The 141476-nt window shown below is 32.4% G+C and overlaps 8 protein-coding genes across 22 annotated transcripts in view; 4 read left to right on the forward strand and 4 right to left on the reverse strand.

The window, feature by feature from the left end:
* Positions 1-18670, reverse strand: part of LOC114393577 (transcription initiation factor TFIID subunit 5-like) — a 20412-nt gene extending 1742 nt beyond the window's left edge. For both annotated transcript variants that reach the window (XM_028354930.1, XM_028354929.1), the window contains exons 1-15: positions 18442-18670; positions 17011-17092; positions 16829-16907; positions 12765-12862; positions 12614-12670; positions 12129-12216; positions 7143-7252; positions 4987-5094; positions 4604-4755; positions 4295-4405; positions 4139-4208; positions 3981-4020; positions 2885-3049; positions 2712-2788; positions 2073-2189 (exon numbers count right to left, since the gene is read on the reverse strand). In XM_028354930.1, coding sequence (XP_028210731.1) covers positions 2073-2189; positions 2712-2788; positions 2885-3049; positions 3981-4020; positions 4139-4208; positions 4295-4405; positions 4604-4755; positions 4987-5094; positions 7143-7252; positions 12129-12216; positions 12614-12670; positions 12765-12862; positions 16829-16907; positions 17011-17092; positions 18442-18572 — 1485 coding nt within the window. In that variant the 5' untranslated portion in view covers positions 18573-18670. The remainder of the gene's footprint in view (positions 1-2072; positions 2190-2711; positions 2789-2884; positions 3050-3980; positions 4021-4138; positions 4209-4294; positions 4406-4603; positions 4756-4986; positions 5095-7142; positions 7253-12128; positions 12217-12613; positions 12671-12764; positions 12863-16828; positions 16908-17010; positions 17093-18441) is intronic.
* Positions 18671-31188: 12518 nt separating this feature from the next.
* LOC114392768 (probable WRKY transcription factor 40) lies at positions 31189-32965 on the forward strand. 2 transcript variants are annotated; one of them, XM_028353991.1, is made up of 4 exons: positions 31189-31324; positions 31489-31824; positions 31958-32074; positions 32376-32965. In XM_028353991.1, exons 1-4 carry the CDS (start codon positions 31262-31264, stop codon positions 32796-32798), a joined length of 939 nt encoding a protein of 312 aa, XP_028209792.1. In that variant the 5' UTR covers positions 31189-31261; the 3' UTR covers positions 32799-32965. The 2 variants fall into 2 exon arrangements, with proteins under 2 accessions (XP_028209792.1, XP_028209794.1); XM_028353993.1 differs by having other exon boundaries at positions 32442-32965.
* Positions 32966-37983: 5018 nt separating this feature from the next.
* On the forward strand, positions 37984-48635 carry LOC114393950 (protein ANTHESIS POMOTING FACTOR 1-like). 6 transcript variants are annotated; one of them, XR_003662630.1, is made up of 13 exons: positions 37984-38152; positions 38702-38820; positions 38901-38992; positions 39119-39219; positions 39636-39736; positions 39825-39891; positions 40010-40109; positions 40210-40323; positions 40427-40564; positions 40677-40761; positions 46482-46531; positions 47313-47518; positions 48320-48635. XR_003662630.1 is itself a non-coding variant. In XM_028355470.1 (13 exons), the coding sequence occupies exons 3-13, from the start codon at positions 38814-38816 to the stop codon at positions 47460-47462; spliced, it is 1005 nt and encodes a 334-aa protein (XP_028211271.1). In that variant the 5' UTR covers positions 37984-38152; positions 38453-38640; positions 38748-38813; the 3' UTR covers positions 47463-47910. The 6 variants fall into 6 exon arrangements, 5 of the variants coding, with proteins under 5 accessions (XP_028211271.1, XP_028211269.1, XP_028211272.1 ...); XM_028355470.1 differs by lacking the exon at positions 48320-48635 and adding an exon at positions 38453-38640 and having other exon boundaries at positions 38748-38820; positions 47313-47910; XM_028355468.1 differs by lacking the exon at positions 48320-48635 and adding an exon at positions 38453-38541 and having other exon boundaries at positions 47313-47910.
* A 9785-nt stretch (positions 48636-58420) lies between these two features.
* On the forward strand, positions 58421-60735 carry LOC114392941 (probable WRKY transcription factor 40). Its single transcript, XM_028354206.1, has 4 exons — positions 58421-58674; positions 58991-59263; positions 59374-59490; positions 60141-60735. The coding sequence occupies exons 1-4, from the start codon at positions 58630-58632 to the stop codon at positions 60540-60542; spliced, it is 837 nt and encodes a 278-aa protein (XP_028210007.1). The 5' UTR covers positions 58421-58629; the 3' UTR covers positions 60543-60735.
* A 665-nt stretch (positions 60736-61400) lies between these two features.
* On the reverse strand, positions 61401-76376 carry LOC114393863 (formin-like protein 18). 4 transcript variants are annotated; one of them, XM_028355328.1, is made up of 19 exons: positions 76183-76375; positions 75720-76071; positions 74135-74835; positions 72946-73167; positions 71509-72849; positions 70397-71388; positions 70174-70297; positions 69600-69671; positions 68033-68131; positions 67879-67920; positions 67466-67546; positions 67309-67359; positions 67130-67211; positions 66536-66630; positions 63760-63831; positions 63546-63662; positions 62997-63065; positions 62827-62893; positions 61401-62223 (listed from the first exon to the last, which is right to left on the reverse strand). In XM_028355328.1, the coding sequence occupies exons 2-19, from the start codon at positions 75790-75792 to the stop codon at positions 62036-62038; spliced, it is 4488 nt and encodes a 1495-aa protein (XP_028211129.1). In that variant the 5' UTR covers positions 75793-76071; positions 76183-76375; the 3' UTR covers positions 61401-62035. The 4 variants fall into 4 exon arrangements, 3 of the variants coding, with proteins under 3 accessions (XP_028211129.1, XP_028211128.1, XP_028211127.1); XM_028355327.1 differs by having other exon boundaries at positions 70397-72849; positions 75720-76067; XM_028355326.1 differs by having other exon boundaries at positions 70397-72849.
* Positions 76377-87867: 11491 nt separating this feature from the next.
* Positions 87868-91185, forward strand: LOC114393336 (chorismate mutase 2-like). Of its 2 annotated transcripts, none has more exons than XM_028354634.1 (6): positions 87868-88062; positions 88288-88696; positions 89500-89586; positions 89687-89830; positions 90340-90432; positions 90592-91185. In XM_028354634.1, exons 2-6 carry the CDS (start codon positions 88403-88405, stop codon positions 90823-90825), a joined length of 852 nt encoding a protein of 283 aa, XP_028210435.1. In that variant the 5' UTR covers positions 87868-88062; positions 88288-88402; the 3' UTR covers positions 90826-91185. The 2 variants fall into 2 exon arrangements, with proteins under 2 accessions (XP_028210435.1, XP_028210434.1); XM_028354633.1 differs by having other exon boundaries at positions 87870-88062; positions 88468-88696.
* Positions 91186-92255: 1070 nt separating this feature from the next.
* LOC114393335 (3-hydroxyisobutyryl-CoA hydrolase-like protein 2, mitochondrial) lies at positions 92256-101289 on the reverse strand. Of its 3 annotated transcripts, none has more exons than XR_003662544.1 (16): positions 101014-101289; positions 100851-100931; positions 100690-100758; positions 100408-100471; positions 99108-99187; positions 97911-97994; positions 97709-97793; positions 96652-96737; positions 96442-96563; positions 94465-94525; positions 93549-93647; positions 93363-93464; positions 93242-93283; positions 93000-93142; positions 92757-92848; positions 92256-92660 (listed from the first exon to the last, which is right to left on the reverse strand). XR_003662544.1 is itself a non-coding variant. In XM_028354632.1 (15 exons), the coding sequence occupies exons 1-14, from the start codon at positions 101140-101142 to the stop codon at positions 93023-93025; spliced, it is 1224 nt and encodes a 407-aa protein (XP_028210433.1). In that variant the 5' UTR covers positions 101143-101288; the 3' UTR covers positions 92256-92660; positions 93000-93022. The 3 variants fall into 3 exon arrangements, 1 of the variants encoding a protein (XP_028210433.1); XR_003662545.1 differs by having other exon boundaries at positions 92757-92915; XM_028354632.1 differs by lacking the exon at positions 92757-92848 and having other exon boundaries at positions 101014-101288.
* A 10004-nt stretch (positions 101290-111293) lies between these two features.
* Positions 111294-116804, reverse strand: LOC114394226 (BTB/POZ domain-containing protein NPY1-like). 2 transcript variants are annotated; one of them, XM_028355890.1, is made up of 5 exons: positions 115907-116804; positions 114731-114973; positions 114565-114634; positions 112678-113856; positions 111294-112221 (listed from the first exon to the last, which is right to left on the reverse strand). In XM_028355890.1, exons 2-5 carry the CDS (start codon positions 114754-114756, stop codon positions 111682-111684), a joined length of 1815 nt encoding a protein of 604 aa, XP_028211691.1. In that variant the 5' UTR covers positions 114757-114973; positions 115907-116804; the 3' UTR covers positions 111294-111681. The 2 variants fall into 2 exon arrangements, with proteins under 2 accessions (XP_028211691.1, XP_028211690.1); XM_028355889.1 differs by lacking the exon at positions 114731-114973.
* Positions 116805-141476: the final 24672 nt, after the last annotated feature.

Genomic DNA, 141476 nt, shown 5'->3' on the forward strand with positions numbered 1-141476 from the left:
TACGGAACAACATTGTGACATCATTTAATCCATGTAAATGACTCTACTAGTAGTAAAAGGCTTGGTTTTGTTGAATTAAGCATTATGTTGCCAAACAGTTCTTGGGTTATCTTCCCCCGCACTTCTCTTTTCTTTACATTTCTTGCTTTCTAATTCACTTATACTTACATTTAGAGGATTAACACAAAAATATATAAAATCCCCTGAAACTAATCATATAGTAGATGAATACTATAAAATAATTCCTTTACACCATTTTGTCACATTCTCTTGTATTTATATAAGTCTCAGGAAACCCTCAGATCTCCTTCAAAAATGAGATTACACTTTCCTCCCCTCACAATTAACCATACCAAAGAAATCCATAATTTCAGTGTAAGCAGTCAAATATTCTATGGCCACAATAGTCTTGGAACAAAGAAAAAAATCATCGATGATATCTCCCACAAGTCTATCCAGCACGCCAGACTTTCCTAAATTTACATCAACTTATATTCTGCTTAATTCTTAACTTTCAATATATTAAGATAGAGGGGGATGAAAAGAGAAGTTAACATCAATAAATTTATTACTCTACAATTTTTATGGGATAGACGTGTCTTTGAGCTTTGTTGTGACTTTCTGCTGATGGAGTCTTCAAAGGGTTTTTTAAGTTTGGAATCGCAAATGGGCTAGTTGCTCTTTATTAGAGTGCTGATTTCTTTCTCTCTCACTTCATCATCTTTGTATATGTAAGAGGATTCATTTTCAATAAATTCTTCATTTATCTAAGACAAGAGCTAGCATCCCTCTATAATTATTTTACTATCATCTAATGGTACCCTTATCATGTTAGGTTACAAGTGTGAAGTGAAGTCTCACATCAGACAAAAGTGAAAAAAAATGAACACCATATAAGTGAAGAGAAGCCCATAAACCTGAGCCTTAAGGTTTTGAGTTAAAGTGTAGTGTCAAGTTCCCTTATGTAGTGGCTCGTAGTACACCGGTGTAAATCTATCCGGTGTTTCCTCCCCTCGAATTTCCCAACAACTGGTTTTAGAGCCAAGTTCGAATTGGTGACCGGCTCAGAAGAGTAAGATGGCGGCGATGGATCTTGGCCTTGGGGATCCCTTGTATCGAAAGTTTTCCTGGCGGTGGGTCTAGGCAGCGTGTCCCGCAGATGGAGCGGCGGTGCAAGTACCGCAAGTAACTAGAGCATGAGGGCTCTAATGGCTATACTCGTGGATGATAAAGACTTCCGCTTAAGAGGGAGACTACCATGTGGAAGAGACTCACACTTGAGGGGGAGATTGTTGGGTTACAAGTGTGAGGTGAAGTCCCACATTGGACAAAAGTGAAAAAATTGAGCACCATATAAGTGAGGAGAAGACCCATAAACTTGAGCCTTAAGGTTTTGGGTTAAAGTGTGGTGTCAAGTTCCCTTATGTGGTGGCTCGTGGTACACCGGTGTAAATCTATCCGGCATTTCCTCCCCTCGAATCTCCCCAACATATCAATGACGAGAAAAATGCAGATTTAACACCTCTATTCATCACTATCAGTATTTTGATGATTATCATGGAAACTAGGGAGACCCTTACTAGGATCCAAGGAGAAAGGGATGCAGAGGCCCCATTCAACAGCAGCCACCTGATCTTAAAGGACCAAGGGAGTTGCCATGTGAATTCAGACTCGCCAAGTATTTTGATGATTATTTTATCCTATATTTCCTTGAGACACATAATAAATCGCATAATCTCTGGAACTAAAAAGTAAAAAGCAAAAAAAAATGTTTGGTGAGTTGACATACACAATCTTTATTTTGCTAATCTCTTTTATTTGTAGCTTAAGGGTCTAGGACTCAGATACAAATTTGGATGGACAAACTCAATTCACGCTTTTAGTATAGCTTCCAAGTTTGTAGATACTGCATGGAAAATTAATATAAGCATCCAGAACTAAGTTACTTGTAAAAAAATTCTGGAGGAATCAATATGCAAATTAAAAAAATTGTAATTAACTAGTAGATGATACAAAATCTGGAGAAAATTAGGACAAACACAAGAGAAAAAGGATTGAATGTTAAAACTCACATCAACATCTGACAAATGCCCTGCCATTATTCTCAAAGGTTGTATTCTGTCCATGGACCAAATCCTAGCTGTTCTATCATGTGAACAGCTAGCAAAATAATGCCCTGCAGGACTAAACTGCTCCAGAAAAATAAAAGCATAAATAATGTAGCATTCTAGAATGTAAATGCAGATAGTATTACAGTAATGACCCAAAATTAAATAGTATAACAAAGAAGGAAGAAAGAATATATCCATTGGGTAGAGAAGAAAATCTTCACAAGCTCAGCATTTGATACTTGAGAATTGAGATAACGAAGTCCCAAAGATACTCATACTTCTAAAGTATATCTTGAGCATAAAAGAAAATTGGTGAATGGGACAAGAATTATTTCTTTAACTTCCTGAGCATTAATAGATTATTACATTACAATGTCATATATTTTCATATTGTATTGTATAAAAGATTCAAGGTATCTATATTTCAAAGAGAAGCACATCATCTCTTTATCTCTCTCCTTCCCATCCACCATCTTATCCCACATCATCTCTCTTTCTTACATTATCTTTTGTACCAACACAATTTCTCTAAAAAAAATATGGCATCACCACATCAATTACATTATAGAAGTTATAAAAATTCAGATGATAGAGTTATACCTGAACATCCCAAATTGGGTAATTGTGACCCTTGTAACAAACAAGATTGGCATTAAGCTTTGTACTCCATAATCGAACTGCATTATATAAACATGAAAAATAATAAAATACATTATCAAAAGTGAAGAAACAGAATTAGGAAAGAACATTCAAATGGGATCAAATAAACATACTTGTTTTGTCTGCTGAAGAGGAAAGAATAAAATCCCCAGCAGGACTAAAAGTAGCCGCATAAACTGGCCCTGAATGACCTTGAAACAATGTGCACAGTCTTTTCCCACTATTTTGCCCAATATTTTGTTCATTTTGTGATGTGTCATTCCCTCCCTGTGAAAAAGCTGATGATAGCAACAACTGAAGTATTATAACAAGTAAAACATAGAATTCATTTGATCATATCAAGTTGCTCAAAACATGACAAACTTCCTTCAATCAATCTAAATTTTGCTAAATAAAACCTTAGTTTTGACTTTGTTCAACTCAGCATTCATATTTTTTTGTTAGACACCTTAATGTTTTAGCAACAGACAAGATATTTGAGCTCAAGAAGCCAGTTTCATATGCAAATTAACAACAAATCATATTAGTGAAGGACCAATCCCTGCAAAAAAATTACAATGACATCACTCTCAAATGAATGAAATAATATTTAAGATCCACTAGTGAACTCACTGTTTTTGGTAACCATATTATTGATACAAAGTATCCACCGGCTTTGCCGATGATTAATATTCGCCGTGAAATTTAGTCGGTCACCTTTAGTGGAGTCTTCTCTCCCAACCACGTTTTTTCTATTTACAAGGTTCAAACCCAAGACCTTGCTTATTTAAGGGAACCGAGCCCAGTTCTACTCAAACTAACGAGTTGTTGGTGAACTCATACTGTTTTACTTCACATTCTTATATGAAAAGTTTTTTCCCCCACAAATTCTAAAAATCATAAAGTCTATAAGAAAATGTACCATGAATGAGTTATAGATTACTTCCACAGCATCTGGTCTAGTATCTCCCACAAAGAGGAGAGGTATTGATCATAACTTTCTTTGTATACAAGATAAGGAAAATTTTGTGTGCTTATCAAGAGGTGATACAATCATACAAGATAAGGAATTTAACAGAGTTTTACAAGCCATATGGGGCACTGCAGCACATTATAGATAACAACCATACTCATAGTGAAACTTCTAATCATATTCATGTTTTTCAAGCAAAGAATGCAACAAATTTACTCAGCTTGGTCTAAACAAAAGGAATTTAGTTATAAACTTACAAGTGGTGGGTTGTTTTTCAAGTTTCGCCATATCCCAGACCTGCGAATACAAGCAACAATAATTAGCAGAAGTTTATATTATCTGCAATGATAAAGTTCTTAAGGGAAAGAGGGTGTTAGTTTGGAGGGGTGGAAGGAGGAGGATGACGAGAAAGAACCTTTAGTGACGAGTCAGAAAATCCTCCAGCAATCAATGATCCATCATGTGATATTGATGAACAACTTAAACTGGGTAGTTGAGCAAAAATTGAAGTGTTACCCAACAGAAAACCAAACATAAAATAAACTTGTTCTGCCAAAGCATAAGACATTACCCATTATGTGTATTTACAATTGTGTAGAAGTTAACTGAAGGGAGAGCAACACTACTCAATTGTACACGATTCCTTAAATCTTCTAGGATGGAAAGTTCTACATCAGTTGAACTGCAACAATGCAACATTACAACATTCAACAGAATAGAACTACATATCTTCAATGGAGTGCTTATGTATGACTTTAATGTTATCTGGTTTGTATTATAGATTATAGAATAGAGCTACTATCTTTGATGTCTTCTGGTTTAATCTATATCCTACAGAGTATACAAGCCAATTAAAAAAAAAATAGACTTGGGAGAATACAATGTGGGCAAGGGTAGCTCTGGTTTAATGCGAGGTGCTGCAGATACAGTGTTAGCTTCTGGTTTAGCATTTTTCCCTGTTGCACTGCCAGCCTTGTCCTTTTTTGCCTTTTTTATTGAACTACCTTGCTTTCCTCCATCAATTGACCTTTTCTAAAAGAGAAACAAGTGTAAAACAAAAAAGAAAAACAATTAACACTTTTTGGCAATCAAACAAAGAATCTGCAGTATTAAGGTGATCAAAGTACATTCAAATGGAACTCATGCTCAACTTTTTTATAGGTGCATAAATTCTGAGAAACAAATCATATCAGGTTATCTGGTAAAAGCATTCACAAAATAAAACATAAAAAGTCAGAGGTGCATTTTAAGAACAGATGTAACCTTAATCTCATCATTCTCTCCCTCTTTGCCTTCCCCTTCACCCTTTTCTGTGTCTGAAAGCAAGGACCCAGTCTTATCTACACAGTCTTCTGCAGAGTCTTTAAACATCTATTACAGAAGTAATAATGAGATTGAAACCGAACCATTATTGAACAGGTCATTAATTATTTAAATAAAAAATATTTCAATTAAAGAATTCAATAAAGAACTTTTCTGGAGTTTGGGGTGGATGATTGGCACCACATGGTTATCAAACTCTCGACTTAACTCACTAAATCTTATGAGTTTACAAGTCTACTTACCCTCTGTGAGTTGACTTGTATGCAACTCGCTTTTTAGTAGATTCTCTGTAAACTCTATGCAAACTCGGTAGACTCTCGAGTTTGCCACCAAGTCAGCACTCGTTTTGGGTTGTTTTCTGTGTGTTAAGGGTTCAACATACCTCCATTTGGTGTGTTGTTCTTGAATCAAACCCTCACCTCTAACAATATCAAACCATCAATAAGAATGTTCTACCACTACTATCACCTCTGCAAGTAATTATCTAGTAACGATGCATTGCTAGACTTGATTATTTAAGTATTGTGGAATTTAGGGTTTATTATTTTGCTTTATTATGTTGCTAAAATGTTTAATTGGTGTGTTATTTATAGGTATTTTGTTGTTATTTTTATATGAAGTAGACTCTTAAAAGTCTATGGAACTTTCACGAATCTACATAGACTCTCAAGTTTAATAACCTTGTGGCACCAGATGAGAGTCCATGGGCTTTATCAACTCGACACTACTCATGCTATTATCCTCTCCTTATCCATAGTATTGTGATTAGTATAAATGAGGGTTAGTTCTCTAGGTTTTATGAACATATGGAACACATCAATACATTGTAATACATCTCAGTTAATATAAATTAGTGTAAGATTCTCTTTCATCTCTCTGTCTCCCACTCCCCCTCTATACCTAAAACCCATAATTTTAACAATGCCAGAACTGCTGGTCCAAATTATAACCATAACAAGCGTGACACCAGTGGCTATAAATTAGAATTTAAATTAAACCTTTGTAAGCATATACCTACACTGCATGGATACTTCTAAATGGTTGTCGTACCCTTATTGAGTACATATCTGGTAATCACCTATCACTCAAAAGAAAGTCAGTCCACACAAAGCACCTTATTTTGTTACTAAATAATTTTGTTTACAATTAAATGAAACAAACTGCCACCTCACTCCCCTTCAAATACATTATAATTATAATAAAGGACAAGAAAAGTAAAGTTATGTTGTTTTAAAAATTTTGGAAGAGCCATGGCTCCCACACTCTGGACAACAAGTCTGATATGTAAATATAAATAAGAAAAGAATGTTAGTTATTAGTCAGCTACTGTTAGATAAGATTTCATAGCTGTTGGGTAGCTGCCTATAAATAAAGTAGGGCTGTTATATTTTAGACAAGCTGGAACAATAATAACAGAAGTTCAGTGCACAGTTTCTTTGATCTCTCTGTTTCTCTCCTCTTTCTATCCTCTCTATTCTGTTCTTCCCTTCTCCCCTTTATTTCTCTGTCTTTCTGTTTCTTTCTCTTTCCCATCTAAATTCTATATCACACTACTCTTAAGTCGGGCACAATCAAAGATTCTGTTCATTCAAAATTAGTATTCCACACATCAATCCAAGTAAAATGATGAAATTATGACAGGGGATGTAACAGATGTTACAGTTATATAGTAAGCTGAGTCAGAATGCTGACTCAGCACAACTGTTAGTGTTAGATAGCCAGCTGTGCTTGCTGGAGTTAGTTAGGATCTAGGTCTAGCTTACTGTGTAAGCTTCTCTCTTGTATAAATAACAGAGTCCTAGCACTCTTGCAATTTTGAATCATTTTCACAAACAGATAATGAAAACTCCTTTCTCCTTTTCTCTCTCTCTCTGTATTCTTTAAATTGACTGTTGACCAAGGCATTAAAACTGGGAATCGCAGAAAAGTTAGCATTTTTTAGTTTTGAAAGTTTCAGGTATTCAACATGTTATTAATACACTTTTTGTTACAACAAAAGCTTGCAAAGGTAAGAAACTGGGTTGCATTGATAGAAACAAAAAGAGCAAGATAGTTTATAACATTGTCTAGTTTTGCCAATATAATAAAGGACTCACTCCCCAAAGTATTTCTTTCTGGTTTATCTGGTTTGCTTCATCCTTGATGTTTCCAATGAGGGAAACGGCTTCTGGATCATCAGAAGTTGAGCTAGGTTGTCCAGCTGTAACTGCAGTGCAACAAAAATGAAGTTTATGCAAAACTGACAAATTCGAATGAACAGAATCAACACACAACTTAAAATGAGGAAAAGTGTCAATAAGATTGATAGGCAGATTATTTGCCATTATTTGTGCAGATTTATTGGCCCTTTAAATTAGCATAACTTGTATGATTGTAACTGTGTAATTATATCCTTACTTACTTAGCCCAGCTGTAGGTTACCATATATCGTTTTTTAGCAAACTTCAAGGCTAGAAATCAAATTGTATCATATTATTTAAATGAGAATTCTCCAAAGGAGAAGACACAGTTTTCATTCTAATTTCTTCGAGTTTAACATGGTATCGGTCTAGGTTTTGATCCCAACCTAGTTTTTTTTCTTCGCTGCGCTCCCAGTCTTCGAGTTCCCAGTTCACTGTTCACATCAAGGTACTGTTCATACAGTGCTGTTCACCCGGTGCTGTTCTTGATTTCTCGAGTTTCTTGTTTTTTCTCCTCCTGTGATTTTTTTTTCTCAGCATCATGTCTACTGAAAAATATAATGTCCTCTTTGTTCGTCTTAATGGAAATAACTATTCCACCTGGGCATTCTAGTTCCAGATCTTTGTCAAAGGTAAGGAGCTTTGGGCTCATGTTGACGGAACTGATTATGCTCTTGACAAAACTACGCATAAGGAGACACGTGTCAAATGGAAGGTCAAAGATACACAGGTCATGACTTGGATCATAGGCTCTGTTAAGCCTAATATCGTCCTCAATCTTAGACCCTTCACCACTGCAACAAAGATGTGGGACTACCTGAAGAAAATTTATAACCAAAACAACACTGCTCGCAGGTTCCAACTTGAACATGAAATTGTCATTTTTCAACAGGATAGTCTCTCAATTTCTGAATTTTATTCTCATTTCATGAATCTTTGGGCTAAATATACTGACATTGTCTATAAAGATTTGTCAACTGAAGGACAAATTGCAGCCCAAAATGTTCATGACACCACAAAACGAGATCAATTTCTTATGAAATTGATATTTGATTTTGAGGGCATTCGAACCAACCTAATGAATAGAGTTATTGTCCCCTCCTTGGATGAATACCTAAATAAACTACTTCGTGAAGAACAACGTCTCCTCACTCAGACAAACATGGAACAACATAAATATGCATCCTTTCCTGTGGCATATGCAGTACAAGGCAAACCTCAAGGACGAGACATGAGTACTGTCCAATGTTTCTGTTGCAAAGGCCATGGACATTTTGCTTCCCATTGTCCTAAAAAGTTCTACAATTACTGCAAAAAAGAAGGTCATATCATAAAAGAATGTCAAATCAGACCACCATGGAGAAATGCAACAGCCTTCACTGCAATTGATGGCTCTTCTACTACTCCCGTTTATGGGGATCAGAATCCACCTGCTTCTGTGCCAACTTTAACCCCTGAAATGGTTCAACAAATGGTCATTTCGGCATTTTCTGCTTTGGGTCTTTCAGGTAAAGCTTCTTTACCCAGCTCTCCTTGGTATTTTGACTTTGACGCATCCAATCATATGACCAACAATGTTGCTGCACATACCAATGACACAAATTACTCTGGTAATTTGCAAATACACACTGCAGATGGAAACAATTTACCTATCACAGCAATTGGTGATATTTCCTCATCTCTTACCAATGTTTATGTTTCTCCTGATCTCACCAGTAACCTTATTTCAATTGGTCAATTAGTTGATAATGATTGTAGAGTTGAATTATTAAAATCTGGTTGTCTTGTGCAGGATCAACACTCAGGGAAGATGATCGCGAAGGGGCCTAAAGTTGGACGTCTTTTTCCTCTTTATTCATCGTTATCACCATGTTTTTTTCTGCCTTTTATTTCTTGTAATTCTTTTTTTTTTGCTCAGCTATTTCTTGTAATTCTGCAACTGATAATTTTCAATTATGGCATAAGCGTCTTGGTCACCCAAATTCCAATGTACTTCATGAACTGATGAAATCAGAGTTCTTGACAATAAAGATTCCCTATCTTTTAGTGCTGTTCAATTTGATTGCAATTCTTGTAAACTTGGTAAAAGTAAAATTCTACCATTTCCAATTCATCAATCAAATGTAAATCAGCCTTTTGACATAATTCACAGTAATTTATGGGGAATTCCACCTGTAATATCTCATGCACATTACAGGTATTTTATCACTTTTATTGACGACTATAGTTATTTTACATGGGTCTACTTTTTGCGTTCTAAAGCTAAAGCATTCTCTGCATTCAAATTCTTTCATGCCTATGTTCAAACTCAGTTTTCATCAAAAATTAAAACTCTGCGTTCTAACAATGGGGGAAAATATACATCTCATTTGTTTCAAGAGTTCTTGCAGGAAAATGGTATATTATCTCAAAGGTCTTGTCCTTCCACACCCCAACAAAACGGGGTAGCTGAAAGAAAAAATCATCATCTTCTTGATGTTGTATGTACCTTAATGTTGGACTCCTTTGTGCCCTCCTGTTTTTAGTGTGAAGCTCTTTCAACTGTTGTCCACCTTATTAACCGGCTGCCTTCTCAAGTCTTAAGCAATAATTCCCCTTTCTTAAGGTTATTTGGTAAGCCACCCAATTATTTAACTCTCCGCACCTTTGGTTGTGTCTGTTATGTTCATCTTCAGCTACCAGAACACACCAAACTCACAGCTCAATCTGTTAAATGTGCTTTTCTTGGTTACTCAGCCCATCAAAAAGGTTTTATATGCTATGATCCTCATTTACATAGGATTCGGATTTCTAGAAATGTCATTTGTCAAGAAGATACATATTTTTTTACTACTAACCAAGACACTCACTCTTCTACATCGAAATTTGTTTTGTCATTGTTTCCTAACAGTTTTGCAGAAGAACAAGCTCGTCCTCCTTTCATGGTTTACCAAAGACGTCCGATTGTTCCACTAATTTAGCCTTCAATCCCTCCAAGGCCCTCTCCCGATCATTCTCTGGTTGCTGATTCAGCGCTTCAACTAGAACCAATCCCTTTACGTCATAGAACTCGCATTCGTAAACCACCGGAAAAGTATGGTTTTTCTTAACCTTTATCTTTGACAGCAACTTTAGCATCTGTTCCTATTCCTTCTTCATATAAATGGGCAATGGAGCATAAATGTTGGCAGGATGCTATAGAAACTGAACTTCTTGCACTAGAGGAAAATCAAACATGGAACATTGTTCCATGTCCTCCATCGATTAAACCTCTTGGCAGTAAATTTGTATTCACTATAAAGTTGCATTCAGATGAATCAATAGATCGATACAAGGCTAGATTGGTTGTTCTTGGAAATAAGCAACAATTTGGCCTAGACTATGAAGAGACCTTTGCACCGGTGGCTAAGATGACTACTGTGAGGACTATTATTGTCATTGCTGCATCTAAATCTTGGCAAATTCACCAGCTAGATGTCAAAAATGCTTTCCTTCATGGTGACCTCAAGGAAGAAGTTTACATCAAACTTCCTACTGGTATGTCCTCACCATTACCTAATAATGTCTGCAAGCTAAAACGTTCTTTGTATGGATTAAAACAGGCACCAAGAGTGTGGTTTGAAAAGTTTAGCACAACACTACTTGGCTTTTCCTTCATCCAAAGTAGCTATGATCCATCTCTCTTTCTACAAAGCACCTCAAAAGGAATTGTGATCCTCCTTGTTTATGTAGTCACTGGCTCAGATCAAGAGGCTATCACTACAATCAAACAATTGCTGCATACAACTTTCCACATGAAAGATCTTGGACAACTCACTTATTTCTTGGGATTAGAAGTACAATTCCAACAAAAAGGCATCTTTGTCACTCAACACAATTATACTCAGGATCTAATTTAGCTAGCTGGTCTCACCACTACAACTACGGTTGACACTCCCATGGAAGTTAATGTCAAGTTAAGACGAGATGAAGGTGAACTCCTACAAGACCCAACTTTATATAGAAAGTTGGTTGGAAGTCTCATCTACCAAACCATCACAAGACCTGATATCTCTTTTGTTGTCCACACAGTCAGCAAATTCATGCAAAATCCTAGACACTTGCATCTTACAGCAGTACGACGAATCATTAAATATTTGTTTGTCACTCCTAGCCATGGTCTCTTCTTTCCTGCAAGTGCACCAATACAACTTCAAGCCTACAGTGATGCTGACTGAGCTGGATGTCCCGACACAAGGAAGTCTACTACTGGTTGGTGTATGTTTTTAGGAGATGTCCTTATCTCCTGGAAATGCAAGAAACAGGAATCGGTCTCTAAATCCTCTACTGAAGCAGAATATCGGTTCATGTCTACCGCATGCTCTGAGACTATTTGTCAGAACTTGGTTATTCACAAGCAACACTAACTCCATTGTATGCTGATAATACAAGTGTCATACAGATTGCAGCAAATCCTGTATGCCATGAAAGAACAAAGCACATAGAGGTCGATTCTCATTCAATCAGGGAAGCCTATGACCGCAGAATTATCACTCTACCTCATGTCTCAACATTTGTTCAACTAGTCGACGTCCTCACCAAATCTTTGACACGTCAACGGCATAATTTCCTAGTCAGCAAATTGATGCTTGTAGATTCACCAACATCAATTTGAAGGGGGATGTCAATAAGATTGATAGGCAGATTATTTGATATTATTTGTGCAGATTTATTGGCCCTTTAAATCAGCATATCTTGTATGATTGTATAGCTGTAACTGTGTAATTATATCCTTAATTACTTAGCCCAGCTGTGGGTTACCATATATAATTTTTTAGCAAACTTCAAGGCTAAAAATCAGATTGTATCATATTATTTAAATGAGAATTCTCCAGAGGAGAGGACACAGTTTTCATCCTAATTTCTGAGTTTAACAAAAAGTACCTTGGAAGCTAATGTGCTCATTGATAATACCAATTATTGTGGTGGATTGCATACTGTGTAGATGTTGCATCAGTAGCTCATAAGAATACTGCCAGAAGCCCAAAACATTAACTACTATCAGATTTTTCAATGTATAGCTCTTTTTTTATAAAGTAAAAGTAAATGTAATGACCACAATAATGAAAATTCTGAAGAAAAAAAACTATAAATAAAGACAAGATGGTGTTTATTTATAGTTCTGATTTTCAGAAACTGCAAATTAATAGCCATGCATTCTTTCAAAAAGTAAAGCATCATCAATACTAGTAAAAAAAAAATCACAGTATGATAGTTAAACACAGAAAAGAAAGCCCAAAAGGGGCGCAATATTTCTGGAGTTCTCATGGATTGTGAAACTAATTGAACAAAATGTTTAATTTTAATAACTGCAATACAGTTCAATCAAAGCATATTGATAAACTAATCTAGGTAAATAAAGACATTACCCCACATATCTTTATGTTGAATTTACTCTGCCTAAGGGAATGAGCGAATTCCATTTCCTGAGTAAGAACAATATTATAGGTTATATAATGCTAATGATCCAACAACTTCAAGAAACATATAAGAGATATCATAATTTAGACAGCAACAAACCTTAAAATGAGTAGGAGAAAGAACTAGTTCCAACTTTTGAAGGTCTCGCGAATGCATCATTTCATGGTCTTCACGAAAGGTATTGAAAAAGTTCCAAGCTGAGAATATCCAATGGAATCATGAATCATGAATACAGAAGCATAAGACACATGTTGCGCTAATGGCCTCATTAGGAGCTATTGTGGAATCATGAATCATGAATACAGAAGCATAAGACACATGTTGCGCTAATGGCCTCATTAGGAGCTATTGGATAAAACTGAGTGATGAAGTGTTTGAGAAGGTGAGAAAGTGTTTGAGAAGATGAGAAAATTGAGAGAAAAGACTGATATTACTAGACTGAAAAGTTAATCTGAGTTGGTTACAAAGAGAGGTATATGTAGACCTCTGAACCTTTACACTAGCAGTAACAGAATCTAACCAACTAACAGTAAAGGCTAACTGAATTAACTAACAAACTAATTGTACTAACTAGGGTAAAGGTTTGGAAGGCAGACCAGATGTATGGGTTTGGAAGGCCGATTCGAGTGGAAATTACTCCACAAAATCTGCATACCGGTTGTTGATGGAAGCCACAGGGGAGTTTCCTGTAGATAGGACCTATGTGGACTTATGGAACCTCAAGATTCCAAGCAAAGCAATAGTGTTCGCATGGAGGCTTATTAAAGATCGTTTGCCAACCAGGACAAACCTCAGGGTCAGACAAGTGGAGCTAAACGACTCAAGATGTCCTTTATGTAATAGCTCGGAGGAAGATGCAGCACATCTGTTTTTCCACTGCACAAAAACAGAACCTCTATGGTGGGAAACTCAGTCATGGGTAAACTCTTTGGGTGCATTCCCACATAACTCCAAAGATCACTTTCTGCAACACGACAACAGGTCTGCTAATGGGGTAAAAGCTAGAAGATGGAAGTGCTTGTGGGTAGCACTCACATGGGTCATCTGGAAGCATCGAAATGGGGTAGTATTTCAAAACCAGTCTTTTGATGGAAGCAAGGTCATGGAGGACGCCATATTCCTAACTTGGTCATGGCTTAAGGTTGCGGAGAAGGGATTCACAGTGCCATTTAGTTTTTGGTCCTCACACCTCAAAGCAGCTTTCTAACTCTAGGGAGTGATAATATGTATAATAGGTTCAAACTGTGCAGGGCATGTATTTTCCCCTACATTTTCATTCAGATGCTTAATGCTCTGAATCTGTTATTTCCATACTAACTATATGGTCTATAGTACCTCTGGTACTCTTTTTCATATTTATATATAATTAATTTTGCTGAGCAAAAAAAAAATTGTACTAACTAACAGACTAATTGAATTAACTAACAAACTAACTGTACTAACTAACAGGCTAACTGAATTAACTAACAAACTAACTGTACTAACTAGCAAACTATCTGAACTAACTAATTATGCATGATATACCAATGTAAGGCCCAAATCAACTATGTGCCTAAGTTTCCGTTCAACCACACCATTTTGATGATGAGTGTGAGGACAAATAAGTCCATGAGAGATGCCATAAGAATTTAGAAGAGCAGTAAAAGGTCTATATTCACCACCCCAATCAGATTGAACACTTTTGATTTTAGTATTAAGTTGTAGTTCAACCATTGACTTAAAAGCTTGAAAAACACAAAGAGTTTCACCCTTAGATTTGATGGGAAATATCCAAGTGTACCTAGAAAAGGCATCAATAAAGGACACATAGTATTTATAACCAGCATATGAAGTTAAATGTGAGGGTCCCCACAAGTTTGTGAAGATAAGTTCCAAAGGAGAATAAACAGAAATAGAAGTGTGAGATGGTAATCTGTGAGACTTTCCCATACAACATGAAGAACAAAAATCTGAGAGGTTTTTATTTGATGGAGAAATATTACAATGTTTGAAAACTAGCTGCATTACATGTCTATTAAGATGACATAATCTAGTATGCCAAAGACTAGCAGTATTAGCAGAAGAAACAATAGAATTAGGGACCACACTAGAGTTTTTATTAACAATGGTATCTGTACTAAGCAAGCCATTATCTGAAATTGAAGTTGAAGTAGACAAAAGCAGAGGAGAATTGTCTTGAAGCTTGAGGTTATGGAAGGACTAAAGACCATCAGCACCAACAACTCCTTGAAGAAGGACTTTATTGATCTCCTGAGATTTCACAAGACACAAGTGAGGATGAAATTCGAAGTAAACAGAATTATCTTTAGCAAACTGACTCACACTTAATAGATTTTTTGATATTGAAGGAACATGTAATATTTTGTGAAGTTTAAAGGTTATGTGAGAATCATTAGGGGACACAAAAGAAGAAAAACCAGCACCAAAAATATTCAAACCTTCACCATTCCCTATGAAGATTTGGTCAGGTCCATCAAAATGAGTGAATTGCTTGATGTTCTGTGATTCTCCAGTTACATGAAAGCTGGCTCTTGAATCGAGAATCCAGGTTGAGTTTGCAGCACCATTCCTATGAGAGGAGGAACTAGTAAGCATAGCACTGGGTTGATTGGGAGCTGATACAGCAGGCTTAGAATTAGGATTGACCAGGTATTGGAAGATCTGATAGAACCAGAAGAGTAAGGAATTGCTTGGAGTGTGCCAGGATCAAAGAAGGTGAATGATTCATGAGGCTGAAAGCTCATGTCAGACCTAAAATGGCACACATTGGCAGTGTGACCATACTTGAGGCAGATTTGACATTGAAAGTTGGCAAATCTGCCATTACCACGTCCTCTACCGGAACCACCACCATTGCGTCCAACACCACAATCAGAAGGACCACTATGACCACTGCCACGGCCAAAAGATCCTCTAGAACCACCAAAATCACCAGATTTATAGGAATTCGAGTGTGAATAACCTTGAGTGTAGTTCAACGATGGAGAGCTTAACATTTGAGCTTCTTTATTGTAACGAAGCAGACGTGTTTCATGGCCATAAAGCAAGGCCTCAATTTCAGCTATTGATGGAGTGCGTTTCTTGCTTTCAATTACAGAGATTACCGGTGCATAATCCGACGAGAGCCCTTCAAGCAGTGCATCAACATATTCTTCGTGTCACACCAGAACTCCAACTCTAGCAAGTTCATCAACATAACTTTTGATTTTATGCAAATATTCGTCGATAAATTTGCCTTCAAGTAAAACTGCACGCATCACAATTCTCAATTGTCTAGCATGAGATTTTTGGTGTGCAAGCTGAAATACTCATGGATCTTGTCCCAAACCTAATACAAAAGATTCGAGCCCAGCACGTGCAACAAGACTGATTTTGAGATTGTGGACTGCAGCCAAACAAGAAGTGTTTGGTCCTAAACTTCCCAAGCTTCATACTCAAGATTCACATGATCTGCAATACAATCATCCTCCGTGAGATAGCGAGGCGGAACAACGGGATTGACGACAAAACCCTGCAATTTATGCACCTCGATCACTGGTTCTACATGTTGTCGCCAATGAAGGTAGTTTGAATCATCGAGCTTCTCGGCAACGGTGTTTGGGAATGACTGAGATACAGGATTAGAAGGTGTGGAAGCCATGGATACACAGATCTTATAACTACAAAGGATGGGCTCTCGATACCATATTGGATAAAACTGAGAGATAAAGTGTTTGAGAAGGTGAGAAAGTGTTTGAGAAGATGAGAAAATTAAGAGAAAAGACTAATATTATTACTAGACTGAAAAGTTAATCTGAGTTGGTTACATAGAGAGGTATATATAGACCTCTGAACTTTACATTAGCAGGTACAGAATCTAACCAACTAACAGTAGAGGCTAACTGAATTAACTAACAAACTAACTGTACTGACTAACAGACTAAATGAATTAACTAACAAACTAATTGTACTAACTAACAGACTAACTGAACTAACTAATTCTGTTATCAGATATCTAATGCTAGAGAAGTGCTGTTAGCAAAGGCTAACAGCCCTTACAAGTACACACAATTACAAACTGTTTATACAGTTTTACATAATAGGAGCTTTAAAATTCAACAAAAATAATTATGATAATAATCATCACTAAATGTGTGGGTGCATAAATATTTTATAACTCATACCTTCCTGAAGATTCCCTTTTGCCACAAGATCCATGAAGCAATGGATAAATAGTGGAAAAAGCACACGCAGCAGCTCATGCTGCAAAGAAGAAGAGGCAAACAATGTGTAATAACCACAGAACTGAAAAACAGCAATTTCACAAATGAACTGAAAACAAGACAGTAACCAAACGGCATTTTACCTTGTATGAGTCAAGTGACCTGTATGCCCATGATCTTAGTCTACCATACCCATCATGGTATCTAGCAGAACCTCTCTCCAATCTGCAAAGTAAAGGGTTTTCATTAAAAAATAAAAAATAAAAAAAAAATAAAAACACACTCTCTAGAGATAACATGCATTGAAAAAGTAATCTAATGTAGGGTCCAGGCAAACTGATGAATATGTTGTAAGAAAACATGTAAAAAAACCCTCTTCAACAGCTTGCTAGATGTTTTTGAAGGAGAACAATCCAATTCAAAACCATATTTATGCAATAGTTTTATTGTGAGACGCTCAAATGTCAAAAGCAGATACCATTGATGATTTAAAAATTAAAAGCAAACTTTTCTTAGAATATAGATTATGGGCCTAACTCAATCCTACAAAACCAACTTGTTAGGTGAGGGTTGCCCCCCACTTATATACTTTATCTCAACACAAATTTCTCCCTAATGTGGAACTTAGGTTTTTTTTCCAATAATTTCAAATAGGCCTAGCAAACTAACTGGCAGTTTCATCATCTTAATTCGAAAATATTTTATTTCCCAATTAAAAACAAAAATATTGGAAAAACCACCAAATTTTTTCTCCCTCGTTCACAAAAGTAAAACCACACACCTATCCTTCATGTCTTACAATAAAATTCAATACAAACTTCCATTGAAGTTCATCCTCTAGATTTACTTACATGAGCAAGCAAGACTGTTTACAACCAAACTAATTAGCAAGGCATGGTAGTGTGGCAGGAAAACGCTATTGATAAAAAATGCACCATCACATTACAAATTCCTATGCTTTTCTTACAGAACAGACAGATGCATCTTCGAAATATGAAATATAACTCATATATTAGGCACTAAGGTGGGCAACTGCACCCGCTGAAATTTCACAATTTCATTGACCCGTACCGATTTAAAACTAAAATTTCCACTTACATAATCTAAGTGTTATTGGGTGAACCCAAGGTATCCCCCCTCAGAAGTCAAAGACTAATCAGTAATCCCTCGACATACTGAGATCTATTATTAAGGAGCTTACCTCTCTCAAGTCTCAACAAAGCCTAGAATTCGAACTCCTAATCACAGGCTTAAAGGGCAAGCATATCTGTCAATCATGCCATACAATTCCTCCACCTTGCATAGTTTAAGTTTTTACTACAGTTACACCCAAATTTTTTTCTTTTACAGGACTTAAAACACAAGCAATCACACACCTACATATATATAAAATAAAAGTAATTTCATCTACGACAATAGTTCCATTATTTCGCGAATGACACTAACGCTATGGTATTTTGTGTCTAATTTATATTATCCATTAAAATACATAGTAATTTTCATAGGCAAAAGGGTTAAAATTAAAGAAACGAAATTGCACGAAAATTGAAACGAAATAGAGAAAGAGAAAGTACTGGGCGCGATTGAGAGTGTCGGGTTGAAGAGATGAATCGGTGTTGGTGAGTTGAAGTTGGTCATCGTTTTGCGTAAACCCTTTCTGCTTGAGGTACCCACTCACACAACCTTCTATTTGATCTTCATCCATGGCCAAAACCACACCACAGAAACAACAACAATAACACTCTAAGCTTCGTTTCGTTTGTGATTGAAGAAGACTTTCACTTTCTTCTATTTCAATAATTTTCTCTCTATTTCCCGCATTACTTCACAATTTCACAAATAATAAAAAAATATATAAAATTGTGCGTAAATCATTTCAGATTATTATTATTTTTTCATTTGTTTTGTTTGTTTACAGTTTACTGTTTATCCCTTTTGTAATTATTTGTATATTTTATTTTTAAATGAAATTTCAATCATTTTAAAAAAAAACTAATAATTATATACCTATTTATGTTCAATTTTAATTATATATAATAATTTATATAGTTAAAATACTATAAATTTTAACTATATAAAAAATCACCTCATAAATATTTTGAATGTGTATATTTTAACTCCATATCAATTTTTGATATAAAATTAATTGAATTATCAAATTAAATATGTGAAAATGTATTTAAAATTAATTTTAAATTGAGAATCAATTCTTGATAGTGAGATAAACATCCATGGATTTTATTTTGTTTTTTGTTTTTTATTCAAAATCATAGTGTGATTTTTTTTTGTTTGGTTAGTTCAGTTTTTTGTACTTGGGATGGGGATTGGGTTGAAAGGAAAGCCCTTTTTCTCTTTTGGGTTAGCTTGCCAAGAAAGAGGGTGTTGCTAGGTGTACTAGTTTTATTGTTTGTGCATCTAGCATTTTTTGTTAATTTCAAAACTATCCTCTGTTGAAGGTATGCGAGTTAGTGGTTGATCCGTATGTTTAAATTAAACTTACGGATTACATGATTCGTATAAAATATATGAATCATGTAATCCGTAAATATAATTTAAACATACGAATCAAGTTGATCCGTATGATTTGTACGGATGAACTTGATCCATATAAGTCATACGAATCAACTTGAGGGAAGGGCATTTTCGTCCATTCACTTAAAATGCTGGGTGCACCAACAATAATGCTAGGTGCACCTAGCATCACCCCAAGAAAGAACTTTAAGTTAAAACCCAAAACATATGAATACTTGTAGTGTCTAACATACATTAGATTTTGTAAATGAGATAGTACAAATTGAAAACATGTTTTCCTTATGTTATAGAGTAAAATGAAAATAACAATTTTCCATTGGTACATGGATATCTACAAATTGGAAACATCTTATTTACAAAATGGAAACTAATTTCCATTGTTTTGTGTTCTATAACACAATGAAAATAAGTTTTCAAAAATAGAGGTTGTGACTTCCAGTTACAACTTACAAGATTAAGAAGAGGGAGCTTGAGAGGAGAGACAAATGTTTACGGAAGAGAGGAGATTGATGGAAAAGGAAAAGAGCTTAGAGGGAGATAACTTTAGAGGTTGAGGAAGAGTGAGAGGAGAAAGAGGTAATTTGCCAAGGTTGGAGGTGCTAGGAGCAAATAAATGGGGTGCCAATATCAAACCCCTTCAAATATACTAAAAAATGCAAGAAGCTTAGCCCAACTTTGTAAGAAAAACAAAACTCAGAAGCATTTCCCCTACTTCTTTCTCATCCCCATTCAGCCCTAAACAAGCACGAAGTAGCAAGAATTTTTCACCCAAAAAGTACAAATAAAATAAAAAAATTACTCAAATAATACATCCCAAAAATTATTTACACCAATAATATAAAATATTGTTTATGGTAAGAAATGAGTTCCCCAAACCAATTTCTAACCTTCTTTTTTTTCCTTAAGGAAGTGATTCTTACCTAGTTTATATTTTTTGTAACACGTTAAGAGATTAATTTCTGAGAAACTAATTTCTTAACGTGCCTTTTTTTCAAAAAGAGTTTTTTTTAAAATATTAATTGATTTTTTTATACTTTAATTTGTTTTGAATTTTTTTATTTTATTAATTTATATATATTAATTTATGAAAAATAAAATATTTTTTTGGCATATGTTGCAAATTAATTTCATATTAATTTTTTGTTTAAAATTCTTTCAAAACCTTTCTTTTAAATTAATTTATTTTAAAGAAAATACTTGTAATCCATTTTTATCAAATAGTATTTTAAAAAAATAATTAATCCTTAAATGAAATATTTAGAATAGGTGGCATAATTTGAAACTCAACGTAGCTAAAATAACATATGAATCCAAGTTTATCTAGATTGAAGAAGTAAAAAAAAAAACTTAGATAAATAAAAAAAGTTTATCCAAAATAAGTGACTTTTTATGCTAGACTGAAGAAGACGGAAAAAGATAAACAATTATTCATATTTATGATATTTTTATCGATCAAATGTTAGTATAATTCCTAAATATAAATTGTGGGTTAAATACAAATTTTATTAACAATAAATAAATTTTAATTTTTTTATAGAAAGATTAAAATATTTTTTAAAGAAACTGGAAATGAAAATAAAATGGAAAAAATAATATAGTTTTAATAGTTTTATTTTTTTCATTTAAACATAATTATGGATGTAGTGTTATTTTGTATGATTGAAGAAGGGAAAAAAACTTAGGTAAACATCATAATTCTGTAGGACTAACATAATTAAAAAAGATTTTAATAATAAAAAAAATTTAACTCTTCAAAATATGACAAAACAAAATATACGCAAAAAAGTTAACAACATATACAAAATATAAATATAGAAAATTAAAAAGGAAAATAAATAGATAAAAGACATGAAAAAAACAAATAAAAACACAACAAAATTAAAGGAAATAACAAAAAACATAAAAAAACAAAAAAAGAAAAACAGTTATGAAATCATTTCCTGGCTGGTTTCTAAAAATAAAAAATAAAAAGGAAGTATAGAAATCGGTTTCCCATATTTCTACACATCAAAAAAAAAATAGTTAAGTGAGAAATCGGCTCAAAGGAACCAATTTCTTACTTTGCTAATATTTTGTATTATCTATGTAAATGATTTAGTGGATGTATTATTTGGGTAATTTTTTTTATTAAATATGTAAATAAACCTCACCTTTTGGATGATTAATATATGAGTTTTCACTAAGTGATTTTGCATGTTTTTATTGAAGCTTGTGAGATTCTCCATGTTGAGGAAATTTATAAAAGGAAAAAAAACTTAATTTGTTTAATTAAGAAAGGGGGATTTTACTTAACAGAGGAGGAGAAAAAAAGTCAGGAGAAAATAAAATCTTATTTAGTTTGGTTAAAAGAGAGGAGAAAAATTCATATCTAGTTTTAAAAAATTTGGTGCCATAGGTAAATTGAGAGAATAATGTCTTCGTAATGGTTTTTTTTTTTTTAAAGTCATCATAATCATTTGAATATTATTTTTCTTTTATTTTTTTGTTACAAAATCATAAATAATCCGATCATAATCAAGATTCTTTAAAAAAAAAATTGAACAGAAATTAAAGTAGCACTATTTAATTTATCTTGTGATATAATAGGTGGCAAATAAGATTTTAACAACTTCAATTTCATATTGTAAAAAAATGATTTAAATTTCAAAAACTTCTTTCAAAAAACTTCTTTTAAGAGAGAGTATTGCCTGTACTCCTCTTATGTATAATTGCATGGTCACATGTTTATTTTCTTCACATTATTAGTTTTCTTTTTCTAAAATAAGGTAAATTTTAGTTTAGAAGTGGAAACATCACTCATTAGTAATGAGTTCACGACTAATGATCAATGATTGTTTTATTTTATTAATAATTTTTTATTTTAATATTTATCAAATTACATAAAAAATTGATGTTTCTCTAAAAATGGAATCCTATGCTGTCGTCCACCTCACCTGTCCTCGGCCTCTGATAGGATTCATTGTCTTTTTTTTTTTTTTTTTGTATTTGGTGAGTTTCTTTCTTAGAAAATAATTGTTTAAAATTAAACTCTCTTAAGACTTACTAAAATCTATTTTTTTAAAGATAAACAAATTAGAAGTATACCTATTTACTCTTTTTTCTTAATTTTTCTTATGAATAAAATCTTTGCTGGAAAATGGATAATCATTTTTAGGAATTTTTTATTTACAAAACTTAAATTACAAAATTCAACTCAATTCTATTTGAAGTGAAGTAACGTATATACACGTATTTTACTTTAAAAGTAATAATTAATTAGTATGACTACAAAAGATATACAATGTTTTTTTTACACAGTTGTAATGTTTTTTTTTTTTTACAGATATACAAATACACAGTTGCAATAATGTTAATAGCAACAAAAATATATACCAACATATAGCAATCGGAATCGCGGTGGGATGAAAAAAAAATTAAAGAATTTAGAAATAAAAGAGTCGCTATCAGTATTTATTAAGGAAAACACTAAAAACGAACCTTTTTTTGAAAAAAAAAATACTCTTTCAAATCGAAGTTGAGTTTGAGAGTTGAGCATATGAAAAGTATTAACATCTTGCCATGTTGGTCATAAAAATGATTATCTTTAATTAAATGTGTAAAATTATTATAACTTTAAATTTATTTATTTTATCCCTCAAAACAAAACAAGCATATTTTATTTATTGTTATTTTTAACAAGAAATCTTTTATTATTAAGAAGAATACGATTGTTATTGTATTTTTTTACCTTTTAAAATTATTTTTTTTATCTTTTTAGCCGGAGTGATCTTCTATTCCATGTATCTCCAAGCACAGTAAAGAGTTAGAGTTATGTAATTCTTTGATAGAAAATATTTTTGTGCTGATATTTTTTTATTGTTTCAATCCTTTTTATTTTAAAAAAAACTTTCACGATAATCAAATTAGAAGTACCATCGCCCAAGGGACTAACAACATATGCCAAAAAAATATTTTATTTTTTTATAAATTAATATATATATATATATATATAATTAATAAAATAAAAAAATTTAAAACAAATAAAAAAACCAGTTAAAAAAATTTAAAAAAACTTTCTTTTGAAGAAAAAAAACACGTTAAGAAATTGATTTCTTTGGAGAAATTAATTTCTCACAGTAATTTGTATAATTGGTGTAAATAATTTTTTAGATATATTATATTATTTGAGTAATTTTTTATTTTATTTGTATTTTTTGGATGAAAAAATCCCAAAAAGGGTTCCCTTTCACGTTACACAGATAAGAATCATCCAAAAACAATAAGCCAAAGGTAGCGTGACATTATATATATATATCGTGGTGCTCGTTGTTTGTCCTTGCATTTCCGAAATTAAATAAACTAACTTGTCACAAAATTGACCTATCTAAAAATCTTTTGTGGATCATATATGAGGTTTTTTTTCGTAAATATATCTTTTTTTTTTTTAATCTATACTACTTTATAATTTAATTTTGAATATATACTAATTGAGACTTTCTCAATATTATTGTTTTTTTAATTTAAAATATTATAAAATATAAATATTATATTATATAATTTTTTTAATTAGTTTTAAAATTACTTATTTATTAAATTAAATTTTATAATTTTATTTTTTATTTTTTTAAAGACCACAAAGCAAGGCAATAACACTATAGTGTCTATTACATTATCACCGAACTAAATGACATCGATTTGTAAATATAATTATAGAATAACAAAGTAACGAGGACTACCTACATTTAACAAAACTCTCTTAAATTTCCCACTAAATTTACAATAAAAGAGGATCATCATGCATTACATCATGAGGATGATGTTTATATAAAAGTATATATAGTGACCTCACACATTTATTTTCACACCTCTCTAATTTGTTTTACATTTCAGAAGTTTATAAGTAATGTATAATCTGTTTTAATAAATAAATAAATAAAATATATATTTACAACTAGCCTTATCTGGACTCGGTTAAATGAACAATTAAAAGTACTATATAATTTAATAGACTATATTCTTTACTTCTTTTATTAAAATCATGTCATATGTGAGTTTCGTCTGGACCATTTGCGGCCAAATATTTTATCATATAAGCATAATTTACTAAAAGAGATTATGAAATTTCATGTCATGTAAGTTTCATCTTGTTTGCCATCAAATATTATATAAAAATGAAATCATGGCGAGTGAAGTAGAATAGATTAGGATTGTTAGGTTGCACTATTTTTAATCTCTGAGTCTAACTATAATTAAGTTCGTTAGGGTATTAATTAAGTATTCTTTCAAAGATTTTATCTTTGATGAGACTATTTAGTTTATAAAAATAATATTTTATTAAGCTGATTTATCCAATTTTTTTATTTGGGTCTTTTTAATCATTTTTAAATTATAAATGTCCTTTAATATAGGGGGTTTTATACAATTTAATATTTGCACATCTAATATTAGATTTTTTTTTCTTCGGACAGTAACTCAATTTAACTTAGGGGTAATCCACCTTGGACGAATTCTTTAGATTCATTTTATCAAGGATAGCTCCTTTTTTAAAAATAAAAAAAAAAAATCAATTTGGTGTTTTAACTTAATTGGTGTTGATGCTACTCCTTGGTACCCTATGATAAAATATCCTCAATTTTTTAGGAGTATTTTAATCTCTTTTTTTCTGCATTTCTTTAAATGCTTTGGATTTCATAAAAACGTAGAAACGTCATCTGAACATGTCATCACGATGATCACATATTTGTACCCCACAGATATGTAAGAAAAATGAGAATTATAGTTGGCTTGACTTGACTTGCCTTGATTTGAGAGATTCTTTTCTGCCCAGGTTATTTTGATTGACCTCTGTATTAGAAATTTATGGCTTCCACGCATGTTCCTAATTTTTATTATTTAAATATCAAATATTGATATTACATATGTATATAATTTATATTTTTAATTTTTCATGTGTATAAATATATATTTTAAAGACTAAATATCTAATTTGACCATTGAATCTGTAAGAGGCTGACATTTGCATCCTTAAAAAATGAAAAAAAATAAAATTTTGTGCATGCATATTAAAAAAGTATGACAAATTCGTTACATTGTTAATCGTTTTCATTAATTTAAGAAAAAAAATTATCTAATCCAAAATTTAATTAAGAGATAAATAAAATCTAATAAAAAATTATTTAATTCATAGTAATACCTTACCAATTCGATTTTAATTTCGGTACATTAAGTACACATCCTTTTTATAACCAAGTTTAACCTTTAATTCATGCACGGCCCTTGGGTGTATTATAGGAATCTTCATAACACGTTCTATGCCATTAATTTTGATGTTTTTAAAAATTAAATCCGATATATTTTGATGATGAATTTGAATTTTAAAATACCCTCAATTTGGTGTGATATTTATATTCGTTCATAAAGTATGTATTTAAATATTTGTATATTAATAATAAAAAATTTAATTTAATAAATAATATTTTATGTAACATCATATCATATAACGATATTAATATTATTTTTTTTTATTCATAGAAATCAAACATCAACACCAAAAAATTTATAACTCTCACACACTTTCTTTAACTAAATAAAATATACTTCAAGTTGGAGAGCCGACATGATTATAAGGTATGAGATTGGGTGTTTATACCTTGCAGGTTAGGTACCCTTGCTACCTTGTATCCTCTCATCTTTTTTATTAATGGTAATTAGTTGTTCTATAAATAATAATTAAGCTAGACTCCCATAATCTATTTTGAAATATATATTATAAAATATATCATAATTATAATTTTTATTTATTTATTTATTTTATTTAACTAGCTAACACAAGGTTAAAATTAATATTTTATATAAATAAATTTAATCCATTCAATCTTATATATTATGGTAACTTAATTAAATTGAATTCAAATTTAAAAAAGTTACTTCATCACAATTTCAGATAAGATAAAATATACCCATTCTTACCCATTTTTCCAACACCTAAGTGTGCTAGCAGGAATGTGAGCAACTTAACAGTTTAATTAATAAGTGAAAAGATGGTAAAGTTTAATTAACAAAAGGTTGTTGACTGGAAGCAAGTACACCCCCACTTCAATTTTCACCAACGATATGGAATTTCATGCACACAAGACTGTTCTTTGATTTGGAACACCCATCATTATATTGTATGGGAGGATTAAAATAAACGTCGAAGAAATATTGTTCGTCTAAAATCAAAAGAGATGATGGAGCAATTTCCTTTCAGATGGGAAAATAGGAAAACGACAGAGATGTTGCGGAAAGAAAAAGAAAGAAAATTCAACTTTTCAAAGTGGAGAAATTGAATCATGTGGAAAAAATCCAGAAATTAAAGAACGTGACGTGCGATGGGTGACGTGTGGAGGTAAACGATGGAATGAGGTATCATCCATGACTATATATATATATATAAATTTCAAATTATGATATTAATAACACATATTGCTTTCGGTTTTGGATCATAGGATTCAAAAACCATGGTGGTTGTGGTTGGATCAATAATATGTAATGAATTTCATCTTAAAAAAGATAAAATAGATCGGATTGTACACAAGTGAATTTAGGTTTGGTGTGTTATCTATTTAATTTTGTTATATATAAGATTAACTTGATTATAAATGATCAAAGAAAGAAATGGCAGATCATCCTTGTTAATAAAAACTAACAAAATAATATTAAACATTTGACTATAGAAAAAAATGAATTTTGTTGATATTTTTTTAAGAAAAAAAATTATATTTAAGTTAGGTAAGACTACTTATACAACAAAGTTTTCCTTAAAGTATATAAGATAGTTGCATATATGATATTTAGAATTGAGACAGTTGGTTAAACTAAATTCGTGCATGTTAATTTACGTACTCAACTGTTATATAAAATCATTTACATAAAATAGAATCTCAAATACTATAAAAAAAACGTTAAACTGTTAATTTAATCTGTTCTTTTTTATTTGTTTTAGTAATTTCATGGGACTAACCAAGTTAATTCTAGTATTATTATTTTTTATAATGATTGCATTCAAATTTGAACTTACAATTTCATATATATTATTCCAATCTCACCACACTAAGCCGATTCATGCACTAATATTATTTTGACAACGTGTGAACCTGATCTATCAGATTAAAATTCCGTTAATTATATCTACCAAACTAAGATTATTGCATATATATATATATATATATATATATATATATATATATATATATATATATAATAGTTATTATATAAATTGAGAAATGACAAATTAAATTGAACTAGCATGCTTAATAATTTCATATTGTTGCCTACTCGGGTTAAATTAAACATCTGGCTCAAGAATTTACAAGTTCAAATTTCATCTTACGATTTTTTTGTCCATCCCCAAAGACCTCTTAGTGGATACCTATGACTATGAGTGGTAAAGCTAACACATATATTTTTTTAAAGGCATAACAAGCACATGATAGTTTGGGTTGAATTGCTTATTTAATTTAATTAGGTCCATTGGCTGTATAAACACAAAAAATTAAACCCCTTAATTTGCTCATATTCTATTTTGGTAGTGATGTAATATATGTGTTCGTATTCATGTTCAATGAAGTAACACATAATCAATAATTTTAGAATATATTACTAGCTACTACTAGATATTTAAAGTTAGGATTCTCATTATCGAAAATAATACTTTTTTTTTAATAAAAAATAATACTTTCTATGTATCCATATAATAAAAAAAAAAGACTTAAATATCTTTTTTGTCATTATAATTTAGTATTTTTTATTTTTATTTATGCAATTCTTTTCGATTTAGTTATTATAAAATATGTTTATTTTCTTTTTTGTTTTTAAAATATTTTAAATAATATTTTTATTATTATTTAAAGTTCTTTAAAGATAAAAAATAAAATAAATACATTTTATAAGAACTAAAATAAATAAATTATAGAAATAAAAATAAAAATACGCTAAATTAGTGAAGGTGTTGAAGTTAATTAGTTCAAATAGTGAAATATTAAAAATAATTAATATTCCGATTAATTAAAGATGATCAAAGTTCATTGATCTGGTCCAATTTACCCCATGCTAATAAATCAAATTGTACTTAATTTTTTTCGGAGAACAAATTGTACTTAATTAATTTAGTTAAATATTATGAACTCATAAGTTAGTTCAAATTAACCATTGAGCATTCCTACCACAACCTCAACCACGTGTTTTTTGGCCACTCCTCAAAATTTTGAAAAGTGAATTAGCTGACAATTGTATGACATGAGATTCATATAAACAAAATCCTTTATTTTATATAACACCTAACTTAAAACACACGTGTTGCATTCTGTAAAAAAACACGCGATGCATGAAATAATTTAAGAGATTGATTTGCTCAAATATACACATAACGATAGTATAAATTAAAATTTGAAAGCTACATGATTAATTATATTCTTATATTCATTATTAACTAAGGACTTGACACATTTTAAAATTCTAGCAAACCAAATTTCAAATTCAAACAAATAATAATATTGCAACAACGAACCAACAACAAAAGATTTAAACAACCACAACATAATAAGGTTTAAAGCTCGTAAAAAAAGTAGTAATAAATTAAATAGAAAAAAACATTAAATGCATATAACTTGTTCAAACAACACACAATTTTTTTCATATATTCGAAGACATAATATTTATCACGAAAACTGAAAAGCCAGCATTAATTATATTTTTTTTCTGAAGAATCATTAATTGTATTTTATATAATAATATATATTAGGTTTAATTAATTAGTCCTTATATATAGTTGCATAAATTTAACATCCTTATAGTTAAAAATTATTCATTTTAATTTATACGCATACCATTTTAATTTCTTTTAGTTCCTATATATATATATTATTTTTAATCTCTTTTAACTCTTATCATTTAAACTTATAGAAACTAAAATAGATTAAACATAATATGTATAAGGATGAAAAGAGATAATTTTTAAATATAATGACTAAAAAATAAAATTTGTACAACTATAAGGATCAATGATCAAATGAGTAGTTAATTAAACCTATATGGTATTTGGGTTGTGGCAAAAATTAGAACCAAACGATGAAATTCACAAAAATAAAGCCTAGATAAATTAGCTTCCCAACAGATAGCATTTAAAAAGCTCAACAAATTAAGAAGAAAAATAAGAAAAACACTTGCTTTGTCATCAAATTATAATAAACATTATCAGACACATAAAAACATTTAAAAGTTAACTTGTAATATTGTATATAATTATTTTTATCTTTTTTATATATACAGATTAAATATATACTATCAAATCAGAAAAAAGGACAATTTTTTGTTGTTTCAATTTTGTGTTCACACATGGAAATATGATGTACTTTTCTTAATTTTTAATAGAAATTATATAACTTTGTTTTTGAAAGGCCTGAAATTGTATAACTTTTGTCCGTGAGTTTTTAACTTTTTAAATTTAAAGTACATAACGGAGGAATGAAAAGAAGAAGATAAATATAAAAGTGGTAGAAAAAAGGATAACGGAAAGATATCACAGACTATATAAAAAAAGTAAAGTTATTAAAGAAAGTTATAAATCCAAACATGATAATATATTATATTTGCTAAAAAATAAAAAATACAAAAAAAAAGAACACCTTAATCAATATTTTAGAAAGACTCTCTCAGTTTCTTGGCATTGAAGAATGGATTAATGCTTATGTGACAAAGTCAATGAGATAGTAGTATTTTAATTTATTGCTGATAGAAAAATATGTCCAACTTCAACGTCAACTTAATTTATCGAAATAAGCTTAACCACTTGGTGAAATTATTGTTCAGGCCCTCCTGGAAGAGCAAAACATCAATGTCATCATTTTCCACATTTTTTTAAAATGTCACAATGCGTTAATTAATTGTTTTTTTAGGCAATGCGTTAATCAATTTATGAATAGCTTGATTTAATTGTTTTCATAAAACATATACACATGTAAGTTTATGAAGAGTGCTTTTATTAATATTGTGTACTCGTAAATATATAATATAAAATCAGTAAATATATCTCATTAAACTTTAAGTAGAGACAGATGTACGTAAAAAACATTTAAAGAAATGTAATGGAAGTTAAGTGTATCAATATTTTTTTAATGGTATTATTGATGCAAAATATTCAGTTGCTTTGTCAATATAACTAATATTTATTGAAAAATCAATTAATTACTTTATTGTTTAAGAGACAAATCGGTTCTATTCAAACTAACATCTTGTTATTTTAATGTATGAATATAATAAAAATGATAAATAATTAAATTCGTCCATAAAAATATGAGAGATAACAAATTAATATCTTAAAAAGATAAAATTTAAATTTAATTTCTAAATATGCAAGGTCACAAATTAATTCATCAGACAATTTTATAACATATCAAATTGATCATTAAAAAATATAATTTATTATCAAATTGATTCTTGAACAATTCAATCTAATGACAAATTGATCTCACAAATTTAATAATAAAATTAATCTATTATATTTTATATATTTTTTATTTCTCAAGATTAATTTGTTACCTCATCCCATTTTTTTTTTAATTTCACTATTTATCCATATAATAACTAAAAAATTGTTAATAATAATATAAAAAAAACTAAAAGATTTGTTTATTTCCAACACGCGTGTATGCCTCATCAAAAAGCACTGAATTCTAGATAGACAAGCAATGACGATAAACAAGATGACGCGGGTTGAGAAGGTCGTTTTTTCACTCATTTCCTGCAACCTTCCTTCCTTCCCCTCACTATTATATATCTTATCCCTCACTTTAACCCCACAAAAACATTTCATTTTCTCTCACACAAGAATATTAATCTTCAAATATGGAACCAACATGCGGGGATACTTCACTCGATCTTAACGTTGATCCTTCTACTATGCACATGGTTCGTATATAATATAATAAACACATAAATAACATATATAATGTATAATATATAGTCTTCTTTTTGTTTCTAACTCAGTTACTCAGTTAAGTTTCTGATGTTTAATTCTTAAGGATAAAAATAAGTTGTTTATTTCTTTCTAACACGGGAAATTTGGTGGCCAGGATGGGGCTTTGGTAGAAGAGTTGCGTCGTCTAAGTTGTGAGAACAAGAGGTTGACCCACTTGTGTGAGAACTACATGGCTCTGCAAAAGCAACTGAGCCAATTGATCAACACGAATTTTGATCAGCAATTAGACTACCCAATTGAATCTTCACGCAAGAGAAAAGCTGCCGAGAGTGATCAATGTTGTACCAACAAATTTGTTGGTGTTAGTAATAATAATGCTGAGTGCAGCTCCATCATCACTGAGGATTCATTCAAAAAGTACAAGGACTTCAACTCCTCGCCTAAGGTTTCCAAGTTTCTTGTCAAGACTGAAGCATCTAACAATAGCTTAGTAAGTTCCTAAAATTTATTGTTGTTTCCTGATAACTTGTATTATAGTTTTGTGTATATATTGTGAGGTTTAATCAACTCCAAGTACTATCTGGGAATCCTGAATTTGTTTTTTTTATTTTGTGTAACTAAAGTATGTGATGGACGGATATCAATGGAGGAAATATGGTCAGAAAGTCACTAGGGATAACCCTTCTCCTAGAGCTTACTTCAGGTGCTCCTTTGCCCCAAGCTGCCCCGTGAAAAAAAAGGTATATAATTTTTCATAATTTGATTTAGCTATATATCACCGTCCATAAAGATTATAAGAATAAAATATGTTTTTTTTTGTTTCTATATTTTAAAAATAATAATTTTGAACTGAAAGTTTGTTATAGCCAAAAGAGTTAATCTCTTAAAAGTCTGTCAGATCGAAGAAGTATTTAGTATTTGATTATGTCTCAAATAGAATCATTTCTAAACCCGAGCGGAAATAGGTTAATTAATAAAATGAAAAAAACTAAAGCTTATTTTACGGAAGATTTTAATTAATTGGCACCCATTTGAATTCAGTCTTCACAAAACAAGATCAAGTTATCAAATTTTTCTAATGTATCTCATCACCGAATGATCATTTGGGTGCAAAGGAGTTTAGAGGACCCTACAATACTTGTTACAACGTATGAAGGAGAGCATAACCATGGTCATCAAAGAGCTGAAATATCACTTGTCTCAAACCAAAGTGAAGCCCTTCCTCCTCTTAAAGGGTCAAGTCCTGTTTCCTCACCTAATACAGCGACAATTCGAAGTGCTGTTTGCCCCACCGTAACGCTTGATTTGGTCAAGTCAGGATTGGTTGAATTTGAAAGTGCCCAAAAGTCCTCTATCCAGCAATTTTTGGTTCAACAAATGGCTACTTCTTTGACAAGGGATCCCAATTTCACAACAGAACTTGCCACTGCCATTTCAGGAAAAATTCTAGAGGCCCAATGGTGAATTATTAACCTAGGTGTAACTTAATTCATAATATATACTGAATTTGTGGGAGATATCCCCAAAATACAATTTTAGAGAAATGTGATAAATTTTAAATGTAATTAAATCTCGGACTAAGAGATTATAGTTGTTGTTAATAAAAAACACACATCATTATTATGAACAAATTATCAATTTTAAAAAATAATCTCTCTCTTTTTTAATTATCAGAAAGATTATAAAAAAAATTATTTTCTTAAAATAAGTTCAATCATGTATATACTCACTGCACTGAGGAGAAGGGATTGTATTAGTTTGCTTGCTTCTTTTTAGAGGGGCTGAAGAGACAAATAGTTGGAATGTATATAGAAAATTAAAGTGACAAAAGAAAAATCAGATTTCCTCTTATGAAATAAATTTGTACACCGTTTCTTTTCTTTTCCCCCCCTGCGAACTTAATTCCATTTCTATCTATCTATACATGTAACTATACTGTATATTTGAAAACAGTACAAGACGGAAATGATCGACTAGGCCTAACTAGTTTGAGGGTGCTTGCTTGCATTAAATATGTGTAAAATATTAGTACAATACAACAAAAGTTTCTCCATGAAGGATTTAGGTGAGACTTCCAATGTATCGTGAATCAAGATCTATAAAGATAAATCAAAGAAATTTCTTGATTGACCTAAGTTAAACTATAGGTATGTAAACAACATATTGAAAATGTTTCATATTCAAGAACCCAATAAAGGATTTGTGTTTAGGGTACATGGTGTAAGCTTGTCCTAGGCCCCATATCCTTCAACATATAAAAGGTGAAAGAGACTTCACGATCGGATTTCGTATTTTGACAATTGGAATGGATCTATTGTAATATCTCTTTTTTTTTAAACCAATTTAAAAAGGATTGTTATTTATAAATAAATAGATATTTTATTTATTCATTTGATAGAAAATAAAATAGAGTTTGTTTTTATAAAATAATAAAAATAAATAAATAGAATAAATGATAGATTGTGAGTACCTATCTATAAATAGAGACATCTTAGGTTAGTTTTTCCCTCACAAAATCCTCTTTTTTTCCCACATACCACCAAAGCTGTCTCAGAAAAAATAACAATCTTGGACTCACTCACCGTTGGATCATGGTGAAATTTGAGCCCTAGGTTTGGAACTCATTTACAAACATTTTCACCATTGGAAATTACGAAAACATGTCGGAGCTAAGAGAAATACCCTTTGCATCGTAGCTTTTTCTTTTCCCGCAGAAACCCAAAATTGTCTCAGTAAAATTACGATCTCGGACTCGTTTAGCGTTTGATTGTCATAAAATTTTGATATGTGGTTCGTGATTCATTTCCACACATTTTACCGTTGGCATTTGCAAAATAATTTCTGTGGAGGGAGAAATACTCATCGCACGTAGATAGTGAAATGAAGGCTTCAATTCTTTCTCCTTCTCTCTAACGTTTGAAAATCCTATCAGAACAGTCAGAGGAAAAACTTGAGAAATCTTAGGAAATTACTAGAGATGTCACTATTGCTGTCACAATACACATGTGAGCCCGCTTAGAGGTAAGGGATGAGTTTACCGCAATTGGGGATTAGAATAAACACGTGTAGGGATCTTTAGAGGATTAAATTGGGTTTATTTTAGGATGTTTATTGAATTTTTTATTTATGATTATAAATACAATATTGATGTCCTGGTGTGAATTGGTTGATAAAATTGAGTGAGTTCTCTTGATGTTTTTCGTTTTTCATACCTATGATTTTGATTAATTGATTTTGATATAATTATGCGAAATTATTTGAAGGGTTTTACTTCTCATGTTGTGATAAACCTTTTGTATAAATAGATATATTGGGATTACGAAATTATGATTGAAATTGTATATAAGTGATAAATTGAATATATGATGAATTGTAGAATAATATATTACTTTGAGATTATAATATTATTTTGGAGATTAACTATAAGTGCAATGTTGAATGTGTTAAATTGCGAGATACACGTAAACATGAGATAGTTGATGGTGACATTATGAAATGTGAAGTTGTGAACATGAGTTTTAGTTGTGAATAACTGTGTTTAACACTTGATGTGACAATAATTATGTTGTGAGCTGTGAATTATACAATAACCCGACCAATGTTTATATTGAGAAAAGTGTTTATGCACAATGTTAAAGAAAAAGTGTAGGTTCCTATTTAGGAACCAGTGTTAAATTATAGTGCAATGTATTAAACGTGTTTGAAACATAAGTGTAAAGTCATGGGTATTGTATAATTCATGAGCAGTGTCTGCTTATAATATTGTTGTTGAAATTGAGTATAAGTACAAAGTTAAACATGTGTTAATTTGTGAGATACATGTAAATCAGTGATGATTGATTGTGACATTATGAGATGTTAAATTGTGGGTATGATATTTGATTGTGAATAAATGTGTGCGTTTAACACTTGATGTGACAATAATTGTGTTATGAGCTGTGAATTATACAATAACCCGATCAGTGTTTATATTAAGAAAAATGTTTATGCGCAGTGTTAAAGAGAAAGTGTAGGTTCCTAGTGAGGAACCAAAGTTAAATTGTGGCGCAATGTGTTAAACGTGTTTGAAATACGAGTGTGAGGTCATGGGTATTGTATAATTCATGAACAGTGTCTGCTTGCAAAAAAATATTTTAGGGGTTGGACCTAAATCAGGAGGGAGAGGCCCTGACGAACTCTTTGGAGTGTAGACCTTGGGGGTAAATACACCCGGTTTGAGTGCCCCTTTAAGCATGTGCCGATCCCACATGGTTGAAGCATTCTCACAAAATAGCGTGACCCTAACTGATCTACCTATGATTTTACTTAGTGAGAGTGACCTAACATACCTATTTTATGGAGTGTCTTATTATGTACTCCTAAGCGCCCCAGGGTGGTTTTTCACTGACATGGTACCACATTGCATATAGGCTTGAGTCTTATCATAACTGTTGCATAACGCTTGCTAATTGTTTATTATAAAATTGATGAGTGTTATTATGTCTTGATCGAAGTGTGTGATTCATGTGAAATGTGATTGATGATTGAAAATTAAATTTTAAATGACAAAGTGGTGGAATCACATGAGTTATGTTTAAGTAAGTTGTATCTCATCTATATGATATGTATATTTAGTTGTCTTGTTTCTCTATTAGTTAGGCATGTGATAACTCACTCCTTGTGTGTTGTTTGTGTTTGGGTCCTGTGATAATCTCGAACTTTGTGTTCGGGGGAGCAGATGATTAAGTGGATGACTATGAAGAGCCTCATGTTAGAGCACACGGGAACACAATACTCTGATAGGATATGACATTGGGGTATAGGTTTCTATATTAATTGCATGAAGTCTTGGATGACCTTGTTTTGAGCCGAGATGATTTATTATTTATTTGGACAAGTTTTATTATGATGTTAGAAAAGTGAATATGAGCTTTTTATCCTTTTGATAGGCTTGTATTTAAATGTGTTTTAAATTTTTTTAATTAATTTTGATTTCTTACTTATTTTATTATTAGTACATATATGTGAGGGGTAGAGGGCATCACATCTATCACATATGTCATATTATGCATTCCCCTTTATGTTTTGTATGCTTTAAACATGTTGAGTAAATATTAGTTAGATCCCAAAGAAAGTAGTTGGATTGTTGTGGAAAAACCCTTAACCCATCATTTGGTTGTGAGGAGAGAAAATGAAGGAATAAAAGAAAATAGATGAGAAAAGAAAAGAAGATGAATAAGTAAGAAATAAGATGAAAATAGAGGTGGTTTGATTCAAGACAAATAAAAGAGAATATAAGGAAAATATTTAAATTAAAGTGATAAATTACATTTTCAACCTTGTTATTAATATTTATTTACAATTCACTATATCACGAGGGTTCCATGTCTACAATTTATTTTTCTTGTTAACCAACCGAAACAATTTTGCTAATTTTGTTGGATAAGTGACCTCAATAACTTAAGAGGAGAGAGTGAATTAAGTCTCATTAACAAACTTTTAACCCTCTTCTAAATGATAGGCTCAGAATGTAGAAGAAAAAATAACAATCAATTTAATAATGTTCTTTAAACATGCAAGAAAAAATTGATTGCAATAACATAAATGAGATAAAGGAAGAGAGAAATGCAAACTCAATTTATACTGGTTCGGCCACTTCCTGTGCCTACGTCCAATCCTCAAGCAATCTCACTTGAGATTTTCACTATCTTGTAAAATACCTTTTACAAAGTCTGAACCACACAGGGACAATCCTTCCCTTGTGTTCAGAAATCCTTACAACTTAAGAGACCCTCAGTCTCTTAATCAATCTCTTTGAATAAGAAGAAGAAGAAGTTTCTCTCTTTATGAGAAGGATATTACAATTAAAGATTAATCAAGATTCCTTATTGAATATGCAACTATTTGACAAATGAATCTTTTTTAGAGGATAAGACATTTTAGTTCAGAAAAACTCTCTTAGGAATTTCGTTACCCAAGTCACCTATTTATAGGCCTTTGATGACCATTCAAAAATCTCTTGAACAAATGTGACTCTTGAGAGTTATTTTCTGAGAGTTGTGACTCTTGAGAGTTATTTTCTGAAAGAGTTATTTTTTGAAGAGTTGTGACTCTTGGGAGTTATTTTCTGAAGAGTTGTGACTTTTGGATCAAACTTGAGAAACACTTATCTTTGATATCATCAAAACTTTATATCATATATGCTTTTACAAATTTTTGTCGATATAGACACAGTTGGTATCCAGTGACCACCACTTCGCTATATCGGGATGGATGGTAAAGCTCCGGTACTTCGACTTGATCTCTGTATGTGACGAATCTTATCTTTTCAAGTAACACTTTATGCAGGTATTGTTTTCTCTTCAAATTTGTTCATCTCAACAAAAAAGATTATGTTAATACGATTCCTACTTTTAAAAAAAAAAATATTTTGATCTTGTTTCATAGCATTCCAAACAGCACATTTTCCAAAATCATCCCAAATTATGACACACATTCTTTATAAATGGTGGACAAGAAGAACCAATGAGATGACTTTAGAGCGTAGATAATTTTGAAGGGCTTTGGACAAATAGATTGAAGACACCTCATTTAATGAGGCCACGTGCGTACGAATTTTAAGTTTTTGTAGTTAAGTCCTTGCTTAAAGTTTCTATTATTTCATTAGAGTCCTGACCAGCGCATCTATTTCTTAATTTCATTCCCTCTTCCACACCCTCTTTGCTCTCACTCTCACTCCGTCTCCGGTGGCCTCAAACCGCTCCCTCACAATTCCAAACACCGCGTGCGCTGCCCACATCTCCGTTCGCATCTCCTCCTTGACCAGCTCGAAGTTTCTCGTAATGTCTCTCGCTCTTTCTCTTTCTATTTATCTAAAATTTGTCGATTTTGATTCCATGATTGGTAACAACGAAATCTCTTAATCGATTTGTGATTTTTAAGAGAAATAGAAGTTTCTGACTTTTTCAATATACAAAATTAATTTGTTTTTATCGATAATAATATGACCTAGATGATCTCAGACCGAGGAATGTTTTGTATGTATGTATGGATGTATTGGTGCGCTTGTAAGACTGTTTAAGGCTTTTCCTAGTTTTAGGTTAATTTTAATTGTTTTCATTCTGTTGTGTTGACTGAAGGTGTAGTCCAGTGTTGCTTTGTGAGAAGTCGTTCTTGCTTGAAGTGGCTTTTCATTCACAAGCTCTTTGAGACTTTCTTGGAGAAGAGAGTAGAAATTCTCAGGATCAATAGAGACTTATTTAAATTTCTTTGGCATTGTGTTTTGAATTGGAAATCAGGAAGAAGCAATTTAAATTTAATTTCTTTGGTATTATTTTAATTATTTTCTTTTCTCCTTATTTCGTTTCATGCAACATCGAAAAACACAGTGTAGGAGTTGGACTAAGGTTTCTTCCAATTTTCAATTGGGCACAGCCACAATCTTATTCTACTTAACCTTCCTCACCTTTTCGGATACCTAAGGCGAAGTATAGCTAAAAAATGGGAGGTATTTCAAAATTGTTAACGATTTTTGCTCTGTTTTATTTGCTTTTTCCCTAGGTTTTCTTACGTTTTGAGTGTTTGTAGGGACACAAGTGGAGAGAGAAGAGAAGGTGTCTTTGGAACTCAGCGAAGAAATTCTTCAGAGTATGGAAGTGGGAATGTCCTTCAAAGACTATGTGAGCATTTCCGCCATTACATTTTCTGTTCAGTGTTTCTAATGTTTGAGGATTCAGCAACCTGAAATTGCTTTTTCAATGCATTTATTTTTCTTTTTTCTTTAATCTTTGTGTGCATACTTTCAGAACGGTAGAATTAGTTCGTTGGATTTTCACAGGGCATCCAGTTATCTAGTGACCGCTAGTGATGATGAATCCATTCGTCTGTATGATGTTACTGGTGGAACGTAAGCCCCCATTTTATTTATTGCTTCAATTATATAGACAATTGAATGAATAGTTGAATACAATCTTTTTTAATCCTCAAATTTGTTGAAATTGTTGCATTTTTGTGATTCTTGTTTTTGGCCCCTCTTCTTTTATTTCAGCAAAACGGTTGATGCCTATAGTATGATTTAAAAGGTTGTATCATGATTTGATTTGATGTGGCAAATTCTGGTAACAGATTGGTTTTATTAACTACAAAACATTTGGAGCTAAATAGTTACATTACATGGATTGTGGAAATAAAGCACAATTAAGAAATATTTTTATATTATTTGTCATGTTATTAGATTCTTTGAAATTTCTTGCCAATCTTTTGTTTTTTAACTGATCTACAAGTATGCATCTAGAAATTTTGAGATTTCTTAGTTGTCACCAGATGTTTGAAGACAATTAATAGCAAGAAGTATGGAGTTGACCTGGTTTGCTTCACATCTCATCCTACAACTGTCATTTACTCTTCAAAAAATGGTTGGGATGGTATGTTTATTATTTATTTCATCTTCAACGATCTTGTACAGTCAGTGAATTTCTGTATACCCATTTTAAAAATTTTCAATCAATCCAGAATCTTTGCGGCTTCTATCGTTGCATGATAACAAGTATTTGAGATATTTCAAAGGTCACCATGACAGGTTTGGTATTTGGCATTATGTAATGTATACCTTTAAATCTCATAATTATATAAAACATTACTTGTCCATTTCATTTTGTTATTATAAAAAATATCATTTCTTTTTCTCATTTTCCTAGGGTTGTGTCTCTAAGCTTATGCTCTCGAAAAGACTGCTTTATATCTGGATCTCTAGATCGAACTGTTTTACTGTGGGATCAAAGGGCTGAGAAGTGCCAGGTAGTGGCACATGCATGCAATTTCTTGTTTATTCAATATCCTTTTGTTTATTATACTTAATATGAATTTTTTACGGGCTTCTTACTTTAAAAATAAATAGGGACTTTTACATGTACAAGGAAGACCTGCTATATCATATGATGATCCAGGGCTTGTCTTTGCAATTGCCTTTGGAGGATACATAAGAATGTTTGATGCCCGCAAGTATGAAAAGGTTTGCAAATTCAACATGAGCATATGTATAAAACTTGGTTTTTGTTGTCTGTTAATTATGACGTACACTGATAATCTAATATGGTAAAACTCACTCGCTACAGGGTCCCTTTGAGATATTTTCTGTTGGGGGAGATATTTCTGATGCAAATGTTGTGAAATTTAGTAATGATGGGAGACTAATGCTTTTAACAACGGCAGATGGGCATATTCATGTGCTTGACACATTTCGTGGCACACTTGTCAGTATCTTTCGTTGTTAACCCAGTCCAGTTTTACTTCTTGGTTCTGTCTCTTGATTTATGTGAGCTTTGAGAGGCTTTCTGTGTGATTGTTTTCATTATTTTTACATAGTTATCCACATATAATGTCACACCTGTCTCATGCAACTCCACATTAGAAGCTTCTTTCAGCCCTGAGGGAATGTTCATAATATCTGGTAAGTATTTTCAGATCACTCAAAAAAGTTCCTGAATTCATTTGGTAAATTCATTGTTTGCACACATTATTTTTGGCACATTGAACTTTTATTACCCTGTTATTTCTTGCCTGGAATTGTGTTTTGGAAGAAAGCTTTCATGAATATGATTATTATAAAAGATGCATGCATCATGCCTTTATTTTTCTTTCTCTTATATTTTCAATCCTCACCTATTTATGTGATCCTGTTGTGTTAGGAACCAATGTAATAAAACAGTAATGTTATAAGGGATTGTGAATAAGAATGTATGAGAGCTTTGTTCTATTCTGAAATGAAGAGGATTACAAGGGAAATACAACCAGAGCTCAGCTCCGTAGGCCAGGTTACACCTGCCTAATCATTTCTAACCAACTTCTAATGATTCCCCGATAACATTCCCTAGTACACTAGCCTCCTTTTATTGAGGAAAAACGTGAGTAGCTCTTGCATTCAGCCAATCTCTGCTCTCCACGTCAGTTTGGCTCTAACTGTCATTTGGATTGGCAACATTCTTCTTCCTTCTAGAATAAATGTACCACACCTTTGGGCCCATAGTGGAATGGTGATGGGCTAAGGCTTCACTAGGGCCCTCCTCTTGAGTACGGGATCTATCAATACTCCCTCCAGAAAATATTGTCTTGTCCTCAAGACAAAATGTTGGGAATTGACTCTTCATAGCAATCTTGTCCTCCCAAGTAGCCTCATCTACCATCTGCCCTCTCCACCTTATGAGTACTTGATTCACTCTTTCTCCTTGTACTTGAACAGTCCTGCTAGCAAGTACCTCTTCTGGTTCAATCAATACCCCACCTTCCCCCTCTAACTCGGGTAAAGCTTCCTCCTCATGGTAGTTACCCACAGCCTTCTTCAATAAAGACACATGAAAAACCGGGTGCACTCTAGACCCATCAGGTAGTTTGAGCCTGTAGGCCACTGCTCCTATACGAGCTATGATAGGATAAGGACCAAAATACCTTGCTGCCAGTTTGGCATGTATCCTGCTCACCACAGATTGCTGACGGTGGGCTCTCAATTTGACAAAGACCCACTCTCCTATTTCAAAACTCCTATCACACCTTTTCTTGTCCGCCAGCTGTTTCATTCTATCTTGTGCCTTTAGTAGCTGTTCCCTAAGCTGCTTTAACGCCTCATCACGATCAATTAACTCCCTTTGTACTGCTTCTACCCTTACCTCTCCTTGTACCCAACGTGTAATAGAAGGAGGGGCCCTTCCATATACCACTTCATAAGGAGTTCTGCCCGTACTAGCATTAAAGCTAGTATTAAACCAATACTCTGCCCAAGCCATCCACACACTCCATGTTTTTGGCTGATCAGCAATGAAACACCTCAAATACGTTTCTAAGCAACGATTGATCACCTCAGTTTGTCCATCTGTCTCTGGATGGTAAGCAGTACTGACCTTCAGCTTAGTTCCTTGGAGCTTGAACAATTCTTGCCAGAAATTACTCATAAATATAGGATCTCTGTCACTTACAATGGTTAAAGGAATCCCATGCAGTCTAACTACCTCCTTGATGAATGCCTCTGCTATTACTCTTGCTGTATAAGGATGCTTTAATGGGACAAAATGAGCATACTTAGACAACCTGTCAACCACCACCAAAATGGCCTCATACCCTTTGGATTTTGGCAGCCCTGTTATGAAATCCATGGACAAATCTTCCCAAATACGATCTGGAATTGGTAAGGGTTGAAGCAGCCCCCCTGGAGAGCTTGCCATGTATTTCTGCCTCTGACAAGTATCACATCCCTTCACAAAATCTTGGACAGTGTTTTTCATACCTACCCAATATAAGTTCGCTGCTAACCTCCTGTATGTTCTATAAAATCCCGAGTGGCCACCCTGTGGAGTGGTATGAAACTCCTCTAACATTCTAGGAATTAATGTAGAATGTTTTGATAATACTAACCTCCCTTCATACAACAACACTCCTTGTTTCCATTCATATCCAGGCCTAGACGTTTCATCCTCCTGTAAGTCTTTGATTATCTGTTGGAGATGTTGATCTGCTGCTATCTCTTGCTTCACTAACTCCTCTTCCTCCCATTGAACCCTTGTATGTATCTGACACAGCCCTCCATCCTCGTTCACCCTTGACAAGGCATCTGCTCCTCTATTAAGGCTCCCAGGTTTATACACAATTTCAAAATCATAGCCCAATAATTTTGCAGCCCAATTTTGCTGTTCAGCAGTCACCACCCTTTGTTGCAGCAATTGTTTCAGACTTTTTTGATCCGTAGAGACAATAAATTTCCTTCCCAACAAATAAGGTCTCCAGTGCTGTATGGCTAACACCACAGCCATCAACTCCTTCTCATATGCTGATTTGGTGAGGTTTCTAACTCCCAAGGCTTTACTGAAATAAGCTATGGGTCTCCTTTCTTGCATAAGAATAGCTCCAATTCCCTGTCCTGAAGCATCACATTCAATCACAAAATCCTTGTCAAAATTTGGGAGTGCTAATACTGGGGCAGAGGTAAGACAAGTCTTTAGTTTATCCATGGCTAGTTGTGCTTCTTTACTCCAAACAAAAGCATCTTTCTTGGTAAGCTCAGTCAAAGGTTTGGCTATTTTGCCATAATCCTTTATGAACTTTCTGTAGTATCCTGTCAGTCCCAAGAAGCCTCTTACACCCTTCACATTCTTTGGGGTAGGCCATTGTGTCACACTCACTACCTTGCTGGGGTCCACAGCTACTCCTTCTCCAGAAATCAAATGGCCTAAATATTCTACTGTACTTTGACCAAACAAGCACTTCCTTTTGTTAGCCACCAAACCATGTTGCTGCAGTAGTTTCAACACCTCTTCTAAGTGTTGTAAGTGAGTTGGCCAGTCACCACTATAGACCAATATATCATCAAAAAAGACTAAAACGAATTTTCTCAACCATGGCCTAAAAACTTCATTCATTAAACTTTGAAAGGTTGATGGGGCATTCATCAACCCAAATGGCATCACCATGAACTCATAATGGCCCTCATGAGTACGAAAAGCTGTCTTGTGTATATCTTCCTCCTTGACCCTCACCTGGTGGTAGCCAGATTTAAGGTCCAGCTTTGAAAAGAATTTAGCGCCATGCAGCTCATCCAACAACTCCTCTATGACTGGTATTGGGAACTTGTCAGGTACAGTGGCTTTGTTTAGAGCTCTATAATCTACGCACATTCTCCAAGATCCATCTTTCTTTTTCACAAGTATAACTGGGCTGGAAAAAGAACTAGTGCTTGGCCGTATGATACCCATCTCTAGCATCTCTTTAACTTGTCTTTCAATCTCATTTTTGTGGTGATGTGGGTACCTGTAAGGTCTCACATTGACTGGCCCTTCCCTTTCCTTCAAGGTAATCACGTGCTCTTTCTTCCTTTTGGGTGGCAATCCTTTAGGCTCTTGAAACACATCTGCACACAAATTCAACAAGTGTTCCAATTTCCTTGACTGCTCCACCTCTAAGGCATGAAGATAGACACCATCTACCTTAATCCCAACCTCTCTCCCCCAAACCTCCTGACTTCTTTTTGGTTTGCTAATGACACTAAGCAAAGTCTCCATCCCCTTCATATTACCATCTACTCCTTGCAAAGTAACCCACCTCTTTTCAAACCAAAAACTCATGGTGTGTTGCTTCCAATTGATGATCATATCACCAAGTGTACGCAGCCACTCTATCCCCAGTACTACATCCATTCCTCCTAGCTCAAATAATTGAACATCAACCCTTATCTGCAATCCTTCTAAATCAACCTCCAAATTTTCACACACCCCCATCGTTCTGGACAAGGACCCATCACCTAACCTGATGTTGAGAGGTGAAGTGTTGGTGGTAACTAAATTCATCTTTTGGGCTAATTGTTGTGAGATGAAGTTATGGGTAGCTCCACTGTCAATTAAAATCACCACTGGTACCTCATGGATAGTACCCTTCAGCTTAATTGATTGGGGCTTGGCTTGTTGCGTCTGATTGAGTTGGTGGAAACTCATCAAGCTCATCTCTCCTTCGACCTCTTCATCTCCTTCTTCCACTTCCACCGCTAGCAGCTCACTCTCCTCGCCTCCTCCATCTTCGGTGATTAGCAATCGCAAGTTTTTGTCAGGACATTGGTGTGTTGAACTGAACGGACCGGCGCATTTGAAACACTGATTTTTCCTTCGCCTCTCCATGATCTCGCTGTAAGAAAGCTGGGTAAATCCCCTATCTCTTGGCCCATTTCTTCTTTCGGGTTGACCCGGCCTTTCACCACGGGGCCCAGGTCCATTTGTTCTGGGTGTTGCTTCCTTACTCCCCTTCACTAACACCCAATCAGAAATCCCTCCCTTATTGGGCCCAGACGACCCAAATCGGTTTGACCCATAGCCCAATTTGTTAGATCTGGACGAACTTGACCCATCACGCGTCGTCTCTCGTTCCACCGCCCTTGCCACCTGTAAAAGCTTCGCACGGGACAAATTTCCCATGACTGACATACTCCGTACTTTCCCTTTTATCTCTTCTTTCAACCCATGCAAAAAATACCCTTGGAACTGCTTTTCTGGTAATCTAGGAATTTGAGCTGTGAGATACTCAAATTCAGTGATATAATCATCAACACTACCCTTCTGCCTTAACTCTGTCAATTGTTCATAAATGTCCCCATCACCGTGCCCTCCATACCTCTCCAACAACGCCTCCTTCAACTGCTCCCATGTCAATTCCTCCTCATCATTGATTAACGAGTTGAAAAAATGAATGGTTGCTCCTTCCATACAGAGTTGAGCTAGACAAACCTTCACCTCCGGTCTTGTCCCTTGAACGCGAAAGTACACCTCCGCGCGAGAAATCCATCCTGCAGGGTCATCACCGTCGAACATGGGTAGCTCGACCTTCTTCACAGCTTGACGAAACTCCAACAAGGCTTCGTCGTTGCTCGGTCCCGTTTTTGAGGCTTCAGTATGAGGTTTCGATCCTGGCCCAGATCCCGTCTCCGGCGTTTCTTCATCAACCATGACTCCTCCCTCCTTCCTCTTGCCTAAACTCTTTTCGAACATGGCTATGAGCGTAGCTTGGCCCTGTTCTAACGACGACAAGGAAGCCTTTACTCCGGCCATCTCTCCTTCTAGAGCTGCGATTCTTTCGTCCATCCGTCGTATCAAGGTAATTTGATTTGGTTTAGGTGGCATTCACTGGTTTTCCGTCTCGTCGATCCGGTAGGTCGGACCAAATTGTTAGGAACCAATGTAATAAAACAGTAATGTTATAAGGGATTGTGAATAAGAATGTAAGAGAGCTTTGTTCTATTCTGAAATGAAGAGGATTACAAGGGAAATACAACCAGAGCTCAGCTCCGTAGGCCAGGTTACACCTGCCTAATCATTTCTAACCAACTTCTAATGATTCCCCGATAATATTCCCTAGTACACTAGCCTCCTTTTATTGAGGAAAAACGTGAGTAGCTCTTGCATTCAGCCAATCTCTGCTCTCCACGTCAGTTTGGCTCTAACTGTCATTTGGATTGGCAACATTCTTCTTCCTTCTAGAATAAACGTACCACACCTTTGGGCCCATAGTGGAATGGTGATGGGCTAAGGCTTCACTAGGGCCCTCCTCTTGAGTACGGGATCTATCATGTTGGTTGCTGCTCACTGCCTGTGCTGGTTTGTAATGCTAAACTTATAGTTTTTTATTTGGATTCTTTGACAGGTTCTGGAGAAGGCAGCATCTACGCATGGAGTGTTCGAAGTGGCAAAGAAGTACGATAAGCTAAATTCTTTCTTTTCTGAATTTCATAACTATTTTTTTATATATTTTTGTTTGGATTTGTAATTTACTAAATGTTAATATAGTTATTCTCCAGTCAGGATGACATGCTTTCAACTTTATAAGCATTTTTTTTTCTTTTTTCTTTTTCACTGAGAAATTTCCAAGAATGTCCTACCCTGTGAATACAGTAATTTATTTCCTAAATGTAAATTGTTAATAATTGACTGAAACTAGACTTGACATAAAATTAAGCAGAAGAAAACACTCAATATCTGTTGTTATAGCAGCTTTTAATAAATTATTTATTACTTGTCAATGACTATGTTTTCTTTTTCCTTCATGTGTGCCTACAGTATACATTGAGGCATCACATTTGATGGTATAGGAGCCTGTTATAATTGTTAATGATTCTTTTGGATTTGTCTATTTTTCTCTCCTGAATTTGTTTTATTACCTAGAAAGAACAGAAGATATACTTTTCTGAAGCCTGTGAAGTTGTGTGAAATTTTAATTTTTGTCTATAGTGAAGCATAATTTTTGTAACCTTTCCAATGTAAATGGATGTGTATGCTTGAAGAAAAAATTATAGCTTGTGGTTGGGCTTCAAAAACTACTTTGGGTAACAGCTAAGAGCATGTTTGGAACTGCTTCGAAAACTCCAAATATGTTCTCTGGAAGTGTGTTTCCAAACACGTATTTAGTATAACTTTCCCTTTGTGGAATTTGTGTGATAGTACTTACCATTCATTGTTTTCTTTTTGTCTTGTCTAGGTTGCAAGTTGGAGGAGTGCAACTTCTGATACTGGACCTCCTGTAATAAAGTGGGCTCCTGGAAGTCTTATGTTTGCTACAGGATCATCTGAGTTGTCATTCTGGGTTCCTGATTTGTCTAAGTTGGGATCCTATGTTGGAAGAAAGTAGAAACAAATCAAACAATGCATGATAAAACTATTGTTTGCCTATTAACCCACTGAAAGGTAATTTTTTTTATTAATACTACACAAATTTAACTGTGCCGAATGGCGTCGTGTGATCCATGTAGCCGACCTCACCTAGTGGGATAAAACTTTGTTGTTGTTGCACTACACAAAGTGACAGATTTTGCCATGTTTTTGTAAATATTCTTCACCGAAGAGCAATGGATATTTCAATGATCCTCCTAATCTGTACAAGTTGAAATATCTAAATCTGTATATCTTCCTTCTCCCAATGTACTTGCTGTAGATGTTCATTTGGTTATAATTGGTTCATATACTCCTCCGGATCATTAGTTACAGCGCCAAAGGCACTAGTTTGCTGTTTGATGTGATCATAAGTTTTGGTCCATGGATTTGCCATTATTTATCTCACATCTAGTTTTTATAGTTTAGTGTTTTCTATTTTGGCTTGTGTCTTCTCATCTGCGGCGCCTCTGTTAATCAGGATTTTAGCCTGTCTCAGAAAAGCTTATGACAAAAAATTGTCCTGTTGAATTCAAGTGTTGTTTGGATCTGATGCTTAAGATAATAAATCTCTAAATTTGAAATCATGTGGACATATTTTTGAGCTACGGAATCAACCATTTGAGTTTTTTTCTTGCAGAATTGAAGCCATTACTCTGTATGGTTATTGTTGATTGTTGCCATGTCATGTTCATGATGCCTTTCCTCTTTCAAAAATATTTTGACCAATTTTGATGGGGGGGCTTCACCCAAAAATTAGTTATTGTAGAACAGTACAAGGTTTGCTTTCCTCTGCTGGCAGCACTCAGTAACTGAGGGGTTGTTTGTGTTTTGCAGAGATGAGAGAATGGTGGAATGGGGATCTTCTTTGTTCTTGTTACCTAAAGAAAATATAAACTGCTTGATTATATAATTATAAATTGGATGTTTATTAAGTGTGGTGCCAGTCTGTTAAACCATTCTACTTGGTAACCCCTTAGATGAGATCAGATTTGAGGCAGAACAAATGGCATGGCCGTAAATCCCCTTCACAGGACATCACACAAAATATAGTTGAAAAAGTAGTGAATATGGCTTTTGTTGATGATAAAGGACATAATGTACTTAAGGACACAGTTTAAAAGATGACTTAATCACTCATTTAATTCTTATAGTTACAACTTTTTTATCTTTTAGTCTCTACTTAACATATCATTTTAATCTATAAACATTCTATTTTTAATCTCTTTTGATGTTCATTGTAGGAACTAAAAAGATTAAAAATGATATGTGTAGGAACTAAAAAATTATGTGTAGGACTAAAATGAGATGTGTTGAAGTATAGAGATTTAAAGGTAAAGTTTTTGTAACTATAAAAACTAAATAAGTATTTAAATCTTAAGATCTTGACTTAGTAACTGAATTTATCTTTTATCAACTTGAAAAAAAAAGCATCCTTATTGGGTTTTTTATATTCTGGATGGCATTTACATTGGGAGTTATTGAAATAAAAATAGTAAATTTAAAAAGTGCTTAATTATGTACTAAAAATAGGCTGTAACTCGTAATTTTCATTTTTTAGTGCCATAATTTTCATTTATTCACGTGAAAATTGGCATCCTTCAATTTCTAGTTAAGTAATAAAAAAAGCTAACTCAGATTACAACTATAATTATAATGTCGAAACCTACAAATCAACTCTACAAAACAATGACAAACATGAGTTAATCCAGAAATGGAAAAGGAAAGAGGAACTGATTTGAGCAAATTAATAGTTAACTAAAAGGTTTCAACGTCTCCACCTTTAAAGATATGTTTTCATGCTAAAATATGCTTAAGTGAAACAGGGTTCCAGAAAAACGGTTTAGGTAGGAGAAAAGTAAGGAAGAAAGACAAATAGAAAAAAAGAAAAAATAATATACAGAAAAAGATGAAGAAATAAGGAAACAAAGTGAAAAAAAAAAGAACCAAAAGAAAAGAAAAAGAGATGGAACTGGGTATAAGCTGGAAAAAAGAAAAGGTAAAAAAAATCTTGGAGCGTACTTCTTAAACTCGTTCACCTTTGTTTTCTTCATCTCTTTGGTTTGATTCACTGTCAACCTTTTCTACCTAATGCCTTGATCCGATTATAACCACAGGGAAAACCATCATGATATGTGCGGCATGGGCATGAATGGTGAAGATTGAGAATATAGTCAAGTCTATGGCGGTGTTGTTCGAAGTGAGTGATATTTGAGAGAAAAGATAAGTCTAAACACTTTATTAGATTAGAGTGTTGGAAGTGTAGTTCATTCTTTCCCAAATGAGGGTCCTGGTTGCCATTATTAGAGTTACAAGGATAAATTTTAAGAATGCTCGGTGCTCTTCACAAATGTTTTAATCTTTACTCCTTGTTTGATTCAATTGTTAAAGATACATAGATGATTAGTGTCTAGGAAGCTCCAACACCTTTGTAGAATGATGTATAGGTGTGTCAAACACCTTTTAAACACAACATTTTTTCTGACATGTTTTCGACACATGTCAGACACCTTTCAACTGTATGCTAATTAATGATATTTTTTTAGTTTAGACATTTCTTTGACATATTTAGGACATGAAAAAAGAGAATAAATCGACACTTATTTTTGGATAAATATTTCTATCATAAAAAATATAAATAAATAAAAAAAGTTAAGAATCTTGCTATTCAGTTCCCTTGGGACAATCGTTAAAGAATTAAACTAAAAATTTTTTATTGTAAAAATTATAAGAGAATGCAAAAAAAAGTCATGGATAACACAATTTAACGCATCTCAATAAAAATATTTTTCCTTTTAATTTCTTAATCAATATCTTAAGGATACTTGTTAACATTTATCTAAAGTTAATTAGGACCATTATTTTGTAAATCTAAACAACAATGTGGATTTTGTAAATATTAATTCTCAATTTATATATATAAGTCATGTTGTGATGTTCTATATTTTGAACATTAATTGTGTTTCGGTTCATGTCGTGTTTGATATATGTCTTTTAGTTGTTGCTTCATAGATAAGCACAAAGTGAAAAGTGGAAACTAGAAAGATATATGTATACCTTGATTAAATATATTCCTAAAACATTTAGTTGTAATATGATTAGATTAGATTGATTTTAATTTTTTTCTTCAGGAGAAGAAAAGTTTTAAATTTGGGATTATAATAAATCTACTTCACATATGAATTTAAAGGGTAAATAAAACTTAATCTCAATTCTTTATTCTTTCTTAATTATATAAGATTTGTTTTGTTAAATTTATCCAGAAGTAATTTTAGAATAAAAAATAAGAAATAAAATAAAATAAGCTTATTCATAAACTAAATTAATTTATACATTAATTAATTTATAAAAATTCTCTCACATAATTTCTAAAAAAATTATGAAAAAAATCATTTTATTTTTTATTTTTTATTTTTTTTTCTTGAAATATTTTAAAAAAGTTTATCCAAACAAACTCTTATTCAAACGTACCTTTTAAGTATTGAATGCAACTAAAAATATCCGCTAGAATTTGATAGTACTAATTAATTTAGAACAACTACATGATTTATCTATCTCAAAAAGTTACATGATTTATCCACGCACTTGTTGAAACAAAAATCTTTTACATTTGTGTCTATTTCACAATGTATATTCAATCAAAATGCATTTCATATATTAAATTTTTTGAGCAATCTGTGTCAAAAGGAGAAAAAGATAAAAAGAAAAACCTATGTAATGTTTTTCCTTTCTAGAAAGTTCCGTACATTAGTCCATGATATCAACCGTGATTTGGAATCGAAATAAATATGTGGCTCAACATTTTTGGAAAACGTGGCATAAGCACAACTATCAATTTATTATGATTGAAACTAGTGATGAAATGGGTCGGGTCTACTAGGCTAACCCATTGACCCACTAGACCGGGTCAAATTGAAAAAAGTGACTCAAATAAAATCAGATAAATATGGACTGACCCGATGGGTCTGTTGAACTAAATTAAACTCAAAAAACATGGATCTAAACTCAAACACATTGACTTAGGCACATTATTTTTTTTTTTAAAAAAAAGTCATTTTAGATTTATATAAACACAGACTTAAAAAAGAAAAATGGATCAATATGCATTGATCTGATGTGCCATAAGACCTAATTGGGCAAGAAAAGCACAAATAAAATTTGGATTAGTCCAACTTGATTTATTTTTAACGAATGGGCTAAAATGAGCTGAAATAGCTGACCCATTTTTGCCATTTTTAATTTAAATTCATAATAAATAAATATTTTTTAACATATAAATTATATTTTAAATTCACAATGAATAATTAAATTGTTTTATAAAATTATTTTTAACTGTTCACAAATTTTTCTTAAAAAATAGGCCGCAAACAAGTTGTTGGTGGCATCAATTCGAGTCATGCTACTGACTCTAAGTTTGGTTACATTCTATGCGAGAAAAAACTCTCTTATTAATAACTTGTTATAAGTTTTATGCTTTCACAAGGGTGTCTAGATTTCATGTTATTAGTTCCCATTATTTTGAGCATACTTTAAATTGTATTATACCTTTATCTTGAATGAAATTATATAAGTATTTTGCAATAAAAAAAAACTATTGACAAATTTTTCTTAGAAAATATTAAAATTAAATTTAGAAATAAAGATAAAAGTGGATAGATTGAAACGGATAGACCACCGTTAAGAAGTACATAAAAAAAATAAAATATCAGGTAAATGGAGAGGAAATTTTTTGGCTAGTTACTTGTGGGGGTAGTGTGTCAAATGTACTTTCGAAAAAAAGAGAATATAAAAAATATTCAATAGAGAAAACGAGGAAAGTGAAAATCTTACCCTCCAAATTATATATATATATATATATATATATATATATATATATATATATATATATATATATATATATACTTATTGGTGAATATATAATTTTAATTAATAGGCAAGTTACACAATTCTTATATTTATTTCATATGTGAGAGAGATCCATACTCAATCAGAATATATAGTATTTAATGGTGGCTCAAATTTAAAATATTTTTTTCTTACAAAACACATATATCCTCCTTGAATCATATAAGACTATTATATTTGATAAGGTTTTTTCTTTATATATTTATGTTAAAATAATTTCACATTAATTTAAACTTAAAAGATTTTAATGGGGATTATGTCTTTTTTAGAGGAGTGGGGGATTATGTTATTCAATCATTTATATAAAAAAAAGAGTCAAGTATAATCATATTTTCCACATTAAAATCATATATTCACGTGACCCAAAAGAAAATGAATAATTGTCTATGAGTGACTCACATCCACACCAGATGGCGTACGTATTCTAATTAATTGAAAGCACTAAATTAGTCACAGGATTCACATCATGCACTTCAAGATCGATCGATCTTTGTCACTATAGAGTGAGGGGAGTGTACTTATAAGAGTCAAAAGTAAGTTTTTGTTCACATTGTACTATACATGTAATTAAGACTATATCGTGTGAGTATATAAACAGTATAGAATTTTGATTGTGGAAATCTTTTTTTCTTTTTTTTTTGAAGAATTTGTGGAAATCTCATAAACTATACAATTATTATCTCGTAATAATTTTTACACTGATTATATAGTAGTATAAAGTGCCATTATTTTATATATGTTCATTATAAATTTCTTCACTCTTGGTCGACAATGAAACGAAGAATCAAGTTATATTCTCATCTTATTTTCTAAATTTCAAACAAGTCCTATCCAATTATAAATACCACAATGGATGGTAGTGAGGATAATTAACAAAGTTCAAGTCAAGATGAGTTACGTGCATGGATTGCATTCCACTTTAGTGTAGTAATTACGATTACGACTTGTCGTTTATACATATATAGCACGATGCCTCCGTGTGTGACACTCTCTATCCCCACATATATATATATAAATAAATAAAATATATAAAAATATTGGTAAACAAATTCACGTGAGTAAAAAGTTCACATTCACTTCACTATTATCAAATAAAATTTATTAAAAATATATTCGACTCTAAATAAGACCGTCAAAATTTACAAAAAATATTTTGTTAAATCAGTGAGTAAAATAAAATAGATTAACATCATGCAATTAATATAGAATTTATGCCTCAATATTACATCCTGTCAGAGCATTGTGTCCCAATGTCCTTCAGCACAAAGTTCTTTAAAGCAATTCACCTAGTCATCTGCTCCCCTAAACACAAAGTTCAAGATCATCACAAAATTCAAACACAAACAACACACAGGGGATGGGTTATCACATTCCTAACTAATAGAGAAACAAGACAACTAAATATACATATCATATAAATGAGATACAATTTACTTAAACATAACTCGCGTAATTCCATCACTTTGTCATTTAAAATTCACTTTTCAATCATCAATCACATTACACATGAATCACACACTCCGATCAATACATAATAACACATCAATTTCATGATAAACAATTAGTAAGCGTATGCAACAATTATGCTAAGACTCACTTCTATATGCAATATGGTACCATGTTAGTGAAAAACCATCATGGGCGCTTAGGAGTACATAACAAAACACACCACACAATGGGTATGTCAGGTTACTCTCATTAAGTAAAATCATGGGGAGAGCAGTCAGGGTCACGTTGTTTTGCGAGAATGCTCCAACCATGTGGGATCGACACAGACTTAAAGGAGCACTTAAACCGGATGACCCCCAAGCCCTACACTCTGAAGAGTCCGTCAGGGCCTCTCACTCCTAATTCAGGTCCAACCCCTAAAATAATTTTTGCATGCAGACACTGCTAATGAATTATGCAATACTCACGACCTCACACTCGTGTTTTAAACACGTTTAACACAATTGCACTACAATTTAACACTGGTTCCTAAATAGGAAATTTACATTTTCTCTTTAACACTGATTCCTAACTAGAAAACCTACACTTTCTCTGTAACACCGCACATCAACACTTTTCTCAAGATAACATTGGTCGGGTTATTGTACAATTCACAGCTTACAACACAAGTAATGTCACATCAAGTGTTAACCATACACTTATTCACAACCAAAACTCATTTACAATTTCACATTTCATAATGTCACAATCCACCATCACATGTTTACACGTATATCACAAATTAACACATGTTCAACTTTGCACTTATACTTAATATCAATAACAATACTATAATCGCAAAGCAACATGTTATTCCACAATTTATCACATATTTCATTCATAGACACTGCTCATGAATTATACAATATCCACGACCTCACACTCGTGTTTTAAACATGTTCAATACATTACGCTACAATTTAACATTGGTTCCTAAATAGGAAACCTACACTTTCTCTTAACACTGCGCATAAACATTTTCTCAATATCAACACTGGTCGGGTTATTGTATAATTCACAACTCATAACATAATTATTGTCACATAAGTGTTAAACACACACTTATTCACAACCAAATATCATGTCCACAATTTAGCATCTCATAATGTCACAATCAATCATCTCATGTTTACATGTATATTGCAAATTGACACATTTCACTTTGTACTACTCAATCTCCATAATAACACACACACACACACACACAAAAGAGTTTTAACAATTAATTTAATATTACATCAAAAATAATTTCCACTAGGCATTAACCTTACAAATTTCTTTAATTTATTATTTTAGTATTACAATAAATATATATACATAACATGTTGATCGTCGTCGTAGAAAAATTAGAACAATATAATAATTAGTATAAAATAAGTCATTGAATATTATTATTTAAAATATAATTCACGTTAACAAAAATAACTCAATTTTTTAAGGGTTCACACTCAACACATCAATTTCTCATTAGGACATCAACTGGTTCATCAAACATATATAATTTACAGTTATAATTATAAGGATAAAATAAAAAATTGCAAAAACATCTCAATACTCATTCCAATTCCAATTGATACTCTAAGGATCCCTACAGATGTTCTCACTAATCCCTAATTGTGAATAATTCATCCCTTATCTCGATGTAGTCGCTCAAGCGTTCTCTGTTATCAATTGTGGCGATTCTAGTGCTCTCTAGAGCTCCTCCTCCAGTTGCTCTGTTAGGGTTTCCAAACATTAGAGAGAAGGAGAAGAGATTGAAACCTCCATTTTTTACTGTCTTCGTGTGATTCAGTTTTCTCTCTCCACTAATATTATTTCGCAAATCCCAGCGGTGAAGGTGTGCGGAATTAAATCGTGAACCACATATCAAAATTTCACGACAATCCAATGGTTAACGAGTTCGGGATCGTATTTTTACTGAGACAATTTTGAATTTCTGCGGGAAAAGAAAAAGTTGCGATAAAAAGAGTTTTTCTCTAAGCTCTGAAATCTTTTTGTAATTTCTAACGGTGAGAATGTTTAAAAATGAGTTACGACCATGGTGCTCAAATTTCACGATGATCCAACAATGAATGAGTCTAAGATCATCATTTTTTTGAGATAGGTTTGGTGGTATACGGGCAAAAGAGAGGGTTTTAGGAGGAGGAGAGGGAAAAATGAATTTGAGAGAAAGAGGAGGCAGTGTGAAAACTAAACTAACACGTCTCTATTAATAGTTAGGATACTTATAACTTATCATTTACTCTATTTATTTATTTTTATCATTTTATAAAAATAAATTCTATTTGATTTTCTATCAAATGAATAAATAAAATACTCTTTTTATTTTCTCTCAAATTATTATTTTAATTAATAAAATTATTTTTATTTATTTATTTGATTATAAAAAAACTTATCATTTTTCTAAAATTCTATTTATTTACAAATAACTTTGTTAAATTAATTTTAAAAAAATGAGATGTTACACCGTCGGTTTTGGAGAAATGACTTTAAACTAATGAAAATGTTCAGTGTAAACAAAGAAATTTTGCTTTTGACTCTTACGCGCCGGCATGAAAATATTGTGCCCCACTATAGTACTGGGGATTCCAAAGTTCTCATCTCTATGGATATTATTATTATTGCTATGCATCTATATAGCTACATGAAAGTGTAAAATCTTCTTAATGATATATAAACGGAATTTTTGCAGTCCATAGCATCTCTAGAATAACCCTTAAGATCGATGTGGCACAAGTTAGTAGAATTTTGGATCATTTAGGATGAGTTTATTTGTGAGGTGAGCAAAGGAGAGAATGAGAGAGAATAGATAAAAGAAAAGAAGAAAAATAGGTGAGAAATAGAATAAAATGAGAGTGATTTGATTTAAAAGAAATGAAAGAAAAATATTTAAATTAAAATGATTTGATTAGTATAAAAAAAGGAGAAATTCTTCCCAAATCTTCTCAAAAGAAGAAATTTTTTAACATGGGCCCACCAATTTTTTTAAAAAATTTCTCCCTAATCTCTCATACCAAATTATCAAGCTTTTAAAAATTATTTTCTCTTTGCTCCTTTCTCTCCATCATACCAAATCGTCCCTTGGATTTGTTTGGTAGGAAAAGAAGAAATAGACGAAGAGAAAGTAGGAAGGTGAGAAAAGAAAAGAAAAAAAAAAAGGGATAGAAATAGGATGAAATGTAAGATGGTTTGATAGAAAAAAAAAGTAAAATAAAAAAATATTTGAATTAAAATGATTTGCTAAGTAAGTAAAAAAAGAGAAAAAACTAGATTATTACTCAAAATATCATTTTGTCCTTATATATGATAAAAAGTACGGATAAGAAATGACACATTAGTAAAATAGTGTAATTTCATCGCAGATCTTTGCACAAGAGAGGAAGTTCAAAGACGCAGGTTCTACATGATTATTTTTTTTTTAAATTTCCCTACTCTTGTGTGCTTCCAAACCGTGCAAGGTTTCCAAAATTGTTGTATTTTGTTTTATTCTACAAAGACATTAGTTTCATGATTTTCGATAATAGTTAGAAATACCTCCATATCTAGTTTCAGATATATAAAAAAATAGAATTTTTACTTCATTAACTTGTATCAGTGGATCGATCTATACGTTTACTAGTAAAAGTCAGATATATTGTATATATAATTTATTAATCAAGAAAATGATTATATAATTCAATCCTTTGATTAACCTCATCAGTTTGGACATAATCAAATTGAAAAAAAAAATAAAGAAATTGGAGGAATTAATAAAAGAAGAAAAAATACCCTCCCATAAGAAGAACGGGTTTAGTTTATATTTTGATGGATGATAATAGTTTGTGTTCTGTTCTTCAATAAATAATTAAATTATGTTGCAAAAAAAAAAATGTAAACCAACCATATAAGCAATAAAATATTCTTTGCTGAGCTGTCTATCTATCTTCATGACATAACTATTAAATTAAAATGAGAACGAGTCCATACAAAGGGTATATGTTTTTTTAGGGTAAATGTGGGCCATGTTCATATTCAGTAGCGGTTGCCTTGGATTAATTTTGTTCACATTCTAAGCCAATTCTATATATATATGACTATGTCACTAGTCTTGAGTGGTCAAATTCATAGACCATGCCACGTACACACTGGAATCTAGATACTATTTTTATACCCTTTACATATTAATGTTTGCGAAATTATTCTCACAAAATTATAAAATTTGTCATGAAATAATTGAATAAAACAAGGTGAATTTTTTTCGTTCATACTGCGTATAAAGTGTGTACTGAAATATGACTAATAATCAAAGAGTTGTTGGACTTATCTTTGTACCTTAGAAACACGTTGGAGACATACATGATGATGAAAGGAAAACCAAACTTCCTTTCCTAACGTAATGGGTTATGCTTATGTCATCGTGCATGCATCATACTACATACGTAATAGTTACTAGCAAATATGGCGAATCGTGAAAGTACTGTTCAAAGCAATTATTCTTGTTAATATATATTCCATATCACTCTAGATTTTTTTTTCCAACATATGGAGTTGATTTGAACAATTTACTCAGAACTAAGACCCTACTTGGCTACCTTTCTTTTCATATAAAGAAAGTAAGGGACCAAAGATTTAATGGCCCATATAAATGAATTAATAGATTTTCTTTCATTTCACTCATCATTCTTCTCAACTACCCCTCTTCAATATTCTATGTTAATTTACTTGCTATTGTTTGCTTATCATCCTTTCAATTAAGTTATATGTAGTTGTGCTTGATGGTCGTTCAACTCTTCAACACAGAAATCATAATGGATGAAAAGGTAAACTTATTAATCTGGTTAATTAGTTCCTCCTTTTTCTTTCGGTGTGTGTGTTGTATTCTCAGCAAAAAAGATTTTTTTTTTCACTGTTTAGTTTATTTTTGGGTTCTTCTAGTTTGCTTTTTGGGTGCCCTTAACCTTTCAGAAACATATTAAAGAGAGGTTTAGTTCAGTTGATTGAATATAGTATAAGTTGTTGTAAATCTTTTGATACCTGCTTTTGATTCCTATGGATAAACAAAACCTTTCAGAAACATATATTGAACATGAATCTCCTCTTGTGAACATTTTACAACACTCTTGATTTGATGATTAGGTGGAAACTATTAAAGCTGAGTTAAAACGAGTGAGAGAGGAGAACAACACTCTAAGAATGATGCTTGAAGTTCTAAGCAGCAAGTACACAAAGCTTGAGACCCATCTTCAAGAAATAAACAAGACACAACACAAGGGCATGAGTTCAAATCAAATAGGGTCAGTAACAGTACCACCTATGTTTCAGACAAACAAGAGACCGAGACTAGAGTTTCCCACAGCAAAAAAGCCATTACAAATCTTTGTCAAAACACACCCCAAGGATGATAGTTTGGTATGTGATATGCCCTAATTTGGTTGTGTATCAATAAAATGACTTCAATTAATGTTCAAATTATATCATGAAGTATGTATGTTTATGCAATTTTTCCTTTGGGAATATAGATAGTAAAAGATGGCTATCAATGGAGGAAGTATGGGCAGAAGGTCACCAAAGACAATGCTTCACCAAGGGCTTATTTCAGGTGCTACATGGCTCCCATTTGCCCAGCAAAAAAGAAGGTACTATATAAACATATCCTAAATTCATTTGGTACTTTTTTCGACCATTAAGCAATAAAAAATTAATTTAATAGATGATTAATTTTTATTGAAAAATCTGACTGATCATCTTTAATCAAATTTTTTTCATTCATAAAATTATAATTTGAAATCTTGTTTAAGAGAATCAAGTCCAGTATCACTCATTAACAACTTAAAATATTAATTTTTTTATGTGTATAATAATAGTAATGAAGTTTGAGCACCTTGTGCATAATGCTCAAATCCCTTCACTAGGTCAATCCTATCTAATGGGTTAATGGAGGCAGATGTTATATAACAACACTTATATGTACAACTTGGAAATTTAGAATATTAATTGGGTCGTTTGATTGTTTGTTAAACATAGTTCCCTAGTCAGCAAAAATTGACATACGGTTACTCAATTAGGGATAAAGGAATTGGTCAATGAATATATAGCACAAGTTTTGTAATTAATTAGTTTAGTTAGGTGTAAAGTCCATTTCATTTCTTCATGGTGGTTAACTAACTATATTATATTTATTTCATGTGCATATATGACTTCAAGAAATCTTATTATTGATGTTTTGCCTTATCATATGGTTACTTTTTTAATGTGTTCTTTTTGCGTTTTGCCATAATCCTTTTAGGTGCAAAGATGTTTACATGATAAGTCAATCCTTGTTGCAATTTATGATGGAGAGCACAGCCATGGACCCCTTGATGAGTCCTCTTCGTCCACACCTAAAGGCTCATCACCAGTGGCTAATAATAAGTTACCTCTGATGACAAGCGTACCAAATGACAAAGAAGCCATGAACATTGACTTGGCTCTTTCAGGGTGGTCTCAAACAGATAGAAGACATTGTGAAGATGTCATGCAACAGAATAATAACAATGGTGGTAGCAACATCAAAATTGAAGAATATGTAAGTTCTCTAATCAAGGATCCAGACTTCACCATGTCATTAGCTGAAGCAGTTGCCCGCACCATCACTGGCCAGCAGAAGCAACAAGATCTAAACCTCAATTTGGAGCTTCCTGAAGAGTGAAATCAATCATTTTTTTCCCACAAAAGCCATAATGCAAGTGTAAAGATGAATTTTAGTTCAGTGAATTGTAGTCCAGTAGCACTGAAAAAGCGAGGAAAACTTCTTTAGAATGGTTTACTTTAAGAAAACATTATAGGTTGTTTTCATTTTCCGTTTCCACTTTAATTGCAAAATATTACTTTGTTTTACTTTATTTTCTGCTTTCCAAAAGAGTTTGTATAGGAACTAGTAAAAACATTTTTTTTTATTGTTTTCTGTTTTCACTATTTCTTATACAAATTTTTAAAAACATAAAATAGAAAAATGATAACAGAAAGTGTTTTCCCAAATTAAACAGCCTCTTAATTTTCCATACGAAATGTACTAATGTGAGATTGGAATATAAGTGTAAGTTTACAATTTTTTCTTAGTACCCTTGCCTTCAATTTCATTTGATCATTTTACAAGATAAAATAATATAGCTCAAATGAGATAGATATAATTAGTCATTACTCATTAACCACTAAGGAGGTCTAATTCAGTTGGTATTAGTCATTAACCTCAATGGTCTGCTTGATATATATGGTGGATAGAGTAAACTTTTGAAATTTGAATTGAAAAGAAAGTGAAAAGGATCAAATTAAATTTTCTCCTAGAAGTAAACATCTTTTTCTTTTCCATCTTTTTCTTTTCCACTTTCTCTCAAACCAAAAAAAAAAAAAAACATTATTATTCACATTTTCTTTTCTTCTACCCGAACGTACCATAAGTATTCTTCCAAGGGCTATTTGATCGAGGGGATGATGAGATTTGATGCACATTAAAATAAAGCAGTTGTCAAATGAGAACTTGAACTTCAATTCCAAATATATGGATGACTTAGTTAAATGAATAACATGTATTCTAACAAATAGTTCAATATTTACAACAAAGCATTTGCCTTCATCAATGTACGTATAGAGCATAAGGGCATTAAATGAAAACTCTCAGTATAGGTGCCTCTAAGAACTCAAGTTTTTAAGCAAAACTTAAATACTACTCTATCTTATTAGGGAGGAAAAATATACCACTGGATCAACAACATTTACATCGCTAATGTGAGTACACAATTTTGGACTGGCAGAGGAAAAACTAAATCAAATACTTTGTACACTGAAATAGTTCACTTCTCACAGAAGTGAACACCATAAAAAACTGCTTTTCTGCTGGACATGGAACAAATTGACAGTTAAATGAAGTTTAATTAAAAAACTCAGTGACTATGCCGTGTAAAGATCTCGACATAAAACGAGCTTTGAGAAGAATTACTACTTAACATGAATATAATCCTCAGCCATACGCCATGGGCATCAAATTTCTTGCATTAGAGAACTTCAGTTATTAGGTAATCATCAGTGTAAATGCAGTGAGGAACAAGATGACTTTGCACTTGTGCAAAGGGTTCTCTTCATCCAATCAGATGGCAACTTTATCACTGTGGAGCAACACTTATTTTGAGGCCTTAAAAGATCTTATCATTTAATATTCCCACTCTTTATGGTGGTCCCTAACATCTGTTCAGACTCCTTTTTAGCAGCAGCTAGCTTCGACTTCTCACTTTCAGCTTCCTTATCTGCTCTCTTTTTTTCTAATTCAATCTGCTTGCAATTTTCTTCATGCGCTTTTATGAACATTCTCACAAAGTTGAGGAGAGTAGATACAACTAAAGATAAAAAAAGAATCAAATCCAAAAAAAGGTCACCATGGAGTTTAATGTGAAACAATGATTTTCTGTTTATCATTAATTCATAATCAAATTGTTTCAAGTATTTCCGTATTGACACTCACTTTTGGTTTTAAAAATTGTTTAGTCAAATAATTCCATGTTACTGCAATCAATTTTTCATCCAAAATCTATTAAGTTTCGAAGAAAGGTGCTTTAAAACCTAAGAAACAGAAAAAACTGAGATGTTTTCTCATCCTCTTCTTTTTAATGGTCCTATCTCAATGGTGTGGGTCATTTGGAGCCGTTCTGCATGTGATGAGGCATGAGCTTGGTGGGAGTGTCTGTTTTCTTTGTTTTTTGAGAAAACTAAAAACAGTTTTTGAAAATAGAAATCAAATACACCCTATGTTTGCAGTGTTTTTTTTTTCTTTTGTCCTTCCCTAACTCCTCTTTACAACTAAACACAACATAAAGGGAGTCCCTAAATATAACAATCACAATGATGCCTAATTGAGATCCACAACCAATTCTTAAACATATAGTTCTTGAAAGAGAACATGGGAAAATGATAATGTAGACTAATTAAAAATAGCTAGTTACCTTGTTCAAATGGGACACGTGCTGGATCTTCACCAAAGTACAAAGCCAATGCATCTGCATTTCTACCCTGGTACATCCAAATTCAGAATATCAGATACATCCCTTTTGTATCTGCAATTCATCATTTAAGCAAAAAGCTATCCTCAAAAGGAAAGAATTAAAATCCATACCACATTGGCATATAGTTGAGCCAAAGACCTCACTTCAGCCTCAGCATAAGAAAGAAATTCCTTCAAAATCTGAACAGTACCAAATGGGGAACAAAAAAATCATTTAAGGAAATGCTAAACACTTGATCACTGTTAAAATTGTATGGAAAAATCAATATATCAGATGAATTGCGCATAACCGTAACAGAACGGTAACTATGTCTATGCGCCTGAGATACTTCACATCACTGTTAATCACTTCATCCTATGGATGATGCTGCATAACTGACCCAGATTTGCATTAATCTGTTGCAATTGTAGCTATGCAGTTCTGTTGTCATAATATTAAGGCCAACATAAATTAAATATATTTATCGTCATATTCTCATTAAGGAAAATGCACCCTGTGCTCATAGCATGTTAATATTCAGCATGCCAAGATTTACATTGATGTTTGTAGCATGCATAGCCTAGGCCAAGCTTCTACAATGTATATTGATCCAAATTCATTAGAATTCAGAATCAGTTTATTCTGACTGAACCATTTAGGTGACCTGCTATATATCATACCTGGCAGAAATTTTCTGACACAGGTCCATCATTCTCTGATGCAGTCAATTCCTGAACTACTTTCTCCAGTCCTTTACTAACAGCTTGCATTTCCTCTGCCAAATATTTTAATTGTATCTGTATGAAATACATGCTTATAACTCAGCTTACACCAAAATCCAAACAGAAAGAACTGAAACCACCTGATATAACAGTAGAATAAAGAAGAAGAAACCTTGGTTGCAGCCTCCAAACTCCCTAGGTCTTTGTGGAAATCTAGAAGTTCTGGAAGCTTTTCAGCAAGCACCTACAACTCAAAAAATCATCAAAACAATTAATATCTAGCTTATTTCACAGGAAGGCACAAAGCAAAAATATACATTGAACAACACAGCTGGACTAGACAATTCGCTGGCAGACTTATGGTGCAATAACCAATAAGCACAATGCAGGAAATTCTGTACTTCGTAGAAAGAACATACATTTGCAGTTGAATCTCAAAGAAAATCATGATAAAATAAGGAAATATGATGATCATTCCTAAGAGGTAATGAGGAAATAGAAAAACTGATCCTAAGAGAGAATCTAAGATATCCTAAAAGATGAAATATTCTAACAAATGTCAATATGCATTGCAATTATGTTACACTATATTTGTAGAGTGAACCTATTTTTTTCTCCATAAGTTCATGTTTCTATTTCGTTACTGAAAATAATGTAGAAGGAAAAAGATTCTAGTACCCTAGCTTCATAGTTTCTCTTGAAAATATTTACTTAACCATTTCACATGTAGACACCTGTCTTATTTTTCAAAATGGCTCAAATAGGGCGTCATATCATTACAACAGTCTAGAACCACGAGGGAAGGCTTTGAACAATGCAGATTTTAGTCTTTTTCCATATTTTTTCCCAATGTATAAAATCCTTGGTGGAAAACAATAGTTAGTACTTAGTAGTAATTCAATCTTTATATAGAGAAAGTAAATCATCTATTTTTCTCACTATCTCAAACCATTGAGTCAAATTCCCAAAGGAAGAAACATAAATTCTTCTTAACAAGCCGAGAGGGATGGATATTTCAATATTGGAGAAGCAAATGATATCTTTCTCAATATGAATCAGGACTTTCCAGTGTATCGTATTGTTTTCTATCTATTTGTTTTCATCCATCCTTGAATACTCTTGATCCTGTTATAATCTGAGTCAATTTATATTTCTTCTTTGAAGAGAAAAGCTCAAGGAATATAGAAATCACATTAGGTTATTGCAATTTGGGAATTGTTAATATCCCTTTTGGTTGGGTATACCACCAAAGTATTCCTTATAGGGAATTGTGCATTCCTCTTACCTCGAACTAGTTTTTGGGAATCAATTAGTGCATGTTTGGATTAAAGTTTGCAAACTTAAGTTGAGTTAAATTAAGTTTGCAAACTGAGTTTACAAAAGTAACCCAAGTCTTCCTTTTGTAAAACTGGGTTTCAAGACAAAATTTTCATTGCAAACACACTTTTGGGGGTAACCAAACATGTTACCAAAATGAGTTAACTCTCCAAAAGTATGTTCAACATCCAAAAGTATTTCTTCAATTGATAACCAAACATAGCCTTAGGCATGGTCTGTTACTCTAGTCCTTGGACCACCTATAGATGTTCATTCTTGCAAACTTCACATTCCAATGTCTAGTTTGGGCACAAAGGTGATGTTAAGATCCCACATTGGCTGTATTGTATATAAGGCCAAAGTACTCCTAGTAATGACTTAGGCAATCCTTTCCCCTTGAGTTAGCATTGGAGGTTCAGTTATGTCCATATTTTAATAAGAAAGGTTAAACGTCACTTTTGGTCCATTATGTTTTAGTGTTTTTCATTTTTGGTACATTAAGTTTTAAAAGTTTCATTTTGGTACATTAAATTTTAAAAGTTTCATGTTGTTCCTTTATGTTCTTGAAAGTTTTATTTTGATTATTTCTTTTGTTTTCTATTAAAAACGTTAGTGCTCCATCAATGTTTTAAATTTTAAGGGAGTACTAAATATAAGTAAAATAATGGCAGCTAAAATTATTAATTATTTCAAAATTTAAAACATTGACGGAGCACTAACGTTTTTCACGGAAAACGAAAGAAAGGACCAAAATGAAACTTTTGAAAACATAAAAGAATGAAATTTTTAAAACTTAATGTACTAAAGTGAAAAAACACTAAAACATAATGGACTGTAAAATGAGAGAAAATATAGAGGAATGATAGAGTGAAAACCATGTCAGAGTATATAGCGGATGCTTGTTTATATTGACAGGTAGTATTGATTACACATAATTAGAGGATATTCAATTTCCTCTAAATTAGATCCTATAAATTAGATCCTCTAAATTAGATATCACATCCTATCAAATCATTATACAATAAACTCCTAATTCTCAACAAGGACCAATAGTGACACTTAGGCAATAAGAAGCATCAGCTCACTACCTAAATATACTGGCTGCAGACCCTCAATTATTCCATACATACAAATCATGGCTTTCTTTCATGCTTCTTGGGATTTCCTTCTTATAAGCTCTGCTGGAAATGTATGATGCTCCCTCAAGTTTATAGTAAGTTTCTGACAGTTAACTTTCATGTCATGAGGAATATCTTATATTTTATATTGATTGCCAACATGGCAACATCTACAGTCCTATTTTCTCGTTCTTATTTTCAAAGGCAAAAGGGCATCACTTAAAAATTTAATCAGCAGAAAACAGACAAATTCAATATATATTTGTGTGTGTGTGTGATTGGGTGTGTCAAAATATAGAACATAAACAGACAAACAATATGCCAAACTATAAATTACTCTCTCAACCTTATTACATGCCGCATTTCCCCAATCAGTGCATCAATATATACTAAGAAATGAAGATGTTTTCAGAAAACAGTATCATTTTACTTACAATTTGTACACAAAGGAGGAACTAAACTCCTTGTACAGAAACAATTAATATTGAAATTTAAGGAGACCAGGTCGTTTACCTTACAAAGATAATGCATAAGAGTCATCTTGTTGTTTCTGGCACGTGTATCAGTGAGTTTAAGGAGACTATCCAATCGAAACCCCACAGCCGAACCTACAATAATCATATAAATTAACAAGAAAGCAATCAAGACTACAGTGGTTCTATTTCCAATAAAATTTAATTTATGAAGACCGAGAATAAATGTTAAACACAAACTATAGAATGCACATAAATTATATGACTCAGGGTCTGTTTGGGTAAGCTTATCCAGAAGCACTTCTAGAAGAAGAAAATAATGAAATGAGCTTCTCCATAAGCTAAAATTAGCTTATGCATAAGCTAAAACTAGTAGAAGCTCTCTCATATAGCTTCTCTAAAGGATGATTTTTTAACTTATGCATAAGCTAATTTTAGCTTATCGAAAAAATCATTTCATTTTTTCTTCTTATTTTCTTCTCTTAGGATTTAGAAGTGCTTCTGGATAAGCTTACTCAAACAGACCCTTAAGAGTATCTGAGAAGTCCAAGTTTGATTATAAACTTTTCTACATTATTTGTCCACAAACATGATTTCTGATGGTGAAATGGTGAATGCTAAAGCTTTAACTCACCTCTTGCAGTTCCATGGTTCAAAGCATTACCCAGAGAAAGAATGGTCTGCATGATTCTTTTCAACTTGACTGAATTCCTTATCTGATACACATAACAATGGAAGCTGAAGAGAAAAAGGATATTGACTAAGGAAATAGAGTATTCAAAAGAAAAGAAAAAAAAGAAATGCATGACTTACCTGTTCAGATGCATCATTTACAATATTCAAGTCCCTTTTAAGCTCTGAAACCTACATGAATATTACATGGCAAGGTGCATCAGAACAGCTAAATTTTTAATGGCAGGAAAACAGAATTATTTAATAACTAAAAAGCACTGTGTGGTTGTCTTCTGACCTGGGTTAAGAATTGCATCTTAAAAGCGAAAACTCTTAGCTTGTTTTCCACTCTTGGCACTTTCATTAATTCTAAGAAGAACTATCACAAAATGCAACAGCAAATAAGAATGAAATGAAAAAAAATAAAAATAAAAGCGATCTTGAAGATGATTTGCATTGCAAAAATTATATATGGCATGTTAGATATATTAGCGACCTTAAATGATATCTCTATTTGCAAAAAAAATTAACACTGGTCATAAATGTATGCACAGGTTTACATAAAAACAAAGAGATTGATGGGTCTAGTTATATTGTTCACTACTGATTATAATTTTATTGTTCCATTAATGCTAGACAAGTCATCCTAACAAAAGTTGCTTTAAGTGGGAAAAATGAGTTAAAAGCAACAAATGGTAAAACTCCACTCACCTGTTCACACTTTCCCAAGTTGTCCTTATCCCCATTATAGTTCTGCATATAAAGTAAGGCTATAACTTAAATAAACATAGATTGCATCAAAGTTGCTGATGTTCCTCTTATGACGTAAAGTTCTGGTAAAAGAAACAAGGAAAGGGCATGATACCTTCAGCATTTCCATCTCTTCTTTGGTTGGAGAGAATTTTATGAGGTTCTCAACTTGATCAACATCCAATACTGAATCATCCAATGCAAGCACAGCACACTGAAAGACAATGATTAGCACATGAGAATACAATTATAAATTGGCATGTTTCTCTGCGATTGGAGACATTCCTTTCTGACTAATTGAATGGTTTAAAATTTGGGATTTTCAATTAAAACTTCAAAGTTCAAACAAAATAAGGGCATTCAATAGTCAAGAAGGAAATTATGTGATTAGAAATAACATTACAAGGAGCATTAAATGACAACTACTAAATTAAGTTTTAAGGCAAAGGGAATGTAAGATGACCATGATAGGTATTTTTATTAAATGCTTCAAGAAAGAAATGGGCATATCTTAAAACTGTTGCAGGTTTTAAGTGTTAAAATATGACCAATTATTGAATTCAAAGTTGAATATAATAATAAAATAGTAACAACGGATGCAAGTTCTTAATTAAAGCAAGATTATAGCTTATGCAACCTTCAAAATGTCATAAATTCATTATTGGTTGTTAATATAATCACCAGCTGTTCAGGTGTAAGTGTATAACCATATAACCCAACCACGTGGTAACTGCCCAGGCTAACTATATTGAATACCTAATGGCCAGAATACTTGAGAAATACATTTTGTTTTCTCAATTAGGTGAATTGAAAGAGTAAATTGAGTTTGGTTTAGAATCTTCCAAGACACTAAAATACTAAATTGAATAAATCAGGTTTGTTGAAACTAGCTACGGAGATTTAGAGGAAGATAAAACACTTTAGTGTTTCGTAATATAATATTTTACAGTGGAACCAAAGGCCTAACATTCCTCATACCACTGAAGGAAGTCAGTGAAAAGGCTGGTGGTGGTTGCTGAGGATCAGTGGCATGTGCAATGTGATTAAAAAAGGCCGGAGAAAAAGGAGGCGGTGCAATTTGTGCAGCATTATCTGAGTGGAGAGGTTGACTATGAAGAGCATAGCATCCTGGCTATATCTCCTCCTTCGTTCCATATCTTATAATCTCAACAAGGACTATTCATGAATTTTCGGTCTGTATACATCTCTGCCAATAGGTTTTTTTAGATAAAAACTAAAATAAAATTGTGTCAAGAAGGACAAGAGCCTCATCTGAATAGAAGAGAAAGTATTCTACCAATCTTATTGAATTTATATATTTCAAGGAAAAATATAAAATCAAGCCAAATATTTAAGTTAGTGAAGTCATAGAAGCAAAGCATGTGCATACTGCTTTAAAGCCATAATAGATATCCACATAATTTGAACCAGGCTTTTCAACTTGCATTTAAACATCAAGAAAGCCCAAATCTTGATCCACATATGAGAAAGACTACTTGCTAGGTGAAAAAAAAACCCATTTGAAACGATGAATTCTTCCATATCATCTATTCCTTAAAGCAGATATGAGTTACAAAGGTTTAAAACAATGACTGAGAATGAATGTTCTCTTGGACATAAATTCAAATAAAAATTTCATAGCAATTATGTGTTAATAAATATCATAATGGATAGTATCTCACCATCAGATCAGGCAAAGGGATTTTGACTTTTGTAAGCATGATCTCACAGTTATATGCCCGCCTGAGCTCAATCTGCAAGGTAACATGAATCTTTTATCAAGAACTCAAATTCTATAAAATGTCTTGACTCTTGAATCTTGACAAGAATTAAATGAAGAACTTAAGCCTTAATGAATGGCATGAGACACGAAGCCAGGAGACTAAACAAAACCTACACAGATAGATCACAACTAATTCACTAGTAAAAAAGAAAATGAAATTATCATCCAGTTCCTATAATGAAAAACATCACACATACATGTGCACAGTCAAGAGAAAATGGAGGAATAGAAGCACTTATTTAAAAATGTCAATTTCTAACAATTTTGTTTTTAAATTTTAGACCTAATATTTTAATGAGTTCATTAAACAAGTATGAGAATAGATAAAGGGCTTTTTTTGAGACCTTTCGGGATGAAAAATGGAGATGAAAAGCTACTTGTCTGTTGTCTTTACCAACAGTGGAGAGTAGTTAATATCTGAACTAATTAGACTGGACAGGTATTAACTATTAATGAAAAGGCATATGGCATACCAATTGAACTTTGTCAACTTTAAGTGAGGAGCGGCGAGTCATCTTTCCTCCTTTTCCATCATTAGAATTTGGTGCAGCTGCAGAGAACAAACTCTCAAGTTCTGACATGTCAAACTCTGGAGCCCTAACACCAAAAAGGTTTTAAAATAAGAATAAACAGTAAACACAATTCATATAAGTTCAGATTTTTATAACTACAAAGTTAGAAAGACTTAATTCATACCTACAAAATTCATCTAGTTTCTGTGTCTCAGCCCATAAGCTTCCTTGCATTGCCCTCGTTAATTTTAACCAATGGTAAGGTTTCAGATTGCTCCTTTTAGTCTGAGACTGACCTTTTGGATTAGCACGCAACAGGCTGCCACGTCCCTTTGCACCGAATGGAGCAGAAGGTGGTCCGGGAACAGCAGGTTTTGACAACCCATTGGCAGCAAGAGGAGGTGGGGGAGGTGGAACATTTGCGGAGTTCTTAGACAAAGAATTCTGGGATGCAGAAGCTGGAGGAGGGGGTGGTGGTGGCGCTAATGGTGATGGAGTAGAACTAGAATGGCTAGGAGGTGGAGGTGGGGGAGGAGGGCCAGGCGTACCAACAGACTTGCTCATACTCGATGAAGAAGAAAGAGGGTGGGAGGCTGAAGAAGGAAACCCAGACAGTGGAGGAGGAGGAGGTATCGAGGATGACGAAGCCTGATTAGTTGAAGATGGAGGTGTAGGTGGAGGCGGTGGTGGAGGAGGACCTTTAAATGAATCTTTGGCAGTGGCAAGTGATGTTCCAGGAAGGGAAGGGGCTGGAGGATGGGATAAAGACTTGGTTGGAGGAGCTGGCATTGAAAGGGGCGGAGGAGGAGGAGGACTAACCAATGATTTCTTACCTTCATCATGCGTTGCATTTTCAGGGTACTGTGTAGCATTAGATTGCATCAATTTTGAAGTATGCTCGCTCTGAGGAGGAGGTGGTGGTGGTGGTGGTGGTGGAGGAGGAGTGACAGCTGCAGGAGCAATGGATCCAAAAGTCTTTTCCATGGCAGTAAGAGCATCAACTGAAGTTTTTAATGGTAAAGATGGAAGCAATGGTGGTGATGATGTTGGAGGAACAATTGTAGAACTAGGCTCTAAAGAATTTGGCACCTTGGAGTCTAAAGGAGGCAAAGTAGAAGGCGGAGGAGATACTTTCACTGCATGAGTGACTTCTTTGATATCCATTGGTGCATGATCCTGCAACACAGATGTTATTCCAAGAGATGATGGTGCACTATGATACCTTGAGATAGCTACAGGTGAACCTTGCAAGGAGTTAAAAAAAGAAGCTGAAGCAGATCGAACAGCTGAACGCACCCGTGGTGAAATTATTTTAGATTGAGTGGGAAGCTGAAGTGCAACCTGCAATTCTTGAGGTTCAATCTTCTTTTTAATTAGGTTTGCATCAACAGGTGGCTCAAGTAAGGGACCATATTGTTTCCTCTGAACTGTGGATGTGACACTCTTGACATCATTTTCCGGCAATACCATTTGTTCTAATTGTCCCATCTTTTTCACTGAATTTGCATCAGTCGATGGTTGAATTAAGGGAAAAGATTGTTTCCCATGAGCCATAGATGGAGGATAGTTGGTATCATTTTCCAACAATGACTTGGATTCTAATGATTCGGTATCCTTTTCCTTTGAATCTAATCGTTCCATCTTTTGTTTCATTGAATTTGCATCTTTTGATGGTTCAATTAAGGGCATAGACTGCTCCCCATGAGCCATGGATGTAGGAACCTTGGTATTGTTTTCCACCAATGCCTTTGATGCTAATGACTTAATATCCTTCTCCTTGGATTCTAATGATCCACTCTTCTTTTTTATTAAGTTTGAATCCATTGATGGCTCACTTAAGGGGATGGATCGATTCTCGTGAGCCGTAGATGCAGTAAACTTGGTATCATTTTCTAATGATTGTTTTGTTTCTAATGATTCAACCTCCTTTTTAATAGAATCTGAATCTGTTGAGGGCCCAAATGAGGGAATAGGTTGGTTCCCCTGACCTATACATTCAAGACTCTCAATGTTATTTCCTGACAATGCCTTTGATTGTAATGATTCTGTCTTATTTTCCATAGGAACATCCACTGATGATCCCAAGGAGGATGTGGAAACTTTCTCCTGAACTGTTGAAGTCAGATTCTTTGAATCATTTCGTGCCTTTTTAGTAGAATCTGAATCTGTTGAGGGCCCAAATGAGGGAATAGGTTGGTCCCCCTGACCTAAACATTCAAGACTCTCAACGTTATTTCCTGACAATGCCTTTAATTGTAATAGTTCTGTCTTATTTTCCATAGGAACATCAACTGATGATCCCAAGGAGGACGTAGAATGTTTCTCCTGAACTGTTGAAGTCAGATTCTTTGAGTCACTGTGTTCCTTCGAATCAAGTTTAGATTTTCCAGATGACTCCTTTTGCAAGCCACTTGTTGAAGCAGAAATCCCACTGTCCAGTCTTTCAAGAAAGATATTTGATGCTGTGATCTGTTGGAGCACACTTGCTACCTCTGCCTTTGAATCTAGCCAGTCCACATTGCTGAAAATTTCCTTGACCTTAGCAAATGCTTCAACGGGTAGGCCTTCTTTCTCCTCAACATGAGGCAGATCAATTGAAATAACAGAAGACGAAGCATCCATATCTGAGAAAAGAACCTTCAACCAGAAATACAGCATATACCCGACAAACATCAAGTTGGTTTTATTGCTAATCATTTATTAAAAACAGGAGAGAAAGATAGAGATTAATACCTCCACTCTAAAGTTTTTAGGAAAGTAGTCTTTAGCATTCCATAATATGTCAAGCTCATCACGGTTAAGCATCAAAATATTTGATCTTATGAATGCTGTATTAAACATCACCCGAAACATCATTTCTTCATGCTCTAAATCACTGTTCAGATGAATACACTCAAAAACGACATCACCTTGAACATGACAATGGATGTCAATCTTAACTAGTTCACAATCAGCCTGTAACAAAAATAAATAAATAAAGGGAAATGGGGAAAACAATAATTCCTTATTTAAGAACCCTGTGTAAGTAGAATTTAAATAGAGGAAAATGAAGAAATAATAATACTTCATTTTGATTTTAACTTAGTTCATCTGTGTCAACTGATAGAATCCTGTGTAGTATTAAGTAGAAACAAAATATCCAAACTGCAATTAAATTTAATATAAATCTATGTTGATTTTTACAAACTGTATCTACACAAATCATAAGAGCACCCCTAGATCAATTAATGCAAATTTTGCTAACTTTGAGAGCAAAATTTATTTTAACCCATACAATGAAATGACATGATGAATCATCATTGCAAAACAATTGGCATACTCTCAGTTCTAGTTTAGATTGGCAACCCATGGACGATAATATTTCCATACAGATATTCTCCTTTAAAGCTCTACAGGTTTTCTTCCATTCTGTTCATGAGAAAAGATGGTCCATTTCCTGCTCAAACCATCCCTCCTCAGATCGCATCAAAGCCACCAGCCCCACCACCATTTTGCAACAAAACCCCTCCCCAATTTACAGAGAACATAAAACATTTAGAAAGATCCTGCTTAAAATGAATTAACATAGTTCCAATTTTATCTAAATAATTTTGGTAATCACTGACTTCAGCTAGCACCGTAACTTTGAATAAAAATTGTCATATTTTAAGAAGAAAAAGAAAAGAAGTGATGTTCAGTTGGATTACCATATGTCTTTGCATATGTTGTCTTCCTGTCTGTATGTATACAGTAATTCAATAAAGGAATTCCACAGCATTGCTTATGATTAAAATTGATATAATTAAACATAATCATATAATGGAAGGAACACGTCAGCATAAATAGTAAGAACAAAACTACGAACAGTAGGTTCGTTATCTTGAATCATGACCCGGCTTGAATTGTAAAAAAGCATATTAAAGTAAAGGGACTTAGGTACCACCTGCTTGTAATAGCGGACAAGTTTGCTCCTTTTTGGAGTTGAAAAGAGAACTTTGGGAGTTCGATCTGCAGGAATAAAAGGGTCCTGTCCATATATCCTAAATATAGGACGGCAGCCACCCTCTCCACCCATATTAGGAACGAGTCTTATAATTACACAGTCCAAAGTAAGTGCCCTATCAAGAGGAGGCCATTCTGAGCCAACATTTCTTCTTGATATGTACTGAAGATACCTCAATTGTGAAGGTAAAGGATTCAGCGGTGACATCAACTGCAAAAGTTCCCGAGGAGCTTGCTTGTATATCATATCTAGTGTTTTCTGCTCCCCTGTAAACATCTTTCTATAAATCAAGAGTGCAGCTAGCATAAACGCTAATAATGGCCAACCACCTCGTTCGCAGTGCATCAAGACAACATTTTGTTGCCCAAGTTGAAGCCAGTTTTCACCTGATCTCAAGAAATGGTGGATCATCTCCATGGTAAGTAACGGGCAACCTTCATACTGTCGAGGATAGTCTATCACAGTCATATCATAGTCACACAAAATGTTTGAAATCTGGCTTTGGCTATCTCCCTCCCGCATGTTGAACACCATAAATGAAGCATCGGGGAAGTGACCACGAAGTTGCCCAATTATTCCTCCTATATACACTCTATATTCATCTTCTTCCATAACATCCGTGGTAAAGCAGTAATCAAAGACTACGCATGAAACAACAAAATAATCACAATCAGACATATGTATGACATAAAGATTCTTTATGATAAAGAAACATATGTACCAAATACCAATTAAAATATGACATGCCACACATATAAGCAAAGTAGCAAGTATCTAAAATCAAAAGGCCAAAATTCTGAGAGATTATAAAGTCGTCAAGCAAGTATAGTGCAAGTTTTCAGTCACCAGTCCCCAACAATCATCAATGGACAATATGTCACTATTTATTAATACTGACTGCACAAAGAAAAAAAAATAGCAGAGTATTTCATGTCAACTCTATCGAGGTTCTTCCCATTACCTCCATTCCTCCCACAAGTAATATGTATGCCTAGGCGATAAAACATCAATTCAGCTAAGTCTCAAACAAAGATGTCAACATCCTATTGAGCATACGGTCAAATGAAAATTTAGAAAAGTTATACAATCCCCATTGTTCCCTATAAATCTGCGATATAAGCCCCACACATACCACACCCAACTAACACAAAATGCATAAAAATGAAATGTTTGCACTCAACAGAAGCTAATATTGTTCACACTATTCTATTCCCATTGTTAACTTTAAACTTTAAATCTTCAAAGCAAGCCTTACATACCACAAGTCACAACCCTCCCCCCAACACAAAATTGCATAAAGATGAAATATTTGCACTCAACAGAAGCCAACATTGTTCACATTATACTATTTTTTCCATTATCCACTTTGAATCTACAAAGCAAGCCTTACATACCACAACCCCCCACCAAGACAATATGCATAAGGAATGATGAAATGTTTGCACTGAGAAGAAAGCCAACACTGTTGTTCAGTTCCACCAGAACCAATGTGTTTACAGAAAAATGAGGCAACAGAAAAGCGTACCATAAACTCTTTCAGTGATTTCTAGAAGCCCATCTGGGGGCTTCTTATAGAAGAATTTGCGGAACAATGCCATTTTTGTGTAGAAGATCCAAGAGGGTCACTCACTCTGACATGTAGGACACCTATAACTGCCTTAATCCAACCCACATTGCATCATCCAAGCTCAAATTTTTAAGATCCCCCCACCAAACAGAAACAAATTGCAATCGTAATCATCAAGATGGTATTGGTGTGTTGGCATTGAAGGGAGGGTGTGTATTCAGGAATCAGAGGCATGGATTTTTGCTGGGTTATTAAGAAACACTTTTTCATCTGGGAAATGTCATTGTCTTCACATGCACACTATATCTATCTAATGGAAAGAGAAAGGAAAAAAGAAGGGAAACTTAGCTTTCAATCAAAAAAGACAAAAAAGAGTTTATATCATAGGAAGGGAATAGAAAGTGGGTGGTGAGAATCTAACCTCACAATCCAAAGTTGCATAATATATCATATCATATTCAAAGGGAAGAAAGAGTTAGACAATAGATACGGTTAGTTGTTGTTAGAATAATAAGAACTTTAGAAGAACAACTTGGATCCGAGGTTTCTCTCTCTCTAACGCAATCTGTGTTTCTGTGTCCCTATCTTAAATATTTTGTTTTGTGAGAATGAACACATGTGTAAGTTGGTCAATTGAGATGATAATGTGCCCATGTATGTTTTTATTTTTATTTTTTACTCTTTTTTATTTTCTCACTTATTCCCTTCTAAAAAAAAATACAGGATAAGATCCGTACTAGGTTTGGGGTCATTTGGGCTTTTCCCCCTTCAAATATAAAACATTACCTCTCTTGTTATATATATAATATCCAAATTTTAATTGATATTTATTTTTATAAGATTTAATTTATAATATTTTTTGAATTAATTAATTTTAGGAAAGAGAAAATATATGGATAAATAATAAGAACATAGAAGAGTATTAATGATAAAAATAAATTTATTGTTATCAACTAAATTAATCACTTTTTTAATCTTAATAAGTTAGTTAATAGAGTCTTATGTTTCATCTCTTCCTATATTAATACCCAAATTATCTAATTTTTCAACATTAAGAAAAATGATTATTTAGTTTATGACAATAAATTTGTCTTAAATTTATTTTTTTTTCAAAATTATCCTTATCATTAATATTTCTCACTCTTTTAGTGGTTTGTAAATATATTCTTTTCTTCTTTTAATGAGAAGTATTTCTAGTCTAAAATAATTAATCTAAGAAACATTATATATTGAGTCTTATAAAAAAGAACAAACATTATTTCAAACTTAGGTCTTATAAATAACAACAAATGGAGTATTGGCACGAGACAATCAACCATGTTTATTGTTATTAACAATTACTTCTACCGTCTCTAATTATAAGACTATTTCAATTAAAGGACTAAAGTGAATCAATTTTAAAAATTAGAGAATCAAATTGAACATAAATAATAAATTAGAGGATTAAAAAACTAATTTAACCAAAATATTAATAATAAAAAAATAGAATAATAAATTTATATTTGCTTGATTTTCTTACAAGGTCATCCCAAGGATAAAACAACCAAAGATTAATAAAAAAATTATCATTAGTTTTATAAAACAAAAAATGTCACATATTTTAATAAAAAGATCACTTATATTTATATAAAAAAAAGACCTAACATATAACTCTTTCATTTAAAGAAAAAAATTTCCTTTGGTTTCATTCAAAGTTGAGTTGGCCCTTTCTTTATAGTAATGGATCATATTTCTAGTTTTACACAAAATTAATAATAAATATTTTTATGAAACTCATTATTTATTAAAACTTAAATATTTAAATTAATGTGCAAAAAATAAATTCATCCCCCTTTGATACATCCCTAGATCCATCCGTTTAATATATAACCAATATGAAAAGGAGCTTTTAGATCGTTCCATTGATATAAAAACATTGACTTTATTTACAGAAATATCACCACATATAAAAAAACAATGCTTTTGTAAATGTTCTCAAAGATGTTCGAAAAGTACTTTTTGCACTACTGATATTTTTTCCTTTTTTATATTAGTAATGTTTTTTGTTTGTATCATTTGATTTTTTTTAAAATACATTTTTATCTTGACTACCAATTTCTGTTTTTTTGTATATTCTCTTTGAGGAATGCTAGCGAGACACTCTTTTTTGGTCCTCGATTAAAGATTACGCTGATGGTACATGACTATTATTGACCTAAGAAAATTTTGTAAACAATGAAAATTTTGCATTTTGATATATATAAAAAAATTATAATTTACATTTATTTTAATTATAATTTATGAAACTTTAGAGATATCCTGTGCATACATATAAGATTTTGATTATCAATATAAATCATAATGATATAACTTTATTGAGATTGAGAAAAGTTATCAAGATCAAAGAAATAAAAATTATGAAAATTAAGATTTGGATCCTCTCCCATTAAAAATAAATAGAGAATCTTCAATTTGAGTAAGAAAACCTGAATCAAATGGGCAGTTGAAATTTGTTTAGTTAAACTCATTGTTTCACTAAAGTATATCCTGTTAGAGTTTGTGGTCTTAGTTCCTTTGTCCCACATCGCTTGATCTGTGGCCTTAGTCCCACATCACTTGGTTTATAAAAACTTGTGTCTCATTAGTGTTATATATAGAGACACCTTGTAAGCTTTTATGTGTGCAAGTAATAAAAAGTTCTCCTAGTGTAGTCGTGGACGTAGGCACAAACATTGTGTGTTGAACCACATTAAACTTTGTGTCTTTTCTCTCTTCCATTTATTTCTTTCTCTTCTTTTATTGCTTAACTTGTATCAAGAGCTTTTGGTTACTCCACGGGATTTCCTTAGTTTAAAAGAATTAGTGGATGGGAGTCTTCTCAGTTTAGAGGAGGCAGTGGGAGCAATGGCATTAGAAGAGGGGAAGGTGAAGATCGAGAAGTTCGATGACAGAGATTTCAGCTTTTGGAAGATGCAGATAGAGGATTATCTATATTAGAAGAAGTTGTATCAGCCCTTATCAGGGGTTAAGCCATACGACATGAAGCAAGAAGAATGGAACTTGCTGGATCAATAGGCTCTTGGCGTGATCAGATTGACATTAGCCAAGAACGTCACGTTCAACATTGTAAATGAGAAGACTACTGCAGGCTTAATGAAGATGTTATCAGATATGTATGAGAAGTCGTCGGAAGCCAACAAAGTATACTTGATGCGCCGATTGTTCAACCTCAAGATGGGAGAAGGTATCTCTGTAACTGATCATATTAATGAATTTAATACTATTCTTGCCCAGTTGGAATCAATGCAGATTAAATTTGAGGATGAGGTGAAGGCATTGATTCTATTGTCATCACTACCGGATAGTTGGACTGCAACTGTTACTGCAGTTAGTAGTTCTACAAGGGAGAACACATTAAAGCTTAGTGACATCCGTGACTTGATCTTAAGTGAAGATGTTCGCAAGAGAGATTCAGGAGAATCTTCTAGTCATGTTTCCAATTCAGCATTGAATACTGAAGGCAGGGGAAGGACTACCCAGAAGGGTCAGAATGGTTGAGGCAGATCAAAGTCAAGAGGGAAAGGTCAGAGAAAATTTCAAAGTGATGTTACTTGCTAGAATTGTGACAAGAGAGGTCACTTTAGCAATCAGTGCAAGGCACCAAAGACGAACAAGTCGCACAAAAACAAGAAGCGCGATGATGATGAATCCGCAAATGCAGCAACTGATGAACTTGATGATGCATTAATTTGCAGTTTGGATAGTCCTGTTGATTCATGGATCATGGACTCAGGTGCGTTGTTCCACATTACTCCCTCTAAAGATTTATTGTCTAACTATATTTCTGGAAGATTTGGGAAATTTTACCTTGCAGATAGAAAATCTCTTGACATTGTTGGAAAAGGTGATATCAACATCAAAACCTCCAGTGGATCCTTATGGACATTGCACAATGTCAGACATATTCTCGCCTTAAAGAGAAATTTAATATCTATAGGGCAGTTGGATGATGAGGGACATCACACCAGTTTTGGAGATGGAGCTTGGAAGGTAACAAAAGGCAATCTCGTTGTGGCTCGTGAAAAGAAGCAAGGATCTCTTTACATGATTGCAGATGAGGATATGGTAGCAGTTACTGAGGTTGTCAATAATTCAACCATGTGGCATCAAAGACTTGGACACATGAGTGAAAAAGGAATGAAGCTTATGGCGGCAAAGGGTAAGCTATCAAGCCCCAAGCATGTTGATGTTGGTGCTTGTGAACATTGTATCCTTGGAAAGCAAAAAAAGGTCAGCTTCTCAAGGGCAGGGAAGACTCTTAAAGTTGAAAAGCTAGAATTAGTGCACACAAATGTTTGGGGGCCAGCCCCAGTGAAATATGTTGGAAACTCACGCTATTATGTCACCTTTATCGACGACTTTACCAAAAAGGTATGGGTTTATTTTTTTAAAAATAAATCTGACATAAGTTGAAAATTAGACAGGTCTAAAGGTTAAAAGTCTAAAATCTGACAATGGCGGGGAGTATGATAGTCAGAAGTTTAAAGACTTCTGTTCAGAACATGGGATCAGAATGATCAAGACAATACCAGGAACACCTGAGCAAAACGGTGTTGCAAAAAGGATGAATAGAACCTTGAACGAGAGAGCGAGGTGTATGCAGATCCAATCTGACTTGCCTAAAGCATTCTGAGCAGAAGCAATAAACACAGCAGCATATCTCATCAATAGAGGACCATCAGTTCCTTTGAATTATCAGTTGCCCGAAGAAGTAAGGTTTGGAAAGGAGGTAAAACTTTCACATTTGAGAATTTTTGGTTATGTTTCATATATACTGACAGACTCTAATAGTAGAGATAAATTGGATTCGAAGGCGAGGAAGTGTTATTTTATTGGTTATAGATCTGACATGTATGGCTACAGGTTTTGGGATGACCAAACCAAGAAAGTTATCAAAAGCATAAATGTTACCTTTAATGAGAAATTATTTTATAAGGACAAATTTTCTACAAAATCTACATGTGCAGGTAAACTGTCAGAAATTTCTGAGAAAGCAATACTTAAAGAAATTTCAGAAAGTGATATAGCCAACAGAAACCAGAGTACAGACGTAGAGGTTGAGTCAGAACCAAAACCATCAACTCCTCCAAGAAAATCTAGCAGAATTTCAGTACCACCAGATAGGTATTCCCCTTCATTGCATTATTTGTTGTTAACTGATGCTGGTGAGTGATAACTGCTAAATATGAGTTATTTCATAATAAAAATATATTGAAAATATCTTTAAAAATATTTATTTAGCAGTTATTTTTTTCTTAAATGATAAGAATTGATACTTTTATTATTTATGGCTTGCAGATATAAAAAGATAAGATTACAAGATCTAAAAGATATTGATAACTGCTAAATATGAGCTAATTTGAAAATTTCTTTAAAGATATTTATTTAGTAGTTAATTTTGACTTAAAAGATATGAATTGATATTTTTCTTATCTATGACTTGCAGATATAGGAAAGATAAGATTTACAAGATCCAAAAGATATCAAAAAGATAGATAAGGAAGATTTTTTTGAATCAAGCCCAAGTCCACTTCATCAACTATAAATAGAGAGTCAGGCCAAGGAGAAAAACACCAAGTCTCAGAGCACTCTCACTACTACTCAAAGCCTGAGAATTTTTACTCTCTTCCTTCTTTTTATCATCTTTCTTTCACCCCCTTCTCATTGTAAAGCCCTCAATGGCCATGAGTGGCTAAACTCCTAGTTAGGGTCTGGTAGGCCTAAAAAGCCAAAGAGATGTATGATGTACTTCATATTTATCAATGCAACAGGATTATTTTCCAGGTTTTTCTATTATATTATCTTTTCTGCTTTTATCTTGCATTATTCATCTTTATATTCTTTTAGGGGTTAGACACTCGGGAGAGGGTAACTTCTAAACAAGATTTAAAGAATGTATGCATGCATTAGTTTTAGGGGTTAGACACTCGGAAGATGGTAACTTCTAACAAAACAAAAAGAAAGGATTTCATAAGAAAGTCATTCCTAGGAATAGAATGATAATTTTATGCCCATGCATTCTTGCAAACATCTAGAATTCATACTTCATGCATTTTATTTGTTGAGTCTTTACAAAGGAATTTGGGAGATAAATGAATAAAATAGGCTTGTCATCGTGAGGAATCGGGGGCAAGTAAATGAACAGATGTGGGTAGAATAGAATCACCTAAATTGATAAAGAAAAATCATAAACTCATACATCCTAGGCAAACAAGGCATGCTAGGTCCTAACATTCGCATTCCATTGAATTCTCTCTTTAATTATTCTGCTTTTAATTCTTTTGCTTTCTATTTATAATTTACTATTATTGCCTTCTACTTTTTCTTTTAATTCCTTATAAATTGAAAAGTATCCAAGATAAGTACAACACAAAATCCCTGTGGATTCGACACTCGGACTTCCGAGTACTTTACTACTTGTGACAAATTTGGTACACTTGCCAACGAGTTAACAGTGAGCTAGAATGTTTTAGTGAGGCTACGCAGGGGAATGACACTATTGAGTGGGAGCTAGCGATGAAAGATGAGATGACATTCCTTCAGAAGAATAAGACGTGGTCTTTAACTAAATTGTCAGAAGGAAAGAAAGCGTTATAGAATAGGTGGGTCTATAGGCTAAAGGAAGAATCTGACGGTAGAAGAAGATAAAAGGCGAGACTTGTGGTGAAAGGGTTTCAGTAGAAACAAGAAATTGATTTCACAGAGATCCTCTCTCCATTTGTAAAGATGACTACCATCAGAGTTATTCTGAGTATAGTAGCTGCAGAGAATCTTCACTTGGAGCAGTTAGATGTTAAAACTGCATTCTTGCATGGGGATTTAAAGGAAGACATCTATATGACCCAACCAGAAGGTTTTGAAGTGCCAGGCAAGGAGAATCTTGTGTGCAAGCTTCACAAAAGTTTATATGGCTTGAAACAAGCACTGAGGCAGTGGTACAAGAAGTTTAATGAGTTTATGAGCAACTCAGGATTCAACAGATGTGACATGGACCATTGTTGCTATGTTAAGAAATATACTAATAGTTATGTTATCCTTGTCATGTATGTTGATGACATGTTGATTGCAGGATCTAGTATGACAGAAATTAACAGGTTGAAGTAGCAGTTGGCAGAAAAATTTGAAATGAAGGATCTTGGTCCAGCTAAACAAATCCTTGGTATGAGAATTCTTAGAAACAGATCAGAAGGAATTTTGAAGTTGTCTCAGGAGAAATATATACCCAAGTTGCTTGACAGGTTTTACCTTAAAGATTCTAAGACCAAGAATACCCCTTTGGGATCTCATTTGAAGTTTTCAAAGAAGCAATCTTTGTAGACAGATGAAGAAAAATGTTACATGTCAAGAGTACCATATGCATCAGCAGTTGGGAGTTTGATGTATGCTATGGTGTGTACCAGACCTGACATAGCACATGCAGTAGGAGTTGTCAGTAGGTTCCTATCAAATCCAGCAAAGGAGCATTGGGAAGGCGTAAAGTGGATACTCAGATATCTAAAGGGTACTTCAAAGATGTGTTTGTGCTTCAGAAAAGGCAATCTCACTTTACAAGGATTTTCATATGCAGATTTGGGAGGAGATTTTGATACCAAGAAAAACACCACAGGCTACATTTTTACTTTGGGAGGTACTGTTGTGAGTTGGAAGTCTAAACTTCAAGATAAAGTTGCTCTCTCAACCACGAAAGCCGAGTACATAACTATCTCAGAAGCAGCTAAGGAGATGATTTGGCTAAAGAATTTTCTCAATGAATTAGGAAAAGAACAAGATAATGCTCCAATGTTTAGTGACAGTCAAAGTGCTATAAGTCTTGCTAAGAATCCAGTCTTCCATTCTAGATGCAAGCATATTCAATTAAGATACTATTTTATCAGGGAGTTGATAAATGATGGAGACTTATCTTTATTGAAGATCTTAGGATCAAAGAATCCAACAGATATGTTGACTAAAGCTGTTACAACTGACAAACTGAGGTTTTGCATTGCCTCAGTTGACCTTCAAGGATAATTGAAGACGAAGGCGCTACACTAGGTAAAGAGTCGATGAACTCATTGCTTACAAGGAGCTGCTAGAGTTTGAAACTTAGACCCCAAGTGGGAGAATTGTTAAAGTTTGTGGTCTTAGTTCCTTTGTCCCACATCGCTTGGTCTGTAAAACTTGTGTGGTCTTAGTCCCATATAACTTGGTTTATAAAAAATTGTGTCTCATTAGTATTATATATAGAGACACCTTGTAAGTTTTTATGTGTGCAAGTAATAAAAAAGTTCTCTTAGTATAACCGTAGACGTAGGCACATACATTGTGTATGTGCTAAACCACGTTTTGTGTCTTTTCTCTCTTTTCTTTATTTCTTTCTCTTCTTTTATTGCTCTATACTAATATCCAACGCGATTATTTTTCATGTCTTCCACATTGGAAAAAGATATTTAGACAGTTAGATTTTTATTTTTTAGATTGACAATCAATAATTATCTTTTATCTTTTCTTTTTCTTTTTCCTATTGCACCCATTTCTTCTTTCTCCCTACTTTGCTTTCCCCTTTCGTCTTCCTCTTTCTTACATCCACGAGACCACAATCATAAACCATTGTTGTCTTGCGCAGTTGCTGGTGGCGAATTTGTTTTTTTCGATGACTTTCTTTCTTTCTTCCGGCTCCAACTTCAACAATTGTTTTTTGAGGTGATCAATAGTATATTGTTTTCATTATCACCCAGTTTTAAGCTATTGTTATAAACTTATAATCCGTCACCAACATTTCATTACTTGTTTGCTGTAAAAAAAAAACATTTCATTACGTGTATTTTTTACTATTAGATAAAATAAATGATGGTTATATAAATTTTACAATTCATGATACATTAATACCTTTCTCAATATGTTGATTATTTTTATAATTGTCAATATTGTTTAATTAAGTTGCATGACCTCAATTTGCTAGTATTCATCTTTTTGCTTATATACGAAGATGATATATGAAAGCAACAGCTTGCATGCATATCAAGGAAAATGGGGTATAAATTATTACGAAGAGATAAGAAAAAAAAAGGTATCCACGACAAGCAAAGGGAAAACAAAAGGGCAAAAGATTAACGACGATCCCTTTTTTTAATAAATAATAATAATAATAATAATTTTCATTAGCATCCGCTCTTTAAATGTTTTTACACTGTTAATCAGAGATCATTATTAAAATGACTTTAAAAAATCATTATAAAACTCAATGAACTTAAACAGGTTGTGATTAGATTATAACATAATTTTTTTATATTATTAGTGCAGTTAAATTAGATTTTAACAAAAGTATATTGAAAACTCTTTAAAATAATAAGAAAGGAAAGAGAATAACGTCTGAGAAAAGGCATACCAAACTAATCAACAAGAAATCTTATTTTGTTTTTTTTTTTCTTTTAATGCCAACAATCAACAAAAAAAAAAAGACAATATAATGCAGAAATACTTTCAGTTGAGTGCACACATAACATGATCAATTGATAACAAGCAAAAGGCAACTATATGATACACGAAATTTGATAAATTATTATATATGCACCTTAATCTATCTGCTACATATTTGGTTACTACGTGATTCGCGCACCACAAATTAAGCAAAGTAGCAAATTAACCATAAAATTATCAACAAGAATTCACACGTTTCCTTGAACTTGAAGAGATTTCCATGGTAATGACATTTTTGTCAACTTTTTAATGTCAACGTCTCTATGAATTGTAAAGTGAGACAAAGATGATGCAAACTGTGATGACAATACAAATTAACAAAGGCTAAGGTGGGAACGGAATATTGGCCTCCTTTCTGGGTCGACATATTGACTTTCTAATAGTAGAAAGTAGTAACTGCCAAGTGCCAACAACTTTAATTGGTTAAGGGAATTCATATAACAGTATTTAATAAATAAATTGTAGTATTTAAATATCAATGAACAATGTGAATGAGTCTTTAGAATATGAAGATTATCAATTTTTTCTATACATTGAATAAGAATCATCAAATATCTATTTCATTGAATACTCTTGAGTGTTATAAATTATTTGATATCGTCTTGATTTTTACATATAAAAAAGAATTATTAAATATACAGTATTAAATATTTTTGTTACATAAGAATAAATATTAATTAGTAACTTTTAACTTTTGTATTTTTTTATATAGTAAATATACTTCTTTTTCAATTCTTTATTTTTATTCTCTTAACTTTGTTGCATAAGATTAAAAAAGAAGAAGAAGAAAGAGTACAGACCAAGATTCAATTGATGTCATAATAATTTAAACTTTATTACTTCTTTGTTCCATAGCTGTGTTATAACATATCTTTGAAAAATAATATGAACACTCTTTTAAATACATACTTTCTTTTAAATATTTTCTTGACAATTCACATTGATTTTAACATATTTATGATGATCTATTTAAGAGCAACTCCAATAGAATTGCTTATCTCAATTTCTTAAAGTTAAGCAATAATGCTTAACTAGGTTTAACATTGGAGCAAGTGAGTTGGCATTGCTTATTTTGAGGAAGGTTACTTATTTAAGCATCAATATGTAGTTTTTCTTAACAATAAATAATTTCTATTGGACCAATTTAAGCAATTCATTATTGTAGATGAAAAAAGTATATAAAAAAATCTTAAGTGTGGTTTAGTATATACAAGACAAAAAAAACTCACTTAAACAACTCAATAAACAACTTAGCGTTGTTGTTGCTCGAACATCTATCTATATATATATATATATGAGAGGATGCTTGTGCATATATGCACCTACATGCGTGTAAGGACGACTCTGTTTTTTATAACAAAATTAAAATTATGCTTTTTCTTGGTTAAAAGGAAAAGGTAGATTTTGTATATATAAAAAAAAAGGAAAAGGCAGATTAATAGTATATATTTAATTGGAGTGATGTTTCTTTTTCTTTCATAATTGGAGTAATATATATTTCTTGAAAAAAAATGGAGTAATATATCTGTCTTATTTATTAAAAAAAATGTTGACTTTCTTTCTTTTTAATGGTATATGTTCATTTATAAAAAAAAATTATGGTGTATGCTCATTTAACTAAATTTTTAATGTTTTGTTGACTTTCTTTTTCTTTTTGTATGACAGGTGCACATCACTAAGTTTGAATTTGGAATACGAAATATACTGTTAATAATTAATTTATAATTTCTTGCTCTATTAATAAATTATATATCATTAAAAAAAATTAGCATATCCCAAAAATCGCAATGGAAGTAAGTTGTATCCTTAGACAAAGTTTACTTCATTAGTCTCAGATATAACAAGGGGTTTAGTTTTGAAATATTGTCCATGTAATTTTTCTTACATTATCCATCAATAAAAAAAATCTTTCACTTAACTTTCAATTACTATATAAGTATAATGTATACAAATTAAATTCTATAACAAAAGCACATTATATGAATTTTTCTTGAAATAATTTTTTTAGTTTTTATAGGTATCTACTTTTAAAAATAATGTTGTTTGAAATATAATGCGTGTTTAGATATTGAATTGATTTGGAAATGATATGATTTATATTTAAATATTTTTATTATAAAATCAAATTAGAAGTAAAATTTAAAATAAAACTTTGAATCTAAAATAAAAAATATTTAAAATTATTTCAATTTAAATTCATAATTAATTATAAATTCTTTGTCAACTTAAAACCAAATATGCTTACTCCTATCTCTCACAAGTTCTCCAAACACTTTTTACCTTAAAATATATCAAACACAAACCATTTTTAAAAGTCTATATACACTTACAAAAGAAGTCAACATATTAAAATCCATTCAATTTTAACTACCCAACACTTTAAAAACCATTCAATTTTAACTACCAGTCCAATTTTTAGAGTTCTAGAAATACCCTTCAATGAAGCCAATAAAAAAGCAGATGGCTTGGTTAGTGGGTCCAAGATAAATGCCGAAATTTCTTAAGAGTTAAGAAGGAAACATGAGTGTGGGACCCACACGTTTGTCTTAGGCCATGGCAACAACTACCTACCCCATAAGTCTGCACCAATCCACGCAATGCAATAGCACTTCCCACTTTCCCCCCACTAAGTTTTGTGTCAATTTATTAACCCTTTCTCTTCTTCTTTCATTTCATTTATGTGTGTATATCTATATAGTCCCTTCTTTATAAACAACAAAAATAAGTCTCCAATTAAAAGCAATCCAACCCCCCACAAACCGCATTTCAGTTCAAGGCTTCAAATTGCGTGCACCTTAATTTCAAGGTACGTTTTCTCTTTTTCCTTCATTTGACTTTGTCTTTAATGCACAATCTCTTTTCAGTTTGGGGATGTCAAACATGTACATAGACATTATCTATCTCATATTGCTACACTATATAATATGAAATTTTGAATCATATGATTAAATGGGTGGCGCTGAATTTGACTTGAACAATTTATTATTACTTATATTGATAATCTCCTTGTGTTATATAATAATGTCATCAGCACCATCATCATTCATATCATAATAGTCAGAATCAGAATCAAAATCCTAGTGTGATCTTTTTTTGGGTGCTGCAATTGTGCTGCAATTTCAATTTCAACCACTTGGGTTGATAGCATGATGATGATTCGATTTCCATTGGTGGTGGTTCTTGTGTTGATGATTTGTGCCATGAGATGCAGAATGGCCAAAGCAGCAGAACAAAGTCCTGATTCTGGGAATGTGTACACGCTAGCTTCAGTGAGGGAGGATTTGGTTAGGCAAGAGGATACCATCATTTATGGTCTCATTGAGAGAGCCAAGTTCCCTAGCAATCCTCACACCTATGATGAAGAGTATGCTCAAATCCAGGGTTTTTGTGGCTCATTGGTAGAATTTGTTGTTAAGAATACAGAGGCCATTCAAGCTAAGGTACTGTCTGTTATTAATTTACCCTATTCTTTGCTTGTTTTGATTTCTTGTCTTGTTTTGTGTTGGGATGTCAGATTGTCATTATAATGGTGTTGTGACATTGAATGTGCATCTGAATGGATGGCATGTGCTTTGCTTTCAATGAATTTGGCAGATTCTTAAGATAGTAGGTGTGCAAATGGATGTTAAAAGAATGTCATTAAAATATGCTTGGTGATAAGTTTTATAGGAACCAACAACCTTGCATCATACAGTGGATTGAATACTCAACTTAGCACACCAACATTCTCTAACAAAGCATTGCAGTTAATTACATTATCACTTTTGGGACAAGGGGTTTAGTTCAGTTGGTTGAGCGGGCGCATGAGGTGCTGTAAATCCCCTGATACTTGTCTTTGATTCCTAAGGATTAAAAAAAAAAAAAGATTATCAATTTTGGGGTCCTAATTTTAATTTGCTATTTTTTTCTCCTTCCTTGAAAGAAAGAGGAGGATGGAGGGATAAGTTGATTTTCTATGTCAAATTGTCAATGCAAAATCCACAATCAGTTCTGCTCTTATCTTTGGTGCTGAATATGATGGGCATCTTTGATGATGTGATGATGCACTTGTACTGCTCTTTTTAACAAAATGGAACCTTTCTAGAGTTTTTTCAAGGTCTAGTTCATAATTTTTTGCTTCTGTTATTACCATCATAAGTGTACTGAATCTCTGATAGTTACCATGAGTGATTCTTATTTGCTGTGTATTCTGTTATTTGCATTTGAAAGAATGTTAAGCCTAAAATAATACGGTAAATTACAGGCTGGAAGATACAAAAACCCTGAAGAAAACGCCTTCTTCCCAGAAAATTTACCACCATCAATTGTACCATCTTACTCCTTCAAACAGGTAATTCACTAATGTGGTACTGGTGCCATTTTCCAATTTCCGTAGTTCATGAAACTTAGAAGATAAAAGGATTTCTCTATTAACTTAACTCCTTCTTCAGTTTTTGCATCCTGGAGCTGCTTCAATTAACATTAACAAGTCCATCTGGAAAATGTATTTCCAAGAGTTACTTCCATTGCTTGCTACTTCGGGTGATGATGGAAACTATGCACAAACTGCAGCTAATGATCTTTCATTATTGCAGGTAAGATATTCTCTGGATGTTCTTTTACGAGTATGTCCATGGATGAATTTATGTATAGCAATCTTACAGTTTAACTTTGGTCGACTATAATTTTGTGAATGTATTTTAGTCTGTGTTTGGATAAATTTTTCATTAAGTATTTATACGAGAAGAAAATGAAAAATAAAATGAATCAAACTTCTTTCTCCAGTTGTTTGATAACACATTTGTTATTGGTGGACAGAAGCTACAAAGAGTAGCTTCTGCGTCTTTTGCTGCGATGGATGTTAAAACAGGAAGATATATGAGTTAGAAAGGCATACGCAAACACACAATTATACACCAATCAGTTTTTGGAGAAATTAGATGAAAGACCTTCTATAAAAGTTATTATATATACACAAGTTGATTTTAACTTAGAATTACTTATAGGCAAGTTTATCCAAACAGGGCCTTAGTCCAACTCAAGATTTTGCTAGTCTCCTAAACTAGTATTGATCCTGACTGATCATTCTATAAAATATTTGCAGGCCATCTCTAGAAGGATTCACTATGGAAAGTTTGTAGCTGAGGTGAAATTCAGGGATGCTCCTCAAGACTACGAGCCTTTAATTCGAGCTAAGGTATATTTATTGGTGTAGATCGCTAAGTGTTGGCATGGCTCATTTAGTTCCATGACTTCTATCATATGGTCACTTCATAAGTGTTATATTACATACAATCTTTTTGTTTTTCATGCTGCTTTGGTTTTTATTTAAAATATACACCCTTGGTTTTTGCAGGATAAAGAAGGATTGATGAAATTGTTGACATTTACAAGCGTTGAAGAGACGGTGAGGAAGAGGGTTGAAAAGAAGGCCGCAGTGTTTGGGCAGGAAGTGAGTCTTGACAATGAGGACGATGATGAGGAAAACCATAAGTTTGATCCATCAGTGGCTTCTAGCTTGTACAAAAATTGGGTGATACCCTTTACCAAGGAGGTTCAGGTTGAGTACCTATTGCGGCGTCTAGACTGAAGGCATTATAATGCAGTTAGAAATTTACAAGAATGGAAGTGAATATGATGTTGTTGTTCAAATGATTAAGCTCTTAAGTGATCCTTTATTGCCAACTTCATGGAGCTGTTGATTAAAAAATATTAAATTGTAGCTTTAGATTGTTACTTTTATCTTCATCGGCTTTATTAGAAGAAAAAAAAAGGATTAGATCATGAACTTCAACATGTGTCGTGAGAAAACACATTTTCGAACTAGAATCTCAGCCCTTTTCCTGGCCTAGTTTATCAAGGGATTAGATTCCTTTCCCATGATGGGAAACATGCCTTGTTCTCCCATGCTAGCCAAATCCTCAAATCTAAGCCTTTGATAGTGGTTTCACTTGGTGTCTTCTTAATAAAAAATTATCTCTAACTATTGGTTAATATCACCACCATTATATAAAATAAAATAAAAATCACACGCACACACACATAAGAATTTAAGAAAAAAACATTAATTATTAGATCTTCAATAAAATTGTGACTTTTTTTAAAAGCCTGTGTAATTTTTTGAAGTGGTCATAACTTCAGTACAATTTTATACCCACACGTTTGAGTAATAAAACCAAACATCTTTTTCCCTCAATTTTGGCGGAAATCATTCTGCATAATTGGACTGCCCACTCTTTAACTTTTGGCTATTATTGACTTGCATCCTAACTCTATGATGAATTGCCTTTTCCTCACATTCATCTGATACTCTTACTTCTCTCTTGAACGTGTAAATACGTCAAACACTATTAATCGCTAATGAATTTTGACAAACATAACTTCTGCAATAATGTCATCCATGATGCTTTTACTCTATCTATCATTTAATGCTCTTTCCTCTCTATGATAATGTAATGAGATCGTTCATTTGATAAAGACAACTTATCCATAATGAGAATCAAAGACGACTTATGCTTATCACGATGCACAACATCTTGAGCCGAGGAGCGCCAAGAAGCACATGCATTGTTTACCAAAAACAAAAGTATAATTATTAGAGGAAATGGAAAAGGTGTGAACATTTTTTTAGAAAATACACTATGTAACTACTCAAGTATGACTACAATTTACAAAGCCCTTAGCAGTTAGCACTGCTGCAGCCCAACAATTGTGTTCAGATTATTTTACCCCTTTTTGCATCCCAATAAACATGATGTATATAGTCTTATTCTTATAGGAATTTTTATTATTGTTATCTATAAAAGATCACAGTACCAAGAGGCACTAAACATATGTTGTGCCTCACTCAAACGCCTTTGAATGATGAATCTTGATTGCAATGATTTAATGTAATGGAGATCTGTTTGAAATAGTATACCAAAAAACAAATTTGTTGTGGGAAAAAAATGATTTTAAGACAACTATTCCTTGTTTTTCCAGGGGCATTTTATAAAGGACAAGAACTCAGCATGTGTTGTATTCTACAAACAGATTTTTAATGTTAACATGTGTTGTATTCTACAAATAACATAATCAGACAACATAAAAGCACGAAAAATAAGATATAAAAATAGGCATCACTGCAGCACGTCTATTAGAAAAGCATCTCATGCCAATGTGAGCAATCAAAGCATAAACAATGAAAGAAGCAGATATGGTCCTTTCACTTATATTTATGGGGCCAACATTAGACTACACACATTCAAGAACAAAGATAATTCCGAACATTGGAAAGTTCATTCGGTAATCCGACAGATAGTCAGACAGGAACCGTTGGTGGTGGAAGTTTTGTCAAAGGCAGGTGAATGCGATAGTTCATGGATTGTGCCATCTTCCAACTGCATCAACGCCTCTTTACACGGAATTTATTTTTTTAATCAAAATCTACAGTAGATAAATAAATTGTTATTTGACTTGCAAAAAGATGTAAAAATAAATTAATTGTATTTAATTTTATGAACATGCTTAGAAACCACCTACGCGATATATAAAAATTCTTCCTCCTATTGACTCCTTGTACTCTAGGGATGGCTAACGAATTGACATTGTGATGAGTGAGAAAATTGGATGATCTACATTTTCATGAAAGACTGATAATTCAATCACCTCTCCCCACCAGAAATACAAGTTGTGTGACTTCTACATTTTTATGCCAATGCAACAAACATATTTTAAAAACTTCCAATGAAGTTTGAGAAAAAGATTAGAACTTAGTTGTCTTACCCTTTCTAAGAGGTATGCTGGTTTCACATGTAAGGTTCTCGCAAAGCTGTTGGCAGCACTAATTCAGATTGAACTTCACTTAAAGGAGAGAAATAGTATTCAACCATGTCCTCTGATATATCTTTTAATCTAGGTGGGTCCCACTGCAATTTTGGAAATAAAATGCTTCAGGTAACTCCTAACAAAAAAATGGTGTTAACTGGATTCATAAATGTACAGATTCTTGGACAAAATAGATATGCCTTTGGTGCAAAATCTCTATCAACCATTCGTGCCCGAACACCCTGCATAAAGAATAAGTCAAGTAAAATAATAAAAATAAATTGAAGTTATTTTACTGAAAAGATACAGAAATATCATTACCTCAAAGAAATCAGAGGAGACATGCTTTGAAATACCACGTAGGGACATGCGATACTCACGTACAAGACATTTATCAAGTGTTTCAAATCTACCTTCACGTATCTAGATTAAGTAGAATAGGTTAATGCAGACGGCGAGCACCTTCAAAGGGAAATAAATAAACATGCAAGGGAAATGTAAACTCACAGATTGTAAAGTAACTTTCAAACTCAACGGGGAGGCTTCTCTTATTCTCCTTAGAGTAGTCGAGTACCATTCGTCATTAGACTCAGCAGCCTCTTTCTCCTGACAGAATAACATTTTATTTTGAAAAGAAAAGGCAAACTATCAAAATGCAGTGTAATTAGGCACCAGATGATAGAAAACATTAACAATATTCATCACTTGTTTTTTCTAACAAAATCTGAAATGTTCAGTTAACTGCCTACTTTTGTGCCTATATTGTTTTATTTTTATTTTGGATAAGGAGGCCCATTAGTATTACTTTCTAAAGAAGTTCGAAGGGGGTTCCTTGTACAAAAATGCCTATTTTCAGTTTTTTTGGTGGCAGAGAGGGGGAAGATGAAAACACATATACCATGGATTGTGGATCAAGATATCATCAATATTGAGATGTCATTTTTTAACAAAACCCAAAATGCTTAGTAATTGGCTTGGTGTTCTCAGTAACTCCCTCAACTGGAGACAGAAACATAGCAATTAACCTAATTCTTCTATTTTGGATGATACTATGATGAATTCAGGTGGCCAAAGACTTGGCTACCGAAAAGTTATGACACTCAGTAGGAAGAACCTAAAGAAGTCACAACTTCTATAGATGATACAAGCTTTAATATTTGATAATTTACCAATAATTTTGAATACGGTTCTACATACAAAATGCCTACTTTCACGAAATTTTACTTGCTGACAAAAAAAGACACAGACAAAAAGAATAACAGGTAGGCAGTAGTTAGTCAATGAATTTCACAAAATCAAGTAATTGTAGACTTGTAGTTCATTGCGGATCAGGATCAAAATGTTTTTTTTATTTATTTATATTTAACTCCATCCAGAGTCTGGACTCACCAAAGATCATGTACAGATTTAATACAATGCTTACCAAAGCTTCAATAATTTCCTCCACAGTTTCGTGACTGAAACATCTATCAATAGTATCAATCCTGCATCAGGAAAAAAAAACTCAAGCAGCAAATTAGGGCAATCAGACTGACTAACATGTCTGAAGAAATTGGTTCAGATTAAAATGTTTAGAATTCTGGGTTCATTATTATTATTATTATTAGTAGTAGTAGTAGTATAGTACCTAGATTCCTTTCTATTTTCTAGATTCATATATCACTCATTTCTGTACATATGCATTGTAATATTAAGTATAAATAAGATACCAGTTCAGTGCATTGTTCCCTAGAGAACCCCTCTACTATATATTACCCGTTGTGTTGTCAGTTGTACATGTTTTGTTAATGATAATGATCTTTGTCCAGGTCACGGTATGATGTCTGCCCGAGCCCATGCTATTAAGTGTGCCTTCTTGGGCTACTCTCATTTTAAAAAGAGGTATTGTTGTCACTCTTATCATACTCATTGGTTCATTGGTTCTATACCTCTTTGTAACATTTGGTTTCCTTGGTTCCTTATTTCTTTAATTCCCTAGAGCCAACTTATATTTGTAAGTTTTTATTTATTTTGAATAAGAGGAATACATTTCAGATTATTCTCCCTTTTTTTCAACTCTTCAACACCTCCACGACTCACTTGATCACTTCAAGCATTCACCTATCTTCAAATGAATAGGAAAATAAAATAAAGACTAGCAAGAACTAACAGATAAGGATAGAATATAGAAAGACAAGTGAGACCCAAGAGTGAGAAGGAAAGGCAAGAGAAAAGGGAGAAAGTTAGAATACTTCAGAAAGTTTAGGCATAGATAGTTATAACTTATAAAAATAAAAACTTAATTAATACATTTATTAATGGATAGAATCATCAGAATATCATAACATGATAACAATGACATAGACATAAAATTAGTAACTAATGGTAATTATTATGTTGATAATAAATTAATTTTAAGGTGGCAAAAAACTCAATAAAATATTTTTAATAACATTTATCATTTAATAACTTAAATTAACAATTGGTTAATCTATTAAAGGTATAGAATGTCATGTTATTTAGGGGTCTTAAGAGTTTGGGGCTTTAGGTGATTGTCTAACTGCCTTACATAGCCCTAATGCAAGGTGGAAGCAGAAGGACAAGGAGACAACATTTCCAAACAAGCATAAAGTAATCCACACAAAACCAACAAGATAATAGTGACCAGACAAGCATCCATTAAATTGCTTAACGAAACAATATCTCATTTCTTCTTAGCATACCAGCAGTAAATAGTGAAACCATCTATTAGCACATCGGGAAGTACAAAGCTAATAATTGATAAAGTTATATTTGTCCCCAATAAAAGAAACAAATTCATCAAAGTGGCCTTATGTTGTTGAGGTATTTTTTGCCATTGAAAACTTTAAAGATAACCTCATGTCACCAGCTGAATAATCAAAATAACCAAAAAAAGATTAAAAATTCATCATACATATTTTAAGAAGAAATATAACCACTATCCAGTGTTTATTCACTCTGTTGCAATTTATTTTTTCAGAATATTAATTGTTTCAGTTCCATCACAGTAACAAATTAGTAATACAATCTAGAGATCCTGGTAATGATTAATGAATGCCCAAAGGATACAGACTAAGATAGCATTAAATACACCCTATTAAATTCTTTTGATTACTTAAAAAGCTAGCTTTAAATGACTTCTATGTTTCTTATATAATAAATGATTTTTTTCGACAAAAAATTCTACATTTATTTATTTAAGGGCATTAGTTAGCATTTGCCCAAAATTTAAGATAGTAGATTTTAGCAGTTATTTGAAGATATGTTTCTGGACACATAGGCCAAGACTCAGCTATAGTCAAACAAATCCATGATCCCCACCCCCAAAAATAAACAAATTACACTTGAGATCATACACCAAAAAAGAAACAAGGACATGCACATGCTGTTGTAACACTACCTGTGAAGGACACTGCTCCTATCTGGATAAACAAGATCACCATACTGTGCGAGGGATGACTCCACAACAGAAGGTTCGTCTGTGATTAGTTTACCAAGACGTTCTTCAAGCAAAGAGAGCCTCTGTCAGGAGAAGCCAAATAGTGTCAGTGAAGGAAAAGTAGGCCAGAAAGACAGAACAAAGAGGCACAAGAACAAAGCGAAAACATACTGCATTTAGTGAATAATGAGTAGCAAGGCGGCAGGCAATCATTTCAACACCATTAAGCTTATCTCCTGTAAGGGCCAAGTATTCCCCTGTATAACATAATATAAAATAAATAAATTTCTGCGGATCATTTTCTGGTTTACTACAAAGACTATTAGAAGTTTAAAACAATAGTTAAATCATGAATATTCCACTGCTCTGGGAAGTAAATGGTTGTATAAATATTCAGTAGAAAATGTTTTTTGTAAAGGCCCAAAGATCAATACAGAGCTATGCAGGGGGTTGGGTTTCTGAGGGTAATAGAATCTCAACTCGATGCACTCTAGAGAAGATTTGATTCTCATATATAAAATATTTGCAACAAAAAAATCAGTTAGCTTTGATAAGAAAAATAGTGTGATCAATAGCCTAAAACAGTAAAAATAATATCAGAAATAAAGAATATTAAAACAATAATATTTTTTCCATAACACAGATAAGTACATGTGCCGTATCAAATACTCTTCCTTATGAAAAATAATAGGTGTGCATAGTCATCTAAAATAAGAATAATATATTTTATCATGAAACTTGAACTCTTCCTCAAAATATAATATTTTAGTATTGGTAATATTATATAAATATAAATTCAAAACAAAAGGAATCAATTTAGGGCACTGATTCTGTATCCCATGGATACTAATCAGGGCAGTTCTTCAGCAATAAAATTTATCACTTCATCCAATAATCCAATTTCTGGACCATTTATAAACCAAAGGACGTTGATAGCAAAATCCTTTTTAGGAATTAAAAGTTTGGCAACTGTTTTCAAGAAACGAATCGGGCTCTTTAGATAAAAATTAAAATTATCTTCTTCAGTAAATATTTTCTACAAATATTGCTCTTCAACTTTGTGTAGTTTTCTTATTGAGGATTAGATCGTGATTTCTGTTCCAAGTTTTTTAAAAAAATGAAACCTTTTTAATACATTTAAAATAATTAGACCTTTCAGTAAAAAGAGTATCAAAGGTGTTGTGCAGGACAAGTCCAGCTTTTAAGTAGCATGCAAAATGTATATTACCTAAGTAGCCAGGTAGACGAGACAAAACATAAGAAGCTCCTGCATCTGGGTGGAAACCTATTTGAGCTTCTGGGTGAGAAAAAACCTGCAAAGTTTAAACAGAAAAGGTTTAGTTGCCTGTGTTTATTGCACGTAGAAAACAATTTATTGAGTGAAGAAGCATAAATAATAAATTCAATGAGCTTAAGAACAAATCACATACAGTTTTATCAGTTACCACACGGAACATTCCTGGTAGAGAAATTCCAGATCCACATCCCATTGTTATTCCATCCAAAATGGCAACCTGCATAAATGCCCATAAAATCTTCATACAGGTCCTGAATGAAGAATCTCTCAAAGTTCAGAAAAACACAAAAAAGTCATCAAATACAGAAGAGAGCTATTGTAACTCATTATGCTGCGATAATATTCATAAATTACAGTATGTTACTCTATTCACATAAATAGTGTGTGTATGAGAAACTTACTGGCCTAATCATCTGGCTAGTTGCTTTAAATACTACACAAATGGGTTTTAAGTATTTAAGGTTTCATCTTATTTTAAATTTGCATAAAGAAATTTTCAACTTTGACTCTTATTATATCTTCTCTTTTTCATACTCTCTTATTTTCAAAAATAGAAGATTTCATTTGTGCCATTGCTATAGAAGATTACTCTTGTCTATGCAGGTACCATCAATCTAATGAAAAAATCTTTCCAGGTGGAAACAGATCTCTTTTACATCATTCTATTTCCTTCCTGAATATAGGGTAAATTAATTTGTTTATCTCTACATCTACAATATTTGGAAATTTTCAATAGGTCTCTGCATTTTAAAAGTTTGTAATTTGGTAAAGGAAGGCTGGTTCAGTAAGCTTCACAAATGAATCAAGGGACTCAGGGAGAGACTGACAGGAATGGCAAGAAATGTGCAGGAAGAAAATTGTTGATCGTGCGATGTGTAAGAGCTGAGAACAGAAAGCGTTAGACCCTGGTTTCACCACTTCAAGTGGCAGGAAAGGTGTAAGAGAGGACGTGAGAGTGCTGAGATCTAAAAGTAAAATCCTAATCATGCAAGAGACCAGCACAGATCAATGTCATTTTGCTCTAAAATGGCTACGGAAGTGGACTCGCCAACTTGGCTTTGAATGATTGCACCTGAGTTTACCTGAGTTCACCAATACACTATTCCACAACAGATTCAACTCAATTTATAGGTGCCAACTTGTAAACTCATAACTTGACGAGTTTACGAGTTAAAACTGGAATTTAACAGCCATGCTTAGCAGGACCATTATTGTTCTACTGGAAAATGAAGAACATAAGTAAAATTAATTATGTTAGGTATATATCAATTCTCCAACCCAAAGTACTCAATATCTCAAATAAAACACTTAGCAATGATTCAATACTTACATGTGGTTTAAGATATGTCCCTTGAAGATATACAAATGAATATAATGTTTTGAAAAACTGTTCAGCTTCGTCAGTATTTCCTGCTCATTGTAAACATAAAAATGCCATCACTCACAAATGTAAAATGGGACTTCGATGAAGAAGCAACTGAAAAATAAAATTGAACAAAACTAATTACAGATCATGATCCTAACATGACTGCCATAATCTGCTACCCTTATGATCATAATTCATTACTATAACTCCATTAAGAGTATCTTACAGTAATATTTTTAGGGTCCAATCAATAAAAGAACAATAACCTCCCATCACCACCTTGCAGTGGGATTCAGTCGGAATGTGATTCAGGAATCCAATGTTGACTTTATACTTTTGTTTTTCAATAAACAGCAAGTTTATCAAAACGGAAATTAATAACAGAAAGGAGGATGAGAAACACTCCAAGCAGTAAGTGAAAATGAAAAGACTCAAGATACAGAGGGCATTAGCATAGAAGTGTGATCCCTCTGCATCATCTAACAAAACACACACACACAGAGGTAGAGCATGTTGATATTAAAGGAAAATAACATCCTGACTTAGATGAAGTCGAGAAGTAACAAGCAATCCCTAATATTATTTCACACAAGGAATTGGCAGATAAATATAAAAACAGACATTGCACCTCCACTCCCAAAAAATAACCAACTCAATTTAGACTTTAGAAAGCCATTAAAGCTCTGTTTGGATAGGCTTGTCAATAAGCACTTATAGGAGAAAAAAATAAGAGAAAAACGAATTAAGCTTCTCCTATAAGCTCAACTTAGCTTATGCATAAGGTAATTTGTAGAAACTTTCTCATTTTAACTTCTTCAAAAAAGTGCATATTTGGATTAAAGTTGGGATAGCTCAAAAGTACTTTTTCTCTGGAAGCAACAAATCTTTCATTCTCAATTCATGCATTGGAACGCGCAATTTTGTATTGAAATTTGCAAAAGTACTTTTGCAACTTTGAACCAAGCATAGGTTGATTTTAACTTGTGCAAAAGCTGATTTTAGCTTCTGCGAGAAGTTTAATTCATTTTTCCTTCTTATTTTCTTCCCCAATAAGTGTTTATGAAGAAGTTTAGAAGCTGACACATACAAATTAAAAACAGAACACACATGTCAGTAAAATTATGGTCTGTAAAAGACAATAAAAGTTACAAACAGTACTGAGATAAATCACTCGAAACTTATTTGCTTAAAGTTGATGTTGTATCCACTTGAAGGATTGAAATTAACATGAAAATGTAATTATTAATATTAAAATACAACTCACCTTCATTGAGTGAGTGATACAGCCTAACAACATCTGCACCAGAACAGAAAGCTCTGCCACTACCCTTCAAAACATTCAAGATTGCAATTTGCAACTTATACCCAACACAATGACCAATATTTATAAGCATAATAAAAAAACATAAAACTACAATATATTAAAAAGAAACTAAATTAAGTATACATAATAAAATTAATAATATCACTAGGTCGCTTAGTTCAATAGCAACTTATTGCTTATAAAAAAAATGGCAACTCATTGGCGTGAAAACGACTGTGATACCTTCATCAAAACAAAGCCAATATCAGAGTTTTCTTCCCAGGAATCATACAGCCTCTTCAACCGAGCAACCTAAGAAATGAAAACGACTTGGCGTTTACTTCACCTCCGAGGAACGAACGAACTCAATGCGAAATGGAAAAAAAGGAGGAACGGCACCATACCATTGAAGCATTGAGCGAGTTCAGCGAAGACGGCCTGTTGAGAATAGCTGCTCGTGATTTCGCTCTTCCTTCGACTAAAATCTGGAATCAAACAACGACGTCGGAAATTGAAAACTATAATTCAATAAAATAAAATAAAAAAAGCGCACGCGAGAAATGTGACCTGTTCCTGAGAATCGTCGTCGTGGTGCTTTGCGTAATTCGGTTGAGCGGAGAAAGCTCGACGGTGAGAACAGAGAGTGCGAAGTGAGGACCTAGTTTGTTGAGGTAGCAGAGCTTTGAATCTCTGCATCTTTGGTTCTAGTTCTTTTCGCGGTTTTTGCGTGCAGAGAAGGTGTTTGATGTTTGTACTCTGTAGTGTTACTCTGAGTCAGAAATGAAGCTCGAGCGATGAAATTGAAGAACGTCTTTCCCTCGGGAACTAACTTTTGGGTCCGAGTGATTTTTAAAGGCCCACAAATATGACCCGAATTTGGGCTTATGCTTTGTGCATCCAGTGGCAAAAATGTCCTTTACTTCAAATTTCAAAAAACACTCCCTCTCACTCTCTTCCTCGCCACACCGCTCAGTCATATTCTCCATCCTCTGTGCCCCTTCTGTAATTTCAAGCTTCCGTGTCTCCTCTGTGTGATAGTAATTTGTTGAACAATAAAATAGTGATTTGTTAGAAATAAAAATCAAAATTATAATTACATTTTGGTCATTAATTTAAGTTTACTAAAATTAGTGTTGTCAACTCTATATATTTGAAAAATGAATTTGTATATGCATTTATGAATATATTAAAGTAATAAAAAAATTATTTAAAAAATAATAAATATTTTATTTATAAATTATTAAATAGTAATTTATTGAAGTATTGTTCGAACACTTACATAAATTATTATGACTACTTTAATGTGCAAATTATGGTTAGAATCATAGGTTTGGGTCGAACTTTAGTCAGGATTATAAGAAGAATCTTAGGAAGAGAAGTAAGTCATGATGCGGATGAAGCCCCCAGCAACGAAGGCCCACAACATCTGCATGTAGGCAAGGGAAAGCTACACCTATTGCTGAGGATGTTTAGCATGTGGATCATGCAGATGACAAGGTCCATGAATAGCCTAAAGAAGTAGTTGTTAATGATGTAGTTATTGATGCCGAGGGTTTTCTAGGCGAGCCCCACAACACATTAGTTTTGATTAACTATGTTTATCATGTGGTAGCAACTGTTTTGAGAGGTATTTATATTTTTAAATAAATATTTTTTTAAGTATTTGTTATTATTGTTGAAATGATTTAAATTATGATTTTCAGGAACGTCCTGAGCTGAAGTTATCCTCACATGAAAGGAATATTAAGAAATTTGGCAGGCCTACTCCAGAGATTCAAGGCTTAGTGGCTACCACATGATTAAGTCATTTGATCACATGTTCCTTGGACACTAGTGATTGGGGACTTATATCAACTTTTGCGGAGAGGTGCATAAGGAAACTTGTAGTTTCCATCTTCTTGTAGGAGAGGTGACTATCACTCTCGATAATGTGGCATTGTTGTTACATCTTCCCATTACAGGGGCCTTCCACAACTTTGAGGTTCTTCATGTGGACAAAGTTGTCTGCTTGTTAGTTGAATTGCTTGAAGTTAGTTCAGAAGAAGCAAAAGTTGAGACAATACAATGCCATGAGACATACGTACAACTATCCTGGCTATGAGACATTTATCGTAGCAAATGTGACGCAACACAGTGGATTGTAGTAGCTCGAGCATATCTCTTGCATTTGGTAGGTTGTAAACTTTTTGCTAACAAGAGTGTCACACACGTGCATGCGATATTCTTGGATGCATTTTTGTGGCCTCACCCAAATTAGAAGCTACGCATGGGGAGTTGTTGCACTAGTCCATATGTATGAGAATTTGAATGATGGATCAAAGAGTAGTGCCAGACAACTTGTAGGATATATCACACTATTACAGGTATTTATAATTTATTTTTTAGTTTTGTAGTTTATATTGAGAATTTTTTTAATTTTTTTGTTTTTAAAATACGTGTAGTGTTGGATCTATGAGCATTTTCCTTATGTTTCTTCTTCTATTGCTGCCAAAGATTATCATGAAAGCAAATCACATGCCTGCCGTTGGAAGTCTGGGAAGACATTACCAATGTCAACATATCGTAAGTGTTTGGATAGATTGGCGTCTGATGTTGTGTGCTGGATTCCATGTGATGATCACTGTGTATTCAGAGAGTTTGAGCTTATCTCTTCATTTTCCACACATATTAGATGTGGTCCATCTATTATCATACTCTGGCCAAAGAGGGTTGTACGACAGTATGTATAGAGTATTGAACGCATAAGAACAATCAACATGTTCTTCATCCACACTAGCTTCGTTTTCATTTTGTTCATTCATATCAACTTCTTCATGCATTGTATTGTCATGCATCCATTGATCTTCGTCCATCTTAACAAAACATTGAAAAATTTCAATGACAAACAAAAAACCCCTAACCACACCATAATTATACTATCACATAATTTTCACATTTTTATTGCATTTAATAATATAATACTTAAAATTAAAAATCACAAAAAAAATTATGTTAAAACAACTAAACTAAATTATAAGTATAAATTCTTTTAACATTAATATCACTTTCAAACTATACAAATTACAAGTGTTGGATGAATATTGAAATTATATGTATTTAAAAGATTTTTAATTAATAATTCTAATTTTATCTAATTAAACAATAAAAAAAATTATAAATTTTTTTTAAAAAAATGAGCTTAGGATTGACAATCCATAAGTAACATATGGATTGGCAATCTGTACGGTTCTTATGAATTGGTAATCTGTAAGAACCTTACGGAATACCAATCTATATGGTACTTACGTATACAAATTGTCAATCCGTAAGTTTCTTACAAATTACCAATTCGTAAGTTATATAGAACTTACAAATTATTAATCCGTAAATTTTATATAACTTAAAGATTATCAATCTGTAAATTTTATATAACTTACAGATTATCAATCCGTAAGTTTTACACCAAAAAAACCAGATCGAAGACCTTACCTTCACTATTAATGGCCAAACCAACCACCATCACAACCACCACTTGCTGACAAACCACCGTAAATAATGCACCTCCACCAAAGAGGACACAACAACGTATGAGAAACTCTCACGAGAATGAAAGTTAAGGCAAACAAATAAAATTTCGCATGAAGAAGGAAAACGTAGAAGAAGTTATAAGGAAGGGGTATTATTGGAATTTAAAAAATATGCTAGGTGTACTAGCAATTCTGCTAATGCCCAAAGCAACACCCCCAAATTTGTCGTTAGTGTTTATTGGGTCTCCGAGGCTTAGTTTATTTGGCCCAAAAATAAATTGTATCACACCCTTTGTTTTTATTAGGGTAAATACTAAATACTTGTTTTTATCCCTCAAAGGTTGAAAGTGTGAATAATAATAAATTAGTTTTTGAAAGATGAAAAATTCAAATCCAATTCTTAAATTTGTGAGATTATCTTGTCATTAAGTTGTAATATTTAATGATCAACTTAACAAATAAAATGTGTTTTTATGACCAATTTGACATTAAGTTACAAAGTTTAATAATCAATGTCATTAAATTATTTGCACAACCAATTTGTCACACTTTTTACATTCAAGAAATAAATTTGAATTTTTTATCTTTTAAGGATCAATCAATCTATCCTTGCCTCACACTTTTAGGGAACAAAATGGGTATTTATTTTTTTTATTTGTAAAAATTAAAATACTATAATGTGTGTTTGAATGACTTTTTGTAAAATTATTTTGGTTAAAATTAATTTTATAAACGAAGACAGAGAGTGCAAATTGATTTTGTAAATTGATTGGTACATTGTTTTTAACCATTGATTATTTTTTAAAATTATTAAAATTTAATTTTGAAATGAAAATGATACATTAAAAAGAAATAAAAAAAAACTCTTAAGAATGTTTCTATTGAAGAAAAATCCCAAAATAATAGCTAATGTTAACACTTAGGCAATATCTTTCGCTTACTGCTAATGACAAAAGTTAGCAATTAAATAAAACAGAGAAAAAACGTTGTTGAAGCGTCAGCTGTTGAAGTAGAATAGTCAATGAAAGATCAATTGAATATGAATGAAATCAATTGGGAAGGGAAGAGGAGATGATCTTGATTTTGGGGGTTTCTTATGAGTAGAAGTTGCTAAGACTAATGGAATGTGATGCTTCTTTTAAAAATAGAAGAAAATTGTAAATTCTTTTAAGACGGTACTGATGATGAGCATTGAAGGAAAATAGTGTGCTGAAAAGAAGGATCATGACTATATTTTGGGAGGACATTGATCTAGTATAATTGTTAGTCTTGTTTGAAATAGTCATCAAGTTATTAAAAAAACGTGGTAGATATGGATAGTTCAATGTTTAACCTTTTCAAGGACACAATCAAACAATTCCTATTATCACCCAATAAAGCACTTATTTTTTGTTGCTTTCTTTAATCTTCACGCAACTTTAATTATTTTTCAATCTTCAAAACTAAACTCTCTTTAGAGTAATCTAAGAATTTACAAAAGTCTTTTTGTGTGTGTGTGTGTGCCAATCAACTGATTCTTTGAGAATCATTTTGAACTATTAGCTTAACATTCAGCCGCTGATATTTCTAGGCAACGACAACTTCTAAGAAGACTCTCATTTAACATAGTTATTATTCTCCATTCAAGATAGTTTATTTAATTTATAGAGAGAAGATTTGATTTATGACCCATCTTGACAATCAATGTGAAGTATTTACTATTTTACAAAATGACTATGTAATTAAAATAAAATATGAATCATTTTATTAATTTAATTTTATTGAACAAAAGAACATTCTTATTTACAATGAACGACATATGTAATATATGTTTTTAAGATTATTAGGATATGTCATTAATCTAATGACAATAATATTTTATAGGAGCAATTAAACTACCAATACGTCATTAATCCAGGTAGTTTAAGTTTTGTAAATAAAAAATTATAATTGAAAAAAAAGATTTCATTGAAAATAAATCAGATTTTTTGATAAAATAGTTGAATAATGAATATATAACACAAAAAATAGATTCAATTGTACTAACCACCAACCCATTTACCCACTAAAAACAGAACAAATTATGAATCATCATAGGAAAGTGCTTACACCAAGGAGATTTAACTCAATTGGTTGGACAAAATATGTTAACATTATAAATCATTGATACTGTATGTTAGCACATATGCCTCTAACCACGATGAACGTCACCCTCACCCTCCTGCCGCCACGACGAGGCCCACTCGCACGATAACTAAACCCAGTTATCTGCGAGACTATACAAGCTAGCTTTGTATTCGTTCATTGTAAACCCATGAGTAACACGTGCAACTTAGTCACAATAAGACACGTGCCTATTAGTTTGTTATAGTAGTTATGCATTCCGTTATGGCAGTTAGGAGCCTCGTGCTTGTACTCTTGCAATATATAATTGCTAGTTCTTACCATTTGGAATATATGAGAATAAACACCACTTCTAGATCTCAGGAGGAGCTCATCCTCGAATTCAGGTATCTACTTCTTCCCTTCCCCTCACTTGCACCACCACCACACCACCGCGCGACCTAACAACTGGTCCGACCTACCGCCGTGGTCATCGCCATGGCTGATCACGGAACCAGGAAGACAACCACAAGCCGTCTGGAAGAAGCAATCGCACGCCTCTCTAACAGCCAAGCAAACCTCACAGAACGTTACACGGACCTCTCCGGTAGGGTGGATTCGATCTTGGACCACCTCAGGATGCGTGATGCACACCAGAACCAACCTTCCTCAAACAGCTCGAGCAACCACCGTAACTCCGTTAAGCTCGATATCCCGCGCTTTGACGGTCGCGATCCTCTTGGATGGATCTTCAAAATTAACCAACTCTTTCAAATCAGAACACGTAAGAGGAAGAGAGAATCACCGTAGCCTCACTTTACCTTGACGACGACGCCCTCAGCTGGTACCAGTGGATGTTCAGCAATGGCTTCATAACATCATGGCAAGGGTTTCTTCAAGCCTTGGAATCGCGGTTTGCTCCAACATTCTATGACGATCCCAAGGGAGCTCTATTCAAGCTTGTGCAACGCGGTTCTGTTAATGACTACTTAACAGAATTCGAGAGATTGGCTAACCGTGTGGTAGGACTCCCTCCACCATTTTTGTTAAGCTTTTTCATCTCTGGATTAAATCTCGAACTCCGACGCGAGGTGCACGCCTCACCATCCTCATAGACAGTGGGAGTACCCACAACTTCCTTCAACCACGGGTTGCGCAATTCCTTCACCTTCCCGTCAAAACCACACGACCTTTAAGGGTCCTCGTCGGGAACGGGTATGTCCTGGACTGCAACCAACGTTGCCCTGATACACAGCTTTCGATCCAGGGCCACTCCTTTCCGGTCACCTTCCACTTACTTCAGATCAGTGGGGCAGACACAATGCTTGGCATAGATTGGTTAAAACAATTTGGGCCCATCACGACTGACTACACCTCCTTCATCATGAGGTTCACCCATTTGGGCCAGGAGATATCCTTGCACGTCGACGTAGTTCTCGGATCTGAGCCTGCTTCAGCAGCCCAAGTGAAGCGCCTAATCCATACAGGTTCGACTTCAGCTTTATTTCACTTATGCGTTTTTTCTGCTGATACCACAGCTTCCTCCGTAAGTCATCTTCCTCCTGTGGCTGCACCCGTGGCAAGGCTCCTCCGTCGATATGAGAAGCTCTTCCAGCCCCCGATGCATCTACCTCCTTCACGCGAGGTGAACCACCGTATCACCCTACTTCCTTCCACCGCGCCGGTAAATGTACGACCATGCCGTTATCCTCACTTCTAGAAGTCAGAGATCGAGAAGCAAGTCTCTGAATTGCTGTCTGCGGGTCTGGTAAGGCCGAGTACGAGCCCATACTCTTCTCCAGTCCTTCTGGTGAAGAAGAAGGACGGCACATGGCGAATGTGCGTAAACTATATATCCCTCAACGCCATTACGGTTCGTGATCACTTCCTCATCCCTACTATAGATGAGTTGTTGGATGAGCTAGGCCACGCATCATGGTTTTCCAAGCTCGATCTCCGGCAAGGTTTCCATCAAATACTCATGAACAAAGCTGACATAGAGAAGACAACCTTTCGCACACACCATGGGCACTACGAATACCTCGTCATGCCCTTCGGCTTGTGTAACGCACCTTCAACCTTCCAAGCAGCCATGAATCACCTCCTTGCGCCGTTCCAGCGTCGTATTGCAACAGTGTTCTTTGACGACATACTCGTCTACAGCGATTCATTATCCTCCCATGTTCAACACCTCAACATAATCTTCTAGGCTCTTTTACGAGGTCTGTACTACTTAAAGCAAACGAAGTGTCTATTTGCTCAAACACAGCTAGAATGCCTTGGGCACGTCATCTCCGGCAAAGGTGTAGCTCCCGAGCCGTCCAAGATTCAGGCCATCGTCCAATGGCCCACTCCAACATCAGCCAAGGATCTTCGAGCATTTCTTGGGCTCACGGGGTTTTATTGGAAATTCATTCAGCAGTATGCAACTATCGCAACCCCACTCACCCATCTGCTATGCAAGGATGCATTCGAGTGGTCACAAGAGTCGCAAAATGCCTTTGACAAACTCAAAACCGCCATAACCAGTGCGCTGGTGTTGGCTCTCCCTAACTTCAATGAGCCTTTTACGGTGGAAACAGATGCGTCTGGTACCACCATGAGGGCTATGCTCATGCAGCAAGGACACCCATTAGTGTTTTTTAGCAAGAATTTCAGCCCACGTTTGTCACACGCTTCCACATACGTGAAGGAGCTTCATGCTATCATCGCGGCGGTGCGCAAATGGCGGTAGTACCTACTTGGTCGTCCATTCACTATCCTCACCGATCACAAGAGCCTTCATAAGCTCATGTCGCAAGTGATCCAGACCCCGAAGCAACATTACTACCTCTCCAAATTGCTTGGCTTCGACTATACTATACAGTATAAGGCTGGTGCAGCTAACGTTGTCGTGGATGCACTCTCGCGACGGCCACCTGCTTCAGTTCAACTGCTTCTCCTCTCTGTGCCGTAACTGGATTTCATGCGTGATATTCAACAAACACTTGAGAATGATCCCAGTTTTCAGGAGTTGGTACGTAACATCAACGCGAATCCTTCAGTATATCCTTAGTTCAGCCTCAGTAAGGGTTATTTGTTGTTCAACGGTCGAATTTGGTTGAATAAAACCAACCCCTAAATTCCTTCTTTATTACTGGAATTCCACGCCCCACCCCTCGGTGGCCATCTAGGAATAGCTAAGACCACACATCGTCTCGAATCAAGCTTCTTCTAGCAAGGAATGAAACAAGATGTTAAGCAGTTCATTCGAGAGTGCAAGGTTTGTCAGTAGAACAAGGCCAGTACCAGGCGCATGGCAGGTCTACTGCAACCTCTACCAGCTCCGACAGGGGTGTGGGAAGACATCTCCATGGATTTCGTCACCCATCTGCCTCCCTCTAACGGCTTCACTATTATCTTGGTCGTGGTCGACAGGTTCTCCAAGGGGGTGCATCTCGGAGCTTTACCCACAGGGTTCTCAGCCTTCAAAGTTGCCACGGTATTCCTCGATATCATCTGCAAGCACCATGGTTTCCCTAGAAGCATCATTTCTGATAGGGATCCCGTATTTTTTAGTGCCTTCTGGAGAGAATTGTTTCGACTCTGCGGCACTCGTCTTCGGCTCAGCACGACGTATCATCCACAATCAGACAGCCAGACTGAGGTGATGAATCGCGTCCTCAAACAGTACCTCAAATGCTTCGTTCACTCTCAGTCGTCAACGTGGTTCTGTTATTTGTCTCTCGCATAGTGGTGCTACAACACTTCTCTACATTCCAGCTCGGGGCTTACTCTATTTGAGGTCATGTATGGCAAACCTCCACCAACAATCCCCCATTACATTCCTAGCTTAACCAACAATGAAGTTGTTGAGTCCCTAGTTGCAACTCGTCAGGTTATGCATGATAAGTTGCAGAAGAGACTGAAAAAGGCTCAAGACTCCATGAAGAAATATGCAGATGCTCGACGCGAAGACGTAACCTTTTTTGTGGGTCAATGGGTCTACGTAAAGCTCCGCCCAACCCGCCAGCGCTCGGTTGCTGGAGTCAACCATTCGAAACTATCAAAATGTTACTTCGGACCCTTCAAGATCCTGGCTCGAATAGGGGAGGTCGCGTACCGATTGGAACTTCCGGCGGGAGCACGCATTCACCCTGTTTTCCACTGCTCCTTATTGCGCCAGTATCACGGAGCTCCGCCCTCAACAACGGAGCCTAGGCCTCTGGAAATCATAGGCCATAAGCCCTTGCAACGCCCCCTTTGCATCTTGGATAGCAAGCTTGATTCTTCTACATCCCCTCCAACTCAACTGGTCCTAACCCAATGGGCCGAGCAACCTCCCGAAGACACCTCCTAGGAGCCATGGCCTGAGTTACGAGACGCCTACCACCTTGAGGACAAGGTGGTGTTCGAGGGGGGAGGTATTGTTAGCACACATGCCTCTAACCATGATGAACGTCACCCTCGATCTCCTACCGCCACAACGAGGCCCACTCGCACGATAACTAAACCTAGTTATCTGCGAGACTATACAAGCTAGCTTTGTATTCGTTCATTGTAAACCCGTGAGTAACACGTGCAACTTAGTCACAATAAGACACATGCCTTTAGTTTGTTATAGTAGTTACGCATTCTGTTATGGCAGCTAGGAGCCTCGTGCTTGTACTCTTGTAGTATATAACTGCTAGTTCTTACCATTTGGAATATATGAGAATAAACACCACTTCTAGATCTCAGGAGGAGTCTGTTCTCGAATTCGGGTATCTACTTCTTCCCTTCCCCTCACTTGCACCCCCACCACACCACCGCGCGATCTAACACTGTATTTAATTCCTATAAATAAAAAAAATACTAAAGCACACTTACAACACGCTAACATAATTTATATAATTAGGAACTGTTTGGTTCAAATGAGAGGAGCGAAAGGGAGAAATTAGGGAGAAATTTTAATAGAGGGAAGGGAAAGGAAGAAGATGAATTTTGATTAGACAATTTATTTGGTTTAAGAGGAGACAAAGGGAGGGAATTAAATTAAGGAGAGGGGAGGTAACCCTTAGTTAATATATATTAAATTAGGAGGAGACAAAGGGAGCGATTTTAATTAAGGGGAGGGAAGGTAACCCTTAGTTAACATATATTAAATGCTATGCGATTATAAATGAGACTTGTTAGATAAAAAGTGACATTCTAAACTTTTATAATTTTGAACTAATTTCAGTGTGTTAAGTAACATTTGTCATGACATCTACAAACCATACAGTTGAATTAGGACACGACTTACGAAAGCCTTTATATCTCTATTAACGTGAATCAAACAATTAACATAATAAAAACGGAAATCCACAAACCAGCACTTGGAATGTAATTAAGGATCGTGATTCTATACAAAAGGGTAGTAGTAGTAGTTGAATAAAACCTAAAGATCCCTACCCCAATGAAGATTTCTGAAGGACCCAAGACAAATAATACATTAGCCAGAATGATACACATTAAGACACAATATAGTATTGTCACCACATTTTTTTTTTTGCAATTCTAATAGTGAGACCTTTTTCCTGATTCTGTGCATATGCATATTAAATAACACAAGATTTAACATCCTAACACTTTTTACACTTCACAGCAACTTAACTCTCCTTGCACAAGTTTAAATTATGAAAATTCCCTAAGAGATAGAATGCCTCCTGTGTCTCAATGATGAGCCAGATGATTTGGTATCTCCAGGGACTACAGAAGTAGGGCTATTGGAACTCCCTGAGGTCTCTGAGCTTCTATTTTCTCCTTGTCCCTTACCAACAATCCATAGCTTGTCAAAGATTCTCCTTGACCTAGATGGCAGCAACTGCATGCCACTTCTGCTGTTCTTGCTACTCTTCTTGTTCAACTTCCCATTCTTTTGCAACTGTTCATCTCTAATCTTCATGTGACACATCTGGTTGTCGAGGGATTGGCAGCTTTCTCCCCCCGATTTCGCACACTCCTCGTCTCCGTTGACATGAGTGTTTGTAGAATTGTGTGGACTGTTGCCGAGTGCACGAGCATTGGAAGCAGCTCTGACCTGCTCAAAATAGAGAACCTGCACCACAACTCGAAGAGGAAGGCGTTCATTCTGTGCAGCATGCATCGATGCTTCTACTGTCAATTTCTTGACATCCATTAGTCCACATATGTTCTTCCTTTCAGATTTTGTCAAACTTGGGTGCTCCTGAAGATTAAAGACTTAAGAGTGAATACTAAAAATGCCATTAGATAGTTAAGGCTTAATCATTTCACCATTGTCCTTTCTTAGTCATTAAAAAATATACACATTAGTAGTAGTATTAAGCAGCACCAATTAGTTTATTGCAACAGTAGAAAACTGCTGGAGTTTAGATATGTAACTTGCTAAGCAATGCTCCAGCATAACAAGCTTCATTATACAAGATTTTAAATATTGGTTAAATAATTATTTTATTAATAATTAATGATAAACACAACAAAATAATATGACAGAATCATGTTACTCAATATATGGGATATGTTATGAGGGGAATCAATCAAATAATTAAAATAATTTTCTCCATGGCCACAAGGATAGAAGCAATACAACTGACCGTCAGTCAAGTCATGCTAATTTTTTTATCATAGGATGATTTTATGCTTCATGTTTACAAAATCTTACCTTCAAGTATACGTCTATAGCTCTGTACAGACCATCATGATTTGGTCTAGCAAACTCTGGAATTGACTGTGATAGAGCAACAAAGCTAGAGAGGCTGAGATTTGGATCATGTGCAATTTCTCCAAGATAACCATCAACCAACTTGCCAACATTCAACAAAGACCTCTGTCCTAAAATTGACTCATCATTTGCTCTATCTTTCTTCTCCTCAACCACCACATCACGGCTTCCCTTTATGTTAGTCATGTATAGATTCAAAAGATCTTGCACCAAATCAACATCATATTTGGTATTCTGGGGGAACCTTGCTGGAATCAGTAAATCTTTGACAGAAGCTTCATGAAATTTTAGACCAATGCTCTTCATCAATTGTCCCCTAGAAGACTCATCAGCTTCAACTAATATGGCCACTTTCAGTAGCTTCAGCAAGAAACTACACGAACAACCCATGCCATTATCACACGGCAACAAACAGACAATTGTTTCTACAAGAGATTTGTTCCTCCAGGCATGAGCATCAGAAACCAATGCATCAACAGAATCAGGCAACCATCTTACAGCATAGATTTTTAGTGCCTCGCCAATCACAACTCCGTCCATTCTTCCCTTTGACTTGACAGTAATCATTACACGTTTATAAAGATCAATGTCCAGCTCACATATATCTTCAACCCACCAATCCTTAGGAACAGGCTCAATTTTCTCTTGTGGTGTTATCTTGTCCTCAACGATTTTATCAAGCTCCGATAATTTACGGTTATAAGTGTAAGACCAAGTGATGTTTGCAGGATCCACAGAAGTTTTAGAAGCTATGGAATCTATACATCTCCCAACAATCTTTAAGTCCTCAGCCCACGGTAGAAGAGATTTAGTAGTTTGGAGAACAATTATAGAATCCTTCCAGCTGCGAAAGATACTCGAGGTAAGAAACACCTCAATTTTGAAAATCAAGTTTCCTCTATCAATATCCTCAGTCATCTCAAGGTACTCAGCGGCGCAACGAGCAGCCACAACATTGTAAGCATTAAGAGTAACAGTCATTCCATAGCAGAACTTTGCACATATTTCAAAGGCCTTGGGACCACCAGGAAAATCATCCAATTGAATTTCATCAGCATTCTCTTCATTAGCCTTTGACAGCAACTTTTGTAAACTATTACTCTTGGACAGTAGAGGGAACTACAATTCAAGAAAAAGTCATCATCAATAAACAAAAAAAGGAAGAATCAAAAGCTAGTTGTGTCTCCATAAAATCCACAAATTATAAAAAGGAAATGCAAACTCAATGCATAAAGTAAAATACAAACTGGAGTGGTCTTATAGTCAAATTCAGACTTTCAAGAATCTTTCAATTCAGTCCAATAGAAAACAGTAAAACATTAGTCAGTAAATTGTAAAAGATGATGTTGAAATAACAAAATATTTCCAAAATAACTGTAAGTTGCTAGTGTTACAATGGACACCTAAAAATATTTGCTATGGCTAATATAGTACCAGTAGCTGATTAATTAAAATTAATGTGATAATTATACTTACCTCCCCTAAGGTTAGACTCACTACACTTGAAACCTTTATTCTTTGAAAAATTACACTTGCCTCATTACATTATTTACAGTTCTCTCATTTTGACACCCTTTTTGTTTAAAGAGTTACACCTATGACATACCAACCGTACTCATAAGTAGGGACCATACACAAAGTCCCATTAAAAATAACAAGACAAGGGAGGTAAGTGTAATATTCCAAACAAAACAAGATGTCAGTGCTATTATCACTAATAATATCAGGGGTGGTCATTGTAAATATCCCTTATTAAAATAATTAAAATAATGTTTTATTTATTTATTTAAGAGGGTAATAAAACAAAGATGCTGACAAAGTACATACCTTGTGCAGGTGAAACTTAACTTCACCAACAGTTATGATAATATCTGTAGCCAATTCAGATGATATATACCTGCATAAATTGGAAATGAGTTAGTTAGCTTATAAAGAAGGGCAAATTATTCAAGTGACAAAAAACATGACAAGGAGGGAATCAATGAACCCTCACCCCCATAATATAATGAAGTCACACATGCAAGGTATGCATGCAGGATCATGTCATGTCACATCATCACAAAATTATGACAGAAGAAAATAAATTCAGGAAGTCAAAAACTAGCAACCAGAAGTATTAAACAAAGATGCAAGCTGTTCACCACAATGTGACAAAGAATTAGTTAAATTTTACATCTTGATAACAATCAAATAGCTCCAAAATCCAAAAAGGCTTGTCACAACTCACCCCACCCCCCTGAAAAAGAAAAACTAAATACATGATTTGCCAGAAGTTATAATATCTGAAATCTATGCTCTTGAGGGATTCGTAAAATTCAATTTTATTTATCCCAAGTACAAATAAATTTCTATATACAGAGCAGAAAATTCAACTCATTAAAAATCCCGAGAAAAAATAACAAACTGGAGAGGAGCACATCCAAATTAATATCACTGCCCAAACGTTTTTCTCACTTTTTCAGTTAAATACATGCATACATACATACACCACATGCATGACAGATGACACTTCGTTGTCGCATACGGTTTTAATAACAGGCTGAAAATCCATCCACAACTGAAAATTCTCAAACCTTATCTCCACACACACACGAGATGGTAACCATAATCTAAGTACACTTACTGAAGTCACATGCATAAATATATATATATATATATATATATATATATATACCAATTAGTATCGTTTTATATAGGTATGCATTTTGCCATGATTTAACATGCAGGGAACTGCATACACTTTACCAATATTTGGACCACAAACTAATAAAATAAAATAACTTCACAATTCCAAAACAGAACCACCTCCGATTCATTAGCACTCTCTCACTCTCTCTCTTCTTTTCCAGTTAGCAGCAATATAGAATATTAACATTACTTCAGGGGTTATTCTTATGCAGACAAAAAAATAATGGCTTTCTTTTGAATGCATATTCAGTAATGAAACTCTAACTAGAAGTGCCTCAAGTGCATCAATGACCAACAACAACATCTCAGTTCATATTGTGCCAGATAACAGTTACACGCATTAACTTCATTCCTGACACCAAAAAGCCATAAAAAAAAAGAACATAACAAAACACCCAAGAACACAGAAAGCACAACAAACATAAAAACTTAAAAAAAACAACAACCAAAAGGAGGAAAAAAAAAAAGAAGGGCACACTACCTGATAGATTTTCCATCGCTTTGAAGAGCATCAGGCTTCGAACCCAACTTCATAAACTTCATTTTTTTCTCTTTCTAATTTTTCTCTCCTTCAAACCAAACCAAAAAAGCCACCACACACACACAAAAAAAAACTATTTTTTTATTAAAAAACCAAAAACACACACACACACAAACGTTCTTAGAATGAGTTTGAGAGAAAAAGACAAGGCAGTCCACCGTTTGGTTCGTTTCCTCCTATGTCAACAAAACAAAAACAACCTCACCAACAAAACGCGCGTGCGAGCGTGCGTGTGTAAATAGAGTAGTTCAACTTTTACTATGTATAAACCTTCACAACGATCTTTTGAGTCTCCACCAGAAAAAAAAAAAAAAAAAAAACTTGTTCAAAGAAGCATTTACGAAGGAACAAGGAAGGAAGGTTGTAGAAGAAGAAAAAGAAGGGGGTGGAAAGTGAGAACTAGGAGAGGAAGCGTGTTACGCAATGGAATGAATTGAATGCGGTGAAAAAGAAGAAGTATTCTTTTCTTTTTTTGACGGTAAAATTTAGTAATTTGGGAGAGTGGTGCACAGAGAAAAATGGCGTCAGAAATAGGAAATAAATGGTCGCCGCCTTTGGTATAAATGAAGGAGATTCGGTGAAGATATTGGTTGGGAGGACGCGAATCACGAGAGAAGAGAAGAAGGAGGTTGGGTTTCTATGTTCCTTGTTTGTTTGGTTCTTCTTCTTCTTCTTCTTCTGCTGTGAATAATGAGCGTTTTGACGCGCTTGTCTTCAACGAGCTTGGTTGCTGGATAAAGAGAGTGGGAAAGTTAGAGAGAGAAAGGATGTGTTTGGGGTAATGTAATGTAAATGTGTGTAATAAGTACTGTACTACTGTTGTTGTTGTTGTTATAACAAGACAGTGGGTTTGTGTAGGGAGTAGGGGACTATGTTGACAGGGTGGCTCAGAGGTTACTTTATGAGTTTATGTTTTTGTCCAGAAAGCACGCCTTCTTTTCTTATTGACGCTTTTCTCCCTTCTCTTCCCTTTTATTCTCCACTGTCTCCTTTTTTTTCCTCTTTCCCTCCTCATGCATCTCTAATGGGGTTTGTTGAATAATGAAAATAATTCTTCATTGGAATAAATCTATCTACCCATGTGATATCAAAAGTTTTTACATATAAGACTTATATGTTATGTAAGAAATTATTTTTTAATAATTAAAAATAATATTTATTTAATACATATTAATATCATATTTAAATAAAAATATAAAATATAAAAATATAAATTCTTTTACTATTTGTATAAGATTATATATAAATTACTTATATAATATTTTAAGAATCATAAAAATTAACTCCACTTCTCTCATCAACCCGTTATTGTACTCCTTCGTGTAATTCCTTCATTCACTTTGTTTCATCTTTATTACTTTCCTCCGCTTCATTGTTACGAGGTGTAGAATAGAATGAGATGAATTTTATTCAAATGTATTAATAGTGAAAATGTTTTTTTTTTATATTATTTGCTAATTATAGAGTGTATCATGTACAGTCAAATTCTTAAAATCCATAATAAGAGATTGAATTTCATATATTATCGTTGTAAAGATATTTTCATATTGTTAATTAATGAAGAATCAATTTGGTTTCATGCCGGGAAGGTCGACCATGGAAGCGATTTATTTATTACGGCAGGTGATGGAGCAATATCGCATGACCCAACAAGACTTGCACTTGATTTTTATTGACTTGGAGAAAGCGTATGATAGAGTGCCTAGAGAGATTTTGTGGAAAGTTCTAGAGAAGAAAGGGGTTAGGGTTGCATATATTCGAGCTATCCAAGATATGTATGATAGGGTATCGACTAGTGTTAGGACACAGGGTGGAGAGTCAGACGATTTTCCCATCACAATTGGTTTACATCAAGGGTCAACCCTTAGCCCCTACCTTTTTACCTTAATTCTGGATGTCCTCACGGAACAAATCCAAGAGATAGCGCCGAGATGCATGCTTTTTGCAGATGACATAGTCCTCCTTGGAGAGTCGAGGGAGGAGTTGAATGAGAGGTTGGAAACTTGGAGACGAGCTCTAGAAACACATGGCTTTCGCCTAAGCAGAAGTAAATCGGAGTATATGGAATGTAAGTTCAACAAAAGAAGGAGGGTTTCTAAATCAGAGGTGAAAATAGGAGACCATATTATCCCTCAAGTCACACGGTTTAAATATCTTGGGTCTGTAATACAGGATGATGGGGAAATTGAAGGGGATGTGAATCATCGCATTCAAGCAGGATGGATGAAATGGAGAAAAGCATCGGGGGTGTTATGTGATGCAAAGGTACCGATCAAGCTAAAGGGAAAGTTTTATCGGACTGCGGTAAGACCGGCGATTTTGTACGGAACAGAATGTTGGGCGGTCAAGAGCCAACATGAGAATAAAGTAGGTGTAGCGGAGATGAGGATGTTGCGGTGGATGTGTGGTAAGACTCGACAGGATAAAATCAGAAACGAAGCTATTAGAGAGAGGGTTGGAGTAGCGCCTATTGTAGAGAAGATGGTGGAAAATAGACTTAGGTGGTTTGGGCATGTAGAGAGAAGACCGGTAGACTCTGTAGTGAGGAGAGTAGACCAGATGGAGAGAAGACAAACTATTCGAGGCAGAGGAAGACCCAAAAAGACTATAAGAGATGTTATCAAAAAGGATCTCGAACTTAATGATTTGGATAGAAGTATGGTACTTGATAGAACATTATGGCGGAAGTTGATCCATGTAGCCGACCCCACCTAGTGGGATAAGGCGTTGTTGTTGTTGTTGTTGGTTAATTAATGAAGAATAATCTCAAGTGTCATTTTCCCGGTTATTATAATTTATAAAAGCAAATAAATTTACACAATATTTTATTAAATATAATAGTGTAAAAAAAGTATACTGTCCTTTCAAAAATTTAAGATAATTGGTTCTAGTCAAATTCTTATAATAATTAATTTAATGATTTTAGTATTTATCCGCTGTTAATAAAAAAAAGTTATACAATCAATTAATTAATTAAAAATTATAATAAATATGATTTTTAAAATAAATTTTATAAAAATTGACAAACTTATCATATATAGCAATTCAATACATGTATTATTTGCTGATAATTATTTTTAAATTAGTTTGATATGAATACACTATCAATATTAAGATTTTTACACCATTAATTAATAAGAAATAATTATTTATACTATAGAATTTTTAAGATAATTATTTTAAAAAATTTAAAAACTGGTTATAAGTAGTATGATATCACAGTTTGATGACAATATACTCTATTTTTACTTATTTATTCATTTTGAAAATCATGTCGGGACAGTATGTCAAAATCAAACTTTAAAAACACCAACATTGTCAATCATTTACAGTAAGAATCACTATTAGAATAATAATTTGAAAAACACTATACACTACACACTATTTACTCATCTCAAAATGTTCATGAACATGTCCCTTGTCAGTTTTTTATAATTTAACTAGGGAAAGTATGTCTTCTTCGTTGTTGTGTTGATTCCAAAAAGATGGTTTATGTAACACTCGTATACCATGCACCATGTTAGTATGTCTTTGTTATTATTATTCTCCTCTAATACCAATGAGAAAAAGTGTGGCTCTAGCTTTTGGCATGGAGAGAACTTACGTACTTTCCTTTTCGTGATTAAGATACCAGAATATTGATATCATAATAGATGCTCATGCTTCTGCCATCGTCACCGGTTGTGAAAAGGAGTGTAGTGTTGTTCTTATGGTGGTTCAACACAACCATACCCTAGAAGGATGTTTGCGATGTTACGCCATGTCTCACCAACTTGCCCTGCTAGCTCCTCCTGGTTTTCAAACAGAAATTTCGAACCATGAAAAAACAAAAGTTTCGCCAGCTTTTTTTTTTGTTTTCTTGTGATTTTCATAATAAATATTTGGCTTAATTGTATTTTTTATTTCAATATTTTAATTTTTGACAAACTTTATCTCAACTTTCTAATTTATTATATTTTATTCTTCATTTTTAAGAAACTTATAAATTTTACTTTAGTCATTTTTTTATTGATAAGCACAAAAAATGAGAGTAAAATTTTTCAAAAAAAAAAAAAATTAGGGATAAAAAGTATAATTATGTTATAAGTAAAATAATAGAGGGTAAAATCCAAGTTTCATAAAAGTTGAGATAAAATAAGTCAAATAAATTTGTTGGGATAAAATTTACTACAAAATTAAAAAATTGAGAGTAAAAAATACAATTAAGGTCAAATATTTTATTTTTTTAATTATGTAGCAAATGCCCGAGGACACTTAGTAAGACCAACAAATATTCATAAATATAGAAGTATCACATATGATATAAATGAAAAAATTAAACACCAAGTGAAAAGAGACCCACAAATCTAATGCTTTAGATTTTTTTATTGAAATATGATAACAAATTCATTTATGTAATATGCTTGAAATTAATTGGTAAAAATCTCACCAATATTTATCCCCTCAATTACACAATACATCCAAATTGGAAAAAAAATACTTATGAAATTTTATGTATATATAAATTATGGAATAAATATTTGTATTACTAATACGCGAAACATTACATATAATTAAGCATATTATCATTAATGTAAAAAAAATATTTTTTTAGTTTACACCACCGTAAGCATATATTTATATTTATATTATAGAAAAATAAATTATAATTTTTAACAATTATTTCATTCTAGATGCTATTATTTCCTTATCATCATTATATTTATTTTTAAACGTATACATTTATTCCAATTTGGGTTATCAAGTTTATTAAAAATATAAGAACATTAAAATTTACAAAAATTTCAATCTATGATAACATTATATAACTCGACTTAAATTAATAACATATCTAGATTAATGTTCAGATATCTTGAACAAAATAATTACAAGACTGTTAATTGTAGAAACAAAAAATTTCCATCCCCAGCCACCTCCGTTAAGCCTTTAGCATACAGAAAAGGTAAGTTTTATTCATTTGAGTATTACTTTCTTTGTGCAATACAAAACGTTATCAGCAAGATGGTTAGTTGCCCGGCTCATTTATTTCCAATAACTTCATAGAAACTTTCTCCAACTACCATCAAATGCTAATATAATTATTATTTTTTTTTACAGAAATTCGAATTATATATATTTTATTATTTTGAAAGAAAATACTATTTTCTATGAGTTTTAACTTTTAATTTCGGTCATCTCTTCAAACTATTCTTATAAGTCACAAGAAAAACTGAAATTAAAAAAAATTAATTAATAAACCTTAATAAGAAAATAGTATTTTTATTATTATTTTATTAACTTTTGTAAAACTTAAATGAATAATAGTTATCTATGTTTTATCTCATAAAATTTATTTGAGTTTAATAAATATAATTGTTTTTTATGCCGCAATGAATATAATTGTTAGTGTAAAGGTTTTTACACTTTTAATTAATTAAAATTTATTATTAATATAATTTTTAAAATAATTATTGTAAAAAATTATCTATTTATAATTTATAACTGAATTACAATATAAAATCTTTTAAAATATTATCAATAATGTGAGTGTGAGAGAAAATAATGTAATTAACAAAAATGGTAATCTTGTATATGCTTGGGATAAGCTTATGCTTCTGATGTGCTTATTTACTGAAGGCATAGGTACATATCAAAATCTCACTGTCTTATTCTTATTTAATTTATTCGTACGATGCATCCCATCGCTGTCTTTACAACTTGTATATTGAAACTTGAAAGGGAAGGAGGAAGTGATGCACGATATTTATCCAAAGGCATTTGGCAATTAATTAAATGTTCTAATTGCCTGTGAACATAAACACACGAAAGCAATGCCTCTATTAATTCCATCATATTCATCCAACTAATTAAAAAACATTGCTCGCAATCAAAGAGGAAAGAAAAGCAAGAAGAAGAAAAAAATCCATCGTCCAAAACGAAACTTAATTGCATCATATCATATTTGGTAAAATTGTATTTTTGATCTCTCAGTTTATCTCGGGATTTGGTCCTCCATAATTGAATTCACTCACGAATTAAGTCATTATATTTTGTAAAATCATGCAATGTTGGTCCCCCAAATCAAGATTGAACGTTGACCGTTAACAAATGATGTTGACGGCATATGACGTTGTTATTGGATAATGACTGTCACGTATCATATCTGATTGATCAATGAAAATAATAATACATTTTATTTTTTATGAAGTTGACATCCAATCTCAGAACATGACACATGACAAACATCATCCAATAAGAACGTGATACGTGGCAGCTAACATTACTTATTAACGGTCAACGTCCAATTGTGACTTAAAGGACTAATATTACACGATTTTACAAAATAAAAAAATGTAATTCGTGAATTAAATTAATGGTAAACAAAAAATACAATTTTACCAATTTATTTACACATGCATGTATATTTTCCTCTAGAAAAGTGATGTATGGCTAGATTTTCTCAAAACACATGCAATGGCAGAGAGACATCAGAGAACTTTTTAATTTGAACATCCATATAGATAGATCTCTAAATAATAATATAAAATACCTAAAATAAAGTTCAAGGTCTATAAATTCATCACACCTCTTCGGCCAAATACTATAGTTTATGTGTTCAAACTGACAATACAATGGTCCACACGGTGACCACTGACATCAACTGCCATCTGTCACATTAATTACACATGTGTTCTCAATTTTTGGGCACATAATAATACCTCAACGCAATTTGGTTTTTAAGTGAGTATATATAAGAAGCACATAAAAACCCTAAAAACCTAAAGAGCACCGGAAAAAAAAAACCTTAATCATATTGATGAAGAAGCTTGTTGGAATGTTTGAAAAAAAAACTAAAATGCATCAAACTCTTTTAATTGTATTCTACTAGACTAGATGTTTTTGAATGATTCACTAAAAATGAACAAAACATAAATACATTTTTAGTATTTTCATACTATTTTTCATCTTAAAATTAAATTTTTACTCCAGGAATTCGTATGGTAATTAACCTAACATCCTATCACGTACGTCGACTGGTTGAAATTGAACCTAAATTTTATTCGTATAGTTTTGACTTGTTGATTGTGCCAATAATAACCCTGTGTTTAAGTATGAGCGTTACCACTCACCAGAAATAAACGTGCTTGGTAACTTTAAACCCTCACGAAAACTAATGTAACCCTAGTGTATGGTTATTATTCCACTTTTTCATCCTTCCAAATTATAGTTTTGTTATTTTCCCAATAACCCTTTTGGCTTTTGTGTAGTTAGATGGAATCAAGGTGAATATTTTCGTGTGAATCCGAAGCTAGCAAGTGCGTGCTCTTTTCAATTCTTTCAATTTCACACAGCATATTGAGGTTTCAATCAGCACATTCCTTCCCTTGTCATGGTCACAATCCCGAAACGTCATATCTCAATCACCAAGCTAAGATTGATGAACATCGCGGGAAGCTTCATAATAATTAAGTTGTATTCCAAGGACAGAAGGATAGGGATGCTCTTTAGCTTGTCCAAATATGTAAACTAGGCCAAGCGATTAAATGGGAGTAGGAGTAAATTTTAAATTAATAAACAAAAATAAATAAATTATACAATATCTTACGATTTGTGAGTACAAAAACATAAACTAATTTATGACTTTTGTTTCTTTTTTCTACTGGAATCATATGATTTCTGATTTTTTAATTACGATTTTGAACTCATAATTATTTTATTTTTTTATGTTTTTATTAGAAGTCATAAATTATATTTAACTTTCAAAGTCGTAACTAATTTCATTTAAATTAATTATTAAGAAATTTATGTTTATTTTCAATTTTATTTTTATCTAATATTTTCTACATTTTTGAGTATGATTTTTTATTTACTATTTTGTATATTTTTATATTTAATATATTTCTGTATTTTCTATATTTTTATATTTAATATTTTGTATTTTTCTTATTGTTAAAGATTATTACATGTCTTGTAAAATAGAAAAATAATGTAAAATAATTAAATTTAAATAAAAATATAAAAATGTACTACAAATATTCATTTAAGAAAATATTAAAATGTTTTGTTATTAATATCAACAAATAATATTAATTTAAAATTTATCAAATATTATTAATTTTAAAAAAATAATTAATTTTTTCAGTTACCGTTAAGTAAATTAAATTTTTTGTACAATATTATTAATTACTTATATTTGATAAATTATTTTAATATTTACAACATACAATAATTTAATAATAAAAGTAATTGTTAAAATAAAAACAACATAGTACATTAATATAAAAATAAACAATACAAATTAAACACAAGTATAAAATTAAAAAGTAGAAACAATGTTAGCCCTCAACTTGCTTGTATGAACCATTACTAAAATTATGTCCTTCCATTTTATATAATGAAATTTTTTTAAGTCTATTTAAAATTGGTTCGTCCATCTTTATATAACTAGTGATTAACTTTTCCGTTGTGTCTCGTCACTTCCAAGGAACATACATAAAATATAAACTCAAATATTAAGATTATTTATCTTCATTTCTAAGAGAATGAAATTGATACCCATAAATTTTGTAAATGTTTTTAAACTTGTATATAGAATCAACAAAGTAGTAATTAAAAAATTAAAAGTTATAAACTTTTTTACGACTTTAGTAAAAAGAAAAAAAAATAACAAAAATCATAAATTAATTTACAAGTACTCATAACTCATGAAATATCCTACTATTTAATCATTTTTTGATATTAATTTAAAATTTACTTCCATTTGATAATTTAAAAAAAGAATTACCCTCATTTCATCCTTTCGCCATGTAAACTAACTACCCTTACATCCAAACAAAAAGATAACAACAAAAAGATAGTGATCCAAAATGCAATTGTAGCCATGCCAATCCGTTTCAGCTAAAAACTAGACTAATTATTTTATTTATTGAAAAATGATAAAACTATAAGACACTTCTAATAATATCGGGCAAGACGCAAATGATACAGGCCTAAATTGCTACTTACAACTATTTAGTCGTTGAATTTTAAGGAATCTCCTTAGAAAGGTTTGTCCACCAAATAAAGAAAATGGTGTAAGAAGATTCCAACCTATACTTATGAAGAAAGTAAGAGTTTTTACTAAATTCTTGATCATTTGTGTAAACTTGCATGGACTAAAAATAATAATACTACTAATATATAATTTTGTACCGAATGAAATAATGATTGGACTAATAGGAAGTATTAGATTTCAGTAATTATTTTTCACTTTGTAGAAAATAAATATTAGCTCATTTTTTTATATTCTGATATAATGTTTTCTATTTTAATTAATATTTTAAGAATATTAACATTAGCGAAAAGTTGTTATCGTGGATTTTCTTTCTTATAGTGTTTGGTTATGCTGGTCAAGCAATTTTATTTATTTTTTATTAGTTAAAAAGTTTGTTTAACTATTTAATAGACAAGTTTTTTTCAGCAATTTCTATTACCCTAATTAACATAATAAAAATATAATATAATGTCTACTTAATTGTATTATTTACTTTATTTTAAAATTGATTAAAAATATTTTAAGATATAGTATAAAATTAATAATAAAATACATAATATGAAAAAGTATTAATTGAAACTAAAAATATAATTAAAATAATTTATCTATAAAAAATTACAAGAGATTAAAATTAATCAAAAAATAAGATTATATCTCCTCAAAAAATATTTGCATCCATAAAATAAAATTAAAATTTATATTAAAATATCAATTAAATATGTTGGTTTATATTATTTTACATTTTTTAATTGCTTCAACATCATTTTATTAAATACTTATGATTTAAAAAATTAGTTTAACAACTTTTAACTACTAATTAATTTTTAGTTAACTTTTAAACTGATTTTGTCAAACATAATCCGTAAATTTTTATTATAAAGTGAATAGTAACAATTTTTTGTAAAAAAAAAAACAATATAACAATTTTCTCCTTCCTATTGTCTTATTATTTCCTTTTTGCCACTTATGCTTTTTTTTTTTTTATCACTTACTACTTGAAATTCTTACTACTAGAATTTGATCAACCTCAAAACTAAACCATGAGATTAAAATAGTTACAATTCAATGATAGTTCTTTTAAAAGGCAAACATAAATATTGAATAAATAAAGATACCAATCCCGACACAAGTCCCGGTTGATTGGTTACAAAAGGAACAATTCAATAATAAATTAATTAAGTCATCTCCAAATAGATGAAGGCTATAAATTTCCTAATCAAGGCATCATTACGACATATATTCTTTTTAAAAGCAATGCATTAAAAATTCTAAATGATCAACATTTGTAAATACCAATGGGAATAGCATTCCTTAATCTACCGTACATAATAGATCAATATATATGCTGCACTACAAGAAATCAAATACGAATGAAATCAATACTATATACCTAGAATTAAAGAAGTTTTGAATTAGAAGATGCCCTTATCGATCATCAAAAGACTTAGTTATTGAAATGAGCACGGAATGACCATAAAAAAATCCATTGAAAGGAATTGAAGAAGAAGGAAAAGGACAATAAACAAATGTTAATCGAAGATAGAAGAGGAAAAGACAAGGGATATTCAGAATAAATAAAAAGCCAAGGGATATTGCAAGTAAGAAACGAAAATATTTATTGAAACAAAAATAATAAAAAACTACCAAGAGACCAATCGAATTAAGATGTCATATATGATGGAGGACAGAGTCATAGTGGGAGAAACAATAAGGATGAAAGCAAGACAGTGATATTTACAAATTTGAGTGAGTTCTTTTTTCTTTTCCCTCAAATTATGACACATATATACTTGCCCTGATTTCTTTAAATAGTTTATTTTGGTGATCATCATTGAAAATTTTCACAATATTTCTGTTGAAAAGTTTCTCCTGCAAAGTTTATTCCAGGTTTCAGTAGAAGCATGCATGGCCATTAATTGACTGACACCTTGGTGACTAATGAACCTTTCCAATGAAAAAAAAAGTTTCTGGAAAGTCACCTTCACATGCAATTAGTTTTTTAAATTTGATAGATTTGTTGTTGATAATTGAAATTTTTAAATTAATTTTGGTGGATATCTTGGTAAAATAATTGTCTTTCTATTTTAAGAAAAAGTTATCTACCTTCTATTTCGTTCCAGTGAATTAATCGATCTGTTAGAAAATTTACAAATATTTATTTTATATAAATTACAAATTTTTTATAAAAAAAGTGCAAATAATGGAAAAAACTACAAAAATATCCTAAACTTGCCTGAAAAAAACCTACAATGAATAAAAAGTTTCTTAATAATGTCTTTGTCTGACAAAAAAATATTAATTTTATCATTTAGTTTTTAGCTTATGAATATTTGACCTATAAGGCAGGCTATAGCAAATAACAATTAATAATATAAGATGAGGTTATAAGGACCACAATCAAAGCAAAATGGTCCTCTACAGCACATGCATTTGATCAAGACTAACTAAATGCATGATCATTTTAACAAAATATCGATGTACAACAGAGGACTAAAGGATAAAAGTAAGATAAATATGATTATATAATGAGTATTAATTTAATATAATTACAATTTATATCTATAATCTTATTTATATTGTTGTAAAATAATATCAATGCCTTTTTTATACCAAGATTCAGTGTTCATTTATTTTAAAATGGAGTAAAATTAATTTTAAACCGTTAAACATAATTGGGATAGACACTTAAATTAAAATTAATCATATCACATGGTACGTGAATGAATTAATATGGGGATATTTTTCCTTAATCACTAGTAATTTTGATTTTGAGTTTTGAATATATATTGTATTAAAATTTTAAAAGATTATTATTATTCATAATGAACGATTATCCAATCTAACTTAAGCAGAATTATCTTTCCTAAAAAATACATATGATCTATTAACATGACGTAATATAATTGATAAATAATTGTATTTGTTAAACATATGATTAAGAGTCAATCCTTAATTCATGTATATAAAAAAAAATCTGTTAAAAAAGACTAATTCTCTAAATAAATCTCAATACCTCAAAAAATTAGTGATTAGTTCTCGATTCAGAATTTTGGTTCAAAAAGAAACATACGTATAATTTAATTTCGAGAAAGAAAAAAGTAATATCAATTGTATATGTTAACATTTATAATGTATTCTATGATGATATGAAAGGAGCTTATTATGAGTGATAAACAAAGGCACTGTATATGCACACATAGAGAAAGTTGTCCTTTTTATTGCGCCATGCCCAACCTGTGACCCTGTTTGGTCCAGATACCTAATGATTCAATTTTGTGTACATGCTCTCTTTCTCTAGAGCACCACATAATTTGTCATGTAACCATTTGGACAATTGCTTGATAGAGAATTGACCCTAAAAAGAAAATGGTTCAGTCGTTCATTAGAGTCCAAATGGGTTCTAGATGGCTGAGACGACCATTTCCAACGTATCATGAAGCATGCCAGTGATGATGATCCCTTAGGTGGTGACACTTTTCTCAACCCACTAAAGTATGCATGGTCCCGCAGTTACATTTGTGTCATTGTGTGGCTACTGTCACATTTAGGGGACTATGAATTTAATTGATCCAATTCAATGCAAGCATTTACATTTTACATGTATACCCCAATAAAATCAAAGGTGTGGTTGAACTAGTTAATCAACACTCTTCAATATATGTATCCATATTCAGAGAACCTAAATGAACCCATCCTCACCTTCAATACTCCACTCCACTCCGATCCACCTTGTTATATAGCTATTTTTTTCCTTGGGGTTAGAGATTACAAGTATTTTTTAATTTACTAGAGTTTAATTGGACTCAGGTGCGTGGTTGTCATTTCTTTTAGCCAATATATATATATATATAAAAGTTGGGTACTAGAAGTACCAAATCCAAGTACTTGAAATCCAATTTGCTCACACCAACATCAGGCTGTTATTATCTATTTATGATGACAGTAGCATAAATAGTTTATAACCTTATCCACACCATTAGCTATATACCTCAAAGTGCTCACATTTAGTATAGAGAATTCCACATGGAGTTAGTAACTATTTGACAACCAACTAATTTTAATCAAAATTTATACATGTGTGATTGTGGTTGATTCAAAGATAATTTCACATTCAGGATGAATTAAATACAAATATTTTTGTTAAATAGATATTTTCTCATATTTTCAATTCATAATATTATATTCTAAGCAAAAAGGAAATTTATCATTTTATTTTCTCAAACCCCCTTTTCCTTATAGCTACTTTAATTTAACAAGCACACGGCATACATCAATTAAGTAATTAAGAGCAAAACCTGCAAATTGTTTATGGAACACTGCATGACCAGGGGCCAAGGCGTGCTTTTTGTGTATGGTTTTCTCAGCCACATTGCTGCCACAAATAGCTTCAAATAAAGTAGTAGATTCCCTGGTTATAAAATAAGTACTAGATAATATCCTGATAGAATGGAAAAAAAAGCATTGGATTTTGTATTTCATGATAAAAGAAATGCTGCTAATACATTTTTTAACGCACCTATGTCATTGTATATAGGAATATTTTGAGAAATATGCTAGTAGAAGACCTTTTTCAAAACACTCTTTGAATATATATTTTTTATAATTGATAAAAATTTATTGAATAAAACAAAATTTAATAGATCTCACTTCTTATTTGATAAGCTTCACTCGTGATTTTATACTTTGAATAAATTTTAACCAAAAATATGTTAAAATATGTGTATTACTGACACTCCACGTGATACAAGTAAGAATTTAATTTTAATACACTATGATTCAAGTAGATAAACATTTCAAGTATGACATTTAAAATCATTATTACCTAAGTCAATAATTATTTGTTTGTCTATTTTTGTAATGTTCATTTTTATTGTCTCTTAAATAATTATTTTACCAAAATATCCTTAATTATTTTATAATTTTTTCAGTCAATAAACAGTAAATACTTTGAATTAATAAGATAAATTATTTCTCTCTCTTGCGAGGATAGGAAAATATGACTAGTCATAAAGTAATAAAATAAATTACATAACCACTATTTTTCTCTCTACGCATTAATTTATGAGTTTAGTACATGTGTAATGTTTGGTAAAAATCATAAAATATTTAAAGAAAAAACTGTCATTCATAATAGTTTTACTTGGTTCATTCATAATTTTTTTCTATAGAAAATATGTTGAAGTATAAGTGTGAGATAAAATTACATGTCGAATAGGAACGAAAGAGTTGAACATCATATAAGTGAGGATAAAATTCATAATTGTGAGTTTAAAAGTTTTGAATTAAAGTATAATATTAAATTCACTTATATGATGAATTCATGATTTCATTAGTTAAAATCTTTGTAATGTTTACTCCCTTAGATTGAACAACATAATACTTATGGTCTATATAAAAAAATGGGTAAAATGTGTTTTTTTTTATCAAAATAATTTAAAACATTAATTTTAGTCCTTATAAAAATATAGTATTTTTAGTCCCTATATTTACCAAGAGTAATGTGGTTTTAATTTTTTTATAAGAGATAAAAACATGTGTTTTTGGATAAATATAAAGACTAAAAATATATAAATTTTTATTGGAAATATTTTAAAAATACTATCAACCAAAAAAGGATAAAAACATATTTCACCTAAATAATAATGTCAACCAATGATAAATCATAATAAATATAACTTTTAAATTATTATAAAAGTTAATAAATTTATATACTTGATAATTTGAAGTGTTTGATGATTTCAGTTACACTTAATGCATTTATTCTTAATTAATTAGGCGTAAAAAGTGAGATGACGTGACTCTTAATAATCTTAAGGATAATTTTAAAAAAATATAAATCGTAACAAATTTAATTCTCAAAATACTTATATCTACTGCCGTGGCAATAAGTGCATGATTTGGTAATACTTCGATTTGTCTGCTATTAGTAGATAAAATGATATTAGTTAATTTTTTAGTATTATTAACTAAATTAATCAGCCTTTTTAAATTTCTTAAATTAATTAAAATAGACTTATATAAAGACAAAGATACTAATATCCTAAAAGTCAACAATTTTTAATGGTATAAAATAATGATTATTTGACATAAAAAGCATTTACACTTTGACTACGTGTCATTTAAATTCCAAAAACTATTACTAGTAACAAGTTATTAAAGAAAAGACATAAATTTACCTGTCAACATGAAAAGCCGATAGAGACATAATGTTGCTGTCTTGCAAGGCTTCAACTAATTATCAAGCTCTAATTTATTTTTTTCACAGTCAAACAAATATCTGAAGTAAAAATTAAAGAAAGTTCATAAATCTATATTCCCACCCCCTTTTAATTGCTCCCATCATCTATTATTTTATATTCCCTTCAACCATTTAAATATATATGAGATGACATATGTGAAGCTACTACGTCCCCTTGGTGTGGTAGCATGTGGCTTCCACATGGGTCCACAAAATCCTCTAATCATAAGTTTGGTAAATGGTGATACTATAGCATTCCCCAAAGTCCAATGCCATATTATATATTGATCTATAAAGTTCCCAAAGTAGACATTTCCTTTTCTCTTTCTTGAGCCATAATTTAGAGAAAGAAGTCCAAAAGTGTCGTTAATAGGTAGCATAATTACGGGACAAGTAGTGGTTAATTATGTCGAAAGCTCAGTTAAAAACCTGCATAAAAGTTGTTAGAATCATTTTTGTCTTTATTTTTTTTCCGTTGTCGTTAAGGTAATGTGTTGAGTTACAAATGTGAGGTGAAGTCCCAATAGAATTGAAAAGGTTGAGAACCTTATAAGTGAAGAAAAGACTCATAAACTTGAGCCTTAAGGTTTTGAGTTAGAGTGTGGTGTCGAACTTTCTTATGTGATAGTTCGTGATCCACAGATATACTCCTTGAATCTCCCCAACAACATTATTCAGTGAAGAATTAAAAACTAATAGACATCTTTTTTTTTTTTTTACAAACAACCAAACACACTGTGAATTATATATTAATCTCTTGGATAAATATTTTTTCATACCTATTAACCCTGATAATGGAAGCTCTGACCTATACTTAAATAACATAATTATGAATGATATTATTATATTGATATAAGCAGCTTTTGTCTAATCATCTGCGCATGTGCGGGTAAGGAGAAATCATGGGGTGAGATTAGGCGTGGGAAAAAGCCAATCACAAAAAAAATAATGGTGAGATTGATGGAGGGTCCCAATTTTTTTGATAATGGTTGGGATGTGGAAGGGCTTTTGGTTGGCAAATTGACCATTTTAGGGGACCATGCCCTCTGAATAAGTTGCACGTTTTGGGTCAAGGTGCTGTTTGGCTAGCTTCACAATTTTATTTGCAGATTCTCTCCAGCTTTTACGCTCTTCAAACACACTAACATTATCTAGTAGAGTTGTAGTTGTACACTTGTACTACTAACACCACCTTTCCCCCCACTCATATAATTCTTGTGGTATCACTCCAACTATTAGTGTTACACAAATCACATATTTTCTGACACATGCTGCCCATGATAAAATGCTTCTGAATAATAAATTTAGGATATAATAATAATAATAATAGTTTATAATTATTAATAAAAACAATTATTCTCTTTGATGTACATAATTTTTTATTCTTAAATTACCCTTTAATATATATATATATATATATATATATATATATATATATATATAAAACTGTTTTTATTTTCTTCCTAATAATAATAATAATAATAATAATAGTTTTTTTTTCTCTATTGCAAAGGACGAAAACCCATGATGATCACGGCAAGTCCTATATATCATGATGTAAAGGTATAAAAAAGAGCATCATTGCATTTTGTAAATAGAAAAATATCATCATTAATTACTGATTTGATATTTTTCGTTTATAGAGTAATCATTAAATGGCACAAGAAAATATGATTTTTTGTAAAAGTTCCGTTGATGTTATTTCTATGATTTTTATTATTATTTATACGTGTGTTAGGGTTAAAAATGAATTTGACAAAGTGTGCCCTTGTTTTGCTCCAGTATTCATCAATCAATTAAAATCAATACATATTTACTGAAGTTAAGTCGTCAAGAAAGCAAAGGCCATTAGACCAGTGAAGAGTATTATATATTAAAATTTTCAAGCTAACTTTTTTCCCCCTCAGATTAAAAAAAATAATATTTTCTCTTATTTAATTTATTAAAAAATCGGTCGACTTGAAGCTTGGATCGAGTTCAACTTGAATGATGTAGATTTTGAAATTTTTACCTTCAACTTTTATTTAGCAAAAATCTTTACCTTAACTTATATCTTCTTTGACACAAAATTTAGTTATCTTTTTAAAATATGCATTCAATGCTTTTTTCCAATAATGATATGTGACCTAAGATTATACGGCTAAATTCACCACAATCAAATGTGTGTATACTAATTAGTAGCAGCACAAAAAACACAATCAATTGTATAGACTAACAAATCAAAAATTAATATTTGTTGATAAAAAAATTGTAACTTAATTGTTGAAAAATAATAATAGTAATGACATTTTGCTTTTAAATTTGTAAACTTTCCTTCCATGTACAATAGGATGTATCTAATCATCCAGTAGGTATCATTCAGATTCCTGATTTATGTAATTGTCCAGTATTTATTTTGCTATACTTGTAATCACCATATATGCATTATTTTTTTAGTTTTGGGTCGGAAATATGTGTGCCTTCAAATACTTCCAATTTTTATAAACTGCGGGCAAAAGCCCAATAAAGAAAAAAGAAACACGGGCAGGCCCGTGACATAGATTTGGTTGACTTATGTCTTATGTATAACCCTGACAAGTAAAAATGTCACACAAATAAATAATAAGCTTTAACTAAATTTAAGGATAATCGTTAGATAAAATAAAATAATGAAGATCACTTAAGCATCTAAATATTGACCTGCATATAAACTTGTTCTATTGAGATTTCTGATAAAATAATTCTTCTAGTTCCCACATTGGGTTGGACTTGAGTAACCCAACATATTGAGTCAGCCCAATATTTCACATGGTTCATATAGAGCATTTATTTGACAATTGCTATTTGCTCTCTCCTCTTTATTAATACATACTCTCTTCCCATATATTTTTTTCTTAAAAAAATAACCTCTTAATTGACTTTGGGAAGTGTTAAAAATTTATCATTCCCTCTTAATCAAATTCACATGTAAGGCTGTCTTGAATAACTTAAACAACATGTGAGGTTGCATAACCATATTTTGAGAATATAGAAAACGACACTACCGTCGACTATAATTCTCAATCATATTTTTGGTTTTGCGTTAGAGTTTGGTTTGAATTGATAGCAGTAAATTCAAATGCATTTGTAAATCTGAGAGTAGTTAATATAACAAATTATGGAATTAATAATGAAGTATGTTAATTGTAGACAGCAGAAGAAATGCAAGTTGCCTTTATGTTGAGTGTGTAAAAGTGGGTTGGACACAACAGATATCTGTTTTCCTTTATCAGTTTTTGTATGTTAATATTATCTTCTGGTCATCGTTTGGTTTCTATTTGGGACATTGGATTCAACTTCTAATTTGTATTTTTGTTGTTGTTGGGGGTGATCAAGAATTACTGTTTGGGCATGATTCTTTTTATCTTTATTTTGCATTCGACTTCACTCATGTTTGCTTTTGTGTATTTTGAGTTTTATGTGGTGTGTAAAACTTGTGTCATTTTTTATATTTAAAATTATTAAGTCTTGATTTATGAGTTTTATTCATTCACAGAATCTCAGTCTAAGTTTACTTAAATTTAGTGTGATTTTAAGACTACTCTAGGCTGAAAGTTTATAGCTTCTAATCTTGGCTTTGGGTTGCATCAATATATATATATATATATATATATATATATTAAAGTAATGAAACAGGAACTCCTTTGTAGATTTGGCTGATTTTTGGGTGCCATGAACTGATCATTTCTTGTGTACAAGGAATCGAATACATGCCCCTTCACTTTCTACTTCTAGATACCGAATTCTTTCGAATAAAATAAAAACTAAAATATGTTTTGATTCTTTATAGTTTTACTAAATTCTCCGTGCTCCTAAATTTGTTTTGGTCTTTTTCAAAAGATTTATTTTGGTCTTTTAACTCTTAAATTAAAATAACTGTTGTCCTTTCAAAATAATAATTGTTTTTAATTTTATTTTTATTTATTTATTCAAGATGTTAAATTTATCTTCATAGATTCACTTGCACGTAAAAATTATAGCACCAAACTAATTAATTTTATGCATACTATTTCAACTTTCCATCACCAAACCGATCTAGTGGATCCTCCCATAATCTATTTTTGAGAATAGTATTACTAATTTATCAATAATGCATTAAATCAATGGATTTATGTCATATTTTTTCCATGGTTACCTCCGTGCCATGGATAGAAACAAAACATAGCATGAAATTAAATACTCACAAATAAAGAACATAATGTTATTGTTGTTGCTATAATGTGGGCCTACATCTTGTCATTGTCATTGCTTCCACTAGTATTCCCAGAAAGTATATCTGCCTCTGATAGTTCCGAATAAATAAAATAGATACCTTACTTCTTATTCCACAATAATAAAAACACTTTTTCACTCTTTCATATGTATGAGGGGATTTCACTGTGCTAATGCATTGGAGTCCACAAAAATGGATTTAAATGTTTTGAAACAGAGCCATGAATCTTTGAACTCAACCACATCTTTTCATGGTAGTCAAATGTCCCATGATGTCTGATTTGGCATAACAGCATACTCAATGTGGTTCCTCTTTGTCCAAATTAAAATTTTTCATCCGATTCTAGATGGAAAACTCAGTAAGAAGAATAAACACTAGGATTATTCAGCTAGACAGCTACTATAATATTTTACTACTGCTATATTTGACTTCTAATACAGTAATACACATGTTTAACTCCATATCTGGGGATGATATGAAATGGTGGCTGTTTGATCACCTTTTCTCAATCAATTTGGTTGAAGAATATGAAATAACTTAATTTAATATTAAATTGGATTTTCTTTTTACTATTTAAAAAAATATGATTGGATTTTGTCGAGGAGTTAACATGGCAGGTACTCCCTTCCGTCTCAATTATAACTAAAAGAACCTATTTTTATATCGATTAAAAAAAATAATTAATTTCATTAAATTGTATGAATCTGGTTAAAAAATAAACATGAAACTTGATATCAAACATAAACTCCCTATTAAAAGATAGTTTGAATATAGCCTTATTAAAAAGATAAAAATAATTAAGATTTGTTTATATTTAAAGTCAAGATCCAATATTCTTTTTTGCTTATAATGGAGATTGGAGTGGAGTATCTTAGATTAAATTTCACAAGTTATCACTCAATCATTATCATTTTATGAATTTTACTAATCAAGTTTTTTTTTTCACATACCTTATTCTCACGTTTTTTTAATTTTCGCATATTTTACCACTTAAATTTTTTCCAAATATTTTAGCATCATATTTTTTAATTTTTGTGCATTTACCATCATCATGTTGGTAACAAAACAAAGTCATTTTGCAAAAACTAGTGACAAAATAATGTTATTTTAAGAGACATGTGAATATTTTATTACACATTTAAGGTATCAATAAAATGTGGAAAAATTAAATAAACATAATGATAGAATATGTGAAAGGAAAAAAAATTACAAAATAATGATAATTGAGTGATAAAATGTGCAAATTTATATATCTTTGTCACCAATGAAAATGAAAAATTCTAATGTATGTTAGCGAAGCAACAAATCTTCTCTAAGCCTTCTACAGTAACTTGATTCCATTGTAATCAGAATTTAAAATTTGAGCTAAAGTTCCCAATGTTCAATTGATATGAATCCTGGCTTGGGACAGAACCATAGAGGATTGAGCACAAAAAAAAACACATTGGTGCGGGTTAGATTATCCTTTGATCATGTTGGATTTTTGAATCCTAAAAAATGTTTTGGAAGGGAAGCATTGTAGTGTGTGGATTTTCAGTGGATGAATGGATTGACAAATGAGTGCTATAATTTTTGGATTTAGTGTCTTGGACTTGGATGCGATGCTGTTGAGGAGTTGTGTCAAACAGTAAGTGGGCATGAGGATGAAGAAGTCGTTGGTGGCGTTATTCAAAGCATAACATGTGTCGACGCAGGTTTGATTATAGTCTGTATAGATTTTTTCAGTAGATTGGATTGGTGTGGTGTATGTGCGCATTTATGCTCACGAAATGGTGATTGTTTTCGGATTGCTGTAATGGGAAAATCAGCTGAAAACAAATGCAACAATTTAGGGCAAATTTGTACGGATTCTTAGGTTGTTTTTGGTTCGCATAATTATTTTCATCTTTTGGGGTGCAGTGGATTTTGTAATTGTTGGTAGGCGTTTGGGGTGAATTTTGTTGGGTGATGCTGAATTTTGTGACATTTGTAATGATGCCCTCTATTACCAAACTTTAGTATTAGTATACTTTGTGCGTTTCCAATTATTTAACTCTAAAATAAATCTCTAGTGAATGTGATTATGGATATGTAAGTAGTCAACAAATAACCATTTTTATCTATGTGGATATGAAGGTTCGTGATTATTAATTATGTCAATTGTGATTTTGATAAATTAAAACATGACATTGGAACGTGGTGATCTTGAATTATGATATAATTTCTTGTAAATATGGAATAAGGTAGACGTATTTTTTAATTAATATGGAAACATTATTATTCAAGTAATAGTGATTTATGTTTATGATACATGTTAATTAAAAAAATGTATTATTCTATCATTGAATTAGGTTAATTTTAATTAATTGATATTATTAATATATATCCTAATGCAAAGTTACAATACATTTAGATTAAGGTAATTCATATAACAAGGAATACTACTCATAATTTGAGCATTCAATAACTATTTTTCTAAAATATCTGACTACTATATAAATATTTACTGAGTTAACATTAGACCTTCCGAGAACTTCTACTCCAATATATGTCTTCACATTTTGACTCCATTGCGAACAATCCAACATTTTTCACCTATGTACTCACATTAAACTTTGGAGATTTTACTTTTATTGATTTTATTTGCTTCATCTTTTCATTGTTATTAACTTTTTTCGTTTTAAAGTTTTTATCTTTTTTTATCTTCTTTCTTTAGGGTAAGTTTTTACTTTTTTATGAATATTTTTTTTACCTTTTTGTTAATTTTTTGGATTTTTTTTAAATATTTAACATTTAACATTTGCATGTTGATATTATTTTGTTATTTCTACACAACTCAACTATTGAAATACATAAAATGATAAAAAAAGAGGGAAACGTAAGAAAAAATATTATATGCTATATAAATGTATATACTTATACACAATTTTAAAATGACTGAAAAATACATAAAAAACTATAATACATAATATAAATATTATAAATTATAAGCTTAACTCCTGTACAGGCACGGTAATTAGCCAAGTTAATATATATAGTAATGAACTGTTGAGAGATTGAGTTTTATTTCTTTTCCCTTTATAGTTGATTTCATGGGCACCCACTTACATTTTTCTCCTTGAAAATATGATGTTCCCTTTCACAGCCATAGGATGTGAAAGATGCATTTAGACACATATAAGTGGGCATCATATCAATCATCAAATCATCTTTTGGGTAAGAAAAAGTGAACCAATTCTTGTGAATGATTTGTCATCTTTCAGAAATTGTTCAACAGTTCAAGTATATGATTGCATAATAGTTTTTTAGATAAATATTTTGAGCAAAAATTAACAGTATGAAATTAATGTTGAATCATGCGGCCATGGTTAGGTTTTATGTTTGTTCTTTTCTTTTGAAAGAAAACAGTACACTTCTACATTGTATGGAATGGAAGAAGACACGTTGGTACATTATTTTAGATTCAAATAAATTAAAATTAAGACTTAAATATATTTTTATTAATATAATTTAATATTATTTTTCATTTTTATTTATGTAAATTTTATTTTATTTTAGTTATTAAAAAATATGTTTGTTTTATGTTTCGTCGTTTTAGATAAAAGTTTGAATAGTAAAAAAATGTCATATAAAATACTTTAAAAATAAAAAATAAAACAAACATATTTTATAAACATTAAAATAATTTTTTACAAGAATGAAAATAAAAAAAATACTAAATTATATAGAAATAAGAAATATATTTAATCATAAAATTAAAATCACTCCTCGATCCTTTGTTTGTCATATAAACTTGTAATGAAACCTAATCATAGATCTGGAATCTTATTGGTGATAAAAAGATATGTTAGCAATTCAGAGCTTGATATATATGCCGTAATATATACTAATTATCTATTTTTCTCTAATTAAGGTGCCAAACTTTGCAAGAAGTTTTGTTCAAAGAAGGCAATTAAGTTTAGAGCAATGATAAATGTATAGTTCATTCTCTTACAAGTCATTTTCATGCTTTTCTTTATACTCTTTGCCTTTTCCATCACACATTACATATCATTATATCTCTTTCAAAGGTAAAATAAAAACTAAGTATTAGTATCTTATAACAAGAAACTCATTAAGCAAGTGCTGAAGATGCTCTTACGTATTTAAAAAAAATCAGAACATGTTTAATTTTGTGTCAGTTTATAACCAAATTCATGTTACTCTCAAGTTTAACTTTTCTTACTTTATTCCTTAAAAAAAATTTCTTACTTTATTTATTAATTTTGTTTTCGCGTAAAATACACACGACTTTAATTTTTTCATGCAGAACTAAACACATAAATACCCATACTATATCTAATATTATAATATATTTTTCTTCTTGTTTAATTTTTAACATGTGCATGTTAAGCAGTGAAATAAAAGGTATTAATTAAATCAGCGACTTTTTTTTTCAAAATAATCATTTTTATGAAATTACTTATAACTGGCTATTATATAACCAGTTATTGTTGATTATAGTTATTTTTTCTTAAAATTGTTTTTTTTAGCAGCCCTAGCCACAGCTGGATCCGGTGCTGCAGTGAATAATGCAGCGACATCTCCTCACCGTGATGTCCAGAGGGAAGTTCTCAGAGCAAGATGCTTATGACAGGCAGCGAAGAAAATATAACTTTCATTTTAACTTTGTGTCCATATATGTATAGAATGATCAAATTCACGTTTATTCTCAAGTTTATCATATAAATTTTGTATGGATTTTTTCATTTATTTATGTATTGATAGCTTTTGATGATTTCCAGCTGAAATACACACAAAATTACTACTTGTCTGGTGGTTAAGGGTGATATTACTACTTAGGTTTTAACATGTTTAGGGATGATATGAAAGGGTAGTTACTAATTAATTACTGTTTTTGAAAAGCAGGGATGGAATTGTAGAACTTGCTGAAAACTAGCTATTATCAATTAAGTCCAAGTAATTTGTTTTTTTTAGCTTGATTGCATTTTTACCTATATTTTTTTTGTGATTTTTACTTTTATTAAATTAATTTGATGTATTTTATTCTCAATTTTTAAGAAATTTACAAATTTTACCCTCCATAATTTTACTCTTAACACATGTTTGTACTTTTATACTTCCAATTTTTTTATTTTTTTACAAATTTTACACCTATTTTTTTGGACGAATTTTACATCTAACTTTCTTTTTGGCAAATTTTGCCCCTGTGCTTATATTAATGATCAATAAATGATACGGGATAAAATTTATAAATTTCTTAAAAGTTGAAGGTAAAATTAGTTGAAATAAAATTTGTCAAAAATTAAAAAGTTAAGAGTAAAAAATTGTAATTATAAGCCTGCTATTTTTCATGAAATTAACTTTTCAAGTTACCGATGTGCATCAACCCTCTCTTTCTCTCACATTTCTCGTATTTAACTCTCACATTTTTTTTGAGGCGAACTTTCCACACATTTAAAAATAATATTAGTGGGTTATTAGAAATGTTACCTTCAAAAAATTCAAGGCAAGATAAATTAGAAGGATGTTTGAAAACAAGTGCATGAGAGTACATTTTAGTTCCCAAAGCTAAAAAGTCAAAACAATTAATGCAGTTAATTATATCCATATACATAATAATTAAGGCTTAAACAAATGCATGGGCCAGTTCACTAATGGAAGATATTTTCAAATTAAGTATGTAAGTTTTGCAAAAGGGAAATAAAGTGTTACTACTATATATGAGAAACGTTTTGTCTCAAAGTTAAGTAACTCTTTGTCTTTGTATGTGAGCCGTCAATGTTACCAGCCAATGATTTAGCATTTGCATTCTTGGAAAGGCTATAATTAGGTGTATATATAAGGGCAACTATGAAGCATTACTGTATTTAATTTGTTATTATCCGTTTAGTCAGTTAAGCTAGTTTTGTTGTGTTTAGAGAAGTAAAGAGTTTTGTTATATCAATTATATATCAGTGTTAAATGTTGGCTGTCACCGTTGTGTATTTTTTTTTCTTAATTAACCCTATGGTTTATGAAGAGAAATAAGAAATAAATTTTTACTAAT

Source organism: Glycine soja, chromosome 17 (assembly GCF_004193775.1).
Source record: "Glycine soja cultivar W05 chromosome 17, ASM419377v2, whole genome shotgun sequence".
NCBI classification, from domain to species: Eukaryota; Viridiplantae; Streptophyta; class Magnoliopsida; order Fabales; family Fabaceae; genus Glycine; species Glycine soja.

Bases quoted from the DNA above. Each gene is read 5' to 3' on its own strand.
- LOC114393950 (XM_028355470.1), top strand. The intron at 39,220-39,635 runs GTAAGCCCCCAT...AGTTGTCACCAG, and splicing joins TATGATGTTACTGGTGGAAC to ATGTTTGAAGACAATTAATA. The intron at 40,762-46,481 runs GTAAGTATTTTC...ATTCTTTGACAG, and splicing joins GGGAATGTTCATAATATCTG to GTTCTGGAGAAGGCAGCATC.
- LOC114393336 (XM_028354633.1), top strand. From the start codon at position 87,935: ATGTGTGTATATCTATATAGTCCCTTCTTTATAAACAACAAAAATAAG. The intron at 89,831-90,339 runs GTAAGATATTCT...AAATATTTGCAG, and splicing joins ATGATCTTTCATTATTGCAG to GCCATCTCTAGAAGGATTCA. The intron at 90,433-90,591 runs GTATATTTATTG...TGGTTTTTGCAG, and splicing joins AGCCTTTAATTCGAGCTAAG to GATAAAGAAGGATTGATGAA.
- LOC114393335 (XM_028354632.1), bottom strand. From the start codon at position 101,142: ATGCAGAGATTCAAAGCTCTGCTACCTCAACAAACTAGGTCCTCACTT. The intron at 100,759-100,850 runs GTATGGTGCCGT...TTCATTTCTTAG, and splicing joins ACTCGCTCAATGCTTCAATG to GTTGCTCGGTTGAAGAGGCT. The intron at 94,526-96,441 runs GTAGTGTTACAA...TTCCTGATGCAG, and splicing joins AGGAGCAGTGTCCTTCACAG to GATTGATACTATTGATAGAT.
- LOC114394226 (XM_028355889.1), bottom strand. From the start codon at position 115,968: ATGAAGTTTATGAAGTTGGGTTCGAAGCCTGATGCTCTTCAAAGCGAT. The intron at 113,857-114,564 runs GTATGTACTTTG...CTTGAATTGTAG, and splicing joins TTAAGTTTCACCTGCACAAG to TTCCCTCTACTGTCCAAGAG. The intron at 112,222-112,677 runs GTAAGATTTTGT...TTTAATCTTCAG, and splicing joins CTATAGACGTATACTTGAAG to GAGCACCCAAGTTTGACAAA.
- LOC114392941 (XM_028354206.1), top strand. From the start codon at position 58,630: ATGGTCGTTCAACTCTTCAACACAGAAATCATAATGGATGAAAAG. The intron at 58,675-58,990 runs GTAAACTTATTA...TTTGATGATTAG, and splicing joins AAATCATAATGGATGAAAAG to GTGGAAACTATTAAAGCTGA. The intron at 59,264-59,373 runs GTATGTGATATG...TTGGGAATATAG, and splicing joins ACCCCAAGGATGATAGTTTG to ATAGTAAAAGATGGCTATCA.
- LOC114392768 (XM_028353991.1), top strand. From the start codon at position 31,262: ATGGAACCAACATGCGGGGATACTTCACTCGATCTTAACGTTGATCCT. The intron at 31,825-31,957 runs GTAAGTTCCTAA...GTGTAACTAAAG, and splicing joins AAGCATCTAACAATAGCTTA to TATGTGATGGACGGATATCA. The intron at 32,075-32,375 runs GTATATAATTTT...ATTTGAATTCAG, and splicing joins GCTGCCCCGTGAAAAAAAAG to TCTTCACAAAACAAGATCAA.
- LOC114393863 (XM_028355327.1), bottom strand. From the start codon at position 75,792: ATGGCATTGTTCCGCAAATTCTTCTATAAGAAGCCCCCAGATGGGCTT. The intron at 72,850-72,945 runs GTATTAATCTCT...TTCTGGTTGAAG, and splicing joins CTAAAAACTTTAGAGTGGAG to GTTCTTTTCTCAGATATGGA. The intron at 63,663-63,759 runs GTTTCTTCTTCT...TATTTCATACAG, and splicing joins GTTTGGAGGCTGCAACCAAG to ATACAATTAAAATATTTGGC.